The sequence below is a fragment of the Oncorhynchus mykiss genome, chromosome 1 (assembly GCF_013265735.2).
Source record: "Oncorhynchus mykiss isolate Arlee chromosome 1, USDA_OmykA_1.1, whole genome shotgun sequence".
Taxonomy (NCBI): Eukaryota; Metazoa; Chordata; class Actinopteri; order Salmoniformes; family Salmonidae; genus Oncorhynchus; species Oncorhynchus mykiss.
In genome coordinates, this window is record NC_048565.1 from 60,402,272 (window position 1) to 60,546,450 (window position 144,179).

Here is a 144,179-nt window from a genome sequence, read left to right on the forward strand (position 1 = left end):
CCACTCCGCCAGGGCCCTCACCTCTTCCCTGTAGGCTGTCTTGTCTGCAAACTTGATGATTGAGTTGGAGGCGTGCGTGGCCACACAGTCATGGGTGAACAGGGAGTACAGGAGGGGGCTGAGCATGCACCCTTATTGGGCTCCTGTGTTGAGGGTCAGCTTAGTGGGGGTGTTGTTTCCTATCTTCACCACCTTGGGGCGGCCCGTCAGGAAGTCCAGGACCCAGTTGCACAGGGCGGGGTTCAGACCCAGGTCCCTGAGCTTAATGATGAGCTTGGAGGGTACTATGGATTTGAAGGCTGAGCTGTAGTCAATGAACAGCATTCTTACATAGGTATTCCTCTTGTTCAGGTGGGATAGGGCAGAGTGTAGTGCGATGGTCGTTGCATCGTCGGTGGATCTATTAGGGCGGTATGTAAATTGAAGTGGGTCTAGGGTGTCAGGTAAGCTGGAGGTGATATGATCCTTATCTAGCCTGTGGTGATTAATTGCACTGTCAAGGTGGAAAGGAAGTCCAGGAAAATAGACATTATTGTGGATGAGGCGGAACTGTTCCATGGACTGAAAGACTTCTCGGCTGAGGAGTTGCACGGAGTAACGTCAAAAGCCTTTACCATCCTCTCAGGTCATAAAGCCTGAGAAGGGAGATTTGAATATGTTTTTTATTGTTTTATTTTGGGTGGATTAAGTTAGTTTTTCCTGTCACGTATGGGTTTTATTTATACGTAGTATTTTCAACCCCGTCCAGTTGGTGGCAGTAATAAACCTTTTTGGGTTGTAGTCTGACATAAAAGCCCCAGAAGAAGAAGAAGAATTGGGCGAACGCATCCCCGCAACGTCATCAGGAGAGCGACAGAGCTACTTGCGACAAATGCTTTGCTGAGCCAGAGTGGTTTGTATTATTTGAAAATATGGTGAAATCTGGAAAATTAAAATCTGGGACCGCATCAAAACTGAAGCGATGGAAAAAGGGACACAGCAGCGACTCGAACCCCCAGACGAGCCGATTCAGACAGGCTGCCAAAAGCCGTTTCTTCAGCCGCCCCTCGGGTAAGCATTTGCAGCGTGCTCGGCCTGAGACGAGACAACACGTGGAAAGTCAGTCACTCAGCGAAGTTAGCAAGCAGTCTGTATTACACAATTTCTAAACAAAGAAAGGCTAGCTGTTTTCAACTTTTGTAACGTGTCCAACTTTCTGGAAAGTTGTCAGTGTCGTTTGAGGCCATTCTCATTGCTGTGTTAATAATACAGCTATGCTGACATATGAGCCACATCATATGCTAGCTCCAACTAGCCTAGTGCCGACCATAGTTCTAACTAACACAATCCTATGCTACGGGCTTTGGACGGTTTTATGGTTGGGCTCATCTTGACCTAGAAAGTTTTGTTAGTGCAATACACTATTTAATGGAATATTTCTAAACATTCGACCCCAAAACAACAACCTATTGTACATCCTTCAGTCTATATTTAAGCAATAAACCACGTGATCCGTCATGCCTCAGAACTGCGTTTATACAGCGGGTAGGTCTGATCCTGAATGCTGATTGGTTAAAAGTGCATTCCAGCCGGTGTCTATTCCACAAGTTACCACCGGCTAAATCTATGACATTAAAAAGCCTATTTACTCTTAGAAAGAGGAAGGGAAGCGCTACTAAGGTACACAATAGTACATTTTGGTAGACAGAAGGTGCTCTTTGGTAAAAGGCGTAAATTGGTCATCAAAAAGAAAGGAGGACCAAGGCACTCTTCATATAGTTAAACAAAGTTTTAAAAATCTGACGCGTTTAGGCTGCATGGCCTTAGTCAGGGAGTACAAAAAAAATACAATGCCATTGTATTATTTTTTTGTAGTCCCTGACTAAGGCCATGCAGCTGAAACACTCAGATTTGTAAAACTTTGTTTCTATTGAACATGCCATACTAAAGACGTTTTAATTAATTGTATGAAGTGCCTTGGTCCTCCTTTCTTTTTGATCAGCCTATTTACTCTGTTCCATCTGTCTGCGCAACCCACTGTCTCATCAGCACAGGCATATAAACTTGATCTCCACTTTAAAAAGCATCTAGACATTATCGCACACTTATTTTAAACTAACTTTTCGTTTTCAACAGTGTGGATTTGTAAACCTTACTGTCTGTCTCCGACATTTGCAACATGGTTAAAATATTCAAATTCGATCTCCAACTGTCCATTGTAATGAACGTTAGGGGTCGGGAGTCAGGTCGAGAGGGATGCAGGCAGTGTTTCTCAGCCAGTCGAAATCATGAATCAGCTGGCATAGTTTATGGATGTAAACAGACATGTAAATTGAAAAAAGGTGAAATGAAAAGAAGTGCAGCTAGTTTGCCGTCTTTCCAGCTTCAGTTTGAAGTTTTTTTTTTTTTTTTTTTTTTTTTTTTTTTTTTTTTTACCTTTATTTAACCAGGCAAGTCAGTTAAGAACAAATTCTTATTTTCAATGACGGCCTGGGAACAGTGGGTTAACTGCCTGTTCAGGGGCAGAACGACAGATTTGTACCTTGTCAGCTCGGGGGTTTGAACTCGCAGCCTTCCGGTTACTAGTCCAACGCTCTAACCACTAGGCTACCCTGCCGCCCCAAAGTTGTTAGCTGTGTTGTTGGCTAGCTCCTCTGAACAACAGTGTCCTGACGAGAGAGCACAGTTTCTATGCCAGGTGAAATCGCGCCTCATTAGCTCATTGTTATGGAAGTATTAAAATTAATTTCACTAGAAAACAGCGTAAACAAATGCAGCTACTGTTATTCTGTCTGCAATGTTTGACGTGACTGTAAGTTGGCCGTAGTTGGCTATCAAGCAAGGGATAAGAACGTTGCAATCCAGTATGGCAATGGAACATTTGGAAAGAACGACAGGATCGCGTCCATAGATACAGAACAGAAAGACTGAACGACTGGGTTGCGTCTCTGGCAACCGAACCAATAGAACGACAAGCCGGCTTGGGTAGCAACCCTAGATTTGTTTCTGGACAATATCTTGTGCAAGAATGAAATAGTATGAATAAATGCATCTAAATAAGTTAATTAAAATACGTCAATCATTATTTGAATATGTTGGTAACTCGTTTGTCTCGGGCCTAACACTGGTTCCATAATATCCTCCAAACACAGACTTCTTGGGCATTGTCACTTGATTAGAAAATGATTGAATTTGTAATTGCATTACCCAATTTTAAAACCATCATCCACAAAGAGAACCTAATGTCAGTCAATAGTACACGCCCCTTAGATACTGATATCTTCTCTCGCTCTCCAGAGAAGAGTGACCTGACAGTTGATGCACTCAAGCTGCACAACGAGCTGCAGGCAGGAACCCTGGAGAGGGGTGCGGGTGACCGGGGAGATGCCTGTATGGAGGAGACGGCAGAGCAGGCCCTTTCAGAGAGGAGCGCAGGGACCTTCCTCAGCGGGTTGTCGGACTGCTCTAACCTCACCTTCAGAAAGGTGCAGCGCTTCTGGGAGTCCAACTCAGCTGCCCATAAAGAGGTGTGTAACTCTGGGGGACTGTACTATTCTAAATGACCTGGTAAGTGTACGTACAGTGCATTCGGAAAGTATTCAGACCCTTTGACTTTTTCCACATTTTGTTACATTACAGCATTCTAAAAAAGTATTAAATTGTTTTTGTTCCATCAATCTACACACAGTACCCCATAATGACAATGCAAAAATCGTTTTTTTATAAATGTTTGCAATTTATTAAATAACATTTACATAAGTATTCAGACCCTTTACTCAGTACTTTTTTTGAAGCACCTTGGGCATAGATTACAGCCTCAAGTATTATTGGGTAAGATGCTACAAGCTTAACACAACTGTATTTGGAGAGTTTCTCCTATAATTCTCTGCAGATCCTCTCAAGCTCTGTCCGGTTGGATGGGGAGTGTCACTGCACAGCAGTGAGAGACTTGTCTTGTAGCCACTCCTGCGCTGTCTTGGCTGTGTGTTTAGGTTTGTTTTCCTGTTGGAAGATGAACCTTCACCCCAGTCTGGGGGCTCTGGAGCAGGTTTGCATCAAGGATCTCTCTGTACTTTGCTCCATTCATCTTTCCCTCGATCCTGACTAATCTCCCAGTCCCTGCCTCTGAAAAACATCCCCACAGCATGATGATGCTGCCACCACCATGCTTCACCGTAGGGATGGTGCCAGGTGTCCTCCATACGTGACGCTTGGCATTCAGGGTTTTCTTGTTTCTCATGGTCTGAGAGTCTTTGGTTGCCTTTTCCAAGCCGGCTGTCATGTGCCTTTTACTGAGGAGTGGCTTCCGTCTAGTCACTTTACCATAAAGTCCTGATTGGTGGAGTGCTGCAGAGATGGTTGTCCTTCTGGAAAGCTCTCCCATCTCTACACAGGAACTCTAGAGCTCTGTCAGAGAGACCATCGGGTTCTTGGTCACCTCCCTGACCAAGGCCCTTCTCCACCGATTGCTCAGTTTGGTCGGACGGCCAGCTCTAGGAAGAGTCCTGGTGTTTTCCAAACTTCCATTTAAGAATGGAGGCCGTTGTGTTCTTGGGGACCTTCAATGCTTCAGAAATATTTTGTTACCCATCGCCAGATCTGTGCCTAAACACAATCCTGTCTCTGAGCTCTACGGACAATTCCTTCAATCTCATGACTTGGTTTTTGCTCTGACGTGCACTGTCAACTGTGGGACCTTTATATAGACAGTTAAGCCTTTCCAAATCATGTCCAATCAATTGAATTTACCACAGGTCGCCTCCAATCAAGTTGTAGAAACATCTCAAGGAGGATCAATGGAAATAGGATGCACCTGAGCTCAATTTTGTGTCTCATAGCAAAGTCTGTGAATGCTTATGTAAATATGGTATTTCTGTTAATACATTTTCAAACATTTCTAAACATGTTTTCGCTTAGTCATTATGGGGTATTGTGTGTAGATTGATGAGGGGAAAAATGTATTTAATCAATTTTAGAATAAGGCTGTAACGTAAAAAATGTGGGAAAATACTTTCCGAATGCGTTGTATGTCAGGGTTTGGCCGGGGTAGGCCGTCATTGTAAACAAGAATTTGTTCTTAACTGACTTGCCTAGTTAAATAAAGGTGAGATGAAAATGTTGTAACAGAAGCTGACATCAACGGTGTATCACTGTTGTATTGATGTTATGTTAACCTCGCCGCTGCATAGGGTCTAAACCAATTACTTGCCAAAGATATTCACTATTCGTATCGGTCTCGTCCCATAGATATGTGCAGTGCTGGCTGCGGTGACTGAGGTGATTCGATCTCAGGGAGGGAAGGAGACGGAAACAGAGTACTTTGCAGCTCTGGTGAGTAGGGCCTAATTACCGCTTGTGCCTGTCTATCATAGTTTCAATATCACTAGATGAATGATCCTCCTACAAAGGTGTAATTGCGTTGGATGCTTGCATGTGCGTACGAACTGGAGGCATATTAAGATGAATGTTATTCTCTGTTGCATTATGCTCCTGCATTGGAGTCGATCAGAATTCATACGTACAGTGGACAATACTCTTGTCTAACCAGGAGAAAAATAGTTTGTTTTCAGACTAAACTTGGTGTGTGTGTCTTTCGCACTCTCTCTGGTTTCAGATGACCACCCTGGAGGCAGTGGATTCAGGGGAGTCTCTGGCTGCTGTAGCCTACCTCCTCAACCTGGTTATGAAACGGTTAGTCCCACAGTTCGTCACAGCTCTCACCCATGCCAACTGTGGTCACTAGCTCTGTTTCCATAAACTTGTCCAGTGATTTAACCTGTAGTGACGCCCAGCCCGTGAACGGGACCGTTATCATCATCTGATTAGCATAACGCAACGGACATAAATCTTCCTAGAAAATCTTCCTATTCATGAAAATCACAAGTGAAAAATATTGGAACACAGCTTAGCCTTTTGTTAATCACCCTGTCATCTCAGATTTTCAAAATATGCTTTACAGCCAATGCTAGACAAACACTTGTGTAAGTTTATCATAGCCTAGCATAGCATTATGCCTCGCTAGCTGCAGGCAAGCTTGTCACGGAAATCAAAAAAGCAATCAAATTAAATCGTTTACCTCTGAACTTCGGATGTTTTCACTCACGAGACTCCCAGGTATTATTTTTGTAGGCGAAATAGCTCCGTTTGTTCTTCATGTTTGGCTGAGAAATCGCCCGGAAATTGCGGTCACCACAATGCCGAAAAATATTCCAAATTAGCTCCATAATATCGACAGAAACATGGCAAACGTTGTTTAGAATCCATCCTCAAGGTGTTTTTCTAATATCTATTTGATAATATATCAGTCGGGACAATTCGTTTTTCACTTTGACCGATTGGAGTAATGGCTACCTTTGTATTTTACGCGAGAATCTCTCTCGGAGCCACCAAATTTTGGAGAATTTGGCTGTACGTCTACCGGCCTCTTTAAAAAATGTCTCCTATATCTGCCATTTCCATTACACGTCATAATTATATTTTTTGCGACAATGCTTTTGTCAAATAAACCTGGGTCAATGGAAACCTTCCTACTGTCTTAGGTCTGACTGTGGTTTATGTGTTTTAAGTATTTAAGTGATTTGAATATGTATGTTGTGTCCCTCAGGGTTCCAGCACCAGTGTTGATTTGTAAGTTCTCTGACACGGCCAAAGCTCTGATGGACGTCATGTCCACCCTGGCCAGCTCAGAGTCCGCCTCCGCACTCAGATGGGTGAGTGTGTGTGTGTGTCCGTCCGGCGGGTACCTTTTAACATAACACGTTGAACATTTAAATAAAGTTTTCTTTCTCCAGATCCTGTCGTGCCTCTCCACTCTTTTGCGGAAGCAGGATGTTACAGTGTGGAGTTACCCGTCTACTCTGCAGACATACCACGGTCTACTCAGCTTCACTGTCCACAGCAAGCCCAAGGTACGCGCCCGCGCACACACACAGAGTACCTTATATTCACAATAATTTGTCAATCAATTGTTTCCACTCTCCACCTCAGATCCGTAAAGCAGCGCAGCACGGTGTGTGTTCCATCCTGAGAGGCAGTGACTTACTGTTTACAGACAACGCCCCGACCCACCACCCTGCTGCCGCGATGGCCGCCAAGTTCTGCATCAAAGAGATTGAACAGGCAGGAGGTACAACCCCCAACCTTTGGGGATTTTTTTTTTTTGTCCATGGTTTTATTTGAATGTAGAGGCAACGATTTACATCTGTAATTTTATTTATGAGGTCCGTTGTTTTAACTCTTTACTCTCAAAGCTTTGATTGACAGGGCTTGCGGCTTGTGATTATGCTACTGCAACACTGTCTTTAAGAAGGTCTGAAGCAAAGCTAGAGAACTCAAATCGCCCCTACATGACCCTTTAATTAAGCTTCTCTGGATTTGTTTTTTTTATTCAGGCAGTAAGGAGGACACCACCACCCTGCACGTCCTGGGTCTCCTGAAGGACCTCATGGTCACCTTCCCTCTCAATGCCGTCAAGTCCTGCTGTGAGACTCTGCTCAGGGTGATGACCCTCAGCCACGTGGTGAGAACATACATACATACATACATACACACACACACACACACACACACACACACACACCTCACCTTCCCAAACTGACCTCTCCCTGCTTTCTCTCTCTAGTTGGTGACAGCATGTGCCATGCAGGCCTTCCATAAGCTGTTCAGTGGGAAACCCAACCCTGTTACCCTGTCTGCTGAACTCAATGCTCAGATCATCACGGTAAGGTTACAAAGCTAAAGTCACAGCCTGGGATCCAAAAACACCACCACATTTTCATACCCCCTTTACACTGTAAACCTGGGCTGAAAATGGGTTAACGGTGCTGTGTTATGTTCTTTCTCTCTTCAGGCCCTGTATGACTACCTGCCCAGTGAGAATGACTTGCAGCCTCTACTAGCCTGGCTGGCTGTCATGGAGAAAGCCCACGTTCACCTGGCCGGGTAGGGTACTGCACCCGGGAGGGTACACTACACCAGGGTACACTACACCAGGGTACACTACACCTGCAGCAGTAAAAATATATTCTTATTTTTAGTTAACTGAATGTTCACTCTCTCTCTCTCTCTCTCTCTCCTCAGTGTTCAGTCATCTCTAAGTCTGGGTCATCTCCCTCGTCTCTTCTCCACAGCCATGTCCTGCCTCCTGTCACCTCACCCACAAGTCGTCTCTGCTGCCACCAATACACTCAAGGTAAGATACTTCAAGCTCACCACTTTGTTTACACCTACTCTGTTAAGTGGCCCTAACTGTGCTCGTGTGCTGTAGACTTTGCTGTCGGAGTGTGTGGCTCCTCGCATGGAGGAGATCGGCCCCGTCAGCCCCACCGCTTCCTCTGGAAACCCTTCCTACGTCTGCAAGATGTTCCGGTGAGAACGCACACACACTCACCTAGGGATAGTGCGCTCGCTCACTAGGGCTGGGTGATACGGCCTAAAACTTATAGCCGATTCATGTTCTCTTTTTTTTTTTTGCCAAATAAGCTTTGTTGCATAATTAAAGGTATTTCAAACAGTCAGGAATAAAGTTTTACCTAGGCTAAACATAAGACTTCAACCATAAGACCCACTAATAGTTTAATTGTTATATCAAAATAGTTTAACCTGTTTTTGTTTTGCAATAGTCACTGATCTGGCTTTCAAGTCTCTCTATAAAAATGACCTTTTTGTTACAAGTGTAACTAGAACCATGCACATCAGCTATTAATGACCAACTTCTGGTAGAAGGCATTATAGACAATTAATACAGGTCACATAATCAAGGACAAGCCCACTGAGTAGCCAGATAATCTTTATATTTAAAGTCAAGCCAACTTTGATCTATTTGCTTGCCTACAAGGTATAACAGTTGAGCAGTTATGAATACACCCTTGTCTGTCTCCAACTGTTGGAACAACATACACTGTTCACTTTCTTTAGATGTTGAAATCAAAATGGCCTACCTGGATAAGAAGAAGCTTATTTCTCAGAATGAGAACGAGTTGCCAATTCCTTACACAAATATATTTTTATGCTCAGTGTACATTTTATAAAACGCAGACTACGGTGCGCGCGGCATGAAATTGAGTATTAGTTTTCCACAATCATGTTCATTGATACTCCTGTCTTAGTAGGCTCTGCCCAGTCCAACATTTTTGGAGTTGATACTTAAAACGGGTATTGTTACGTAGGTAAAGTTTTCCTCTATTACGTTTTTTAATGTCTCGATGTCTTTGTGTCCATATGACCGATTTTTATTATTATTGTTTTTTTATGCCGGAGCAAACCTCAAATGCAATTAGCAAGTGGAAACTGCTTGTCAGAGAGGAGGAAGGGATCTTTCGTCTGTTTGTTGTGAGTGGCAGGGGGTGGGGCTTGGATTCTGTGCTAAAGAAACAAAGAACGTCCTTGATTTTTTTTTTTTATGATACAGACATTTGGAACATCACGCTAAAACAATTTCTGTCTCACTCACTGACTCACGCAGGGGTCAAGGCATAATTAAGGAGTTTATATATAGATATTTATGTTTTGATGTCCAGTTTTATGCTGCCTCTGTGTATTGTAGTATCGTGGAGGAGGGTCTGTCGTATCGTTTCCACGCCTCCTGGCCGTTTGTTCTGCAGTTGCTGGGCTGTTTCTACAGAGCAGCAGGGAAACACACACACCCGGTCATGACCAAGGTAACGCTCCCCGACAGGACCAAGTTAACACACACACACAGTGGCTTTGTTATGCCCAACTACTTACCACTTGTTCTAGAACTGGACAATCATTTGAACTTTGTTTCTCTCAGTCTCTCCAGTCTCTAGCGGACCTGCGCTCCACCCCCCGGTTCCCGTTCTGTGGTGAGCTGGACCTGGCTGTAGGTGGCGCTGTAGAGAGCATGGGACCTGAAGTACTGCTGACCGCTGTACCGCTCAACATCACTGGACTGGAGTATGTCTGCTACTGTGATTACTGTTTGTTACTAAGTTATAGCTGTTTATTACGTTAGTGAATTGTATTAGTTTTTTTGAAGGTTAGTTTGTCTTGTCTTTTCAGAGTTGACCAGATTAATAATTGTGTGTGTGTGTGTTGGCAGAGACAATCTGGAGTTCCCTCGTAGTTGGTTGATCCCTGTCATACGGGATCACGTTAAGAACACGCAACTGGCTTACTACACATCATATCTCCTGCCGCTCGCTGCCACGCTCCGACAGAGAGGTAAATTAATGGTTTGTGTGTGAGTGGGTGTAAGCGTAAACAATGCATCGCTCATTTCTGTGCCTGTCTGTGTTGTAGCTGAGGAGCTGGAGAAGGCTGGACAGAAACTGGAGGCTAAAGTCTACAAGACACTCCAGCTGCAGGTAAGAATCTTGTTAGATTAGGTCTCCATGCTGTGAGGGTGTTCCGTCTTATCTGTCATTTTTTATATAAAAAAACAAAACAAATTTAAATACCCCTTTTTCTCCCCAATTTCGTGGTATCCAATTGATAGTAGTTACAGTCTTGTCTCATCGCTGCAACTCCCGTACGGACTCGGGAGAGGCGAGGGTCGAGAGCCATGCGTCTTCCGAAACCCAACCAAGCACAGTTGGAAAAGATATCGGACATCTCTGAAGTAGTTCCAACAATAGGCACCTTTTTACTGTTCTAAATCCCTGCAGTAGGGATGCACCGATATGACATTTTTGGCCGATTAGCAATATTTTCCTTGCCAAAAAACCCAATACTGATATTTTAAATTGTAATGGCCTTTTAAGCATTCTAGTACAGCTAAATAGTTGTAACACACACACTGACCAAAATGTTATTTTGTTGGCATTTAGGTATGTCCCCATTACCAGTGAAACATAATCAAAACCTATTTATTTCACTTACTTGCTGTGCGGTTTCGTTTTCCTTTGTTCCGTCGTTTCATTCTCAACCAGGATTTCATCATACATGTCAAGCAGTGAAGTTTCAGCTCTGTCTGTCCGTGGCCTCTTCTGTTGTGGGTCCTCTTCCTCGGTGCGCACTGTCATTGTGTCCGTTTCCATCTTGTCCAGCTGGGTCTGTAACATTTCACGTAAACCCCATTTCTTGTCTGCGTCGAAGTAGCGGTCCTTGTACCTAGCATCGAGCACGGTGGCAACACAGTGAAGAGGCTCAGAGAGAATGCCACCGAATCGCTTGTTCACAGCCTCTACTAGAGTACTTTTCCAAGTTAACCCCACGGTCTGTGTCAGCAGTTTTGTTGAGCAGGTGTTTCAATGCCATGACAGAGGGTATCACGTCTGCTGCAGACACAGTTGATGAGCTTATTTCTCGAGGCAGTTGTTTGAATGGAGCTTGGTGTGTGTTCATGTTTCAAACATCTCAAATGCCATTGAACTGACAGCCAGCGGTAAGAGAACCAGCGCGTTCGGCTTTCCTCAGTACGAAATCCTCGTCGACCCACTGTGCTGTCAGACTCCGCATGCTCATGGGGCTGACATCGCTGGTCCAAATGTCAGTCGTGAAGCTAATAGCAAGTAGCTCATGGATGTGCGTTTCATTGGAAACGGAGGTCCAACAACAAAAAAGCATTGATTTGGGCTCCCGAGTGGCACAGCGGTCTGAGACACTGCATCTCAGTGCTAGAGGCTTCACTACAGACCCTGGTTCGATTCCAGGCTGTATCACAACCGACCATGATTGGGAGTCCCATCGGGCAGCGCACAATTGGCCAGCTGGGGTTTGGCCGGGCTAGGCCGTTATTGTAAATAAGAATTTGTTCTTAACTGACTACTTAAATAAAGGTAAAAAAAGATTTGTTTCTAGAGATGTATTTTTTACAGCGTCTGAAGATGGTGAGCTTTGAGCATGATTTTCTCTGGTCCCTCTTTTACTATGTTGCAGTCATGACGCAAGTGGCGCTCGTGCTCTCATACTCCAACATGCTTTTTCTGTACCAGCCGAAATCGCTCATCTGCATAGGCTACTTGTTATGGATGTATCCACATAAATGTCACTAGAAAACAGCTTAAGCCAATGCTGTTAATCTAGCGGCCCTGTTTGACGTGACTTTGTTAGCTGTGAAGGCAATGAATAAGAATGCTTCCAGCCTGCGTAGCAATCGAATATTATAAATAACTGCTGGTGCACGTCTCTAGAAACCTTTTACCAAAATAACAAATGGCCAGTCCGCTTCTCTAGCAACCTAACCAATAGAACGAACGACCAGGTTTAGCGGAAGGATGAAATGGTATGAATTTACTTACCGACTGAAAGTATCGATAAAAGTCAATTTGACCAGTAAATTTGTGCTTTAGTTTTGATTGGCAACCCTGGTATGGGTGGAATAAACCGCTCCGCATCGTCCATTATTCCCCCCCCCAAAAGGACAGTGTCAGTGTTTATCCCTTACATATCTACCAGACTTGAGTGTTGTCTCTCTCCTTGCATTATGTACGTCCTGTCATAGCTGGACTATTCCTACTTAGGCCATATACATTTAATGACATGTTTAACGGATGCCCCTCATGTTTCTTAATAAAACAAAAAAATTGCTTCCAGTAAAGAGAGAGAACTTTCTCAAATTATGGCTGAACTATGCCTCTTAAACTCATATCTCTTGATTAGGCTGCTAGGTTTTGACTATAATTATTATTATTTTTGCTCGCCTCACTTTAAAAACAACATTTAATACAATTTGTATGGCCTCTTGGTGTTCCGACACTGAGGTGTTGTGTGTCCCTGTCACATCTGCACCGTGACAAGGTGTTTCGTTTTCTCCCGGTGATATGGTGTGTTCTGTGATAGTGTGTCCATTCCTGGACCGTACTCACTGGTGTGTTTCTGCTCTCGTCAGATCTGGACCATGCTGCCAGGGTTCTGTGTGGGGCCCTTGGACCTGCTGGTGTCGTTTAAAGGTGTAGCAAGGGCACTGGGCATGGCCATCAACGAACGGCCTGACCTACGACTGACCATCTGCCAGGCCATACGCACACTCATCACCAAGAGCTGTAACACCGGTACACGCATGCACGCACACAAACATAAAGCCTAGGCATTAGCTCAAGTTTCTCATCATGTGATGATAGTTCCCAGAATCTCCTCTATTACACACACACACAATGTAGGTCAGTTGCTAAACGCTCCTCTGCTATGTTCCCCCTGTAGAAGAGGAGAAGGCGGAGGTGGGGCGTTTTGCTAAGAACTTCCTGCCCATCCTGTTCAACGTGTTCAGCCAGCAGCCTGCTCCTGGAGACATTGCCCCCTACAGGATGGCTGTCCTAGACACCATTAAAGTCTACCTGACTGTCACAGACCCACAGGTACACACTGGCTCCTTAACGATCACAATTTTTCTTTTGATTCCCTCGCCTCCTTCTCAAAACGCAATGGAGGACAAGTTCCAAAATTCTTCTCCTCTGACTTCTCCTCCCCTGAGTTTTGAGAAGGCGAGAAGAGAAGATTCACGGAATCTAGGAAAAACTGAGAGCCTCTTTCATGCTCATTCATTTAGACACACACCTCCATGCCTCAACAAAATGCCCAACAAAAATGTAAGTTTTGTCTCCTCCTGGTGGTGTAATGTTTTACCTCTCAGATGGTGTGTACCTTCCTATCGAAAGCTACAGAAAGACTCAGCAGCCCAGACAGCACTGAGTTCATACGGTAGGCATGTGCTTAGTTAGTTGTGTTTGGGGTGAATTATAAGATTACATTTCTGTATTACAATTGAATTGCCAATTACATTACTGTACAATGCCAAGACCACATTCCTATTAACATTTAACTAAATGAAATCAGAATCTTACATCTGTGTCTCCCCCCAGGTTGTCTGTCATGGACCTGATGGTTGCCATGGCACCCTGTGTAGATGAGGTCACAATGAGTCAGACCTTTGAGCTGATTAGGCCATACCTGGAGGTTAGGACACGTGACATTTTGACTGCGCAAAGATGTGGAGATGTTTTCCAAACCAGCCATATTATTTTAAATGCTAAACACGTCACTTTTAGCGTAATATATTGTTTAGATTACCAGGAGTTGAATAACAGATTTATTTCCCCCCACAACTCATACATGTTTCCCTTTCTGATTTTTGGGTGTGTAGAATAAGGAGCCACACATGCAGAAGAAGGCATACCGCGTATTGGAGGAGATGTGCGGTGGAGAGAGGGAGGAGTGTAGATCTTTCGTTCTCTCTCACCTAGAGACGCTCAAACACGTTCTGCTGGGGACACTGAAGAATGCTTCATCTCCCGCCAAGAGGGTAAGACTGTGTGTGCTCCTCGCCCTTAACTGAGTGCAGGGACGGCTCAACCAGCTTAATTTTGTCTAACTCTCCCTCTCGTTCCCTTTTCCTCTCTCAGCCCAGACTAAAGTGTCTTATCCACATTGTGAAACAGCTTAGTGATGAACACAGAGACTTCATCACTGCCCTGCTACCAGAGGTATACACACACACACACACACGCGCACACATACTCACGCTAGCACTCACACACTTACACTATTCTTTAACTCTCCTAGGTGATCATATGTACTAAGGAGGTGTCAGTGGGAGCTCGTAAAAGCGCCTACACTCTACTGGTGGAGATAGGAAACGCTTTTATCAGGTTCTGTGGAGATGCCAAAGGTAAGGATTACTCGACCAGAGGCATTTGGTTAGGCTTACATGTCCTCTAGATTCTTACTATCACGGAGAGTTACTCCCTGTCTTTCTGTCCCTGTCCCTCTGTAGAAGCCTTGGAGCAGTACCTACTGTTGGTCTACGTGGGGCTGACCGGCTCGGTCACGATGATCACATGTACAGTCCTGGCTCTCACCAGACTGGTCTTTGAGTACAAAGGTAAACCAACTCTATTCCCCTCACACTGACACTGTTTACGGTGTGTGTTTATGGTGTGTTTATGTCCCTCTAGTTCAGGGCTTTCAAACTTGTTTCATGGAGGGTCGAGTGTCTGCTGTTTTTCATTCTTTCCTTTCAATTTGTATCCAATTAAGACGTAGACAACCAGGTGAGGGGACTTCCTAACTCATCAGTGACCTTAGTTGATCAATCTAGTACATGGGAAGAGTGGAAATCGCAGACACTCGGCCCTCCGTGGCATGAGTTTGACAGCCCTGTTCTAGCTGATTTCATCACTGGCGCAGCTGTTACAAAGTGTGTGTGTGTGTGCGTGTCAGACTCTATAGACATGGGATCGATGGAGCACCTCCTACACAACGTGTGCCTGCTGCTGACGTCTCGGACCAGGGAGATTGTGAAAGCAGCGCTCAGCTTTGTCAAGGTCATCCTCTTCGTCATGGATCCCAAGACACTGGCTGGACACGTCACTGTGATGGTAGGGTTGTGTGCGGTTTGTGTTGGGTTTCTGGGTCTGTGTATCAGAAAACCACTTATGTTGGTGCTGAAGTTGGTTTGCAAAACTTTGCTTGAACATGGTTGTGTGTCTCTCTCAGATGGAGGGTGTTGGGAACATCAAGGATGACGTTAGAAGACACTTCAGGACGAAACTGAAAAACATTTTCACCAAGTTCATCAGGAAGTTTGGGTAAGTTTAGGAAACATATTTGATTTGACACTTTTCACTCTAGCTTGCTAGAGGATTAGCCTTATGTGGATCTGAGTTGAAGAGTGGCATGCTGTAGCTGTTTTTATCAATACCCACATGGCAGTAATGGACAGGGACATACGTGGATATTGTACATACATTGGCATAGATGTTCCATATCCTGTATGATACGTGTTTTGTCCGAGGTACTTGGTACACCCCTAATAATGATGTCATTCACAAGGGGGGGGGGGGGGCACACGTCTAAGACCTCTCTCTTACACACACACACACAGTCAGTTTGCTGAGCCAGTAGATAATCTTTGGGAGGGATGTGCGAGAGGGACTGATTTTAAGTGAATTAATAAAGTTTGTGGCAATACGCTTTGCATATTTTGCGGGCGTTTCACAAAGAACAAGGGGAGTTTATTGATGTTAGCTTCAACTGTAAGCTAGCAAGGAAGGTTAGACGGCCAAGCTGAAATCTTATCGGTATCACCTTGCATTGTAAAGGCATTGTTTTTGTAACCGCTTCTACATGCCGTGTTGCATTTTTCAAGAGTGTTAGCTCCCCACTCATGCTGCACAGAATGGGGACATCGGCTGCGCTGATAGACTGACTTGATCCGTGAGACACAGTTGACATTAAAGGAAGTAACACACTCTAGTACCGAAAACAACTTATTTCATGTTCAGTATTGGAAGAAGTACAGAAGTTTCAGTACGCTGTTCAACACTACATGGGCATATGGTTTACATCATTTTCATGCTCATCAAACCATTGTGACCACGCTTGCCCTGTGGATGGGGGCATTGCCATGGTAGCCAAAATACCGGCCTGCCCCAAATTTTTATAGATGACTTTAAGCATTATGGGATGTTAGTCGGGGATGTTATACCTACCTACAGGGGTTCTAAAATCCCAACTCAAATGGCTAAATGATCCATGGTATGACTCTTACAACAATTCCATATGTTACCTAGATATCGCGAACCAAGGATGTAGACTTAACTCCGGAACCACACCTGTGTGGAAGTATCTGCTTTCAATATATACTATCGGTCAAAAGTTTTAGAACACCTACTCATTCAAGGTTTTTATTTTTTACAATTTTCTACATTGTAGAATAATAGTGAAGACATCAAAACTATGAAATAACACATCAGCACTCCATCAGTCTCCTTCTTGGTCAAATAGCCCATACTAAGCATGGAGGTGTGTTGGGTCATTGTCCTGTTGAAAATCCAATGATAGTCCCACTAAGCTCAAACCAGATGGGATGGGGTATCGATGCAGAATGCTGTGGTAGCCATGCTGGTTAAGTGTGCCTTAAATTCTAAATAAATCAGTGTCACCAGAAAAACACCCCCACACCATAACACCACCATGCTTCACGGTGGGAAATACACATGCGGAGATCGTTCACCCACACCCAAAATCTCCAATTTGGACTCCAGACCAAAGGACACATTTCTACCGGTCTAATGTCCATTGCTTGTGTTTCTTGGCCCAAGCAAGTCTCTTCTTCTTATTGGTGTCCTTTAGTAGTGGTTTCTTTGCAGCAATTCAACCATGAAGGCCTGATGGTTTTTGTGACAGCACTTGAAGATACTTTCAAAGTTCTTGAAATGTTCCGTATTGACTGACCTTCATGTCTTAATGTGATGATCGACTGTCATTTTCTCTTTGCTTATTTGAGCTGTTCTTGCCATAATATGGACTTGGCCTTTTACCAAATAGAGGTATGTTCTGTATACCTCCCCACCTTGTCACAACACAACTGATTGGGTCAAACGCATTAAGAAGGAAAGAATTTCCACAAATTAACTTAACAAGGCACACCTGTTAATTGAAATGCATTCCAGGTGACTACCACATGAAGCTGGTTGGGAGAATGCCAAGAGTGTGCTAAGCTGTCATCAAGGCAACGGGTGGCTACTTTGACGAATCTCAAAAATAAAATATATTTGTATTTGTTTAACACTTTTTTTGGTTACTACATATGTGTTATTTCATAGTTTTGACGTATTCACTACTATTATATAATGTAGAAAATAGTAAAAATAAAGAAAAACCCTTAAATGAGTAGGTGTTCTAAAACTTTTGACCGATAGTGTACACTGAAAAATATATATAAACGCAACATTTAAAGTGTTGGTCCCATGTTTCATGAGTTGAAATAAAAGATCCCAGAAATTTTCCATACGCACAAAAAGCTTTACTCTAAAATGTTGTGCACTAATTTGTTTATATCCCTGTTAGTGAGCATTTCTCCTTTGCCAGTATAATCCATCCACTTGATAGGTGTGGCATAGAAAGAAGCTGATTAAATCATGTGAAGTACATTGATTAGGGCCTAATTCATTTATATTGACTGATTTCCTTATATGAACTGTAACTCAGTATAATTGTTGCATTTATATTTTTGTTCAGTGTACTTTGTTCCCTCATTTACTCAAGTGATTCCATCATTTTCACAGTTACCTGCACGTTATAAAACATTCAAGTTAAAAAACAAGTGAAATCCATGACGATATGTACATTTAGGGCAATGTGCATTGTGAAGGGGACTGGCCAGCCCTCAGCCTGTTTCTTCCTAGGTTTTGGCCTTTCTAGGGAGTTTTTCCTAACCACCGTGCTTCTACATCTGCATTGCTTGCTATTTGGGGTTTTAGGCTGGATTTCTGTACAGCACTTTGTGACATCAGCTGATGTAAGAAGGGCTATATAAATAAATTTGACTTGATTTGTAGGTTTGAGTTGGTGAAAAGCAAGCTGCCTGTGGAGCATCATAAGGTGTTGGTGAACATCCGTAAGGCTGAGGCCAGAACCAAGAGATCGAGACTGGCGGACGAAGACCACGACGACTCAGACAGCGGGGACGACAAGCCAAAAGCCCGGGGAGCGAGGTATACACTACTCTTGACTCCGTAATACACATCTTAACATTCGATTTGTGACTTTCTTCATCACTTCTTCTTTCCTCTTCCCTCCCTCAGTATTGAGGAGATCTTGGCCGAGTCGGACTCTGATATGTCAGATGACGAAAGGCCTAAGGGCGCTAAGACCCAGAAGAAGCCCACAAAGCAGAAGGGGCGGGCCTGGCTGAAGGAGGGACAAGGAGACGAACCACTCAACTTCCTGGATCCCACTGTCTCCCAGAGGGTCTTGGGTAATGGAGCCTTTACTCTCAATTTTGTGGTGTTGAAACTACTGCTGTGTTTCATTCCAGGGAGCGTATTTCCTTCCCTTTGGTCATTCAGATCAGGATGAAACGTCTAGAACTACTGCTAACATCCACCCAGTTGTCTCCGATCAACAAAGAGAAGTGATCGGGGGAAGGAAGGATTGTCTGGAATTAAATATGACTAATGTTGATCTAGATTTGTTCATTAGGACATGCAAAGGAAAATGTTTTAAACATTTTGCGATATGAAAATGAGCAGTTCTTATTTGACAAGTCAATGTAGTTTCTTGCTGTTAATGTCAGTTTTCTTTTTGGTGCTTAAGGATCACGACCCATGGTTTTTGGTAGACAAGGAGATTAATTGTTTTGTATGGAGAGTGTATGTATTGACCTGGGAGTGTGTGTGTGTGTTTCAGCCACCAACCCAGACATGAAGAAGAGGGCAAAAGTTCAGCACAACTTCAAGGTCACGTCAGACGGAAGACTCATCATCAAAGAGGACAATGACGAGGGAGACAAGACTAAAGGTAGTAGGACACACACACACACACAGACACCCAAACTCACTCTTTGTTATGGGAGGAGAGAGAGAAGTGATCTGAAATTCTCTTCAACCACATTTTCATCTAACTAATTAAAATAAAATATATACTTTATCTTCCAGTTTGTGGAAATGGAAATTAGTATTTTGCCTTCACCCACATTACCCCACATCTAGTAATAGTCTATCATAACCTGCTTCTGCTTTCTCTTTGCGGTCCAGGTTGGGTTACTGTGTAGCTAAATTATGATGTGAAAAGGGCTTTATAAATCCACAAATCCATATTTTTTTGTTCACATTTCAGTATGATGTTTCTCTCTTCCCTTACAGATGATGAGGGAGAGATGAAAGACATTCTGGAGGAGGCTGGAGTCAAGAGTGTGAGTATCCATTAGCGTTGCCTACTGATTTTCCACGTTACCATGGGATCTGTGCTCACTGTGGCGACTTCCTTTCCTAGACGCGGTACACGACCTCCCCATGTCCCGAATAAAGCTCCTTTCATGTTGTAGCATCGGGACAATATGCACAAACACTCGTGAAACCGGCTTCATCGGAGGGATTACAACCCGTTTGATTACAACCCAACCTGTTAAATGCGTCAACCCTAAAGTCCAGTCAAGCCACATTTTCACTTCGGCTGCATTTACACAGGCAGCCTAATTCCGATTTTTTTTTTTTTTTGGGCCGCTTAATTGGTCTTTTGACAAATCATTTGATAATTGTGCAACATGTCAGAATTGGGCTGCCCATGTAAACGCAGCCCAAGTCTCCCATTGTCATTAATTAGGTTGGATAAAGTTAGGATTTGCCAAAAAATGAATATCATTGCGTAAGAAGTTGCCTGCTGAGATTAATGACAAGGGTGGGAAGAGTACTGAATATTCTACTTAAGGTAGAAGTACAGTTTAACCTCATTCGATGTAATGGCAAAACGTAGATTTCCGCCTAAATAGACATACCCAAAAGTGCATGCTATTCATGTGTAATTACATGATTTTGACATGCAACAACTTGGTATATATTTGGAAAGAAACAACTGGGAGATTGAGGAAATGATAGGAGTTGAAGTCGGAAGTTTACATACACTTAGGTTGGAGTCATTAACTTGTTTTTTTTCAACCACTCCACAAATTTCTTGTTAACGAACTATTGTTTTGGCAAGTCGGTTAGGATATCTACTTTGGCATAACACAAGTAATTTTTCCAACAATTGTTTACAGACAGATTATTTCACTTATAACTCACTATCACAATTCCAGTGGGTCAGAAGTTTACATACACTAAGTTGACTGCGCCTTTAAACATCTTGGAAAATTCCAGAAAATGATGTCATGGCTTTAGAAGCTTCTAATAGGCTAATTGACATCATTTGAGTCAATTGGAGGTGTACCTGTGGATGTATTTCAAGGCCTACCTTCAAACTCACTGCCACTTTGCTTGACATCATGGGAAAATCAAAAAAAATTAGCAAAGACTTCACACAAAATATTGTAGACCGCCACAAGTCTGGTTCATCCTTGGGAGCAATTTCTAAACACCTGAAGGTACCACGTTCATCTGTACAAACAATAGTATGCCAGTATAAACACCATGGGACCACACAGCCGTCATACCGCTCAGGAAAGAGAGGCGTTCTGTCTCCTAGAGATGAATGTGCTTTAGTACGAAAAGCACAAATCTCAGAACAGCAGCAAAGGACCTTGTGAAGATGCTGGAGGAAACCGGTACAAAAGTATCTATATCCACAGTAAAAACGAGTCCTATATTGACATAAACTGAAAGGTCGCTCAGCAAAGAAGAAGCCACTGCTCCAAAACAGCCATAAAAAGCCAGTCTACGGTTTGCAGCTGCACATGGGGACAAAGATCATACTTTTTGGAGAAATGTCCTCTGGTCTGATGAAACAAAAATAGAACTGTTTGGCCATAATGACCATCATTACGAAGAATACCATCCCACCCATGAAGCACGGGGTGACAGCATCATGTTGTGGGGGTGCTTTGCTGCAGGAGGGACTGGTGCACTTCACAAAATAGATGGCATCATGAGGAAAGAAAATGATGTGGATATATTGATGCAACATCTCAAGACATTTAGTCTGGAAGTTTAAGCTTGTTTGCAAATGGGTCTTCCAAATGGACAATGACCCCAAGCATACTACCAAAGTTGTGACAAAATGGCTTAAGGACAACAAAGTCAAGGTATTGGAGTGGCCATCACAAAGCCCTGACCTCAATCCTAGAAAATTTGTGGGCAGAACTGAAAAAGTGTGTGCGAGCAAGGAGGCATGCAAACCTGACTCAGTTACACCAGCTCTGTCAGCAGGTACGGGCCAAAATTCCCCCAACTTATTGTGGGAAGCTTGTGAAAGGTTACCTGAAACGTTTGACCCAAGTTAAACAGTTTAAAGGCAATGCTACCAAATACTAATAAACTTCTGACCCACTGGGAATGTGATGAAAGAAATAAAAGCTGAAATAAATAATTCTCTCTACTTTTATTCTGACATTTCACATTGTTAAAATAAAGTGGTCATCCTAACTGACCTATGACCCGAGAATTTGTTTCTATTATTAAATGTCAGGAATTGTGAAACACTTTAGCCAAATACATTTAAACTTAAGTTTATGTAAACGTTCATATGTCCACAGTTTCTGGTTAGGGTAGATTCTAATAGTCACAGTGGGTACAACATCTCCTATACACTTCCTGATAAACTCAGTCACCGTATCAGTCTATTCGTCTATGTTATTCTCAGATGCTTCCCGGAACATATCCCAGTCCGCGTGATCAAAACAATCTTGAAGCGTGGATTACGATTGGTCAGACTAGCGATGAATATTTATTTTTCAAACTCCCGAAAGTGCCTAAACATTTAGCCTAGACATATCCAATGTATTGTCCCCACATACAAATGAACTGTTTCTAAAATAAAACAAACATATAAAAGCAACAGATATACACACAATAATATAGAAAAATGTCTTATCAACTTGGTTACACACGTGTCCTTCACTAAAAAAGGTGCAAGAATAGAAATAAGCTGAACTTTACAAATGGCTTTTGTTTTGCATCAAAAGTGTAGATTAGATTCCACTTTCACCATAGCTTGTGCATGTCGTTACTTGTCTCTTGGCATGCGAGTTGGATAGTGGCACTCACCTTGTTGATAGTTGTGAGGTTGATTTGGGCCCCCAATTCAGCCATTCCCAACACCAACTGCTCTCGGAAGGCCAACTGGGAAAGAGGGGTTTGACCTTTTTGCTTTGGTCATCTGCTTGTGGAGAATTAAAGCTATTTTATTGTAGCAATGTCCACAAAGTGTTGAAATAGTCTTCTACTATTTCCTGGTCTTGTGGAGGACCTGGTAGTAGTGCAAATAGAAGCACAAATAAACAATGGTCATGAGAGTTTATTGGCCTCTCCAAAGTTACAAGGGTGAAACGGCATACAGTGAACTAAAATGAAACATGGACAATAACTACTTTGGAATTATATAACATTGAAATGACTTGTTACATAGGCCTATGTAAACTAAATAAAAAGCGCAAAATGCAGACAACTTATAACTCTAAAAGGGGATCCAATCCTCCTGGAAAGCAATCGGCCAAGTCGAAATCCTCGTTGTCCAAATATTTTGTATGTTTTTTTTCCCTCCCCTTGAGAAGCCATATTTTATGCTAAAGCGATGTCACTTTAATTTCAGTCTGTTTACATTGTTAATGTAGCGTGCTCTGTGCGTCTTGTCTCTGAGCCAGGTAGCAATATTTTGCATTACGCATAAAAGGTTCTAGGCCTTGCTTTGTCCCACCCAGGTGAACTGCATATCCCTGGAAAGCTTATCTCATTGGCTACAAAACTGTCAATGTGCCATAACCAATCCACTGTGTAATGGATGCCTACAGTGTGTAAGCAAGCAACATATTTTTGATGCGCAAAGATATAGTCACTCGGTGGACATTCAATGTTGCTATTAAGTCATTTTCCGATAACATTGTCAATATGTTAGATTTGTTCCTACCAACCTAAGGATTCATTTTGATACCCCCATGTTGCTATAGGTCAAACACAGACCAAATCGAAGCTTACCTTGTAAGATGTTTGGTGAAAACGTTGAGCAAAATAAACATTTTGACTCTTGGGGCTGGTGATCAATAACTGTAGGTCACAGGCAGACAAATAATATATTCCCATGATTTGTGGAGTCCTGGCTGTCGGTGTGTATCAATGTATTCAGTGTTTATTTTGTTTATGCTTCACAACGCTAACCTGAATGTAGGTAGTAGCCATCTTGAAATTAGGTCATCGGCTCGGCCTCCCCTTATATATTTGTATGCCAAAATATATGGTAGTAAATCACACCCAAGATTTAAGGCACCGATCAATAGCCAAGAATTTCAGCTTTCCGTAGACACCCAGCTTTTGCAGATAGCCCCTATCGTTCTCATACCAGACTTTACAATTAAGAGGGTAATGAAATTTTACTCAAGTAGAAGTCAAATTACTGGTGTAAAAAACAACGTAATAAGTAGCTTATTTAAAAGGTACTCAGAGTAAAAGTAATTGAGTTATTAAAGATTGACCTTGAGAATTAGCTAATTTCGTTAGTATAACAATTTTCAGGTAATCTTATCTTTTCCATGCATTAAAGGAAGGAACTAGGTTAATTTATTTTATCAGACTTCAATATTCTTCAGACTCCAGAAATAAACAATTGTAATTCTTTCAACCATCAATCACTCATTCACCCCTCTGTTACTTTTTTACTGTCATGGAACTGGCTGATATTCACTCAATCACCCATTTACACTCTTTCCCTCACTCACATGCTCCCCCACTCACCAGGGTGGAGAGAGTAATGAAAAATCCCACTCAAGTAGAATAACTGTTACTGACTAAAAAAAATACTTGAGTACCAGTACTCGTAAAAGCTACTCTGACAGTAACAAGAGTATTTGAAATGTGTTACTTCCTACCTCTGCTGACACAACTTCTGAAACCTTTGAACCCCCCCCCCCCATCTCTTTCTCTCTCAGATAAAGACTAAGAGGAGGACATTCCGGGATGGTCACTACGATGATGACATGGAGATTGAACCCCAGCTGAAATACAAAGGTACAGCTGACTATAAGTCTGTCTCTATCTGTCTGTGTGTTCTGGTTGCTGGTCTCAGCCATCTCTTGTGTGTATGCATTCATGCAAATTTTCTTTCTTTCAGCTGGAGGCTCGGGGATCCACAGACCTCTGGGTGGGAGCAGAGACCTGGGGGGAGACTACAAGGCCAAGGTGACACATGCACACAGGCAGTGTGTTTAGGTTGATTTCAAGCGTGGACTATTGGTCAGCTCTTTGTTGAATCTCCGCAAGGCTGAAGTGTGTTGTTTTTGTTTGTTTGTTTTTTCTCCAGAAGGGTAAAGGAGATGTGAAGAGGAAAGGAAAGGTTGATCCATATGCCTACATCCCTCTGAGGAAAGCACAGCTCAACCGCAGGTAAACGCATAGCAATGAACTAGTAATAAACATTGTAGTAGAGTTGTAATGGCGAAAGCTTAATAACCCTTTGTTGTTTGTGTGTGTAGGAAGAAAGCAAAGATGCAGGGCCAGTTTAAAGGCATGGTGAGAGGGGCCCAGAAGGGAGCGCAGTCTGGGAAGAGGATGCAAAGGAACAAGAGGAGGGCCTGAAAAGTTTACATCCCAATGGTTGAATGTGTGTCCTTCTGCCTGTTTTCCAAGAGGGTCTGTGCATAGAAATCTAATTAAAGCTAATTCTATGGGTCTGAGTCTATGCAGTTTATTGCTCAGGCATACCCCCCCTGAACAAGCAGTCCATGTATGTCTGCGAGAAACAGAATGGGAGAAGGAACGAGAAGAGGATTTGAAAAGGTCTTCAAATGGATCTGTAGATTTCTCTTTTGGGGGGTCTTGCCTAATTCCCATTGTTATCAATGGATACAATCAGGCATACACATGAAACTTTAGCTTTATAGGTGTGTTCAATTAAAATGTGTAAAGATGGATAAACATCTGTTTTTAAATGTATTTATGTTCCCTACTTTAAAGGATGGGAAAAAAAATGTTGATGGTGTGAAAATTAAGAATGACTTGTTATTGCTCTGTTTGACCACTAGATGGTGGTCTAGATTGCGGTTGAATATAAACAAGAGTTGGTTAAAATTCATATTCCAGCGCATGAAATTAGGATTACTGTTTGAATGTATTAAACTATTGATTCATCAGACTTAAAACAGTTTTCTTTGTTTAAGATTGACATGAAGGAAGTAGTTAACAGAAGTTGATTTTGAATTCGGCAAAAACCCACAACTAGCCCCAGACACTTCTCCATTTAGATTTGATTAACATCAGCAATATGGCTTCTATAAGACGTACACTCATCCCTTTCTTCCAGATCTACAAGGCGGCATACCAAATTGGCTGTAGGGTTGGAGAGGCTGGGAGTTTATCCTTGGGAGGCTTTGGCTGTAGTGTTTGAATGAAGCAGTCCGTCATTGCTGTGGGGGAGCCCTGTTCACGCCGTACTAAAGCAACAGTGAACAGGAGAGCAACAGAATGGCTCCATTCATGAGATGACTAGAGTACTACAACACTCCTACTGTTCATTGTTCTGACCAACCCCTCTGACACAGCAGAGCAAAGGAAGTCTGGCCTGCTTGCTCTCCTTCCTTCCCTCACACTCTTTCTAATCTCGTCACCCAGACCCAAATAGCTGTGCTATCTATGTAAGTCTCATGCGAGAATGCCCTCTGTAACCTGAGCAGATTTCAAGATAATGAAGACCATGAGACTGTGCACAAGGGTTGGTGAGTGTGAGATCTGTCATCACTTGAAGCCTGAGTTCTTGTCTTTGGCTTGTGGTCAGCAAATTATTCATGTAAATTCAAATATTTAAGGGGTAGGAGGGTCTAGGGAGGAAAAGAGCAGGGGGTAAGAGAAGGGGGGGGGGGGGGGGGGGGGGGGCTAGGGAAAGAAGTGGGTTTTGTACAGACCAAGAAAGAGTCACCAGACACGCGAGTCATGTGAAGCCGTCACTTGTTACATAAATGAATCGTAGGGCTGCACACGGAACCGATGACCATTTGAGTAATTATCTATCTAAACCAGAGGCTCTCTGAGGAGACTTTCCCATGCTTCTCTGTTCTCAGGCCTCTCTGAGGGGGTAGGCAGATGTTCTGGCCCATTCTGGGAATAAATAGACAAACTCTTTATTGCCTTTTTGATATTTGGGAGCACTGAGTAATTATGAACTCATTCTGATAATCCATCAAGAGTTTCCTTACAGTACGATAAATTAACTACATTTTCCAATGAGGGCCTTAACAGAACCGAAAGTGTAATCTGTTTAATTAAAAGCACATTTACCGAAGATAAAAACATGACATTTTATTAACATAAAATAATAAATATGTCTAGGTTTCAGCACCATAACTTATTTATTATACTCGTCATATCAGCTCAACTGGTTAACATGACTGGGAAAGTCACTCGCATATAGGGCTGGTGTATAAAGATACACCCCTTCAAATTAGCGGATTCAGGTATTTCAGCCACACCTGTTGCTGACAGGTGTATAAAATCGATCACACAGCCATGCAATCTCCATAGACAAACATTGGCCATAGAATACTGAAGACCTAAGTGACTTTCAATGTGGCATCCTTTCATAGGATGCCACCTTCCCAACAAGTCAGTTTGTCAAATGTCTGCCCTGCTAGAGCTGCCCCGGTCAACTAAGTGCTGTTATTGTGAAGTGGAAACGTCTAGGAGCAACAACGGCTCAGCTGCGAAGTGGTAGGCCACACAAGCTCACAGAAACGGGACCGCTGAAGTGCGAAGCGTGTAAAAATGGTCTGTCCTCGGTTAGAACACTCGCTACTGACTTCCAATCTGCCTCTGGAAGCAACGTCAGCACAATAACTGTTAGTCGGGAGCTTCATGAAATGGGTTTCCATGGCCAAGCAGCCCAGCACAAGCCAAAGATCACCATGCGCAATGCCAAATGTTGGCTGTAGTGGTGTAAAGCTCACCGCCGTTCTCTGGAGTGATGAATCACGTTTCTCCATCTGGCACTGGGTTTGGCGGATGCCAGGAGAACGCTACCTGACCCAATGCACTGTGCTAACTGTAAAGTTTGGTGGAGGAGGAATAATGGTCTGGGACTGTTTTTCGTAGTTCGGGCTAGGGAAATGCTACAGCATAAAATTACATTCTAGACGATTCTGTGCTTCCAACTTTGTGGCAACAGTTTGGGGAAGGCCATTTCCTGTTTCGGCATGACAATGCCCCAGTGCACAAAGCGAGGTCCATACAGAAGTGGTTTGATGAGATCGGTGTGGAAGAACTTGAATGGCCTGCACAGAGCCCTGACCTCAACCGCATCAAACACCTTTGGATCGGAACGCCGACTGCGAGCCAGGCCTTATCACCCAACATCAGTGCCTAATGCTCGTGGCTGTGTGGAAGCAAGTCCCCGCAGCAATGTTCCAACATCTAGTGGATAGCCTTCCCAGAATAGTGGAGGCTGTTGTAGCAGCAAAGGGGGAACCAACTCTATATTAATGCCCATGATATTGAAATGAGATGTTAGATGAGCAGGTGTCCACATACCTTTGGTAATGTAGTGTATTTTAAAACATTTTTAAAGGCAAATATGGACAATTATTTTACTTGGTACACAGAATAATAATGCTGGATGCAAATATTGGAAAGAAAATGCTTTAATGATGGACAAAAATGTTTTTCACTGTTAACAGATGAACACAAAGCAGATTATCATTTTAGTCTCTAGTGAGGGACCTTTAGCCTGGCCTCCAGACAAACATTATAAAGTTTAAGTTTGAGGTTACATTTAATTCCTCATCAGCCTATCAAAGATATTCAACTTTTTCTCCACCAACCAATGGCATTTCTTTAAATATGTCAACTCGGCCAGCAGAGGGATATTGTAAACTTCCAATGTCAAGGTTCACAATATCCCTCTGTGGCCGAGTTGACCTATTTACGATTCAATCCATGTACGATTCAATACCATTACAATTGGATTTCTGTTCATAAGACAACACAATTTGAGGAAACAGAATTTGTCTGCACCTCCTAAAGACCAGAGGCATTTACTGTGAACTCAGTAGTTGATTTGGTATTCACCAAAATATGATATTTGCTGTCCAGCAACAAACCTTTGAGATCAAAGCCTGAACCCGTGTATTAAATAAATACCTTTGCTCTTGGTGGTGTGAGGAGAGTGTTTTTGGGGGGTGTTACTACTGTGAGGGCGTAATAGGGGTTTGTCTTGTCCTCAAGGCCTGGGTGGCGGGCGAGAGGGAGGGGGGCCTGGGGGTGCACGGGCTGGAGGGGGGCCTGGGGGAAGTCGGCTGGACGGGGGGGCACGGGAGGGAGGGATGGAGACGGAGGGAGGAGTGGAGTGTGGGGGAGGAGAGGGCGGTTGGACTAGAGGCCTCTGAACTGGAGGAGGGGGAAGGGTTTGAGAGCGACGGGCAGAAGGGGGTCGAATGGACTCCTTGTTTTTTACGCGTGTGAAGTTGATACAACGACCCTGCAACACAGACAGACGGAACCAAGTTAGACCAGGGGTTCAGAACACAGACGCCTTTTCCAGTTAGTTACATCACTGTTTGGCTGCAGAGACCTCTGATTAAAAGGTGACAAAGTAAACCAGCACGCACATACACACATGTGCGTGTGTATATGTCCTGTTTGCATCAAGATAGGTGAAGATTGGGGGGAACAATGCAAACTAAGAATAATGGTATTAGGGTGCTAATAAAAACAAGTGTTAAAGAATCGACTCCTCTAAGTGGTCCGAGTGTTGCAGAGAATTTAGAACTGGGCCGTTTAATTGGAAACAACTTTCCAGAGTCTGTAACACATCGTCTCTGAGCCACACACACACACACACACACACACACACACACACACACACACACACACACACACACACACACACACACACACACACACACACACACAAGCCCCTTTACAAGTCCTTCACACGTCATTAACTGGGCAGAATACATCTTCAATGGGGGAGAAATCAAAAGACAATGACTTCTCTAACTGTTGTATTTCTGTATTGATATTTAGGGAGCCAATTTCAGATGCAAACACACATTTCTGTGAAAAGACAAAGCATTATCTCATCTCTGTATGTTTTTGAGTTATCTTCCAGGGTTTTATTCATACATAGGTGTTGGATGTATTTTAATCAAAACAACAAAAGGCACAACGACAAAAAGTGTAACAAAAACGACAAAAGCACACGGTTAAAAAGCACATCAACTACGAAAAGCACAACAAGAAAAGGCACAGGGATAACGAGCTCAACAATATAACACAAAGCACTAAGACATCCAGATCAATTATGAAAATCTCCCATCTCTGACAAACACACACATCTCACTCTCCCATCTCTCCACATTACTCTCACTCTAATGGGCTCATGAATGGCCATCAGCAGGTTACCAGTTTCTGCCACAATGTGTGTGTGTGTGTGTGTGTGTGTATGTCATCCTCTGTGTTGAAAGGCCACAAGCCAAATTGTGACAGAAGAGATTCCCTTTCATTGTCCCCTGATGGCCCTGTCATACAGCGGAGAGGAGAGGAAATAGGGAAAAGTAGGAAAGAGGGAGGAGAGGGCCTTGTTTATTAAATAGGCAACGCAAATCAGGACCTCCCATCTTCTCTCTCCACCAAACTCACAGGAACCTCTGGCCAAATAGAGATATCACATCTGCAGAATAAGGGTCTTGTTCCGCTATATGCATAGCGTGTGTAAGTGGATCCTTGGTTGTGAGATGGAGGGATCTTATACAGTTGCCTGTGAAGTGTGTGTGTGAGTGGATCCTTTTAAGGTCATGTGAGGTGACATGCAGAGTTGTCAGTTCAGAGCGCACTCTCATGAAACGCCGCGATGCGTGTGGTTTTGTTCTATCCTCGCAGGGACCTAAAAGTCCCCACAAGGATAGTAAAACAAGGAAAATTCTCCCTTGTGGGGGACATTTCCCTCGAGGACAAAGGCTATTTTGACTTTAGGGGGCTAGGATTACGATTAGAATTAGGAGTTAACCCTAAAGCTAGGGTTAGGTTTCAGGAAAATTCTCCTTCGTGAGGACATTTCCCACATCCACACGAGGACAAAGGTTAGTTTAGGGACTAGGTTTAGGGTTACAATTGGGGTTAGGGAAAATAGGATATTGAATGGAAATACATTTTAGGTCCCCATGAGGATAGAAAAACAAGTGTGTGGGTGTGTGTGAGAGAGGGACTGAGAGGCTGGGTATGCTGAGGGTTGTAATGGAGCTGTGTTTGTTTCCCACCAGAGGCAGGTTATGACTTGCCTGAGTAGTGAGTACCAGTATCTTTAGTTAACATTCCACTCCTTACCACTGCTTTCGGCAATCTTAACTATGATCTCAACTTTCAATATGTAGTTGTTGATTGGTAGTTGGAAACAACATGAATATTTTCTATGACGTTATGGAACACAGGGTGCGAGCAAATTTGGCGCAATGTAGAATTTTTTAAGAACAAAATCAAATCAAATCAAATTTTATTTGTCACATACACATGGTTAGCAGATGTTAATGCGAGTGTAGCGAAATGCTTGTGCTTCTAGTTCCGACAATGCAGTAATAACCAACAAGTAATCTAGCTAACAATTCCAAAACTACTACCTTATAGACAGACACAAGTGTAAGGGGATAAAGAATATGTACATAAAGATATATGAATGAGTGATGGTACAGAGCGGCATAGACAAGATACAGTAGATGGTATTGAGTGCAGTATATACATATGAGATGAGTATGTAAACAAAGTGGCATAGTTAAAGTGGCTAGTAATACATGTATTACATAAAGATGCAGTAGATGATATAGAGTACAGTATATACGTATACATATGAGATGAATAATGTAGGGTATGTAAACATTATATTAGGTAGCATTGTTTAAAGTGGCTAGTGATATATTTTACATAATTTCCCATCAATTCCCATTATCAAACAATACATTGATGACCTGCTGCGTTCATTGTGTGTCACTGCAAGATCACGTTGTTCAAAGTCAAGTGGCGAGAGAGGACTCCGTAATGAGAGAAAAAAAATATTTGGAAAATATCAGCCTACAAGATTTAATCGAGCCGCGTTTGCTTCAGTTGCATTCCATTAATGAGAGGAAAGAAACTCAAAAACCGGCCACCTGTCGTCATTCCTCGAACACATGCTGATCAGTGCTTGATATGAAAGAAGTATGCGAGAAGTACAGGAACTGTTTTTTCCCCCCCAAGTTGGTACATTAGACTGTTCGCCGAAATTCACAAATTACATTATGCTATAGAGACTTCTTATTATTTATTCACTGTTAAGGTTTCATACACATTGTCCATGACTAGTATTATTATAGCCGACATGAAAAAAGTAACCATTAATGACACTGGAATGCTGCTGTATCTGATCGCATGCAGGCCTACCGTCTAATGCCGTTGTACACTTGATTGAGGCACTTAAACCCCTGCAAAGTAGAACTGCACTGTAAGTCACATGTGGCCAACCCACCATCTGCAGAGCTCCTGGGTGTGCAGGCTTGGCAGGCTTGGCTTTTGATCCAGCCCTGAAACACCCAAGTCTGCTTATCAAGGTCCTGTTGAGCAATTGGTGTTTAGGCTACAACGAGGTTAGTCCAAGGCTCGACGAAATGCCTGCACACGCAGTAGCTATCCTGGAGGATGGTTGCTACCCTTGATATAAAATATTGTTTAATTACAACCAAATACTTTGTTGTATTTATATAAAATCATTCCCCAATTCAATTAATCGGGGATCAAATGGATAAGGCTACTTTGAAGTAGCCTAACTAGACATGTTTATATACAATACCAGTCCACAGTTTGAAAAGACCTACTCGTTCAAGGGTTTTTCTTTATTTTTATTATTTTCTACATTGTAGAATAATAGTGAAGACACATATGGAATCATGTAGTAACCAAAAAAAAATGTTATACAAATCAAAATATATTTGAAATTTTAGATTCTTCAAAGTAAACACCCTTTGCACAATCTTGGTATTCTCTCAACCAGCTTCACCTGGAATGCTTTTCCAACAGTCTTGAAGTAGTTCCCACACATGCTGAGCATTTGTTGGCTGCTTTTCCTTCACTTTGTGGTCCAACTCGTCCCAAACCATCTCAATTGGGTTGAGGTCGGGTGATTGTGGAGGCCAGGTCATCTGATGCATCACTCCATCACTCTCCTTCTTGGTCAAATAGCCCATACACAACCTGGAGGTGTGTTGGGTAATTGTCCTGTTGAAAAACAAATGAAGGGACTGCAGCGCCAGCTGTGCCATCAGAGTCCCTGGGTTCGCGCCCAGGCTCTGTCGTAACCGGCCGTGACCGGGAGGTCCGTGGGGCGACGCACAATTGGCCTAGCGTCGCCCGGGTTAGGGAGGGCTTGGTCGGTAGGGGTGTCCTTGTCTCATCGCGCACCAGCGACTCCTGTGGCGGGCTGGGCGCAGGTGCACGGTGTTTCCTCTGGCGCATTGGTGCGGCTGGCTTCCGGGTTGGATGTGCGCTGTGTTAAGAAGCAGTGCGACTTGGTTGGGTTGTGTATCGGAGGACGCATGACTTTCAACCTTCGTCTCTCCCGAGCCCGTACGGAAGTTGTAGCGATGAGACAAGATAGTAGCTACTACAACAATTGGATACCACGAAATTGGGGAGAAAAAGGGGTAAAATTCAAAAAAAAAAAGAAAGAAAAACAAATGATAGTCCCACTAAGCGCAAACTAGATGGGATGGCATATCGCTGCAGAATGCTGTGGTAGCCATGCTGGTTAAGTATGCCTTGAATTTGAAATAAATCACAGACCATGTCACTAGCAAAGCACCATCACACCACCTCCTCCATGCTTCACAGTGGGAACCACATGCGGAGATCATCCATTCACCTATTCTGCATCTCACAAAGACATGGCGGTTGGAACCAAAAATCGCAAATTTGGATTCATCAGACCAAAGGACAGATTTCCACCTGGCTAATGTGTTTCTTGGCCCAAGCAAGTCTCTTTCTTATTGATGTCCTTTGGGCTCCTGAGTGGTGCAGTGGTCTAAGGTACTGCATCTCAGTGCTAGAGGTGTCATTACAGACCCTCGTTCAATTCCCGGGCTGTGATTGGGAGTCCCATTGGGCAGTGCGCAATTTGCCCAGCGTCGTCCGGGTAAGGTTTGGCCGGGGTAGACCGTCATTGTAAATAACAGCAGCAAGAAAAAGTATGTGAATTACATGGACTTCTGTTGTCCTGTTGCATCACCGATCTTCGATTGAGCTTCAATTGGTGGACAGATAGCCTTACATTCTCCTGCAAAATGTCTTAAATTCATTGTTTCGGCGATGAAAGCTTCTTCCAATTCGAGGTGAGTAATCGCTGTTCTGATGTCCAGAAGTTATTTTCGGTAGCAGCAACATTATGTACAAAATAAGTAAAAAAATAAGTTTACAAACAACACTAAAAAAAGTATGTCTTTATATGCTTTTCCAAGAGAGAAATCACTTTGTTTAATGAAGCCTGATCACTGTTAGTTAGTGGGTGTGGCTGAATTATGATGACCGACAGCTTGTTGTTGAGTCATACACCAAGCGTTGGGGGTCATCGCGTCTTCTACCTTGGCAGTACTCTGCGCCTTGTGTCTGGCTGACTGTTCGTCTCTGTGATGGCTGTCAATCATTTCCTGTAAATCTCCAACGGTCCAATTTTCAAAAGGCTTGCACCTTCTATCTTTTTCTTTCACCTTTATTTAAACAGGTAGGCCAGTTGAGAACAAGTTCTTGTTTATAACTGCAACCTGGCCAAGATAAAGCAAAGCAGTGCGACAAAAACAACAACACAGAGTTACACATGGGATAAACAAACATACAGTCATTAACATAATAGAAAAAATCTGTATACAGTGTGTGCAAATGAAGTAAGGAGGTAAGGCAATAAATAGGCCAATAGTGGCGAAGTAATTACAATTGATCAATTTACACTGGAGTGATAGATGTGCAGATGAGGATGTGCAAGTAGAAATACAGGTGTGTAAAAGAGCAGAAAAACAAAAACAAATATGGGGATTAGGTAGGTAGTTGGTTGGATGAGCTATTTACAGATGGGCTGCAGCGATCGGTAAGCTGCTCTGACAGCTGACGCTTAAAGTTAGTGAGGGAGATATAAGTCTACAACTTCAGCGATTTTTGCAATTCGTTCCAGTCATTGGCAGCAGAGAACTGGAAAGAAAGGCGGCCAAAGGAGATGTTGGCTTTGGGGATGACCAGTGAAATATACCTGCTGGAGCGCATGCTACGGTGACCAGTGAGCTGAGATAAGGCGGAGCTTTACCTAGCAAAGACTTATAGATGACCTGGAGCCAGTGGGTTTGGCGTCGAATATGTAGCGAGGACCAGCCAACGAGAGCATATAGGTCGCAGTGGTGGGTAGTATATGGGGCTTTGGTGACAACACGGATGAGACTGTGATAGACTGCATCCAATTAGCTATTTGCTATTTTGTAAATTACATCGCCGAAGTCAAGGATCGGTAGGATAGTCAGTTTTACGAGGATAGTCAGTTTTGTTTTACGCAGCATGAGTGAAGGAGGCTTTGTTGCGAAATAGGAAGCCGTTTCTTGATTTAACTTTGGATTGGAGATGCTTAATGTGGGTCTGGAAGGAGAGTTTACAGTCTACAGTCTAGAAGAGCATGCATTTAGTTTTACTAGCGTTTAAGAGCAGTTGGAGGCCACGGAAGGAGTGTTGTATGGCGTTGAAGCTCGTTTGGAGGTTTGTTGTCCAAAGAAGGGCCAGATGTACTGTATACAGAATGGTGTTTTCTGCGTAGAGGTGGATCAAAGATTCACCCGCAGAAGAATGACATCATTGATATATACAGAGAAAAGAGTCAGCCTGAGAATTGAACCCTGTGCCAGAGGTCCGGACAACAGGCCCTTCAATTTGGCACACAGAACTCTATCTGAGAAGTACAGTGCCTTGCGAAAGTATTCGGCCCCCTTGAACTTTGCGACCTTTTGCCACATTTCAGGCTTCAAACATAAATATATAAAACTGTATTTTTTTGTGAAGAATCAACAACAAGTGGGACACAATCATGAAGTGGAACGACATTTATTGGATATTTCAAACTTTTTTAACAAATCAAAAACTGAAAAATTGGGCGTGCAAAATTATTCAGCCCCTTTACTTTCAATGCAGCAAACTCTCTCCAGAAGTTCAGTGAGGATCTCTGAATGATCCAATGTTGACCTAAATGACTAATGATGATAAATACAATCCACCTGTGTGTAATCAAGTCTCCGTATAAATGCACCTGCACTGTGATAGTCTCAGAGGTCCGTTAAAAGCGCAGAGAGCATCATGAAGAACAAGAAACACATCAGGCAGGTCCGAGATACTGTTGTGAAGAAGTTTAAAGCTGGATTTGGATACAAAAAGATTTCCCAAGCTTTAAACATCCCAAGGAGCACTGTGCAAGCGATAATATTGAAATGGAAGGAGTATCAGACCACTGCAAATCTACCAAGACCTGGCCGTCCCTCTAAACTTTCAGCTCATACAAGGAGAAGACTGATCAGAGATGCAGCCAAGAGGCCCATGATCACTCTGGATGAACTGCAGAGATCTACAGCTGAGGTGGGAGACTCTGTCCATAGGACAACAATCAGTCGTATATTGCACAAATCTGGCCTTTATGGAAGAGTGGCAAGAAGAGAGCCATTTCTTAAAGATATCCATAAAAAGTGTCGTTTAAAGTTTGCCACCTGGGAGACACACCCAACATGTGGAAGAAGGTGCTCTGGTCAGATGAAACCAAAATTGAACTTTTTGGCAACAATGCAAAACGTTATGTTTGGCGTAAAAGCAACACAGCTGAACACACCATCCCCAGTGTCAAACATGGTGGTGGCAGCATCATGGTTTGGGCCTGCTTTTCTTCAGCAGGGACAGGGAAGATGGTTAACATTGATGGGAAGATGGATGGAGCCAAATACAGGACCATTCTGGAAGAAAACCTGATGGAGTCTGCAAAAGACCTGAGACTGGGACGGAGATTTGTCTTCCAACAAGACAATGATCCAAAACATAAAGCAAAATCTACAATGGAATGGTTCAAAAATAAACATATCCAGGTGTTAGAATGGCCAAGTCAAAGTCCAGACCTGAATCCAATCGAGAATCTGTGGAAAGAACTGAAAACTGCTGTTCACAAATGCTCTCATCCAACCTCACTGACCTCGAGCTGTTTTGCAAGGAGGAATGGGAAAAAATGTCAGTCTCTCGATGTGCAAAACTGATAGAGATTTACCCCAAGCGACTTACAGCTGTAATCGGAGCAAAAGGTGGCGCTACAAAGTATTAACTTAAGGGGGCTGAATAATTTTGCACGCCCAATTTTTCAGTTTTTGATTTGTTAAAAAAGTTTGAAATATCCAATAAATGTCGTTCCACTTCATGATTCATTGTGTTGTTGATTCTTCACAAAAAAATACAGTTTTATATCTTTATGTTTGAAGCCTGAAATGTGGCAAAAGGTCGCAAAGTTCAAGGGGGCCGAATACTTTCGCAAGGCACTGTAGTTAGTGAACCAGGCGAGGCAGTCATTAGAGAAACCAAGGTTGCTGAGTCTGCCGATAAGAATACGTTGATTGACAGAGTCGAAAGACTTGGCCAGGTCGATGAAGATGGTTGCACAGTACTGTCTTTTATCAATGGCGATTATGATATCGTTTAGGACCTTGAGCGTGGCTGATGTGCACCCGTGACCAGCTCGGAAGCTAGATTGCATAGCGGAGAAGGTATGGTGGGACTCGAAATGGTTGGTGATCTGTTTGTTTACTTGACTTTCGAAGACTTTATAAAGGCAGGGTAGAATAAATATAGGTCTGTAACAGTTTGGGTCTAGAGTGTCTCCCCCTTTGAAGAGGGGGATGACCGCTGCCGCTTTCTAATCTTTAGGAATCTCAGACGATATGAAAGAGAGGTTGAACAGACTAGTAATAGGGGTTGCAACAATGACGGCGGATAATTTTAGGAAGAGAGGGTTCAGATTGTCTAACCCAGTTGATTTGTAGGGATCTAGATTTTGCAGCTCTTTCAGAACATCAGCTGTCTGGATTTGGGTAAAGGAGAAGCGGGGGGAGGCTTAGAAGAAGAAGTATCCTAATGTAATTGAGGATTAGATTGTCTCTCCAAAGTGCTGCCTCAGGATATTGTATTTAGCTTCAGGGTCTCTGCTTAAGTTAACGAGAGGGTTTCCACGGAGCCCAATCCTGAATATGTCTTTAGCCCGCCCCATTAGTCAGTCCTGTATCTCTTGCCCCTGTTCTGATATACTGCATCCCTTCTTTTTCAAGTGAACTTGCATAAGTTCTTGCCATTCAGTCACTGTGCACCGGTATGTGCTATAACCCCTGAAGTGGGGTGGTTCTCTGATGTCTGACTTCAGAATTAGATTGACCAATTGGGTATTAGTACTATGGGCTGGGGAGTGCTTGGAGCAGCCCCTGCTAGACTCGTGGCAACTTGATTTCCTATTTCACGGCCCAGTTGTTTGACTAACTCTGCTAGGGCTATGTTGATCCGGGTCGCGGCCCAAATCTGTAGCGGTCGTTATATGTACCACGGAAGAACCAAGAAATGAAGAGCGACACCACGGCTGTCTTTTTTGGGCTTTAATGTAGATCTGCAATGATATTAGGAAAAGTCAGGACAGGAATGAATCATTCTTCAATGAACTATCTGACAAGTTGTTATTTCTCTCTGTGTCACTGTTTCGTGAGCAAATTAGAGCAGATGGTGTTAATACTACATAGCCTTCCGGTATTTTGTTTCAATCCAAGCACATTCTGCCTAGTGGCACAGTTTTGTCCGCATGAGAAACAAAATGTGACTATTCAGCTAACCCTCCTAAAATCTCATAAGAAAGGTGATGTTTTTGGATTAACAGTAAAGCCATACTATGCAAATATATTGGGTTCTGTTATGTAAAATACAAATGAATCATTGTGTGATCTTCCAAGACATTGATTCAGCTTTGATCTACCTTGATTAAACAAGCACCATTGTGAGAAGTGGTAGCTTGACACTACACCAATGCTTCCACTGCAGCGAACGAAGCGCACCAAGTAGACTATAGCCTACCTCCCGCAACATTTGGTGATGGCGAAACAAGAGACCACGTGTGGCTTTTATGAAGATCTGGGAATATTTGGCCAATGAAACATTTCTGGTTCGTCTCAGAGAATGTAAAACAGTTAGGAAGGGAGACCTTTAAACAGTTTTGCATGAAGAAGCAGCAAATATGTTGAATGAGCAACTAATGATCATGGAGAGCATCACACGTTTGAGGAAATTACAAAGGGCTAAAATGCGGGACTGTCCCACACAATCTGGGACGTGGTCATCCTACTACCTGGGTGCCCAGGCCAGATGCATCGAATCCCCTTATTGAATATAACAGTTGTTCCCATTCAAGACAATGGTGGCATAATAGGTGGACTGGGGAGTGTACCCATAAGAGCAAAGCAGGAAGTTAAAGCATAAAGTAAAAGCAGGAAGTGTACCCATCAATCTGTGCTGTGATTTGTTGAGACCACTCAACAGACATTCCATTCCATTGTATGAGCCAAAGCTGATGTAATTAGCATCATTTGAATGTTACCATGGAAATTATTGCATCACAATACCAGGCAGCCATTGCGAGTTTATACAATGGGTGGGTCTAATCCTGAATGCTGATTGGTTAAAACGGCATTCCCGATGTGTCTATTCTACAAGTTAACACTGGCTACATCTATGACTTTAAAATGCCTATTTACTCTGTTCCATCTGACTGTGCAATCCACTGTCTCATCAGCCCAGCCAAGCCATTTATGAACTTGATCGCCACTATAAAAAGTATCTAGACATTATCTCACATTTCTTTTAGACTAATATTTAGTTTTCAACAGCGGAGATTTGTATAAATCTTGCCTTCTTTCTCTCCGACATTTGCAAATTTTTTTCAATAATCGATCTCCAGCTGTCCTATTGTGATGAATGTGTAGGGACGGCATATATATATATACTGAGATCATGTGACACTTGATCAGGTGGACTTTATTTAACTAATTATGTGACTTCTGAAGGTAATAGGTTGCACCAGATCTTATTTAGGGGCTTCATAGCAAACAGGGTGAATATATATACACGCACCACTTTTCCATTGTTTATTTTGTAGATTTTATTGAAACTAGTAATTTTTAAAATTTCACTTCACCAATTTGGACTATTTTGTGTATGTCCATCACACTAAATACAAATAAAAATGTATTTAAATTACTGGTTGTAATGCAACAAAATAGGAAAAACGCCAAGGGGGATGAATACTTTTACAAGGCACTGTAGATGGGTGGAGAGGTGAGAAAGGGAGAGGTTCAATCTGTTCATAAGAGGCATTAAACCAGACAATGTGATGTGTCCTATACCTGAAGCTGTAGTGGCTTGTGCACGTCCTGAATTTCCGTTGTGATCCAGGATGACAAGAGAGGTCCTTGCCTCAATAAATGGATACTTAAAGTGAGCAAAACATGGCTGTCTCTCTGTTGCAAGGGTTATTGATTCAACCTCCTACTCACAGAGAAAAAATGGAAGTCAGAAGTCAAAATAAAATGAAATGGTAATTGCAGTCTATCAGGTGTGTGGAGTATAGTCTACCTTCGTACTATGTGTTGTTTGCTCCATAGCTCGGTTCATAGTAACTCCCTGATGTTAAGGGACCTCCTCGGCAGACCATAAAGGGATGAGGCTGTAAAGGGCTTCTCAATTGCAAGCGCAGGACAAGTGACATCTGGCTTGGTTTCAATGGTGATGTTGGCTTGTGTAGCAGAGATTCAGTCATTACATGTCAGTTCAGGGCATAAGCTGATATTGTAAATGTTTTAATTGAAATAATGTAAAGGTTGGGCTAGTTTGCCGTCATTACAACTCATTCACCTAGCTAGGGCCAGAGCCATACATTTACCTATATGGCTCTGGCTAGGGATAAGTGTCCTACTGATGGACCATAGCTAGGGCAAGGAATTGTTTGCAATCAATTGCACTACAGGAAAATGTGAAGCCTAGTAGCAAAGAATATAGAATTTCTTATCAGTGTAATGGAAATGGAAATTTTGTCACAAAGTTCTTAAAAAGTTTTTTAAACAGTCTGTAGGACAGTATAACGTTAGAGTAAGTTAGTAGCTAAGCTTAAAATATCACAAACTATTTCAGGGAATGGCAAACAAATAATGTTATAAATGACTTTATGGTGACTAGCTACAGGTGTTAGCAACTTAGCTAGCTAGCAACATACCTTGAATGGTTGGATCTTTCCTGTCCATGGTGGAAAGACGGTGGAAACAGAACCCGGTTTCAACAGGTCATCATTGTAGTCAGTGGCCACAAAGGGATCACATGATCAACCGCAGCTGGTGAATGACTTCAGGTGTCATATCGACACCATAATAAGCAGGAAATTATTACAACACACCGTTGTAAGCATTTCACTGTACACCCGTTGTATTCGGCGCATGTGACAAATATGTCGGATGGCCTGCAGCCATGCCTGACAAACAGCTCCATCACGGACAGGAAAAGAGTGGAAATGTGCAGTGTACTATATTTGTATCTGACCGGAACATTATCGCACCCTGGTACAATGCACTTAATTTTGTCCAACTTGACTTAGCTACTCAACTACTAACATTGTTCACCTTACTTTACTTCAGAGATGACTAACCGCTAGCCTAGCTACTAGCTAACGTTATCATCGCTTCTTCTTTTTCTTCTTCTATGGAAACAGGATTCCCCCAAAAACTGAACTATCAAAAAACTACCCAAAAAGATAGAATAAACTAAATCAACTTTTCTTTTAAAAAATAAAACAGATCTGATCCCTACACAGGCTCAAGGGGAACCTGGGAGGGCTGGTCTTCCGTCACCAGTACCCCTTTGCAAGTCTTCAGATGTAAAATCCTTGAGTCTCCAAAAAAATTCTGCCTCAGCCACAATAATGTCCAGTTTCTTCGACTTCTTTGAGACTTGTGCTGTACAGTTTATAACTGTGGCAAAGAACGCAAAAAAATCCACCTTTTTAACACACAGGATATATTTTGTCTAGCAGCAAACATTTACTACAGGCTGTTGTGTATACACAACCATATCTTCACTAGCATCACTTGTTTTCTCAATTCTTTTAATCGCCTCCACATAGGAGATTCGATTGACCGCTCTAACTTTTGCCACCACAATTTCCTTCACCCTTAAAGGGCACAGGAACTGAGGATCATGATTCCCACCACAATTGCAACACTGTCGTCCTTCTACACACCGTTCTTCAATATACTCTGTTCGTCTGCACACACTTGAAACATGGCCAAATCCTTTACAATTCTTACACTGTAATGGTTTGGGGACGAACGCTCTCACAGCATATTTTACATAACCAAGCTTCACATGTGTAGATATTTGCTCTTTATCAAAAAACAACAGGAGCGACAGACTTTCTTCTTTTTCTCCATTCACCCAGCGGGTCAGATGCCAGGCACCAACTACACCAGGAATTCTCTTCAGGTATTCAACTTGAACATCTGTCGTCACCCCTGAGATGACTTCTTTGACGGGTGCTCTACTCCGAATTTCAAAACACAAAACTTCTGTTGTCCGGATTCTTTTGAGGCCCGCTGCAATCTTCCTCTGCTCTTCAGAAATACAATTAATCCAAATAAAACCAATCCTGGTCACGCTGACAGACTCCACTTTTCCAAGCGCATACTTCCCAATTTTCAATAACTCAAACGAGTTTCCCACATATGCATTATTATTCAACCAACGCATCCCAATAAGAAGCGATTCATTATCATTTACACCTATCCTCTACTCCAATTTAGACCATTTCCTTTTTGGCCCAGTTTTCAAATGCTACTGTTGTCCAGCCAGAACATTCTCTTGACCAAATTTACTTACTTCATTCTAACTCAGCATCCACTTCTGTCATCTTTCCGCTAGACTGTAACTCCAAGATCACAGAGTGGAGTCTGACATTTGCAACGGCAAATATACTTTTGACACGTTACCATCTCATTGTTTACTTTAACTTTCGTTCTGACTTCCTTGCTTGAAGACCAATAGTAAGATGCTCCTTTGTCCCACCTTCGTCCTGCCTCCTGTAATTATCAATCTAGGAACCACGAAGAAGAGTATCTACCAGATTACAGATGAAATGAAAGGCCTTTGCACTAGCATGAAGTAGGACTATGTTTTTTTTACACTTTTTACATAAAAATAACAACATTTATTTGGCAATTCAGTGCCGAGACATCAATCGCTGTTCATGTAACAATAAATACACATAGTTTTGAATGCATTTGAAGTACTTTTGGAAATTCTGCATTTTTATATTAAACAATGGACCTGAAAACTGTCTGGGGTACTGCCAGGCAAATGTTATAAAGTGGCCAGAAGTGGTTTTGGGTGAACTTCCCCTTTAACTTAGAAATTTGACGTTTGGAGCAACTTCGATATTTGAAGTTTGGAGAAACTGAACAATGCTGAGCAGGAGTCAACCCCGGATGTCAAAAACAATTTGAAATTTGATGTTTGGAGAAAAGTGCAAAAACCTATATAATTCTACAGTGAGAGAATGTTGGCAATAAGCATCTGAGCCACAACTCTCCCCTACCCCAAACCACATTGGTTACAATACACCCGGCTCGCCACGCTGGTTTACAGCAGCATATGGAGGGGATTCCCTCCTCCCTCTCTCTCTGATATTCATGAGCTTGTGTTCTCATTGTGTCCATATGCTGTCTCTGGTGTAGGTCTGCTGCTCTGCTGCTTCCCTTTTCACGACCAGACCACCGCAGTCAGAACCAACCAGGCTGCCCACATCAATCTACTGTTGCTACACTCTCTTTTCCCCTCTCAACTCAACAATGGGACTCCTTCTCAATGGGCTGTGTAATGTCCCCTGTGTGACTTTAGGGCCTCTCGCTCTGTGTTTTTGTGTGTGTGACTTTAGGACCTATCGATGTGTGTTTGTGCATGTGTGCACATGTATGCATGTGTGAGTGTGCGAATTTAGGGCCTCACTGTTTAATAAGGTGTTAAATCAGACCACCAAGGTTCTGTTAAAGGCACCTCTAACCTCTCTCCCCTCTAACCCTAACCCATTCACCCAGTCAAGAAGGTGTGAAAGACAGGATAAGGGTACAGAGAGATAAAAACAAAGAGCACTGAGAGGGAGAATGAGAGAAAGACGGAAATAGAGATAGTGAGAGAGAAGGACAGAGAAGGAGAGAGACAAAGAGAGAGACAGAGGGAGAAGAAGAGAAAGAGGATGAAAGAGAGGAGTAATGTGAAGAAGATTCTCATTGAAAAGGAAGAGAGATAGAGAGGGCGGGTGGTCCCCTCCCCTTCTTTGCACAACAATAACACCAACATAACACAAACAATAGCAGTCATGAAGTAAACCTGACCCTGTCACATCCCAAAACATATTTTCTTCCCAGTGAATGAAACAGAGACTACTGGAAAGGTGGCTCCTATCTGTACTCACTGTCGTGTTAAATGACATCATCTCTGCCTGATCCTTTTTTAAAATCTCTTTTTAGGCAAACTACTGTATCTGAGCTCGCAGTTTCTCTCAGGAGAGTAGCAGAGGACTCCTACACAAAGCTGGAAACTCCATCAACTCCCGGTCAGTATCAGTACATAACTCTCCCTGTGTTTGAACAATAGTAGCTTTGTGTGTGTAGGACAGAAAGAGTGTTATTGGCGGTTCATTCAGAAAGTATGTGTGCACATGTGTGTGTCAGTAAGAGACAGATTTCAGCAGCTTATTCACAGAGTTTATATAGAGACATCCATCTGTGTGTGTGTGTAAGTGTGTGTGTGTGAGGCCGATAGCTGTACTATGGGAGCGACCAGTGACTAATAGTATAGTACTGTGATTGTTTCAATAGCACCTGCCATTTCTATGGTACAGAGAGTGCAGATGCTTCATTGAAAAGGATCACTGGAACACACACAAACGACCCAGAAGAGCGCTTTAGAGGAACCAGACTCTATAGGGGGATTCCTGTGTGTGTGTGTGTGTGTGTGTGTGTGTGTGTGTGTGTGCCTGTGTGTGAATAGTAACAGTCTCACCTTGTCTCCAGGCTGAGGTCTCATCAGGGACACCTGATCATATCCTCGACGACACAGAGCCCGCAGAGCATCCAACTTCCCCTGCGGATAGAGAAAGGGGAGTGGAAGAAAAAGGTTCCATCAGGGGATCATATTAAAAGCTGGGGGTAAAAAAAAGAAGCTTTTCTATGGTGCTCTATTAATTCTTTATTTATCTTGGTGAATACCATAGTCCTTATTCACAGCGGAACATTCTACCATAGAAGGCTATTGCATCGAGCTAATAAACTGTTGTTGTATAATGTCAGGACTGATAACGACAAAAATATAGTTTCAAGCAGCCATGCCGGGGGTTCAAGCCAGAGTTATGGACTCGAGTCACCAATTTGATATCAAATAAAATAACTTGAGACTTGAACCCTAGACTCAGGACTCGAATGATCTGGCCAGGTTTTGGACCGTTTTGTCACTCATTTTGTGGCACAGAGTCTCTGTGGATTATATTCTTGTAAAGCTCAAAGAGAATCTCATGACAAATGAAATTCAAGTTCTGTGGTTGCAGCTTCACCTGCCTCATCGAAAGCCTTTTAGGGTGCTGCTATAGGTCACCAAGTGCAAACGGTCCGTATCTGGAGAATGTGTGTAAATGTTAGATAAGGTCTCTGATGCCAAGAAAGAAATGTGTTTTCTTGGTGACCTGAACATTGGATTATTATAATCTAGTTGTCCTCTCAAGAGGAAGCGTCTTACTGTTTCTAATGATGTACCATGACCCAGGTTATCATTCAACCAACTAAAGCAGGGGTAGTAAACACTGTTTCTGGAGTGCCGCAGGTACTGCAGAATTCTGTTCAAACTTGGCGCCACACCTGACCAATTGAGCTAATTGATCAGTTCAGTGATTTCCTAAATTCAACTCACCTGGTCTTCCAGGTCGGTTAAATCAAAAACATGAAGTGGCTGCGGCACTCCAGGACCAGGGTTGCCTACCCCCGAACTAGAAAGTATACCAACAGTGTTGGATCTGTGACATCCACTTGTATTGATCCTATCTTCACTAATGCTGCAGAACTTTGCTACAAAGCAATATCAGTACCCATTGGCTCTAGTGACCATAACATTGTGGCAATAACAATGACAGCAAAAGTAGCAAAGGCAGGGCCTACAATTATTTATCAGAGATCATACAAACTGTTTTCTCGGGACTCTTTTGTTGACGATGTAAAACATGTATGTTGGTCTGACGTGTTTAAGGAGGAGAATTCAGATCCAACACTTGGGACTATTTGTAAAATTATTCTTCATGCACTTGCTAAGAAACTAACTGTGAGAACTACTGTGAGCCCCCTGGATTGATGATGAATTGAAAAATGGTATGGTTCAAAGAAATTATGCAACGAAGGTGGCAAACAAGTCAGGCTGCTCAGCTGATTGGTTGACATACTGTATATATTGAAATTTGGTGGCTTAAGAAATGATATTACCAAAACAAGAGACATTTCATATTACCATGGAAAAAAACTTTGGAGCACCTTAAATGATATTATGGGCTGAAAATGCAATTAATCTTCATCGTTCATTGAAGTTGAAATGATTGATATAGCCATTCATTTCAATGACTACTGTCACACCCTGACCATAGTTTGCTTTGTATGTTTCTATGTTTTGGTTGGTCAGGGTGTGATCTGAGTGGGCATTCTATGTTACATGTCTAGTTTGTCCAGTTCTATGTTCGGCCTGATATGGTTCTCAATCAGAGGCAGGTGTTCGTCATTGTCTCTGATTGGGAACCATATTTAGGTAGCCTGGTTTTCACTGTGTGTTGGTGGGTGATTGTTCCTGTCTATGTGTTTTCACCAGATAGGGCTGTTTAGGTTTTCGTTACGTTCATTATTTTGTAGTGTTTGTATTGATTCGTGTTTTACGTTTGTTTATTAAAACATGGATCGCAATCTACAGGCTGCATTTTGGTCCGACTCTCCTTCGCATACAGAAAACCGTTACAGAATCACCCACCACAACTGGACCAAGCGGTGTGTCAACAGGCAGCAGCAGCAGGAGAAGGAACAGAGGCAGGAGCAGCAGCAGCAGTGGGAGAGGCTGCATTACTTGGAGAAATGGACTTGGGAGGACGATTTGGACGGTAAAGGACCCTGGGCACAGCCTGGAGAATATTGCCGTCCCAAAGAGGAACTGGAGGCGGCGAAAGCAGAGAGGCGCTGGTATGAGGAGGCAGCACGGCGACGCGGATGGAAGCCTGAGAGTCAGCCCCAAAAATTTCCTGGGGGGGGGGCTAACAGGGAGTATGGCTACGCCAGGTAGGAGACCTGGGCAGACTCCCTGTGCTTACCGGGGGGCTGGACAGACCGGACAGGCACCGTGTTATGCAGTGGTGCGCAGTGCGGGTGCATAGCCCGGTGCGGTACATTCCAGCTCCGCGTGTCGGCCGGGCTAGATTGAGCGTCGAGCCTAATGCCATGAAGCCGGCTCTACGCATCTGGTCCCCAGTGCGTCTCCTTGGGCCGGCTTACATGGCACCAGCCTTGCGCTCGGTGTCTCCGGTTCGCCTGCATAGCCCAGTGCGGGCTATTCCACCTCGCCGCATTGGCAGGGCGACCGTGAGCATTCAACCAGGTAAGGTTGGGCAGGCTCGGTGCTCAAGAGCTCCAGTGCTCCTGCACGGTCCGGTCTTTCCAGTACCACCTCCACGCCCCAGCCCTCCGGTAGCAGCTCCCCACACCAGGCTTCCTGTGCGTGTCCTCGGCCCAGTACCACCAGTGCCAGCACCACGCATCAGGCCTACAGTGCGCCTCGCCTGTCCAGCGCTGCCGGAGCCTTCCTCCTCTCCAGCGCTGTCGGAGTCTCCCGCCTGTTTAGCGCTGTCAGAGCTTTCCGGCCTCTACAGCGTTGCCGGAGTTGCCCGCGTTGCCAGTCTGCAAGGAGCTGCCAGTCTGCAAGGAGCTGCCAGTCTGCAAGGAGCTGCCAGTCTGCAAGGAGCTGCCAGTCTGCATAGAGCTGCCAGTCTGCAAGGAGCTGCCAGTCTGCATAGAGCTGCCAGTCTGCAGGATGCCGCCAAAGCTGCCAGTCTGCAGGATTCCGCCAAAGCTGCCAGTCTGCAAGGAGCCGCCAGAGCCGCCAGTCTGCAAGGAGCCGCCAGAGCCGCCAGTCTGCAAGGAGCCGCCAGAGCCGCCAGTCTGCAAGGAGCCGCCAGAGCCGCCAGTCTGCATGGAGCAGCCAGGGCCGCCAGTCTGCATGGAGCAGCCAGGGCCGCCAGTCAGCATGGAGCAGCCAGGGCCGCCAGTCAGCATGGAGCAGCCAGGGCCGCCAGTCAGCATGGAGCAGCCAGGGCCGCCAGTCAGCATGGAGCAGCCAGGGCCGCCAGTCAGCATGGAGCAGCCAGGGCCGCCAGTCAGCATGGAGCAGCCAGGGCCGCCAGTCAGCATGGAGCAGCCAGGGCCGCCAGTCAGCATGGAGCAGCCAGGGCCGCCAGTCAGCATGGAGCAGCCAGAGCAGCCAGTCAGCATGGAGCAGCCAGTCAGCATAGAGCAGCCAGTCAGCATGGAGCAGCCAGAGCTGCCAGTCAGCATGGAGCAGCCAGAGCAGCCAGTCAGCATGGAGCTTCCAGATCTGCCAGTCGACCAGACTCTTCCAGATCTGCCAGTCGACCAGACTCTTCCAGATCTGCCAGTCGACCAGACTCTTCCAGATCTGCCAGTCGACCAGACTCTTCCAGATCTGCCAGTCGACCAGACTCTTCCAGATCCAACTACCTGCCTGGGCTTCCTCTCAGTGCTGAGCTTCCTCTCAGTCCCGAGCTACCCATCAGTCCCGAGCTACCCATCAGTCCCGAGCTGCCCCTCTGTCCCGAGCTGCCCCTCTGTCCCGAGCTAACCCTCTGTCCCGAGCTGTCATTAAGGAGGGTAACCTATCTAGGGACGCTAAGGAGGTGGAGTAAGACTATTATGGAGTGGGGTCCACGTCCAGCACCAGAGCCGCCACCGCGGACAGATACCCACCCAGACCCTCCCCTATAGGTTCAGGTTTTGCGGCCGGAGTCCGCAGCTTGGGGGGGGGGGGGGGGGGGTACTGTCACACCCTGACCATAGTTTGCTTTGTATGTTTCTATGTTTTGGTTGGTCAGGGTGTGATCTGAGTGGGCATTCTATGTTACATGCCTAGTTTGTCCAGTTCTATGTTCGGCCTGATATGGTTCTCAATCAGAGGCAGGTGTTCGTCATTGTCTCTGATTGGGAACCATATTTAGGGAGCCTGGTTTTCACTGTGTGTTGGTGGGTGATTGTTCCTGTCTATGTGTTTTCACCAGATAGGGCTGTTTAGGTTTTTGTTACGTTCATTATTTTGTAGTGTTTGTATTGATTCGTGTTTTACGTTTTGTTTATTAAAACATGGATCGCAATCTACACGCTGCATTTTGGTCCGACTCTCCTTCTCATACAGAAAACCGTTACAACTACTTTACTTGTAACGTGGACAAATCGAGATGTGAAATGAAAACATTGAACAGTGAACCAACATGTCTGTATTGTAGATCTAATAATGAAAGAGAAGGATTGCTCTTTTGAAGTTGGTCAAGTTTGTGCGGAAGAGGTGGAAAAACTATTGTTATCCATCAATAATAAGCCACCAGGTATAGACAACCTAGATGGGAAACTATTGAGTATGGTAGCAAACCGTATTGCCATCCCTATTTTCCATGTCTTTAATCAAAGCCTAAAGGAGTGTGTGTGTCCACAGGAGTGGAAGGAAGCTAATGCAATTCCACAACCTAAAAATAGTAACGCACCATTTGCTGTCTAACAGCCGACCAATCAGTTTGCTGTCGTGTTCTTAAATACAATGCTATTCTTCAAAGAAAAAGCTGACTACTGACTTTCAGCATGCATATAGGGAAGAGACCTCAACTTGTACTGCACTGACTCAGTTGACTGATGATTGGAAAAAGACATTGATAATAAGATGATAGTTGGCGCTGTATTATATTTCAGTGCAGCCTTTGTTACTGATCATCATTTGTTATTTAAACTCGTTATGGCTTTACATCACCTGCCATTACATGGTAGATATGTACAGTGCAATATCCCTCAGGGCATTTGCCTTGGGTTGTTACTCTTCTGTATTTTTACAAATGGTTTGACAATTGTATTACAAGAAGCTAAAATGACTATGTATGCTGATGATTGTGGGTGCTGATGTGTAGAGTGTGCAGAGACAGTGAGCTCATTGAGACTCTTAGCAAGGAGTCACAGTCAGTGTCAGAATGGGTAATTAACAATAAACTGGTCTTAAATACATCTAAAACCGTAAGCATTGTATTTGATTCAACGCATTCTCTTAGACCTAAACCTCAACTGGAGTTGTGTATAAAGGGTGTGACCACTGAACAAGTTGAAGAAGCTAAATTCCTAGGAGTAAAATTGGATAGTCAGTTATCATGGTGAACTCATATTGACAAAGTTGTTGTGAAGATGGGTAGAGGTAGAGAGGGTTGCCTCGCTTCTAGTCCTTAGGAAACGGCAGTGTTTTGTTTTATTATGTATTATTTCTTATATTGTTATCCCAGAAAATCTTAAGTGTTAGCCGGGAAGAACTATTGGATATCAGAGCGACGTCAACTTACCAGCATTTTGACCAGGAATACGATTTTCCCGAAGCAGATCCTTTGTTTGAACCATCCAAGGCACTCAAACTGATTCCAGACGCTGACCCAAAACAACGTTGCCGCAGAATAGATAGACTGAGCGGCATTCTGGTCAGACTTCGGAGGCGTGCACACCACCCACCACTTCCGAGTATATTACTCACTAATGTCCAGTCTCTAGATAACAATTTAGACAAAATTAGGGCAAGGGTTGCTTTCCAAAGAGACATCAGGGATTGTAACATACTCTGTTTCATGGAAACATGGCTCTCTGGGGATATGCTGTCGGAGTTGTTACAGCCACCGGGATTCTTTGTGCGTCGCGCTGACAGAAATAAACATCTCTCCGGGAAGAAGAAGGGCGGGGGTGTATGTTTCATGACTCAAGTCCTTTTGTTCACCTGACCTAGAATTCCTCACAATCAAATGCCGACGTATTATTTCCCAAGATAATTCTCGTCGGTTATTGTCACAGCCGTGTATAATATATCCCCCCTCAAGCCGATACCACAACAGTCCTCAAGGAACTTCACTGGACTCTATGCAAACTGGAAACCATAAGTCCTGAGGCTGCATTTATTGTAGCTGGGGATTTTAACAAAGAAAATTTGAGAACAAGGCTACCTAAATTCTATCAGCATATTGATTGTGGTACCCGGGCTGGCAGAACACTGGATCCCTGCTACTCTAACTTCTGCGATGCATACAAGGCCCTCCCCTGCCCTCCTTTCAGCAAATCGGACCATTACTCCATTTTGCTTCTCCCCTCCTATAGGGAGAAAGGAGTCGCAATTCAACAGCTCAGACACGAGGCGTATGTGGCAGGGTCTACAGACAATCCCAGACTACAAAAAGAAAACCAGCCACGGACACCGACGTCTTGCTTCCAGACAAACATAACACCTTCTTTGCCCGCTTTGAGGATAATACAATAAGACATTTAAATGTGTTAACCCTTGCAAGGCTGCCGGGCCAGACGGCATCCCTAGCCGCATCTTCAGAGCATACGCAGACCAGCTGGCTGGTGTGTTTACGGACATATTCAATCTCTCCCTATCCCAGTCTGCTGTCCCCACATCCTTCAAGATGGCAACTATTGTTCCTGTCCCCAAGAAGAAAGTAACTGATCTAAATGACTACTATAGCACTCATTTCTGTCATCATGAAGTGCTTTGAGAGACTAGTCAAGGATCATATCACCTCCACCTTAACTGTCACCCTAGACCCACTGCAATTTGCATACCGTACCAATAGGTCCACAGACAATGCAATCGCCATCACACTACAGACTGCCCTATCCCATCTGGACAAGAGGAATACCTATGTAAGAATGCTGTTCATTGACTACAGCTCAGCCTTCAACGCCATAGTACCCTCCAAGCTCATCATTAACCTTGAGGTCCTGGGTCTCAACCTCGCGCTGTGCAATTGGGCCCTGGACTTCCTGACGGCCGCCCCAGGTGGTGAAGGTAGATCTTCAAAAGTGGGGCCCCACAAGGGTGCGTGCTCAGCCCCCTTCTGTACTCCCTGTTCACCCATGACTGCGTGGCCATGTACGCTTCCAACTTGATCATCAATTTGACAGACGACACAACAGTAGTAGGCTTGATCACCAACAATGACGAGTGTGGTGCCAGGAAAATAATCTCTTACTCAATGTTGACAAATGTCGACAAAACAAATAAGCTGATCGTGGACAGCAGAGGGAGCACGCACATATCCACATCGACGGGACCGCAGAGGAGAAGGTGGAAGGTTTTAAGTTCCTTGGCATACACATCACGGACAAACTGAAATGGTCCACTAACACAGACAGTGTGGTGAAGAAGGCGCAACAGTGCCGCTTCAAACTCAGGAGGCTGAGGAAATTTGGCTTGTCACCTAAAACCCTCAAAAGCTTTTACAGTTGCACAATTGAGAGCATCCTGTCGGGCTGTATCACCGCCTGGTATGACAACTGCACCGCCCACAACCACAGGGCTCTCCAGAGGGTGGTGTGGTCTGCACAATGCGTCACCGGGGGCAAAGTACCTGCACTCCAGGACATCTACAGCACCCTATGTCACAGGAAAATAGCTTCTATCTCAAGGCCATCAGACTGTTAAACAGCCATCACTGCTGCCTCTGTGTTGAAATCATTGGCCACTCTAACAAATGGATCACTAGTCACTTTATTAATGTCTCTTTAATAATGATGTTTACATGTCTTGCATTACTCATCCCATATGTACAGTGCCTTGCGAAAGTATTCGGCCCCCTTGAACTTTGCGACCTTTTGCCACATTTCAGGCTTCAAACATAAAGATATAAAACTGTATTTTTTTTGTGAAGAATCAACAACAAGTGGGACACAATCATGAAGTGGAACGACATTTATTGGATATTTCAAACTTTTTTAACAAATCAAAAACTGAAAAATTGGGCGTGCAAAATTATTCAGCCCCTTTACTTTCAGTGCAGCAAACTCTCTCCAGAAGTTCAGTGAGGATCTCGCAAATCTACCAAGACCTGGCCGTCACTCTAAACTTTCAGCTCATACAAGGAGAAGACTGATCAGAGATGCAGCCAAGAGGCCCATGATCACTCTGGATGAACTGCAGAGATCTACAGCTGAGGTGGGAGACTCTGTCCATAGGACAACAATCAGTCGTATATTGCACAAATCTGGCCTTTATGGAAGAGTGGCAAGAAGAAAGCCATTTCTTAAAGATATCCATAAAAAGTGTCCTTTAAAGTTTGCCACAAGCCACCTGGGAGACACACCAAACATGTGGAAGAAGGTGCTCTGGTCAGATGAAACCAAAATTGAACTTTTTGGCAACAATGCAAAACGTTATGTTTGGCGTAAAAGCAACACAGCTTATCACCCTGAACGTACCATCCCCACTGTAAAACATGGTGGTGGCAGCATCATGGTTTGGGCCTGCTTTTCTTCAGCAGGGACAGGGAAGATGGTTAAAATTGATGGGAAGATGGATGGAGCCAAATACAGGACCATTCTGGAAGAAAACCTGATGGAGTCTGCAAAAGACCTGAGACTGGGACGGAGATTTGTCTTCTAACAAGACAATGATCCAAAACATAAAGCAAAATCTACAATGGAATGGTTCAAAAATAAACATATCCAGGTGTTAGAATGGCCAAGTCAAAGTCCAGACCTGAATCCAATCGAGAATCTGTGGAAAGAACTGAAAACTGCTGTTCACAAATGCTCTCCATCCAACCTCACTGAGCTCGAGCTGTTTTGCAAGGAGGAATGGGAAAAAATTTCAGTCTCTCGATGTGCAAAACTGATAGAGACATACCCCAAGCGACTTACAGCTATAATCGCAGCAAAAGGTGGCGCTACAAAGTATTAACTTAAGGGGGCTGAATAATTTTGCACGCCCAATTTTTCAGTTTTTGATTTGTTAAAAACGTTTGAAATATCCAATAAATGTTGTTCCACTTCATGATTGTGTCCCACTTGTTGTTGATTCTTCGCAAAAAAATACAGTTTTATATCTTTATGTTTGAAGCCTGAAATGTGGCAAAAGGTCGCAAAGTTCAAGGGGGCCGAATACTTTCGCAAGGCACTGTAAAAGTTGAATTTTTTATGCTAGTGGAAGAAGTTTAAATTGTCAGAGGCTAGAATTGCAACAGAAAGAAAGCTGCAGTAGGAAGGAAAGATGGATGGATAAGTACGTCAGGCTTGATAAAAAAAGCCTGGAGAAAAAGAGATGAGTAGATATGGATCAAGAGGCCACCAGCATTGCAACATAAAGGAGTAAGACAAGTGAGGGGGGATAAGATATAAAGCCAGTGGCTTGAAAGTGTCACAAGGTCAGAAGCAGAAACAGAGTGTGTGGAACCAGCAGACAGATACCCTCGAACAAAATGTTCAATACTGAACATTCTACTGGCTATTCTCATCAGCGCCAACCATGCAGACCAAGATACAACATGACATAAGGTACTGTATATGAAGAAGGTAAAGCATATGACTCTTCCAGTAGGTATGACAACTTCTGTTTGATAGTCAGATCTGAAGCTGAAGAAAGCCGGCTGCTGTCTAACAGGTCTAACCCTTCACATCCGCGTTGCATAAAGACTTAAAACCTTTTAGATGTAAAGTCCCCCTGTTTAGGGGACGTGCGTGGTTCTGGTACCAAATAGCTTGCATTAAGCGATAGACCTGTTTCCCCCAGACACAGTAGTATATTTTCTGAGCCAGTTTGATGTAGGATGTGAAACCTGAAACCACTTGCAGCTGGGATGTTTCTCCGACCATTTCATTCACTCTTTAGACTCTCCATCAACTCCTGGCTAAACCATATATCACACCCACTGACAAAGCACATGCCTGCAATCCTTACATTATAGCACAGCAGGAAGGAGTGGTTTTGTCATGGTAGCACATTCAGAGATCGATTTATAGCCATTAATCTAAAATAAATGATAGATTTTAAACACAATAAAACTGTTCTGTTTAATATGAGATGAAAGGCGAGTTCCTAACAAGTTCAGGAAGCAAATGTAGAGCTCTGTGAGACGTTCACAGCGATAGGGGCAGATGTTTTGATCAAGAGAGACCATTAGAAAATATTCACTAAACATGCAACGTGTTTTTCTTTACCCCTTTTTCTCCCTAATTTCCTTGTATCCAATTTGTAGTTACAGTCTTGTACCATCGCTGCAACTCCCGTACGGACTCGTGAGAGGCAAAGTTCGAGAACCGTGCGTCCCCTGAAAACACGACCCCCCAAAGCTGCTCTGCTTCTTGACACACTGCTCGCTTAACCCAGAAGCCAGCTGCACCATTGTGTCGGAGGAAACAAGGTCGAGAGCCCTGCGTCCTCCGACACATGACCCCGCCAAGCCGCACTGCTTCTTGACACAATGCCCGCTTAACCTGGAAGCCAGCCACACCAATATGTCGGAGGAAACACCGTACACCATATTTAGAAAGCATATAAGTGTAGTCTGACTCAGTTGATTGAGTGTAGTCTGGCCCAGGAGTGGGAAGGTGAACGGAAAGGCTCTGGAGCAACGAACCGCCCTTGCTGTCTCTGCCTGGCCGGTTCCCCTCTTTCCACTGGGATTCTCTGCCTCTAACCCTATTACAGGGGCTGAGTCACTGGCTTACTGGGGCTCTCTCATACCGTCCCTGGGAGGGGTGCGTCACCTGAGTGGGTTGAGTCACTGATGTGATCATCCTGTCTGGGTTGGCGCCCCCCCCCTTGGGTTGTGCCGTGGCGGAAATCTTTGTGGGCTATACTTAGCCTTGTCTCAGGATGGTAAGTTGGTGGTTGAAGATATCCCTCTAGTGGTGTGGAGGCTGTGCTTTGGCAAAGTGGGTGGGGTTATATCCTTCCTGTTTGGCCCTGTCTGGGGGTGTCCTCGGATGGGGCCACAGTGTCTCAGCCTCCAGTATTTATGCTGCAGTAGTTTGTGTCGGGGGGCTAGGGTCAGTTTGTTATATCTGGAGTACTTTTCCTGTCCTATTCGGTGTCCTGTGTGAATTTAAGTGTGCTCTCTCTAATTCTCTCTTTCTTTCTCTCTCTCGGAGGACCTGAGCCCTAGGACCATGCCTCAGGACTACCTGACATGATGACATCTTGCTGTCCCCAGTCCTCCTGGCCGTGCTGCTGCTCCAGTTTCAACTGTTCTGCCTTATTATTATTGGACCATGCTGGTCATTTATGAACATTTGAACATCTTGGCCATGTTCTGTTATAATCTCCACCCGGCACAGCCAGAAGAGGACTGGCCACCCCACATAGCCTGGTTCCTCTCTAGGTTTCTTCCTAGGTTTTGGCCTTTCTAGGGAGTTTTTCCTAGCCACCGTGCTTCTACACCTACATTGCTTGCTGTTTGGGGTTTTAGGCTGGGTTTCTATACAGCACTTTAAGATATCAGCTGATGTACGAAGGGCTATATAAATACATTTGATTTGATTTGATATAAGTCCTTTTAAGCCTCATTCATATAGTTTAATTGAATAGGAAATACATAATTAAATATTTCATATTTTCGATCATATTTGTACTGTGTACTTGAGCTTGTGTCCTCAAAAGTGACTACACCTCAGCAATTTATAACTATTTTACCAGACAGGTTAGATTTTAACCGGGAGACAAATTCACCTTTCAGCCGGACAATAACCTAAAACACAAGGCCAACTACACACTGGAGTTGAAGATGTTGATTGTTCCTGAGTGGACCTAGTTACAGTTTTGACTTAAATCGTCTTGAAAATCTATGGCAAGACTTGAAAATGGATGTCTAGCAATTTTCAACAACCAATTTGACAGAGCTTGAATGATTTTGAAAAGAATAATGTGCAAATATTGTACATTCCAGGTGTGCAAAGCTCTTAGAGACTTACCCAGAAAGACTCACAGCTGTAATCGCGGCCAAAGGTGATTCTAACATGTATTGACTCAGGGTGTTGAAAAATTATGTAACCAAGATATACTGTATTTGTAGGAATGTTTTGCAAATTTTAGAATTTATCTTCCACTTTCACATTACAAAGGATTTTGTGTAGATTGTGGACAAAAAGGGCCTCCCGGGTGGCGCAGTGGTTAAGGGCGCTGTACTACCAGAGACTCTGGGTTCATGCCCAGGCTCTGTCGTAACCGGCCGCGACCGGGAGGTCCGTGGGGTGATGCACAATTGGCCTAGCGTCGTCCGGGTTAGAGAGGGCTTGGCCGGTAGGGATATCCTTGTCTCATCGCGCACCAGCGACTCCTGTGGCGGACCGGGCACAGTGCGTGCTAACAAAGGTTGCCAGGTGCATGGTGTTTCCTCCGACACATTGGTGCGGCTGGCTTCCGGGTTGGATGCGTGCTGTGTTAAGAAGCAGTGTGGCTTGGTTGGGTTGTGTATCGGAGGACGCATGACTTTCAACCTTCGTCTCTCCCGAGCCCGTACGGGGGTTGTAGCAATGAGACAAGAAAGTAGCTACTAAACAATTGGATACCACGAAATTGGGGAGAAAAAGGGGTAAAATAAAAATTATTTTAAAAAAAATGTAAAAAAAGATTGTGGACAAAAAAATTGAATTAAATCAATTTGAATCCCATCTTGTATCAAAGCAAAATGTGGAAAAAGTCAAGGGGTGTGAATACTTTAAGGCACTAAATATTCTGAGAACATTGTAACCAATAGATAAGATAAGATAAGATAAGTTCTGCTTGACCTTAAGGGAATGTTCTCCTAACTTTAACACCAAATAATGCAAAATAAATTCTCTGAAGGTTTTTGTTAACATAGATGGAATGTTCTCCGAACTAATGGAAAACTGGAAACTCAAACATTTGGTAACTTAACATTACAAAAACATTGTTAGCTGGGGAGGAAGAGGAGGAATAAGAGAGTGAATAAAAAAGAGGAGTTAAGAGAGAAGAGTGAAGATATCACATTTGCATAAGTATTCAGACCCTTTACTCAGTACTTTTTTAAAGCAGCTTTGGTAGTGATTACAGCCTCGAGTCTTCTTGGGCGTGACGCTACAAGCTTGGCACACCTGTATTTGGGGAGATTCTCCCATTCTCTGCAGATCCTCTCAATTTCTGTAAAGTTGGATGGGAAGTGTCGCTGGACAGATATTTTCACGGCTCTCCAGAGATGTTCGATCGGGTTCAAGTCCGGGCTCTGGCTGGGCCACTCAAGGACATTCAGAAACTATCCCAAAGCCACTCTTGCATTGTCTTGGCTGTGTGCTTAGGGTCGTTGTCCTGTTGGAAGGTGAACGTTCACCTCAGTCCTGAGCTCTCTGGAGCAGGTTTTCATTAAGGTTTGCCTCTGTACTTTGCTCCGTTCATCTTTCCCTCAATCCTGACTAGTCTCCCAGTCTCTGCCAAAGAAAAACATCCCCACAGCATGATGCTGCCACCACCATGCTTCACCGTAGGGATGGTGCCATGTTTCCTCCAGAAGTGACGCTTGGTATTTAGGCCAAAAAGTTCACTCTTGGTTTCATCAGACCAGATCAGATCTTGTTTCTCATGGTCTGAGAATCTTTTAGGTGCCTTTTAGCAAATTTCAAGCAGGCTGTCATGTGCCTTTTACTGAGGAGTGGCTTCCATCTGGCTACTCTACCATAAAGTCCTAATTGTTGGAGTGCTGCAGAGATGGTTGTCCTTCTGGAAGATTCTCCCATCTCCACAGAGGAAATCTGGAGCTCTACAGAGTGACCATCAGGTTCTTGGTCACCTCCCTGACCAATGCCCTTCTGCCCCGATTGTTCAGTTTGGCCGGGCGGCCAGCTCTAGAAAGATCTTGGTGGTTCCAAACTTACTCCATTTAAGAATGATGGAGGTCACTGTGTTCTTGGGGATCTTAAATACTGCAGAAATGTTTGGAACCCTTCCCAGATCTGTGCCTCGACCCACAATCCTGTCTCGGAGCTCTACGGGCAATTCCTTCAACTTCATGGCTTGGTTTTACTCTGACATGCACTGTCAACTGTGGGACCTTATTTAGACAGGTGTGTGCCAAGTCATGTCCAATCAATTGAATTTACCACAGGTGGACTCCAATCAAGTTGTCGAAACATCTTGAGGATGATGAAGGGACACAGGATGCACCTGAGCTCAATTTCAACTCTCATATCAAAGGGTCTGAATACCTATGTAAATAAGGTATTTCTGTATTTTATTTGTAATAAATTTGCAACACATTCAAAAAAAGATGTGTTTCGCTTTGCCATTATGGGGTATTGTGTTTTGAAACCCGAATGAGCTAGCAATGTTCTATGTTTGTGTGTTACCTGTATAGGTGTGTACCACCTTCTGTCCTGAGGAGGTTTCCAGGGCTTGGGTGTGCGTGGTTTGGGTTGGTACGCTTCATACTCCTGTTCAGGCATCTTCACCACTGCATTCTTAGGCTTGTCTAGCTTAGCCCCTTCCTCTGTAGAGCCTTTATCCCCCCAACGCACCTACACACACACACACACACACACACACACACACACAAAATACAGGAATTCCTTTCAGACAATTCTATATTATCTGATATCCATTTCCGCACAGGGTCGGCACTGCTATAATTTGTGTGTGTGTGTGCGCGCGCGTGTGTGTGCGTGCTTGAAGGTATACCTCCATGCGTTTGATGCCCCCCACCCCTCTCCCTCCGTAGTAGGATGCATCCACTGTGGGCCATCGCATTTTGGGCATACCATCTTCATCATCAGACTCCTGACATGGGAAGAGTTAGTTAGGAGTTGAGGTTTAAATTAAAGGTTTTATTTGTATAAATATGAGTATGGGAGTGGAGGTGTACACTGTGTAACCATTCAGACATGTAGAGGAGTTTCCTTGGGTGACCACACAATTAAATATAACACTAGAATGGACATTTGCATCCTAGCAACATCAGGAAAACAGAATTTTATAATATCTATGTGTGTGACTTACTGGCTCTGGGGGAGGAGGTGGTGGGGGCTCTTTAATGACCTGGAGAGAGAACCATTCACATTGAACAAGTAAATCAGGAAGAAGATACATTAAACACAACAAAACATCCTCCCTCTCTATTTGCAAAATAACTACAATTCCCATAGTAATACCCCTGACTCTACTGAATGAAGACACAAGAGCTAGTCTTACCAAGGTGCAGCAGAGGGGCCAGAACCACCACATGAACAGCAAGCCCAACAAAAGTGTCAGAACTAGCAATGAGATCAGCAGGAGGGTCCCATCAAACTGCACAGAGAGACACAGCAAAGGTGTAATTGCAAACCAATATGGTATCTTGTTTGGAGTTAGACTGAGATGAGATTGAAGGGGGGTTGTTTACTGGATTACGGTACAATTCTGGTGTGACTACAGACAGATCAAAAGATGAAGGAGAGAACATACCCACAGCCTCCTCTGATGACAGAGAGAGCAGAGGAGACCGCAGAGAATAGGCAGAGGGAAAAAAGAGGAGGAAACTATAGGAAGAACAGAAATACAAAAAGGGCAAGATTATACCAAAGAACATTATTTTGAATTGCTTCAGGATATGTGTTGCTGAATGTTGCTTACCATTTCAGAACGTTGCTTTAGTGCTTATTTTTTATTTATTTAACTATGCAAGTAAGTGAATAAGAACAAATTCTTATTTGCAATGACGGCCTAGGAAAACGGCCTAGGAAAACTGCCTTGTTCAGGGGGCAGAACAACAGATTTTTACCTTGTCAGCTCGGGGATTCAATCCAGTAACCTTTTGGTTACTGGCCCAACACTCTAACCACTAGACTACCTGCCGCCCCAAATAAGTTTTTTTTTTTTTTTACAACAAAATCAACATTTTTGATGTAAATGGTGTGTTATAGAAGAAGGGTCCAATCAACTTTTTTGTGATTTCACATGTTTTTGAGAAACCCAAAACAGAAAATCCCTTCTTCATCCTCGTTGTGTGGTATGGGAGCCCGTAAAACACATGAACAAAGGCCACGGAAATACTCAAATATATCCCGTTAGAACTGGAAAAGCTCTTATTATAGTGACGCAGGTCTTTCAATGTTGTGCACATGAAACTGTGTCATTCGCAAAGTTATATTTCATTTTGTTGCGACTCGAGCGATACCTCTCCCTTCACTCTACAGGTAACTGCCGAAATAAAGGAAACACTTGAGTAAATAAGGGATACAAAGTATATTGAAAGCATGAGGTGCTTCCACACAGGAAGTCCCAGACAATTATTATTATTCTGTCACTTTTGGAGCCTTTGTTCATGTTGTTGAACATCGCTGTACTCACACATTCGATGGTGGTGATGTGAACAGAACTGGTGATGTAGGAGAGTCCTTCATTCATACTGACCTGTAGATAGATCACCCTGCAACACACACACAGCACTACATTACCCATCAACCCTCACAACACACATTTCAGAACCCATATTTTTTGCCCCCCCAAATCCCCTGAAAAAAACACATCCATGCTCTTTTCAGACTTAAGCTTAATATACCTTATGTACTGTAAGTAAACAATGCAAGTACACAATTAGTTACTTACAATGGCTGTTCTGCGTACTTGCGTACCAATATGTGCAGCCCACAATTTGAGTCTCTATGCAATCACGCAGGATCGCCATTTTGCATAGTTAATTGAGTTATTGCGTTGCATACTTGCATAACGTCGCTGTCGTATGAAAAACTTGTAACAACATCTTTGCCAATTTTAGCAGTAACTCCCCTCAATGTACTCTGAACATTTCATGACTCTAGGACCAAGAATACTTACTCAAAATACTTGCTGAAGTTGCACAATTGCATGTTCGCTAATTGGGAAAATAGTTTCTGTTTTGAAGATAAAGGTAGAAATGAGGCTGTAGCATGAACGCAAGACATTACATGCATCATGTCAAGGGACACGTGGATGCCCACCTGCACACAGATCTACGTTTGATACTCATGGCTTTCTTTAGAAATCTGAAGCATGAATAAGATCTAGGCCATTAACACATTCCTGTCTCCGTCTCTGTCTGTTCTTGCTCTCTTTCACTAATATCTGCTTTCGGACAGCCATCACATTTGGCCCTGTGGACTTTGGTTCGGTATGGGACCTGTAAGGCTTACCGTGTTGGGGAATGCGTCTTTACGGGGTCAGGGTAGCAAAGTAACATTTGTTAGGATTGCATTGTCGACTGCCAGCAAGTCTTTAAAAAGGATGGGACCTGTGGACTTTGGGTTGATTCCAGAGTCCCAATGTGGAAAGTTGTCATTAGGCCACTGAACGACTTCCCCGCCCTAATGTTAGTGCTTCTATCTACAACACAGATCGTGGAGACACATACAGAGGGGAGGAATGTACATGTGTGTTTGTGTGTGTGTGTGTGTGTGTGTGTGTGTTTGTTTGTGTGTGTAGGGTTGTTGCAAAAAAAAACTCTACTAAATAGTGATTTGAGGTTGGTGGGTTGATATTTGAGAGGAGAGTGTGTAAGTGAGTTGTAATGATTTAGGAGGCAAGAGAAGAGAGGGGTCATTGAGAGTGTGGTTTAGGACTGAGGGAGGGGAGGGAAGGGAAGGGGGAGGCTAGGGGAAGGGGGGTTGAGGTCATTTGAGGGTGGATGAGAAAGGAGGGAGCAGACAAAGACAGGAAATGGAAAAGGGAGAAGGGGGAGGTGAGGAGGGGAGGAGAGGCGAGAGGGAGTACATCCCCCCAGACTCCCTTCTAGGACCTCCCCCTCCCTCTCTCTCTAACAGAATGGAGAGAGAAAACAAGAGAAAACCAGAGATCACTACTGAGACTCACAGAAAAATATGTATTCCCTCTCCCTTTTCCCCCTTTTCTTTTGCCTCTGTACCTCTATCTCTATCTCTCGCTCTCTCTCTCTCCCTCTTTCTCTCTCTGGGCAGGCAGGGGGCACAGCGTGCGATCAGCACCCTGGTGACAGAGCCATCGTACCACCCATCAATCAGCCCTCCGCCATGAGTGTGTGTGTATATGTGTTTGTGTAGCTTCTTCCAGAAGGTTTCCAGTCACCATATGCTTGCGTGACAGCAGCAATGATGACTTCATCATATGAGACAGGGCTGAGGGGTGTGTGTGTGTGTGTGTGTGTGTGTGTGTGTGTGTGTGTGTGTGTGGGTGGGTGGGTGGGGGGGGCTTACATCTCATGGGCCCTCAAATGCTCTTAAACATTTCAAATATACACTGAGTATTCAAAACATTAAAACACCTGCTCTTTCCATGACATAGACTGACCAGGTGAATCCAGGTGAAAGCTATGATCCCTTAGTGATGTCACTTGTTAAATCCACTTCAAACAGTGTATATGAAGGGGAGGAGACAGGTTAAAGAAGGATTTTTAAGCATTGAGATAATTGAGACATAGATTGTGTATGTGTGCCGTTCAGAGGGTGAATGGGCAAGACAAAGAATTTAAGTGCCTTTAAACGGGGTATGGTAGTAGGTGCCAGGTGCACCGGTTTGTGTCAAGAACTGCAAAGCTGCTGGGTTTTTCACGCTCATCAGTTTCCCGTGTTTATCAAGAATGGTCCCACTATCAAAGGACATCCAGCCAACTTGACACAACATTGAAGTCAACATGGGCCAGCATCACTGTGGAACACTTTCGACACCTTGTAGAGTCCATGCCCTGACAAATTGAGTCTGTTCTGAGGGCAAAAAGGGGAGGGGTTTGGTATACTAAGTGCAGTTTGACATACAGTATTGTTAATGACACATAACCAAACCATCAACCATCATGTTTTTAAAAATAACCTTATGATTTTGCATTTTCAGACAAGTGTGAAAGATAGAAATATGATGACCTTTAGGGTAAACACATAAAAACAGGCCTCATCGTCTCGCCCTTGGGTTGTTCACAGTTGATTTCCTCTTACTCACATGCCCCAAGTGTTGTTGGTCGAGCATGTGCTAATGGGGTGACTCAGTAACAGTAATAGAACAACACAGAGACTCATGGGCACCATTATGGGCACAGAAATGGAGAAGCAGCACAATTATGCCCATAGGGAGTGGGGGGGTGTGGCTGTGGTTGTGGGCACCAGCCAACCTGACAGCCAGGTATTGACTGCTCCTTTCTACCCTTCTAGTTTTTGCTGAACAGTATACAAGCAGTTGGTTTAAGGGAGTGAACATGATTTATAATAAGGGTTATATTGAGAAAATCAGACCCCTGAAATGCAAATAGATGGCCCTCCCTTCAGCAAAACGTATTTTACCTAAACCGTCCCTGAGAGCTTGAAAAAAAAGTGACCCTCCCCTATAACCAAAATAATAATGAAAACAAAGTGAATAGAAGAGAACATGTCTACTGTTTACCCTCGCTTCTTGGACAGACCAGAGTTTTAGATATGCAGTTTTAGAATAAGTTATTTGTTCAGTAAGCATTACGTGTCAACGTGGGCTACGGGCCAGAAGGTTGTGGGTTTGCAAACCGTGTGGACAAGAGTAGGGGTGGAAAGATCTCTTTTATATTAAAAGCATTGTGCCTTTTAAAATATGTTCATGCAATTCAACCTTTTTTTTTTTTTTTTTACATATCACCAGAAACTTAATACCACACAAATTACTGAAATTACAAGCTGAGAATGGACAGAGAGATAGGCCTATGTGTTTATCTTGTCACGTTTCTCCAATGCCAAATCAGTGTGTCTTGTTTGCAACGAAACTGTCCCTGTTTGCAAATAATTAATAAATCTGAGCCATCATTAGGCAACTGAGCATGGTACTTAAAAAAAAGTTAGGCCTATCTTTCCACACCAGACAGACACAGAAAAATGTAAGCTATTAAATAACTTAAGGATCCCACCCCTTTTTATCCATTTTAGCCTAAAATGACATACCCATATCTAACTGCCTGTTGCTTCAGGGAAGCAAGGATATGCATATATTACAAATCAAATTTGAAAGGTGCGAAAGGTGCTTCAACAAAGTACTGAGTAAAATATCTGAATACTTTAGTTTTTTATTTTATAATTTTGCAAAAAATTCTAAAACTGATTTTGCTTCGTCATTATGGGGTATTGTGTGTAGATTGATGAGGGGGGAAAACATTTTAATACATTTTAGAATATGTCTTTAACGTAACAAAATGTGGAAAAAGTAATGGAGTCTGAATACTTTCCTAATGCACTGTATTTCATTGTTTCATTGTTTAATTTCTTTGAGGCTGATTTTGCTTGGGAAGTAATCTAAGTCTGTCACTATCAATTGGTTAAGCTATTCACATTCTGTACAATAGAAGATGTTTAAACAAAGACAGCTTTTAGGGAAACACTTCTCTCGTTGGGTTAAGCCACGGAAGAAGAGTAGCTAGCAGTTAACAAAAAAAATACAAAAGAACGGTTGTTTTTTTCTTTGTATTATCTTTTACCAGATCTATTGTGTTATATTCTCCTACATTCCTTTCACATTTCCACAAATGTCAAAGTGTTTACTTTCAAATGGTACCAATAATATGCAGGCAGTTAGATTTGGGTATGTCATTTTAGGCGAAAATAGAAAAAAGGGGGAGGATCCTTAAGAGGTTTTAAGTCTTACCACAGATTCTCAATTCAATTGAGGTCAATTGAGGTCCGGGCTTTGACTAGGACATTCCAAGACATTTAAGTGTTTCCCCTTAAACCAGCGGTATGCTTAGGGTCATTGTCCTGCTGGAATATGAACCTCTGTCCCAGTCTCAAATCTCTGGAAGACTGAAACAGGTTTCCCTCAAGAATTTCCCTGTATTTAGCGCCATCCATCACCAGTTTCCCAGTCCCTGTCAATGAAACATCCCAGCGTGATGCTGCCACCAACATGCTTCACTGTGTGGATGGTGTTCTCGGGGTGATGAAAGGTGTTGGGTTTGTGCCAGACATAGCGTTATCCTTGATGGCCAAAAGCTCAATTTTAGTCGAACCTGACCAGAGTAACTTCTTCCATATGTTTGGGGAATCTCTCAGAATTGGTCTTGTGGACAGATACTCATATTTTTTACAACCCAACCCTGATCTGTACTTCTCCACAACTTTCTCCCTGACCTGTTGGAGAGCTCCTTGGTCTTCATGGTGCCACTTGCTTGGTGGTGGTGCCCCTTGCTTAGTGGTGTTACAGACTTCGTTTCAGAACAGGTGTATATATACTGAGATCATGTGACAGATCATGTGACACTTAGATTGCACACAGATGGACTTTATTTAACTAATTATGTGACTTCTGAAGGTAATTGGTTGCACCATATCTTAATTCGAGGCTTCATAGCAAAGGGGGTGAATACATATTCATGCACCACTTTTCCATTTTTTTTTCCTCAAATTTTTTGAAACAAGATCTTTTTTTAATTTCACTTCACCAATTTGGACTGTTTTGTGTATGTCCATTACATGAAATGTAAATAAAAATCTATTTCAATTACAGGTTGTAATGCAACAAAATAGGAAAAAAGCCAATGGGGATGAATACTTTTGCAAGGCACTGCAGGTAGGGGTAAAGAGACCATGAATAGATAATAAACAGTGAGTAGTAGCAGTGTAAAAACAAAGGGGGGTCAATGTAAATAGTCCGGGTGGTCATTTGAGAAATTGTTCAATAGCCTTAAGGCTTGGGGATAGAAGCTTTTAAGGAGCCTTTTGGACATAGACTTTGCACTCCGGTACTGATTGCCGTGCGATAGCAGAGAGAATAGTCTATTTCTTGAACTGCATTGTTGGTTAAGGGCTTGTAAGTAGGCTTTCCTCTGACACCGCTTAATAAATAGGTCCTGGATGAAAGGAAGCTTGGCACAAGTGATGTACTGGGCCATACACACTACCCTCTGTAGCGCCTTACGATCAGATACCGAGCAGTTGCCATACCAGGCAGGGGTGCATTTTCAGGCCTGTTCAGACCACTTTTTCCTGTAGTCCACAATCAACTCCTTTGTCTTGTTCATATTGAGGGAGAGGTTGTTTTCCTAGCACCACATTGCCAGGTCTCTGACCTCCTCCCTATAGGCTATCTCATCGTTGTCTGTGATCAGGCCTACCACTGTTGTGTTGTCAGCAAACCTAATGACGGTGTTGGAGTCATGGTTGGCCATGCAGCTGTCGGTGAACAGGGAGTACAGGAGTGGCCTAAGCACGCACCCCTGAGGGGCCCCCGTGTTAAGTATCAGCATGGCAGATGTGTTGCTTCCTACCCTTACCACCTGAGGGTGGCCAGTCAGGAAGTCCAAGATCCAGTTGCAGAGAGAGATGTTCAGTCCCAGGCTCCTTAGCTTAGTGATGAGCTTTGTGGGCACTATGGTGTTGAACACTGAGCTGTAGTCAAAGAACAGCATTCTCACATACGTGTTCCTTTAGTCCAGGTGGGAAAGGGCAGTGTGGATTGCGATTGAGATTGCGTCATCTGTGGATCTGTTGCGAATTGGAGTGGGTCTAGAGTTTCTGGTATGATGGTGTTGATGAGCAGCCTTTAAAATAACTTCAGTGCTTTGGGGCGGTAATCATTTAGGCACATTACCTTCGCTTTCTTGGGCACAGGGACTATGGTGGTCTGTATGAAACATGTAGGTATTATAGACTCGGTCAGGGAGAGTTTCAAAATGTCAGTGAAGACTGGTCTGCACATGCTTTGTTGGTCTGCTTTGTTGGTCTGCGCATGCTTTGAGTACACTTCCTGGTAATCCGTCTGGCCCGCGGCTTTGTGAATGTTGACCTGTTTAAAGGTCTTGCTCACCTTGGCTAAAGAGAGCGTGATCAAACAGCTGGTGCTCTCATGCATGTTTCAGTGTTGCTTGCCTCGAAGCGAGCATAAAAGGCATTTAGCTCATCTGGTAGACTCGCGTCACGGGGCAGCTTGCGGCTGGGTTTCCCTTTGTAGTCTGTAATAGTTTGCAAGCCCTGCCACATCCGACAAGCGTCAGAGCCGGTGTAGTATAATTCAATCTTAGTCCTGTATTGACGCTTTGCCTGTTTGATGGTTCGTCTGAGGGCATAGCAGGATTTCTTATAAGCGTCCGGATTAGTGTCCCGCTCCTTGAAAGCGGCAGCTTTAGCCTTTAGCTTGGTGCGGATGTTGCCTGTAATCCATGGCTTCTGGTTGGGATACGTACGTGCGGTCGCTGAGGGGACGACGCCATCGGTGCAGTTATTGACGAAGCCGGTGACTGAGGTGGTAAACTCCTCAATGCCATTGGATAAATCCTGAAGCATATTCCAGTCTGTGCTAGCAAAACAGTCCTGTAGCGTAGCATCTGACCACTTCCGTATTGAGTCTTCTTGGATATGATGCTACAAGCTTAGCACACCTGTATTTGGGGAGTTTCTCTCATTTTTCAGGTCTCTCCAGAGATGTTTGATTGTGTTCAAGTCCAGGCTCTGGCTGGGCCAGTCAAGGACACTCAGAGACTTGACCCGAAGCCACTCCTACATTGTCTTGGCTGTGTGCTTAGGGTCATTGTCCTGTTGGAAGGTGAAGCTCCACCCCAGTCTGATGTCCTGAGCACACTGGAGCAGGATTTCATCAGGTTTCTCTCTGTACTTTGCGCCGTTCATCTTTCCATCGATCCTAACTAGTCTCCCTGCCACTGAAATATATCCCCACAGCATGATGCTGCCACCACCATGCTTCACCTTAGGGATGGTATTGGCCAGGTGATGAGCGGTGCCAGGTTTACTCCAGATGTGACGCTTGGCATACAGGCCAAAGAGTTCAATCTTGGTTTCATCAGATCAGAGAATCTTGTTTCTCATGGTCTGAGAGTCCTTTATGTGCCTTTTAGCTAACTCCAAGTGGGCTGTCATGTGCCTTTTACTGAGGAGTGGCATCTGTCTGGCCACTCTACCATAAAGGCCTGATTGGTGGAGTGCTGTAGAGATGGCTGTCCTTCTGGAAGGTTCTCCCATCTCCACATAGGAACTTTGGAGCTCTGTCATAGAGACCATTGGGTTCTTAGTCACCTCCCTGAACAAGGCCCTTCTCCCCCAATTGCTCAGTTTGGCTGGGCGGCCAGCTCTAGGAAAAGTCTTGGTGGTTCCAAACTTCTTCCATTTAAGAATTATGGAGGCCACTGTGTTCTTTGGCACTTTCAATGCTGCAGACATTTTTGGGTACTTTTCCCCAGATCTGTGCCTCCACACAATTGTTTTTTTTAATTTTATTTAACCTTTATTTAACCAGGTAGGCTAGTTGAGAACAAGTTCTCATTTACAACTGCGACCTGGCCAAGATAAAGCATAGCAGTGTGAACAGACAACAACACAGAGTTACACATGGAGTAAACAATAAACAAGTCAATAACACAGTAGAAAAAAGAAAAAAAAGAGTCTATATGCATTGTGTGCAAAAGGCATGAGGAGGTAGGCAAATAATTACAATTTAGCAGATTAACACTGGAGTGATAAATGATCAGATGGTCATGTGCAGGTAGAGATACTGGTGTGCAAAAGAGCAGAAAAGTAAATAAATAAAAACAGTATGGGGATGAGGTACAGTGCCTTGCGAAGGTATTCGGCCCCCTTGAACTTTGCGACCTTTTGCCACATTTCAGGCTTCAAACATAAATATATAAAACTGTATTTTTGTGTGAAGAATCAACAACAAGTGGGACACAATCATGAAGTGGAACGACATTTATTGGATATTTCAAACTTTTTTAACAAATCAAAAACTGAAAAATTGGGCGTGCAAAATTATTCAGCCCCTTTACTTTCAGTGCAGCAAACTCTCTCCAGAAGTTCAGTGAGGATCTCTGAATGATCCAATGTTGACCTAAATGACTAATGATGATAAATACAATCCACCTGTGTGTAATCAAGTCTCCGTATAAATGCACCTGCACTGTGATAGTCTCAGAGGACCGTTAAAAGCGCAGAGAGCATCATGAAGAACAAGGAACACACCAGGCAGGTCCGAGATACTGTTGTGAAGAAGTTTAAAGCCGGATTTGGATACAAAAAGATTTCCCAAGCTTTAAACATCCCAAGGAGCAATGTGCAAGCGATAATATTGAAATGGAAGGAGTATCAGACCACTGCAAATCTACCAAGACCTGGCCGTCCCTCTAAACTTTCAGCTTATACAAGGAGAAGACTGATCGGAGATGCAGCCAAGAGGCCCATGATCACTCTGGATGAACTGCAGAGATCTACAGCTGAGGTGGGAGACTCTGTCCATAGGACAACAATCAGTCGTATATTGCACAAATCTGGCCTTTATGGAAGAGTGGCAAGAAGAAAGCCATTTCTTAAAGATATCCATAAAAAGTGTTGTTTAAAGTTTGCCACAAGCCACCTGGGAGACACACCAAACATGTGGAAGAAAGTGCTCTGGTCAGATGAAACCAAAATGCAACTTTTTGGCAACAATGCAAAACGTTATGTTTGGCGTAAAAACAACACAGCTGAACACACCATCCCCACTGTCAAACATGGTGGTGGCAACATCATGGTTTGGGCCTGCTTTTCTTCAGCAGGGACAGGGAAGATGGTTCAAATTGATGGGAAGATGGATGGAGCCAAATACAGGACCATTCTGGAAGAACCTGATGGAGTCTGCAAAAGACCTGAGACTGGGACGGAGATTTGTCTTCCAACAAGACAATGATCCAAAACATAAAGCAAAATCTACAATGGAATGGTTAAAAAATAAACATATCCAGGTGTTTGACTTTGCCATTCTAAGTCCAGACCTGAATCCAATCGAGAATCTGTGGAAAGAACTGAAAACTGCTGTTCACAAATGCTCTCCATCCAACCTCACTGAGCTCGAGCTGTTTTGCAAGGAGGAATGGGAAAAGATTTCAGTCTCTCGATGTGCAAAACTGATAGAGACATACCCCAAGCGACTTACAGCTGTAATCGCAGCAAAAGGTGGCGCTACAAAGTATTAACTTAAGGGGGCTGAATAATTTTGCACGCCCAATTTTTCAGTTTTTGATTTGTTAAAAAAGTTTGAAATATCCAATAAATGTCGTTCCACTTCACGATTGTGTCCCACTTGTTGTTGATTCTTCACAAAAAAATACAGTTTTATATCTTTATGTTTGAAGCCTGAAATGTGGCAAAAGGTCGCAAAGTTCAAGGGGGCCGAATACTTTCGCAAGGCACTGTAGGTCAATTGGGTGGGCTATTTACCGATGGACTATGTACAGCTGCAGCGATCGGTTAGCTGCTCAGATAGCAGATGTTTAAAGTTGGTGAGGGAGATAAAAGTCTCCAACAATCATGTATTGGAGCTCTACGGACAATTCCTTTGACCTCATGGCTTGGTTTATGCTCTGGCAGGCACTCTCAACTGTGGGGACTTATAAGGTTGGTAATCTTTTCCAAATCATGTACAATCAATTGCATTTACAACAGGTGGACTCAAGGATGATCAATGGAAACAGGATGCACCGGAGCTCAATTTCAAGTCTCATAGCAAAGGGTCTGAATACTTATGTAAATAAGGTATTTCTGTTTTTTTGTTTTTTTAATAAATGTGTAAACATACAGTATATGGGTTATTGTGTCTGTTGAATCATGTTTCAGCACCACATTCTAAATGACTTGAATCTGGCTTATTGAGAGTTTAATAACTCTGATAAATACATAATAGGCAAGAAACCTATTGTTTTTAATCAAATCAAATATAGTAATAGCAAGCTATCAAAGTTGACCTCTGGTCCTCCTCCTAATCTTCACGCTCTCATTCTCAAACTGAACAGAATTTAGGCTATAGGCTAGTCCACGTGCAAGATTTTTGGACTAGGCTTAATCAACAACAAACAATGTCAGAAGAAACCTTTGACTCTCCTCCTCCTACACAGCACAGCCATTGGTTAAGCAGCACACAAAAACATTTTTTTTGATCAGCAAGAGCAGAGCAGGCTGGGACTCAGGGTTGGAATATCCCCTGCAGTGTGTAATGCAGTTTAGTTTAATTTACACCATCCCAGCAGCTATCTTAAAAATATAACCTTTGTGCTTCTCCGAGCATGCACTTTGTAGCCTATAGCCTATAGGTTATGGATAATGATTGAGACTACATTAAATAGCCTATAAGCGCACATGATATTGCGCGCCAAGTGGAGAATCAGAAATGGGGGACAGCATCAGCCACACATCGATATCTAGCCTAATAAGGTATTAATTCTTAAGCACTGAGAAATATGGAAATATTGACCCTCCACTGGATTATATTTAACAAATACTAAACCCTCCCTTTGACTGAAATTTAAAAAGCATGACCCTCCCTCTTCTTCTGTAAATTTTGATCCATCCCTAAGCAGACTGACTAATGACAGACGAAGAAATTGAGAAATAAAATACACTCACCAAACCAACTTCTAAATCCTATGTCACAGTAAACAAAGACACATAATAAACTTTCTCTCCTTGCTACAGCTTGCAAACAAATTGTGTCTTTAAGAGTGGTGTTGCAGTGGTGAATCGATCTAACCGCGAGTCAAGAAAATCTCAAGCCCTCCTCAGACTTCTGAGTGACAGCAACAAGACAGTTGATCACCTGGAGGTGTCTGTGGGTCGGGGACAGCGGTATAATTATGTGCTGGGCTGGAGGGCAGTTTGTCCCAGCTTCCAGCCCAGAGTAGATCTTTCTCTGCCCCCTGAGGTGCTCTCAAATTTGGGGTGGCTACGGAGGATGCTGGGGTGAAGGGTTTAGACAGGGCATACTTCTCTCTTCCGTAGTGACTGTGTTCATACACACACTCACGTGCACACAAGCAAACTCGACGCACACACACCCTGTCTTTCTCCTGCGTTTTTTTTCCCCCAAGTCTAATTAAACCATGTTCCTAGGCTCTACATCTCTCCTCCTCTATTCTTTCCTTTCCTCTCTCTAACTCTTCTCTCTTCTCTCTCTGATTACTGTCTAAGGTTGTTAGCGGTGACTGATTGATCACAGCAACAAACGACTTTGGCCCTAATTCGTTCAAGGACACTGATCTGCTAAACCAATCTACCAATCCAGCAGCATTGGCAGAGCGCTACAGAGTGTGCAGGTTAGTAGGCTGGAACTAATGCCCTAACTTCCTGTAGCACTCCAGGACCACGCAGGATTGAAGAATACACTGGAATACTGCAGTAGGTAAAGGGGTAACTTACCTTCCTACTTCCTTTATAACAGGAGCAGGACAGAGCAGGAAAGTTTCCTCTACACCAGCAGGCCTCTCATCTAAAGAAACATTATATTCTGTTAATTGAAGAGGTTTAACATCATATTAAAGCTAGAATCCTGAGTTGCTGCATTCATTTTTGGACTTGTAAATTAATGATACGTACCCATTGATTCACTATTTTTGATTGTTTTTACCCCAATTTCGTGATATCCAATTGGTAGTTACAGTCTTGTCCCATCACTGCAACTCCCGTACGGACTCGGGAGAGGCAACAGTCAAGAGCCATGCGTCCTCCGAAACACAACCCTGCCAAGCCGCACTGCTTCTTGACACACTGCTCGCTTAACCCCAGAAGCCAGCTGCACCAATGTGCCGGAGGAAACACCGTACAACTGGCGACCAAAGTCAGCGTGTACGCGGCCAGCCCACCACAAGGAGTAGCTAGAGCACAATGGGACAAGAACATCCCAGCTGGCCAAACCCTCCCCTAACCCGGACGACGCTGGGCCAATTGTGTGCCGCCTCATGGGTCTCCCGGTCAAGGCCGGCTGCGACACAGCCCGGGATCAGACCCGGGTCTGTAGTGACACCTTAGACTGCTGCGCCAGTCGGTAGGCCCATACCCATTGATTCTTAAATAATATAAATTATAAATGCCTCATGAGCTTAGTTCAACTTTTGGAACCCATCAGAACCCAAACTATAAGCTTGTTTTACTCCAATGTTTGCATTAACAAACACTGTATAGCCTGAAAACATGGTTTAAACTATAATTGGATGGTCAGTCCATGGCTTTGTCTATGAATTTGAGAGTGGTTACATTTCTCCAGGGCCATCCCTCAGCTTTTTACCAAAACAGAGGAGCAGTGACCACTTGTTTCAACTGTGTACTGTAGCTTTCATGTTGCAAATAAACACAGAAAACATGTGTGTGTGAGCATTTGTGTGTGTGAGACAGATTCATCAGACATGTTCTTAGTATATAATTATAGACAAAATGATGTCCCCATTTCTTACATAAACATCTATGTTTGTGTGTCTCACCCTGAGTGTGTGTGTCGTTGAGTTTGAAGCTACAGAGGACCTGGTCGGTGTTTCTGGCGTGGAGAAAACCGTTCCCTCGAACTACCACCTGAAACGACTCTGAGAGAAAGAAACAGAAACGGTAAGAACCATTTATCTCCAACCATTCAACATTATTTGAATGCATTATACTTTTCTAGCAAAGTAGTCTCGTGAAAATTTGTTTTAAAAATATGACCGTGAGGATGGCAGCAGCACTTCTCTGCCACTTCTCTGCCTTTGTCTCATGTGGCCCTGTTTTACATTAGAAAGTGTTCACAGCCTGAGGCCGTGTGTGTGTGTGTGTGTGTGTGTGTGTGTGTGTGTGTGTGTGTGTGTGTGTGTGTGTGTGTGTGTGTGTGTGTGTGTGTGTGTGTGCGTGTGGGGCTCTTTGCCTGCTCTCTTATGTGCTCCATGCTTAACCTTTCAGGAAGACTCAACTCAAGCTGGAGAAAAACAACCAGCATATGCTTCACTGGTGCTAACGTTGTGTGTGTGCTGATGTGCGTGTGTGTACAGGCATATGCTCCACTGGTGCTAATGCTAAAAGTGCTGCTGTTCACAAATCTCTGCCTGCACAGCCGGGAGGGTTTTGAGTGACTGTATGTGTGTGTGGACAGGAATATGTGTGTGTGTGACTCTGACCTTTCGGTACCCCCAGGCACCACTAAAGCGCATTGATGGAAGCTAACCAGCATATGCTGGAATGTGAGTGTGTGTGTCTATGTGTGTACAGCATTTGTTGTAGAGAAGGGGGGGGGGGGGGGGGGGGGGGGGGGGGGGGGGGGGGGGGGGGGGGGGGGGCGGGACGCTCGCTTAGAAAGCGGTCTGCAGGGTTACCAGTGGAAACAGAGTAGCTCTGACCTTACCTATGACATCAACGGTGTGTCTGTGTGTGTATTCCTCCATGCACGTTTGTGTGTGATCTTTGCTGTGCACTGAGGCATATTCTAGCCTCATCCCTTCTTAATAGAAATGTACCTTCGCCACACCTTTAACATTTAAAGCTACAGAAAGTGTACAATTCACTGGATAAAAACATCATGGTGTGTGTGTTCCCCACAAGGGAAAAAACAGTGTTTCAAAAAGGTCAAGGCAACTAAGGTAAAACATTGTCACTTTCACTGAAATGCCACCAATACACCATAATTAGTTATGTTGCTGTATTGAAGTGAATGTCATGTTCAGCACTAATGTAAAAATGAAGTCCTTCATGTTCTTCATGTTGTGATATTTAGTGCCACATTTGAAGATGTTCTGCTCTTTCTCTCACTGTTGGTCACATTTGCGTTTGCCTGTGACGCTGAGAGCTGTATTCATTGGCTGTATCTAGTGCATGTGTGTGTGTGTGTGTGTGTGTGTGTGTGTGTGTGTGTGTGTGTGTGTGTGTGTGTGTGTGTGCGCGCGTGCTGTTTAAGTTTCAAGTTTTAATGTCACATGGACAAGTAAAGTGAAATGCCTTTCTTGCAAGCTCAAAACCCAACAATGCAGTTATAAATATCAATGTAGTACTAAAAACAATCGCTAACTCAATATATCCCCAAGCAAACGAGAGCGTGAGCGGTCAGTTATATACGACAGCGGACCAATCTGTGGGTAAAGCGACGCTGCTTCCCTTAGAGGAAAAGACGAAGAACAACTTGGAGATACAAATTAGAGCAATGAACAGATAAAGTATATCCAGGAAATAAGCTGGACGTGGGTGGTGTACTGGGAGGGGTGGTGGAGAGGGATGGATTTGGTTTGGGAGGGAGAAAAGGAAGGACTTCATTACATTACAATGTCATTTTATTTTAAAAATGTGTGACGTGCAAACCCGCTGTAAAATTTCTGGCTCTCACAGACCTGTGACTTCTTCTTTAAGAGGCTCCTCTGTCCTCCACTCGTTACCTGTATTAATGGCACCTGTTTGAACTTGTTATCAGTATAAAAGACATCTGTCCACAACCTCAAACAGTCACACTCCAAACTCCACTATGGCCAAGACCAAAGAGCTGTCAAAGGACACCAGAAACAAAATTGTAGACCTGCACCAGGCTGGGAAGACTGAATCTGCAATAGGTAAGCAGCTTGGTTTGAAGAAATCAACTGTGGGAGCAATTATTAGGAAATGGAAGACATACAAGACCACTGATAATCTCCCTCGATCTGGGGCTCCATGCAAGATCTCACCTGTGGGGTCAAAATGATCACAAGAACGGTGAGCAAAAATCCCAGAACCACACGGGGGGACCTAGTGAATGACCTGCAGAGAGCTGGGACCAAAGTAACAAAGCCTACCATCAGTAACACACTACGCCGCCAGGGACTCAAATCCTGCAGTGCCAGACATGTCCCCCTGCTTAAGCCAGTACATGTCCAGGCCCGTCTGAAGTTTGCTAGAAAGCATTTGGATGATCCAGAAGAAGATTGGGAGAATGTCATATGGTCAGATGAAACCAAAATAGAACTTTTGATAAAAACTCAACTCGTCGTGTTTGGAGGACAAAGAATGCTGAGTTGCATCCAAAGAACATCATACCTACTGTGAAGCATGGGGGTGGAAACATCATGCTTTGGGGCTGTTTGTCTGCAAAGGGACCAGGACGACTGATCCGTGTAAAGGAAAGAATGAATGGGGCCATGTATCGTGAGATTTTGAGTGAAAACCTCCTTCCATCAGCAAGGGCATTGAAGATGAAACGTGGCTAGGTCTTTCAGCATGACAATGATCCCAAACACACCCGGGCAACGAAGGAGTAGCTTCGTAAGAAGCATTTCAAGGTCCTGGAGTGGCCTAGCCAGTCTCCAGATCTCAACCCCATAGAAAATCTTTGGAGGGAGATGAAAGTCCGTGTTGCCCAGTAACAGCCCCAAAACATCACTGCTCTAGAGGAGATCTGCATGGAGGAATGGGCCAAAATACCAGCAACAGTGTGTGAAAACCTTGTGAAGACTTACAGAAAACATTTGACCTCTGTCATTGCCAACAAAGGGTATATAACAAAGTATTGAGATAAACTTTTGTTATTGACCAAATACTTATTTTCCACCATAATTTGCAAATAAATTCATTAAAAATCCTACAATGTGATTTTCAGGATTTTTTGTTCCTCAATTTGTCTGTCATAGTTGAAGTGTACCTATGATGAAAATTATAGGCCTCTCTCATCCTTTTAAGTGGGAGAACTTGCACAATTGGTGGCTGACTAAATACTTTTTTGCCCCACTGTATAGTTAAATGCTTTAAAGAGGAACAATGGGTAAATATTGAAGATTCGCCTGCTCATTCCCAGAATCGTTTTGTGTCTATTTTTGGAGGATAAACCTAAGAATATTAACAAGAAAGGGAGAAATTGTAAAGTATTCTACAAGAACCAATGAAACTTCCTAGAAACACAACACTATGGATTATTCCTTGGATTGTTTTTCTGAATGGTGTTGAACACTGAGCTGTAGTCAATGAACAGCATTCTCACGTACAGTTGAAGTCAGAAGTTTACATACACTTGTTGGAGTCATTAAAACTTGTTTTTCAACTACTCCACAAATTTCTTGTTAACAAACTATATTTGGCAAGTCGTTTAGGACATCTACTTTGTGCATGACACAAGTAATTTTTCCAACAATTGTTTACAGACAGATTATTTCACTTATAATTCACTGTATCACAATTTCAGTGGGTCAGAAGTTTACGTACACTAAATTTACTGTGCCTTTAAACAGCTTAGAAAATTCAGGAAAATTATGTCATGGCCTTAGAAGCTTCTGATAGGCTAATTGACATCATTTGAGTCAATTGGAGGTGTACCTGTGCATGTATTTCAAGGCCTACCTTCAAACTCAGTGCCTCTTTGCTTGACATTATGGGAAATTCAAAAGAAATCAGCCAAGACCTCATAAAAAAATGGTAGACCTCCACAAGTCTGGTTCATCCTTGGGAGAAATTTCCAAACGCCTGAAGGTACCACGTTCATCTCTACAAACAATAGTACGCAAGTATAAACACCATGGGAGAACGCAGCTGTCATACCGCGCAGGAAGTAGACGCATTCTGTCTCCTAGAGATGAACATACTTTGGGGCGAAAAGTGCAAATCAATCCCAGAACAACAGAAAAGGACCTTGTGAAGATGCTGGAGGAAACAGGTACAAAAGTATCTATATCCACAGTAAAACAAGTCCTATATCGACATAACCTGAAAGGCCACTCAGCAAAGAAGAAGCCACTGCTCAAAAACCGCAACAAAAAAGCCAGACTACAGTTTGCAACTGCACATGGGGACAAAGATCACACTTTTTGGAGAAATGTCCTCTGGTCTGTTTGGCCATAATGACCATTGTTATGTTTGGAGGAAAAAGGGGGAGGCTTGCAAGCCAAAGAACACCATCCCAACCATGAGGCACGGGGATGGCAGCATCATGTTGTGGGGGTGCTTTGCTGCAGGAAGGACTGGTGCACTTCACAAAATAGATGATGAAATAGGAAAATTAGGAAAATTATACGGATATATTGAAGCAACATCTCAAGACATCAGTCAGGAAGTTAAAGCTTGGTCGCAAATGGGTCTTCCAAAGGGACAATGACCACAAGCATACTTCCAAAGTTGTGGCAAAATGGCTTAAGGACAACAAAGTCAAGGTATTGGAGGTCCTGACCTCAATCCTATAGAAAATGTGTGGGCAGAACTGAAAAAAGTGTGTGCGAGCAAGGAGGCCTGTCTTAGTTACACCAGCTCTGTCAGGAGGAATGGGCCAAAATTCACCCAACTTATTGTGGGAAGCTTGTGGAAGGCTACCTGAAACGTTTCACCCAAGTTAAACAATTTAAAGGCAATGCTACCAAATACTAACTGAGTGTATGTCAACTTCTGACCCACTGTGAATGTGATGAAAGAAAAAAAATCTGAAATAAATACTATTATTCTGACATTTCACATTCTTAAAATAAAGTGGTGATCCTAACTTTCACTAGGATTAAATGTCAGGCATTGTGAAAAACTGAGTTAAAATGTATTTGGCTAAGGTGTATGTCAACTTCCGACTTCAACTGTAGGTCTTCCTCTTATCTAGGTGGGTGAGGGCAGTGTGGAGTGCAATTGAGATGGCGTCGTCTGTGGATCTGTTCGGGCGGTATGCAAACTGGAATGGGTCTAGGGGGTCTGGGATGATGGAGTTGATGTGTGCCATAACCAGCTTTTCATAGCTTTTCAAAGAGGTTAAAAATGACTGTGAATATGCCTGGTAGCTTTAAAAAATCTATATGTTATGACTCTGCGGAGGTCATAGCGGGACTTCTTGTACTTGTTGTCCTCAGCTGTAGCCTTAGGGTTGTCTGTGACAGCCCTGTGTGCGGTAGCGCTGTCCTTTGGTTTAGCACCAACCTCTGTTAACCAGGGCTTTTGATTGGTGAAGCAGCTGTGGGGACAACGTCTCCGATTCATTTCTAATGAAGCCGGTGGCAGAGGTGGCTAGCTCGTCGATGTTATCGGTGGAGGCTCTGAACTTATTCCAATCAGCGCTAGCAAAGCAGTCCAGCAGCATAATCTCTGATTCTCAACGGAGCGAGTCACATGTACTTCCCGTTTGACATTCTGCGAGTAAACAGGAAGCAGGAGTACGGAGTCATGATCTGATTTGCTGACTGGGGGACGAGGGAGAGCCTTGTATTCTTGCTTGTGTGTAGAGTTATAGAGGTCTAGGACTTTTTCGGCCCTAGTGGCAAAGGAGACGTATTGATGGAAGTTGGGCATGACGTGACTTAATGATGCAGAATTAAAATAGCCAGCAACAAGGAAAGTAGCCTCTGGGTGCAAGTTTTCCTGATTGTTTATATCCTCATAGTTTGTTAAGTGCTATCTTGTTATTTTTCTTTTCCTGAGGTGGAATGTCGCAGTAACAGCTGAAAAGACATTTGACAATCAGGTATCTTGTCCGAAAGCCATGTTTCAGAAAAGCAGAGACTATTGCAGTTACAAGAGTCCCATTGGTAGCAAATCGGCGATCGGAAGTCATCCATGTTATTATCAGGTGACTGTACATTGACCAATAGAATGGAGGGAAGCAGAGGCTAGTTTTCCCTTCGCCTACATCTAGCAAGTGCTCCCCCTCTCTTGCCTCTATAACGCCAGTGTTTCCTCTTGGATAACCCAAAAATTGGGTCGGAATTACAAAAAAGCCAAGTACAGATGAGTCAAAGCCGGAATTTAGGTAATTAACTGCCGATCTGATGTTCAAAAGTTATTGTCAGTTATAAGAAACGATAGCGGATACATTTCATGAAAATAATGTAACAATAAACGCCAAAAGAATCACAAAATAGCAAAGTTGGGTCAGAGCGCGCAAAACGGTGGCCATTCAGTATGACACCATCTTATAAGAGTGTCAGGGGCTTGTGACTTGTCACTAGTGCTCTTGTCGCCTTGCGTGGCCAAAACTGTGTGTGTTGATAGGCCAGGGCTGTGTGTGTGTTTGCATGTGCGTGTCTGTGTTTGTAGGGGGATTTGGCATGTCCGATTGTGGCCACTTCAATCACGTTAGTGCGACGGGACAGTAATGGGGACGAGGGGTTGGGGGTACAGGGAAATGCGGACAGAAGGGGGAGGGAAGGGGGAGGCGGGGTGAGAGGTCAGATGTTAATGAAAGCAGCAATCTCTGCTGTCAGGTTAGATAGCAGGACCACCTCTCACTGGCCTGTGTGTGTGTGTGTGTGTGTGTGTGTGTGTGTGTGTGTGTGTGTGTGTGTGTGTGTGTGTGTGTGTGTGTGCCTGATCAGTGCTGTCAGGTTAGATAGCGTGGCTGGCGTTCACTGTCCAATCTGATGGCCTGTTTGCAGGCAGTGCGGTCTGGTCACTTTATATCAGTGTGAGGGACGTGTGTGTGTATGCTGGTTAAAAGAGCGTCTGGTTGTGCTTGTGTGTGGACTGGAAGAACGTCTATGTGTGTTTGTGTGTTAGTATGTATGTGTGTTTGCTGCCATCATTGTGCGCTGGGCTCATGGCAGGAGGAGAGATCCATATAGACAGTTAAACCTTATCTAAATCCTGAAGCGACTGTAGCACTAACTTACATTTCCTGTGCAATTTTGTTATCTCATCTCATAACCTTTTTTGGTTAGGCTTCATGGTGAAAAACAGCCCCAGTCCTTCTCTACCCTCATCTTATCATTCATAACAGCATCCGGACTAGGGCATTTTCTGTCCTGGAAAAATACTTTCATATTGCCTCAGTATGTTCCCATGTTTATCAGCACCTTCGTTAAGAATGACTCTGTCACACCGTAATATGAAAACGTATTTTCAATTAATACCAGAGTATATCTTAATTGAAAATGCATTAAAACTTTTACACATTTATATTGTATTTTTTTAAATTAATGTTTTATTTATTTAACTAGGCAAGTCAGTTAAGAACAAATTCTTATTTTCAATGACGGCTTACACTGGCCAAACCCTAACCTGGACGACGCTGGGACAATTGTGCGCCGCCCTATGGGACTCCCAATCACGGCCGGTTGTGATACAGCCTGGAATCGAACCAGGGTCTGTAGTGACGCCTCTATCATTGAGTTGCAGTGCCTTAGACAGCTGTGTCATCTCAGATTAATGGACAGTGCTTGAAACAGTCCTGGATTATTGCAAAGTTTTAAAAAGATTTAGTCCAGAGTTTCATCTAACGTCATCTTTGTATTAAAGACATCACATTTACATTTGCTGCTCTTGATTGACAACTTAACCTCTAAATCTACTTATTATGTCTCTTAGTTCACTGACCATTACTGTTCTCATTATTCAAATAGTAAATTAGGCTGTTTGGGACATTTGGGGACAGGCTGACCAGGCAAGGACGTGCTGTTCCTGATCCTGATTAGCATATTATTATACAGACAAGTCTTTATGAAGGGTCTGTCTCTCTCTCACTCTCTCCCACTCCCAGTCTCTGTATCTTCCATCTCTCTCTTCCTCTCACTCTCTCCCCCTCTCTCCCTCCCTGCCTCGCTCTTTCCCTCTTTTCCTCTCTTCCTCTTGCACTTGGCCGTCTCTGTCTTCTCTTTTTGTATCTCTAACCCCCCCGCCCCCATTCTCTCATATTCCATAATGAACATTGATCATGTCTGGTGAACACTAATCCCTTCCGCTGGTTGCTGTAGAGACAGAACAGTAGGAGCACTCTGGTAAGTGAGTCCTAATAAGGTCATGTCAGCCCTCATCCATCCTGCTGGCTACACACACCAGACCACTCTCTCTCACTCACTCACTCACTCACACACACACACACACACACACACATTTTCTTTCAGAGTGGCTACTTAAGGTATCAGATGTGGAAAACTAGGCCAGAGAGGCAGCCAGGCTTAAAGAAGCACAGCTAATTTCCTGACGCACACACACACACACACACACACACACACACACACACACACACACACACACACACACTAATTTCTCAGGACAATACGCTCTCTGTCACTTCCTTGGTCATCATGGTTGGTCGGCCATGCGCTCACCTCACACACCGCATTATGATAATATATTCTGATGACCACCACTCAGCTGGACCAGTGGGCCAGAACACATTCACTGTCAGGTGTCAGTTTTTGACAAATACCATAATCGGAAATGGCGAAATTCCATATGTTTGATCCAAATAACTACAACTCCATCAGAGAGTATTCCCACCTCTTGACTTTTTCCACATGTTGTTGTGTTACAGCTTGAATTTCAAATGGATTCAATTGAGATTTTGTGTCACAATACCCCATACAGTCAGGGTGGAATAATGATTTTTAGAACTTTGTACAAATGAATAGGAAATTAAAAACTGAAATGTCTTGTGTCAAAAAGTATTCAACCCCTTTTTCATGGTGCGACTAAAAATGTGCTTATCAAGCCACATAATAAGTTGCATGGACTCACTCTGTGTGCAATAATAGTGTTTAACCTGGTTTTTGAATGACTACCACATCTCTGTACCCCGACACATACAATTATCTGCAAGGTCCCTCAGTTGAGCAGTGAATTTAAAAACACAGATTCAACCACAAAAGGTAGGTTTTCCAATGCCTCGCAAAGAAGGCCACCTATTGGTAGATGGGTTTCAAAAAAGAAGACAATGAATATCCCTTTGAGCATGGTGAAGTTATTCATTACACTTTGGGTGGTGTGTCACCCGGTCACTACAAAAATACAGGCGTCCTTCCAAACTCAGTTCCCGGAGAGGAAGTTAACCGCTCAGGGATTTCACCACGAGGCCAATGGTGGTGACTTTAAAACAGTTACAGAGTTTAATGGCTGTTATAGGAGAAAACTGAGGATGGATCAACAACATTGTAGTTACTCCACCATACTAACCTAAATGACAGAGTGAAATGGAGGTAGCATGTACAGAATCTTGTTTGCAATAAGGCACTCAATTAAAACTGCAAAAAATGTGCCAAAGAAATAAACTTTATGTCCTGAATACAAAGCGTTATGTTTGGGGCAAATCCAACACAACACATCACTGAGTACCACTCTTCATATTTTCAAGCATGGTGGTGGCTGCATCAAGTTATGGGTATGCTTGTCATCGGCAAGGCCTGGGAGTTTTTTTTAGGATAAAAAGAAACATAATAGAGCTCAGCACAGGCAAAATCCTAGAGGAAAACCTGGTTCAGTCTGCTTCACAACAGACACTGGGAGACAAATTCACCTTTCAGCAGGACAATAACTTAAAACACAAGGCCAAATATATCCTGGAGTTCCTTACCAAGCTGACAGTGAATGTTCCTTAGTGGCCTAGTTTTGAATTAAATTGGCTTGAAAATCAATGGCAAGACTTGAAAATGGCTGTCTAGCGATGATCAACAACCAACCTGACAGAGCTTGAAGAAATTTAAAAAGAATCATGTGCAAATATTGTACAATGTGGTTATGAAAAGCTCTTAGAAACTTACCCACGAAGACTCACAGCTGTAATTGCTGCCAAAGATGATTCTAACATCTATTGACTCACAGGTGTGAAATCTAAATTAGATATTTCTGAATACATTTTTTAAGAAATGTGTTTTTTTTTAATAATAAATTGAATCAATTCTGAATTAAGGCTGCAACACGACAAAATATGGAATAAGTCAAGGGGTATGAATACTTTCTGAAGTCACTGTATTTATTTGAATCCACGAGTTGGCTTAATCTGGTCTTTAAAGTTTTTCCTAAGAGACTCGGTAGCAGAACTAATATTTTCAGCCCAGTTTGACAGCAAAAGATCCATTGTGCATAGCTCATGGGGCAATTCAAACGCATCTATAATGCATTATGAAGAGGGTATTCATAAGAAGTGTAACCCAACTTTGGTACGACCAGCTCTTACCTCCTGCACACACACTGGACGGTTCAGCAGCTAGAATCTCAATGCAGGACTTCTTAATGATCTGAGAGATGAAAACACAGAAGACATTTTGTTGTTGTGGGCAAGACATACTGTATATCTGGGACTCTATCTACTGAGAAAATACATGGTAAAATAGTTATTCGACAACTATAACCTGATAGATACACTTATTTCTATGGACCACTGAACCATTAATATGGTGTTGAATTCCTTGAAGTACCAAAAACTATCCTTTGATTCTGGCATAAATACCATACGTACCGAGTTGATGATGCCCCTGAGGGCTTGGAAACCCCCCCAGACAGGGAACACATGCTCCAGGGTGTCTGCTATGGTAGCCAGCTATAGGACACACACACACACACACACACACACACACACACACACACACACACACACACACACACACAGAGAGGAGATAAACTTGTTGCATTGCAGATGATCACAGAATGGACTATTGAGTGTGTATTTATGAGTGTCAGTTACCTGCGTCTCATTAAACTCTTTGACGCCCACACAGTAAACTATGGCTCCAAGCGACCGTGCCCTCTGCGCCTGCATGGAGAAAACACACACCGTTTTGACAATCTGTTAATGGCAACTTTGATTTTATAGTAGGACGCTACTGACCTCTCGTTATGAAGTGTCAAACTGTGTGTGCATGTTGCTCCAAACGTCAAAATATTTTGACGTGTTTGGAATGAAATATAAAAATTTTAAGTTAAAAAAAAACACAACCCTCAGAGCTGGAGCTCATGGATTATGCACAGCCAGTACCCCCGTCCACAACGCCTTAGCAAAACCCAAGCCTATTTGATGGTAATTGTACTTCGTTTCCCTTGTATTGTATTTAGTGGATATAGGTCCTGCATGAGCTCCAGAAGTTTTAGGCATATTAGGCACAAAGAAACAAGTTAAGACATTAATACTGACTAGGTTAAGTTAGGGGTTACGGTTTGGGATACTGAAACAACTCCAAGGTTAACCTCAGTCATTCATTTCGATTGGTTAACAATTCAGGCATTCATTCTGATTGATTAAGTTAAGGATTAAGGTTTGGGATCGGGTTAATTAACTTCAGGCATTAATTCAGATTGGTTAAGGATTAAGGTTTAAGGTTTGAGATCGGGTTAATTAACTTCAGGCATTAATTCAGATTGGTTAAGGATTAAGGTGTCACACCCTGACCATAGTTTACTTTGTATATTTCTATGTTTTGGTTGGTCAGGGTGTGAGCTGAGTGGGCATTCTATGTTTCATGTCTAGTTTGTCTAGTTTTATGTTTGGCCTGATATGGTTCTCAATCAGAGGCAGGTGTTCGTCATTGTCTCTGATTGGGAACCATATTTAGGTAGCCTGTTTGGTGTTGGGTTTTGTGGGTGATTGTCCTTAGTGTCTTGATGTCCTTGTTCTGTGTGTATGTACACAAGTATAGGCTGTTTTGGTTTTCGTTACGTTTATTGTTTTGTAGTGTTTGTGTTTAGTGTGTTTTTTTTCATTAAACATGAATCGCAATCGACACGCTGCATTTTGGTCCGACTCTCCTTCTCTTACAGAAAACCGTGACAGAATCACCCACCACAACAGGACCAAGCGGCGTGGTGACAGGCAACAGCGGCGCAAAGAGGAATGGACTTGGGACGATGTGTTGGACGGCAAGGGTTGCTACACATGGGAGGAGATCCTGGCGGGAAAGGATTGCCTTCCGTGGGAACAGGTGGAGGCAGCTAGGAGAGCAGAGGCAGCCGGAGAGAGGAGCCAGCGATATGAGGGAACACGGCTGGCAAGGAAGCCCGAGAGGCAGCCCCAAAAATTTCTTGGGGGGGCTAACAGGGAGTATGGCTACGCCAGGTAGGAGACCTGCGCAAACTCCCTGTGCTTACCGGGGGGCTAGAGAGACCGGGCAGGCACCGTGTTATGCTGTGGTGCGCACGGTGTCTCCAGTGCGGGTGCATAGCCCGGTGCGGTACATTCCAGCTCCGCGTATCAGCCGGGCTAGAGTGAGCATCGAGCCAAGTGCCATGAAGCCGGCTCTACGCATCTGGTCTCCAGTGCGTCTCCTTGGGCCGGCTTACATGGCACCAGCCTTGCGCTCGGTGTCTCCGGTTCGCCTGCATAGCCCAGTGCGGGCTATTCCACCTCGCCGCACTGGCAGGGCGACCGTGAGCATTCAACCGGGTAAGGTTGGGCAGGCTCGGTGCTCAAGAGCTCCAGTGCGCCTGCACGGTCCGGTCTTTCCAGTACCACCTCCACACCCCAGCCCTCCGGTAGCAGCACCAGGCTTCCTGTGCGTGTCCTCGGCCCAGTACCACCAGTGCCAGCACCACGCATCAGGCCTACAGTGCGCCTCGCCTGTCCAGCGCTGCCAGAGCCTTCCTCCTCTTCAGCGCTGCCGGAGTCTCCCGCCTGTCTAGCGCTGTTAGAGCCTTCCTCCTCTACAGCGCTGCCGGAGTCTCCCGCCCCGCACCAGGCTTCCTGTGCGTGTCCTCGGCCCAGTACCACCAGTGCCAGCACCACGCATCAGGCCTACAGTGCGCCTCGCCTGTCCAGCGCTGCCAGAGCCTTCCTCCTCTTCAGCGCTGCCGGAGTCTCCCGCCTGTCTAGCGCTGTTAGAGCCTTCCTCCTCTACAGCGCTGCCGGAGTCTCCCGCCTGTTCAGAACTGCCAGTCTGCAAGGAGCTGCCAGTCTGCAAGGAGCTGCCAGTCTGCAAGGAGCTGCCAGTCTGCAAGGAGCTGCCAGTCTGCAAGGAGCTGCCAGTCTGCATAGAGCTGCCAGTCTGCAAGGAGCCGCCAGAGCTGCCAGTCTGCAAGGAGCCGCCAGAGCTGCCAGTCTGCAAGGAGCCGCCAGAGCCGCCAGTCTGCAAGGAGCCGCCAGAGCCGCCAGTCTGCAAGGAGCCGCCAGTTAGCATGGAGCAGCCAGGGCCGCCAGTCAGCATGGAGCAGCCAGGGCCGCCAGTCAGCATGGAGCAGCCAGGGCCACCAGTCAGCATGGAGCAGCCAGGGCAGCCAGATCAGCCAGTCAGCATGGAGCAGCCAGTCAGCATGGAGCAGCCAGAGCAGCCAGTCAGCATGGAGCAGCCAGAGCTGCCAGTCAGCATGGAGCAGCCAGTCAGCATGGAGCTTCCAGATCTGCCAGTCGACCAGACTCTTCCAGATCTGCCAGTCGACCAGATCTGCCAGTCGACCAGACTCTTCCAGATCTGCCAGTCGACCAGACTCTTCCAGATCTGCCAGTCGACCAGACTCTTCCAGATCTGCCAGTCGACCAGACTCTTCCAGATCTGCCAGTCGACCAGACTCTTCCAGATCTGCCAGTCGACCAGGGGTCGCCAGTCAGCCAGGAGCTGCCGCCCCTCTGTCCAGAGCTTCCGCCCCTCTGTCCATTGAGAAGAGTTGCCATGGTGAGGAGGCCACGGAAGAGGATAGGGTGGGGGAAGACTAAGGTGAAGTGGGGGCCACGTCCAGCACCAGAGCCGCCACCGCGGATAGATGCCCACCCAGACCCTCCCCTATAGGTTCAGGTTTTGCGGCCGGAGTCCGCACCTTGGGGGGGGGGGGGGGGGGGGGGGGGGTGTACTGTCACACCCTGACCATAGTTTACTTTGTATATTTCTATGTTTTGGTTGGTCAGGGTGTGAGCTGAGTGGGCATTCTATGTTTCATGTCTAGTTTGTCTAGTTCTATGTTTGGCCTGATATGGTTCTCAATCAGAGGCAGGTGTTCGTCATTGTCTCTGATTAGGAACCATATTTAGGTAGCCTATTTGGTGTTGGGTTTTGTGGGTGATTGTCCTTGGTGTCTTGATGTCCTTGTTCTGTGTGTATGTACACAAGTATAGGCTGTTTCGGTTTTCGTTACGTTTATTGTTTAGTGTGTTTTTTTCATTAAACATGAATCGCAATCGACACGCTGCATTTTGGTCCGACTCTCCTTCTCTTACAGAAAACCGTGACATAAGGTTTGAGATCGGGTTAATTAACTTCAGGCATTAATTCAGATTGGTTAAGGTTTAAGGTTTGGGATCGGGTTAATTAACTTCAGGCATTAATTCAGATTGGTTAAGGATTAAGGTTTGAGATAAGGTTAAAACAGAAGAACAACCATACGGTTAATTTGAGCTATTAACTAAGACTCGCCTTGCTAACTCATTGTGGACGGATGGTGCAGTGGTCTAAGCAGTGAGCCCCCACTCCATATACTGTGTGTTCAAACCCAATTCTGGGTACTTATTTAGATTATAATTGTTTTTGCTCCTAGTGGACAATTTAAGATCTCTCCCGACATCCTGGGTGCCTGCAAAAAAAAACACAATTTTGACTTGAATTGCAAGTGCTGTCTCTGGTGTGTGTACTCACCTCTCGTTGTGCAGTAGCAAACTGCCACTCATTCAGTTCTCCATCAGTCAGTGCAATGATCACACTGGCTGTCCCTTTAAAAGCAGAAAACATCATATTTCCTTAATACCAGCCTGTGCATACAAATACATACTAACAGAGCCATGTCTGCAGAAATCTGTATAACACATACCCATACAAAACACACGTGCTCAGCACAGCACACAGACACTTACCATGGTTCTCATAGTGTATCTGTTCGTTGGCCTACAAAAATGGAACGATAGAGTATCGATGTCAAGCATTAAAACAGTATGGATACTATGAGCTAGTTAGTGAGAGGTGATATATCGAAGGGCAATAGTATTACCTTCTCCAGGCCAAGGTTCATGAAGGTGTCTCCTCCTGGCGCCTCCCTCCTCAGCGTGGTTAGACCTCTGTTAATGGACTCCCTGTGAAGGGGAGGAGAGGAGAGGAATGACAGCTGATCAAATACAGTGGGGGAAGAATAAGAACACTAAGGGACACACAGCGGTAAGATACACTGAGAGAGAGAGAGAGATCCCCCTGGAGGGATTTGACAGGTAAAGTATTGACAGACGAAAGTGTGACTGTATGACGGTGTGTAACTCAATACCTGCTCTCTGTCAGTTTCATGATGGTGGTTCCTCTAGTGGAGAAGACGATGAAGGACATCCGTAACATGGGGCTGTAGACAGACGGGGTTAAACAGTCCTGTCAGAGGCTTCTTTATGCAAGTGCAGGAGAGGACACAAGGAAAGGGAGCCATTTGAGACCACAGAGACGCAGCTAAAGAGGCAAGCTGTACTACAGCATGAAAGATCCTACCTGAGGAACTTCTCAGCCAGCTGCTCCACGAAGGAGTAGATCTCTATCCAGTGGTGTTTGACACTGCCAGATCTGAAGGAACAAAACAAAACTAACACTATAGCAATGTCCATTTGCCACATTTCTCTGTGCGCAACGCTTAAACAACTGCACCACCACGTACGGGTGTAAAGCCTATGGTATAAGTGAAGAAAGAAAGTTTGCTTGTAAGTGTAGCGTACGTAAGCTACACAACTTTGGAATTGCAGAGCGCTAACAACCAGGATTCAACAGCAGCCAGTTGGATGAGCTCATTTCCCAGGGGGCTAACGCTAATAATGCTAATGAGGGCTAATTGCTGGTAATAATGCTGATGCTAAATGCTAATAATGCCAGGAGGCTGGGGGCTAGATGTTCCAGCAGGGAAAGTGGGGTGTCCTCCCTCTCTCCTCCCCTTGTCTCCTCCCCCACAATGGCTGTCTGTGTGAGGGGGAACAGATGGTCCTGGTGAGCAGGGCAAACCTAATAACAGGTTGGGGGTCCGGGGAGTGAAAAGGCTGCTGTATGAACAACGGAGGGACACAGGGCTCACCTCTGCAGTGTGTGTGGGGGGGGGGGGGGGGGAGGATAAATGGGGGGGGGGAAGTTATAAATAGAGAGACTTTGAGTGTGTGTGTGTGTGTGTGTGTGTGTGTGTGTGTGTGTGTGTGTGTGTGTGTGTGTGTGTGTGTGTGTGTGTGTGTGTGTGTGTGTGTGTGTGTGTGTGTGTGTGCGTGCGTGTGCGTTAACACATTGCTGCCTCTTGGCATATTGGCATAAACTTCATGTTGAAACTCCATCTCGTTATGTCTCTAGCTGTGTTCAGTGTGTCTGTATGTATTTCACCAACCACACTAATTATAACCTCTAAGAGCAGTACAAGCGCTTTCATAAGTATGTCTACATCAGACATTACATAAAGATATATAATCTCAGTCAATGATGGGAGTCATTTCATGTAAACGATTCGTGTGTGCGTGCGTGCGTGTGTGTGTAAACTCAAATATGCCGACTGTCTGGGACTCCTTTTAAGTCTGTTCCTCTGCTATGCTGTGTATATAACTGGAAAGTGACATTGTAATACACACATCACAGAATACTTAGGTGCTGGGCCCAGAAACATAAAGGATCCTAAACAGGACCAAATCAAGGCCTTTCTACACATCACAGACAGTTAAAACACTTTAATACTTGAGGATTATTCGGAGGTCACTGCTTGGCATTTAAAAACCCCAGACAGCCAGACAACAACGTGGAGACACTGTACCAGAGGCTTGGTGATGTGTGTGTGTGAGTGTGTGTGTGTGTGTGTGTGTGTGTGTGAGTGAGGCATGGCCATGCGTGGCAGCTCAGCCACCTCAGGCGTGTTTTAAACTTTCAGGATTAAAGGGTAACGTGTGAAGGCTGACTAACAGATGTTCGGAGTGGCACAACAATAGAAAAGGTTTTTAAAAAAGGCACAACAGGGGAAAGATATAAAAATGTTGATCAACACTGAAACACAGTGTGAGGAACTGCAGCTAGCCTGATGTGATGCTGAGGACGTGACTAACTGGGGTTTGAACTTGGGTCAATTGTATGTCACAAGACTGTCGGGGAGCTAACACAAGTTTTACACAGACAAATGTCTGTTCTCACACTTATTCTTTGTGATGAATACCAGTGTTGTACACCCTGTGGGGTGGTAGGTAACCTAGCAGTTGAGAGCGTTGGGTCAGTAAACGAAAGGTCACTGGTTTGAATCCCCGAGCCGACAAAGGTGAAAAATCGGCCGATGTGCCATTGAGCAAGGTACATAACCTTAGTTGATCGTGTAAGTCTGACGTAAATGTAAAATGTACACCTGTTAAATTGACTGGAAGTCTATACACTACCTATATTCAAGACCTCTCTCGGTTTCAGTGGGAGAAAATTGCTCATGTACAACACATTGCCAGTTTAGCCTAGCACCTTATGATGACTGCTATTTTCAGAGTTCTCGGCGTGTTCAGACATGCCGGCCTATTCTGCGTCCTCCTCTATAACCTCTCCTCGCCTCTCTGATCTGTATCAGAAATGTTGCGAGGTTAGACGGCCCGAGCCTCTGCTCTGGAACTGGAGCGATCACACAGACAGAGTAGCCTACTGCTGTTATGATGACTATCGTCCATGGCATTCCAGTAGCGGGGATTGGCCTATTCTGAACGAGTAGCAGCCGTTGTAGGTAGGGCCAGGAGGTTTTCCTGAAAATGACCTGGCCAGGCGAAATTCTGGGCCCTATAGTCACAGGACATAACATTAGTCTGTAACACGTCATAATCATGTATAAGCCATTAATAGATAATTCATAAACGCATGTTTTATTGACATGTTACACAATTTGTCAACCGTTACTGCTAGTTTGTTAGACATCAGTAAGCTGTGTTAAACGCCACCTAATTCTACCTTGTTACTGCACAGTGCTCGCATCCAAAAGCCCAACAGCAGCCAAGAAACAATAGCAAGATGAGAGAGAGGATACCGTACTGAAGACTTTAACACAGCCTCTAACAGTAGGTCTTTGTGCAGTCGGGAATACAGCTGCTGTACACCTCAGGGGTGATATATTCTTTAAAAATACCATTACTCTTCAAGGTTTTCACTGTCTGTCTGCCAGTGAACCATTCACTCTGATGTTCTGTGCCTATGAGAAGTTCTGCCCTCCCCATATCCTATCCTTAACCATTGGGGGAAAGCACCACGCTGACCTCAGATCAGTGTCTAGAGGGATAGCTTCCTATGGTCTGCCTGGCAGCTGCAACAGTGTCTACTGGCGTCATCAGTCTGTAACTCAATCCCTGCATCCTGCCTGCCCTGCCTATCCCCTGGGGGAGAACAACTGTTTGCCCCAGAAGCTTTCAGTGGGCTGGAGGGGAGGACTATGCATTTATCACAATGAACGAGGTGTTTAAATCAAAACAGGCTACACAATCGAATGACCACATGAAGTTAATGACAGACACTCCTATTCAATCAAATGAATCTAAGACCACACACAAGTAAAGACCTAAAAATGTAGCATAATTTGAGTAAAAATATAATAGCAGAAAAAGTTACTGGTGGCATAGCTTGCTTGTCAGGGCGGTTTTGAAGATATGAGAGAAAGAATTGGGAGACCGGCGCGCTGCTTCTCGCAGCAGTCAGTTTGACAAATAACTGGGCGGGTTGCAAGTAGATGTGCAGTGAGGAGAAAGTAACAAGTCATAAATGAAAACGGACACTTACTTGTCGAGGACAAAGTATAAATCGAAGGCACCTTGACAGGACCTCTCCTCCTGCTGTTCTTCTTGCATCTCTCCTTTTACGGAGGGAAGTTTGACAGTAAAAATCGCTAATCCCAAAAACACCACGGCTATAGACACGCTAATGGCAGCTCTCGCCATCTTTCCCGGACAGCTGTGTAGACTAACACCTCAAAACATCACCGAGTCCGAAATGTCTCTCACATTATAGTCTTGATGATAATGATTCACTCCAGGACAATGTAACGGTGCGCAAATTTCGATATGGTGGTCATTTGATCGGTAGTCCACGGTGACGCGATAAACAGCCGTCAGTCCCAAGTCCCTCTTCACTCCGGATTTCTCGCCTCAAGCAGCTCCTGGTGGTGTTGTGGAGGACAGGACTCAGCTCAAGATTTCTTAGACAGGCACCAATCAGCCAGAATACTTCCCATTTCCGGGATAAAAATCATCATAATGAATATCCCGATAGCCCTATAATAGGTTGGGAAGTTAAATAGGCAACAAAGATATAGGAAACAACTCACATTTCACTATGCACAAGAAAGTGCCTCTTTCTCCCCACCCTACAAAAACATGACGGATGATGAGAGATGTGGACTTTAAAAATGCATTGCCGTGCATAAAAAGTTCAATTTGAGATCCAGACGTTTTAGTTGCTGTATAGGCTGTGCTTTGAGATTATGGCGCAATGGAAATGGACGGCAAAACAATTTGTTTAAGATTGAAACAGCACAATATGGATTGTTATGCTTGTTAAAAGTTGCATTTACATAAAGTTATTTAAAAATGCAATTACTTGTAAAAAAATATATATATGTTTTGTAATTCTTTCTCCACCCCACGTCTGGATTTCGAGCGCATCAGATGAGGGCATACCAGTTAGCGGCGGTGGCGAGGCGCACACACCCCCGGGCACAGATTTAATTTATGCCAACTACCAATTAGTGTAAGGGTGAATCGAGTATCGGAGGAGAGGTGTCCTGACATCTTGTTGTTTAGTTAGAGAGAACATCTTTCCGGTGAAACGCTGTTCTTCAGAAGTCTACTCAATATGATTCAGCCAAAATGTCTGATAAAACAAGGATGCTGAATTGACTGGATTGTAGAGGTGTGGATGCAAAAAGTAAAGAAATACATATTTCATACAATATTTCATACAATTTATAAATGTCCCTACGCATCATATTTCAACGAATGTATGACATCAACTAAAAAGTGATTGGTAGTAAATGTATTTGAGTTTCAGGAAATGCATTAGCTCTCGCTCTCTCGCTGAGGTGATAATAACGACATGATACTGGTTAATTTGCAGGGGCTAAATGTAAAATTGAGCATTAGCTTACTAAATGCCATCTGATCCGGCCTAGCCACTGGGCAAATGCATTATTCATCAAATTAAACTGGAAACGATTTTATTATTATTTCTTTTTTTAACTAATGAGAATTTAGTAGATTATTCTGCATCACGGGTTTAGTTGGGGTAAATATAATCTCTTCCAGGCTGAGAAATGTGTAAAATACAGTAGAACTACCATGGGACTATTGGAAATGTTTCAGCTTCGGTTGGTGGCCTACTATTTAGGGATAATGTTAACATGTATTTGGTATTTGAAGATTGAAAATGAAATGCTTATACTTTGTCACTAAATATCACTGACACATAGGAAATACTTCTGCATACAGCTGGGTGTAAATTAATTTGGAATAGGACCACTTCGAAATATTGTGTCATTGTTCTGTGGATTTGAATAGCATTCTTATGCAATTGAACATACATTTCGATGGAGGCTACATTTATGCTGAGTTAACATGGCTACATAGCCTTCTCATTTCCATGCTCCTAACCAAGAACATTAGATAGTTTCATGTTCGATTTGTCAACACAGGCATGACTTGTAGTATGGTTTTCCCAGAGAAGATGGATAACAACACTTAATAACAATTCGTTTGGGTAAAAATGAAGCATAACGTTATCTCTTTGCAACTAACAATTCGACTCTACTAAACAATACTGACGATGAATTGTGCAACCTTGAGCAAAAATGGGCATCTCTCTCTCTTTACCAGTTCAGAGTTCCTCTTATGCTAATTATCCGGACTGTAAAACCAGAAAAGAACCAATCAGAGTTCCCCTGGAGGGACTGATGTAAGGTAGAGCGTGTGTGTGTGGGTGTGGGTGTGCGCGCCCGCAAGCACGCCTCACTACTCCTGTCACTGATGGAGATAATGGGCTTGTTCCGACATTGCAGCCGAGAGTGCAGGCGAATGCCGATCAACAAAGACCTTGCATCATAAATAACCACTCATTAATATTTGTAGAGCAGTCAGTCAGTCACAATTTACCCATGATACAATACGGTTTTGATCCTCTCGAACACGGCCATTAAGTGTGTGTGTGAGCGAGCAGAGAGGCAGTAACGAGGCAGACACTGTCGTGATCACTCTCGTTTTCAGACCGTAACAGCAACCGAAGGAAGGAGAATCGTTCTAGCGGCGAGTGTACCTGCTGATAACCAGCCTCCTCGCGGACATACCGAACCACACGCTACCTCCACGACCAGACGGTGAGTGGGCTATGGGCATGCAACAGACACTTTTGGGTTCTCTTGGATTAGTTGTTTTTTTGGAAAAGGGAAAGTGTTATCTCTAGCAAAGCTTTATGCTACAACTGGTGTATGTTTGTGAATGAAAACCTTCTCATCAGACATTGTTAGGCTATTACATTTATTGGAAAAATACCTACATATTTATATAAATGTTTTAATTTAATATGCATTGTATTTGATAAATCCAGAATAAATATTCCTTATTAATCAAAAGCCTATAGCCTACACTAAAATAGACACAACGTCCAGCTCAAGTAAATATACCAAAACCTGTGAATGGACATTGTTTACAACAAATCTCAGTGTGGCTATAATGAATATATGAATATGACCAAACTGACTCGAAGCAGAGACGCATGTAGACCAACGAGGCAGTTGCAGCGCAGATGGGAAGACAATTGGACAAACCGGCTGAAAAACTGAGACAAAGGACGCTAGAAGTCAAACCTATTACATGCCTGCTGCTACACATTGTCGGAGGAAATTTAGCTGAATGATATCATAAATCAGAATTTGCCACTCAAAAATATGGTTGAAAAATATAAACTACAAAAAGTCAAATCATGTTTAAAAAACAACAACTTATAAATGACAACGGTGCCACGGGGATATGAACTCTCAAATCTGTGGTTTTAAACATTTAAAAGTATGTATATGTAATAACATTGAACGTGATTCATATTGTGGCATAATAAAGATACAGTATGATAAACCAAAAAACACATTTTCCTATAGGTCTAATTGTATCTGGAGTCTGAACTATTTGCTATTAAAAAATGGATTTCTGATGGAAAACAACGAATATTTCGCTTAAATGAATAGGCCTATTTATTCAGAAATAGAAAACTAATCAAAACATCTAGTCATAGATCTAGTCTACTATTTTCGAAACGAATAAATGATAGTTATATAGGGCTACTTATTTGGGATTGTGCATGTTTAAGCCAAATTGATCAGGCCCACGTTTTAATATAAGAATGCAATACATTTTCACAATTATTTGACAAAAGCATCACATTCAAACGCTCTATTCCTCACCGTTAAAATGTCCTACACTTTGGATCAGACGGCGATAAAATAACATTCATTTTAAACAATGGATTGTTATTAACGCATTTTGTTTTTCCTACAGGCTAACCATGGACCAGAGTTTTTTATCTCGTTCCCTCTGGACCATTGAGGGTAAATTCCTCCAGCACCACGCGACAGACCTCCATACCAGCGTGCACGTCACTCGCAACATCCCAGCTGGGGCACAGTTCGGCCCGTGCATCCTTCAGAATACTTTCTATGACACAGTCGCCTTCATAGCGCTCAAATCCCGCGACAAGAGAAGCAAATCATACGTGTTCAGAGTAAGTTCGTTTTTTGGAAATATGTATTAATAACACAATTTAACTTGCAAGCTAGGATACCACAGAGACAATGAACACATTAGACGTCGTTCTATATATAGAAGGGAGTGCATACCTTCATAAAAACATAGGCTAAATCTAAATCTTATTAAAAAAAGAACCATCAACAACAAAAATGACATGTTCTACAATGAGATATGTGTGTTGTACATTTTCATTGCCCTCCATATAGGCTACCCGTGGGAAATGATTGACCATGCCACTCGGTCACATTTGCACCTTTACAAATTCGAATCAATTCAGTGTTTTCACTGTGACTGAGGAGAGGTGAACCTCATTGAAACTTTGACAATGTTGTCTCTATGAATGAATATTAACAATGATTTCTCTCAACAGGTGGACCCCGAGGCTATGCGGAGCTCTGCTCTAGTGCTGTCCTGGCTGCGACTGGTGCAGGCGGCGTGTGGCAGGGAGGAACAGAACACCGAAGCGTTCCTGAAGGGAGGCCAGCTGTATTTCCGGACCACCAGGGACATACGTCAGGAAGAGGAACTGTTGGTGTGGTATGACCAGGAATTGTCACATCTACTGGGCTTCACTGACATCTCAGCCAGAGGACAAAATGAAGGTGAGAGAGAAATAGACACTTGGGAAAGCGCTATAGAAATACCACTCTTCGTCACCATCCTAATCATCATCCTCCTCATTTCAACATATAGGCTTACTAATGTTACCGATGTTGTTTGCTTGTTTTAGCATTTTGCCAGGAGTTTTGTTGTAGCCTGCGTAAATGCGTAATGCATATTGGAAAATACAGAAGGAAGAGGAAACGACTGAAACTTTTCAGAGAATATATATGGACTATTGTTATTTGATTAGTTTATATCTGAGTTAATTTTCCCCCAATGTGTTTTTTAATGTACATATTAACGAACAAATTGTAAATCTCTTCACAGAGCTTAAATGCGCAACATGTAACCAGGTCTTCAAGAATGAGCATCCCTATTTGGCCCACTGCCGCTTCCTGTGCGCGCAGGTGAAGTATGACGCGCTGAGCAGAGAGTTCTACGAACACAAACACATGGAGATCAAGCGGCAACGACGCGTCACAGACTTCCACAATATCGCCAGGGATCTGGAACATAAAAGATACGGCGCCAGTGAAGACGCTGAGATTTCCCCGCGGAAATGGAAACACGAGGAGACGGGTTATCCCCGATGGAGGAAACCTGTGCTACTTGAGAAAACTAACATATCGAACAACAACAACATCACACAGATAACCAGAGACTACCACCCCACTGCGCCAGAGTCAACTGGCTCTGCATTGAAACTGAAGGCGGAGAAGTACCAGCTCAAAAAGGACCACGTGGAATGTAAAAACAGTGCGTTTACAGAGGTTGGAGCAGCGAAAATGAGTTTTACGCACGAGAAAGAAAAGCCAACGGAGGCTGATTCTGAGACAGTGCGGGAGATGAGCGCTGATTTAAACTCAAACAGCAACAGCAGTGCCTTTTCATTCGTTCTGCGCAGTGGAGCGGAGGAGCAGAAAAGCGCTTTCTGTAAACCCTGTAAAAGGACTTCTAACCCCTCTACAGCGCACCCATCCAACACATTACCTGCTCCATTGAACCGCCTAGAGGAAGTGAGAGACGTTTTTACCTCAAAGACGGTTCTGGGATACAACAATCTATTGGCTACTAATATGTTGAATGGTGATTTACCTCGCGCACAGACACTACCCACATCGGTTAATGGAAACGCTTTCCCGTACGCGCCAGAGCACTGGTCCAGGAGCATTGGAGACCAACTACAAACCACGTCGTCTTTAACAATTCTTCCACCAACGTTTACCACCATTGGGGTGTCAGTGCAAAACTGGTGCGCCAAGTGTAACCTCTCCTTCCGCATGACGTCTGACCTAGTGTTACACATGCGCTCGCACCACAAGAAGGAGTTCGCGGCGGAGTCCCAGGTGAGGAGGAGGCGAGAGGAGAAACTTACCTGCCCTATCTGCCACGAGTTCTTCCGGGAACGGCACCACCTTTCACGTCACATGACATCGCACAATTAAAACCCATTGGGCATAAGAAAAGCCATTAGAAAACGTATATTTAAAGAAAACGACATCGGACATACTGTATGTAATTACAAGAGTAGAACAGAGTAATTTAGAGTAATTAAGCATTTAATGACAATTTGAAGTCACTAACATCTTAATGTAGGACCATCCACTTGTGATTATCGATCATTACGCATTAGGGCGTATTTGGGCACGTAGTTTCTCATTCAGGATTTCACACAGTGTCCACTATATGTCCACAGAATACGAAATTGAATACACAACATATTCATTTTGATTATCTGCACAGTGGGTGAGAGGAATATTGTGTGTAATTGGGATTATAAGGTTCTATCTGCATTTTTGTCAAAATGTAGTAATTGGCATTCTTGTTTTACTCAGTGTTCTATATAGTACTCTAAATACCCCCAATTAATGTTGTTAAGTTAAAAAACAGTACACAATCAAAATTACTGACACCATTCAAACCAATGAGGGTTCAGAACTTTAAAGACAATTATCTCAGAATCATATTTTTTGCAGATATAACCTTAAAGTCCCAAGCTCTCGGTATGTCTGATCCGTGCCTTATGAAACTCAGGGTGGGACTGAAGAGAGAGACTGAAGGTCGCTTGCAGCTCTTGCGTTTGACCTCTGATTGTTATAAACATGTTTATGTCCATTACTCATTGTTTGACTAGACATACAGTATTACCAGAGCTTGTACGGAGAGAGATTGTGTAGATTAATTTAGCTGTTTTTGATGGGAAAAAAACAACAACAACATCAGATCCAAACTCTACTTTCCCTGTGTTTTCTTTAAACTTCCATAAAGACATTTTGTGTGAAACATATGGACATTGTATTACTTGACCCACTATATTCCCTGGCTTCACCCATACGTGACACAAGACATACAACCTGAACTATTTGTCCCATTTCATTTTGGCCCATTTAATGTATTGCTGAATAAAAACATATACAGATGAAAATGACTGTAAATAACACAGTGGATGATAATATGGAAACACATCATTTATCTGTTTGAAGAACCATTTTAGCAAGTTGTCTCTCATATGTTTGAGACGTCATTGCCGTAAATCGATTATATTCCAACAGGTGGCATCAGCCACCAATTTTCCTCCAATCCAACGGCCAGTGAGTCCAGTAGCCTCAATCTCATTCCAAGATACTTGCTGCTCTTTTTACCTTGTTTAAAGGTGGGTAACGACTCATCTATGAGGCCAGGTGGGGCTAGTACCCAAACCAACAATACTGGTCAAGGTGTTATTAGGAAATGCATTATAGTGCTGAAAAACATCAACTAATTGCGTCATACATTTTTTTTTGTTAATCTCATTCACAATAGTCTGACTCATGTCTTCGTGTATCAACCATCAAGCTAATAAAACATAATCTACAAGGTGACAGCGAGAACAGTCTTAATCACTTGGTCCCCATTTAATCCGATCCACTTTACCCGAAATCCGCATAGCTGATGTTTTGACGAAGTGGAACTGCGCTGTCAAATCCACAAGCGCGGCTTCCCGAAAACTCTGTTGCGGTGAGTTAACTCGAGCTGATGCACTATGATGATACGAGCAGTACTTATCTCAAAGAGCGCTCATAAATCAGCTCTATGAGCAGACCCCCCCCCCCCCCCCCCCCCAGTTGAAACTTGTTCCCCAAACTTGTGCCCCCTCAGTTTTGCTTTGATGTCCCTGTATTAAAATAGCAAAAAAAAAAGGGGGGGGGGGGGGGGGGGGGGGGATGCTTATCATCTGTTTACGTGAATAACGTGATATACCTCAGCCTGTAATATTTGAATCCTACCCTAGCCGCAGGTTTTCTAGACACAGGTGCATAAGGAGAGAATGGCTGGAGTACTCGGTTACTGCGGATGCGCATTTTGTTTACCATTTCGAAAGTTCTGTGTTGCGTCCAATGCTAACGCAGACAAGGCCTTCACCCAAGCTGGGTTTTTTAACCGGAAGCATGATATTGAAAAATACATTTTTCCTATATATTGACATTACCAAACGATTAGCTAGGAACGAATCAAGCAAAAAACATTTGAAATGCATTGCACTGTGAAAGAAAAACAAGTGCTATAGGTACATCGGTGTCAACACTTGTTAATGATGGGCAGTTGGCAAGAAATCGTATATATTTTGTCGGCGATTGTGGACATTATTGAATTCCTTGTTGCAAACCAGCAACCACAGAGGCGGACATTAGACGCGATAGAGTAAAGAGAGGAGGGGGCAGTATACTTTTTCTGTCTATGATGGAGAATACTCTCCGAAAAGACAATTAACTTGCCGAGGTGTTTAGCACCATACCTCACTATGCCACATACATGTCACACGATATTCAAAATTAAATAATAGGGCTCATGAGTGGGGAGTCCACAGCTACATGCGAAAACTCATGTTCCACTTTGATAAATGTGTTTACTGCGCACAGAAGAAACATGCTACACCTGAGGAAAGCTCAACTAATCCAACTGGCAATTGAAGGGGATCCTACAATAATATTTCGAGGAGAATGGAATGATCGATTACTCAGAAAAACAATCCAGCTTGTTGGTTTAGATCAACATCTTAGTGGTATAGCCAGTGGCGTCATTTCAGCAAAAATCGAGAGTATGGAATGGCAAAGTCACTTCCATAGCAAGCAAGCTATTCAACGGCCTTGCTTTAGTGTGTAGGGCGCTGTCCATGGTGCTGATAGAGCGCAGTGGAGATTTCGCTGCAACCAGTCACTTCCTTTTCAAAAGCACTCAATGGTGTCGGCATTTGAACTTTTAGGTTTATTGTGGTATCGATGATATAAGCAGAATTCAATATAATTCCAATGTAAGAACCCAAATTACGCCCCTGGGTCTAGCTACATATCGGTATGTTTCATCCTAGAAATAGATACCTTCTATTATGGTTTTCTTTGTAGCCTATTGTTATTTCGTGGTTGTAAATGGAACTGTACGTATTGGAAACGTGTTCATCGTAAGCTGCCATATAATAACCTGTTTCTGTACTCATGAGCGGCATGGTTTCCCATGCTTGAAGCGGTTTTATAGGCCTATTTGTTTGGCAAGGCAACTGTGCATGGCTGCAACTCACTGATGTAGGTATCTCACTGCAACTCACTGATGTTTTGGTTATTTGGATCTCTATTCGCCATTTGTTTATTACGTTTGTTTATTGCTAATGTAACTAGCCTAAATATAGATTAATATTCTGATCTTTTTTTTTACAATGCCTTCTTGGTACCGCTGTTTTGTTCTGTTTGCATTCATTCGTTCACATTCGCAGTTGTGTCGGTATACTAAGCCAAACTGCTATTCAGTATTTTTGTTTGGGTGCATGATTAACTAGGCAACTACTTTCAGCATTTAGTTTGCTGAGCTGTCTGTTATAGTGAGCTCGAAAATTGTTGGGACAATAACCACGTTTCCATCTACTGTTTTTATGAGAGTAGTCATACTGTGTATTTAAAAAAAAAGAATCTCGACAGCTGTGATGGAAGGCGGAAGTTTGGTAAATGCCAACAGATAATTACTTCCTTCGACATGGTGGGATCTTTTTGTGTCGGTAAAATTAATTATGCGAGGAATGGGGACGGGAACGCATTTATGCGGGAATATTGATAGAATGACCATCATATTGAAGTTAACTTGGAATCACACGATGATATGTTGCGTGGTCCTCCCACTACGACTAGGGAAACCATGCAGTTTATTAGGCTACATATGAAATACTTTATGATCAACTTCACAGGGCGGTGAAAGTGCACGGTGATCTTGATGCTCCTTTCCAATAAATATCGACGGTCTGATTCTGGTGTCATGATAATGATCGATGCTTAACTGCCGTTTGACAAATACAAATATTCTTGATGTTATCCATAATAATTTCATCATCTAGACTACCTGTTGGCTATATGCCAGCTGTTGGCTCGTGTGCACGTGCCAAGACCAGAGGTTTTGTTACAAAACTATCTGTAGAGTCGAAAATGTTATTCACACCATACAAATCACAATAAAGACTACCACAGTGACAGTCACTTCATCCTTATGTTGTTGTATTTTTTCATATATTTTTTGGAGGCTAGACCCTGAAGATATTTACCTAACGTTGTGTGATGTGTATAGTGGCCTTTCAAGGAGGACCTTCCTGCTATGGTACATGGGTGAGAATGGCTGTCCAGCTGTAGACAAGAAGGCTAGACCCTCAAGACATGTACCTAAATCGACATACATGTCGTTTACTGAGTGACTGGCAATTTAAACAACCCCAAAAAACACAGGGTGCCAATAAGAAGAGCATTTTGCCATGTCAAACAAAATATGCATTAAGAAGACTGTGCTCTCAAAAGTGTGATGAGGGGGCAAATAATAGGGAAAAACACAAAGTAAACATCCGTAAATTACCCACCACCTCAACATGCGAGTGGGAAAATAACACAGCACTGATCGATGGTCCTGTGAAAGTACATCGTCATGTCCCTGACAAACGGGAGACATCGATCAGGAGGAATAGACACACATTCCATGGTACCATGAGGTTGTAGATCGCCTTTGCTGGACACTGCTGCCGTTTCTCTAGCTCCTGCTGCCATTTCTTTTAAAGAGAAGTCGTTTTTTTTTTTGCAACCAAATCTCTATTTTTCGATTTAAATGGCATTCTGTAGAAGGGTCCAGACACAATGGAATATGAAGTTGCGGATGAAGTTCAGAATGACACAATTTCATGTGTACAACATGTCAAGACCTGCATTACCACGCTCAGAGCTTTGCCGTTTCTAAAAGGACATACAATATTTGGGTGTTTTTGGAGCCCGACTAGCATCACTACTCTGGACGGTTCTGACTTAGAATATGTGGACAACTACAAATACCTAGGTGTCTGGCTAGACTATAAACTCTCCTTCCAGAATCATATTAAACATCTCCAATCCAAAATTAAATCTAGAATCTGCTTCCTATTTCACAACAAAGCCTCCTTCACTCAAAGCGCCAAATACCACCCACCACTGCGACCTGTATGCTCTCGTCGGCTGGCCCTCGCTACCTATTCGTCGCCAGACCCACAGGCTCCAGGTAATCTATAAGTCTTTTCTAGGTAAAGCTCCGCCTTATCTTAGCTCCCTGGTCACGATAACAACACCCACCCGTAGCACGCTCCAGCAGGTATATCTCACTTGTCATCCCCAAAGCCAACACTTCCTTTGGCCACCTTTCCTTCCAGTTCTCTGCTGCCAATGACTAGAACGAATTGCAAAAATCGCTGAAGTTGGAGACTTATATCTCCCTCACTAACTTTAAACATCAGCTATCTGAGCAGCTAACCGATCGCTGCAGCTGTACATAGTCCATCTGTAAATACCCCATACAATCTACCTACCTCATATATTGTTTTTATTTACTTTTTTACTCTTTTGCACATCAGTATTTCTACTTGCACATCATCATCTGCACATCTATCACTCCAGTGTTAATTTGCTAAATTGTAATTACTTCGCTACTATGGCCTACATATTGCCTTACCTCCTCATGCCATTTGCACACAATGTATATAGACTTTTTTCTATTGTGTTATTGACTGTACGTTCGTTTATTCCATGTGTAACTCTGTGTTGTTGTTTGTGTCGCACTGCTTTGCTTTATCTTGGCCAGGTCGCAGTTGTAAATGAGAACTTATTCTCAACTGACCAACTAAATAAAGGTAAAATAAATAAATAAATACATCTTTAAATAATCTCCATGGGCTCCTTTAAGATAAAATACTTACTCAAAACAAATGATTTCATAAACATATCGATTTAATTATCACACATGCACCACAGTGTCTGTTTTCAGATGTTTGAACTAGCACGGCTAATCATTATGATAGCACAGGCAACAAATATTTCACACTCACAATGTTTCCCATCCAGAAAAGAGCTGATTTAAACAAAAGATCACAAACACACACACTGTACCAAAGGATTTGGCTGCCTGACAAGAGTACATACCATATCTGGCATATTGGTGTCTGTCTGAAGATGTTTCACATAAACACGAAGCCGATAAAGTTTTCGGACAATTGGCAGGACACACACACCGGCAGAGGCCCCATTCCCGTCTCCTTCACCGGTCCCAAATCTTTCTCCATGTTTCTTTGAAACATGGACATATTGTGCATTGCAAAACTCGAAATAAAAGCACAAAACGGACCCTTGCAAGTAGAATAGCAAGTAATAGCAGTGAAGTAGAAGTATGTCCATCTCTTCAGTGTTTATACCAAAAGGGACACCAGAAAATATGTGATGTAGACACAGGGGCAGGACTTAAGTTGCAAAACTCACTCAATATTGCCACTCAAGTCTTTGCAAGGAATTATACAGCGATAATTACAATTCAGGTAAAGAGCATCCCAGTCAGGCTGTAACTCTCGTCGTTGGAAGGAGTAGACCAAGGTGCAGCGTGGTAGGCGTACATCTTTCTTTTATTGATGACACCGAAAAAACAACAAATACAAAACAAAACGCACTGTTCTATAGGGCTGGAAAGCAACAGTACAAAAACAAGATCCCACAAACTAAGGTGGAAAAAGAGACTGCCTAAGTATGATGCCCAATCAGAGACAACGATAGACAGCTGCCTCTGATTGGGAACCACACCCGGCCAAAAAAGAAATAGACAACATAGATTGCCCACCCTAGTCACACCCTGACCTAACCAAATAGCGCAACTAAAAGGATCTCTAAGGTCAGGGCGTGACACAGGCAGAATGTTCTATCATAAAGTGAGAACAATTAGTGACCCTGGCTGCAATTTGGCTGCTACTTACAAATACTATAACAGTAAACAAATAGATGACATTCACTGTTATAAACCTGTCTCCAATATAAATCGCATAGCTTACTGCAAACCTTTGACAAATACATCTCCTTGTGAAAAGGCGTCCCATGGTCTGTTTTGTCAATGAGCTCAATGTATTCCAAACACTGGTGGTAACCAGATTATCCCAATCATTTAGGTAGTAATCGATGCCCCCCTTCTGGTATGTTCTATTGCAAACTGTCTGAGACTCATTGTGCATGAACTACTAATAGCTAGTTAGGTAGTAGCTACCACAGCCAGTTCAGCTAGCTTGTCTCTGACTAGCTATCTGTCAGGTAGCAGTATCTAACAACTGTTGTGTGAATGGAAAAGTTTTGTAGCCTTTGTTTTGTCCCGTTTCAACAGAAGTAAATATGATAAATGTACATAATGTACACTGTACATTGGCTAGAACTAGCCAAAAGTTGGCTAACGTTAGCAAGCTAGCTAGCTCACTAACTTTAGCTATTATTTTTTTCTCAATCATACTAGACCGGAATCAAATGAAACCAGCGGCCAAACGATTGAATACCGATATTCTGAATTGATTTTTTATTAGTCAGTATAGGTATTTAATGTTATTGATCTGTCAGTTTCCCCAGCTAATTCACTACTTTTCACACTGACACGGTATAAACAGCTCTGCAAAACACTATGCTCATCAAGTCTTAGCTGGATCAGATGGTGACAGGTGTTCCTGCAGGGTCAGACAGCCAGGGAAAACCAGTCTACGGAGCTCAGGTGAATTTTGCAGTAAATTATAACAATCAGTGAATGGATCCAAAGTTCCATCTTGAGTTGATGGGTAGAATACAGTCTGGGATCTGGGAATAATGCTCATTTCAATTATTGAACCATTGATTCGATTCATGGATAATATAATGTATAAATGTACACCAATGTAATTGTTTGTCATACCTCATCTGAGCAGGATCAGATTATGACAGGGGGAAGACCAGTCTGCGACGGTGCAGAGGTGAACGTCTGCAGATGTAACATTTTATTCTCTCTGTGCAGCAAACACTGGACAAGTAAGACACTTCAAAGATTGAACCTATTTCAAGGCAGTCTGACAAACCTCTAAAGTTGATTTCCAAACTGTATCAAGGGTAGATAGAGGCTTTGACACAAAGCATATAAAACAAACATGTGAGGAAGACGCTATATCTGGGAGACGCTATTACTGATGATGAATGGATGCAGATATGTTAGAATGTCCAGTCATGTTCATATAATCTGACATAATATTACTGCAGTCTAAGACCATCCACAGAACGTACCACATGCCACTGAATTACATGCACTCAGAAATGTAATTACTCTGCTGGAGGTGTAAAACACTATAGGGGACATACTGTATTTGCATGTGTTATGGTCTTTTGAAGGCTGCCTGAATTCTGGCAAAGAGTATGTTCTTTTATCTCAGCATGTCTACAGATTTTCCCTTCTCCCTGTTTTTGTTTGCTTGGAAATGTTGATACTGTAGACTGTTATCAGAAGAAACTGAGTAACCCAGCATTTATAGCAGCTAAGAAATTCATTGCCATTAATTGGAAGGTTGGTTGTCCTCCCACAATGGCTGGGCAGTCTGGCTCAAATTTGATATAGAGGATGTCTTAATGAAGCCAATAAAAAGTTGGCTTTATTAAGTAAAAGTCTTTATACTTTATTTGCAAGAGTTGTTAATTTTTTAGGCTATTGGTTAAAGGTACAACACAATAACACAATATTGATGATCATTGATCGTCTCAAACGCATTAATTCTTAGGGCTCGGCCCCTTTTTTCTCAATTTCCGCCTGAATGACGTGCCCAAAGTAAACTGCCTGTTGCTCAGGCCCTGAAGCCAGAATATGCATATAATTGGTACCATTGGAAAGAAAACAATTTGTAGTTTGTAGAAATGTTAAAATAATGTAGGAGAATATAACACAGTAGATATGGTAGGAGAAAATCCAAAGAAAAAACAACCAGATTTATTTTGTTTATTGAGAGACCATCCTCTTAGAATGGCAAGTATAAGGTCATACTGAGAATTAGCTCCCTGGATGCAATTCCTATGGCTTCCACAGGGTGTCAGTAGTCTATGTTCAAGGTTTCAGGCTTGTAACTTCAAAAACAGGGACACAGTACAGGGACACAGTCTTGGAAATTCGTGTTTGTGCGCGCCATGAAAACAGGACACACCTGCTAAAATCGGTTTCCTATTGAGCATACTTTTTTCCATAAGAAATATTATAGTTTGATTACATTTTAGGGTATCAGAGGAGTGAATAGAAATGTATTTTGACTTGTTGAAACAAAGTTAGATTTTCAGATTACTTTCTCTGCATGTAGAACGAGTGGATTACTCAAATCGATAGTGCCAACTAAACTGACTTTTTGGGATATAAAGAAGGATTTTGTCTAACAAAACGACACTATAGCTGGGACCCTTTGGATGACAAATCAGTGGAAGATTTTCAAAAAGTAAGTGAATATTTAATTCAATTGTGAATTCATGAAACCTGGAAAAATAATTTGACGTGGGGCGCCGTCCTCAAACAATTGCATGGCATGTTTTCTCTGTAATATCTACTGTAAATCAGACAGTGCAGTTAGATTAACAAGAATTTAAGCTCTCAACCGATATAAGACATGTATGTATGTATATGTAACTAAATGTTTAGTTAAATGTTTAGTTCACATGAAAATATGTCGCCAATTGGATGGAAACCTAGCTATAGACACCCTAAAGACTCTGCCAAGTGCGCTAGTCCGGCGTCACTTTGATTATGGCTGCACATCATGATTCACCAGCAGAACCAAACATCTAAAGAATAAGCTACAGACCAGCCAAACAAGCTTGTAAAAATTGTTCCGATAATCCCCCCTTCATACTCATCAGGAGGTTGAGCATTTTTTCGTTTGTATCTCTGTAATGTGTCTGTATCTATGTAATTGTATATGTATTTATGTAAAAATAGGGACCACAACGGAAATAAGTCCCCAACTTTATTGAGCAATCCCAGTCACTTTAACAAATCTTTGTACCCACTGGGCACACACTGGTTGAATCAACGTTGTTTCCACGTAATTTAAATGAAATGATGTTGAATCACTGTGGAATAGACAATGAATTGACGTCTGTGCCCAGTGCGTACTGTGTGTGCATATATATACAGTGCCTTGCGAAAGTATTCGGCCCCCTTGAACTTTGCGACCTTTTGCCACATTTCAGGCTTCAAACATAAAGATATAAAATGTATTTTTTTGTGAAGAATCAACAACAAGTGGGACACAATCATGAAGTGGAACGACATTTATTGGATATTTCAAACTTTTTTAACAAATCAAAAACTGAAAAATTGTCCGTGCAAAATTATTCAGCCCCCTTAAGTTAATACTTTGTAGCGCCACCTTTTGCTGCGATTACAGCTGTAAGTCGGTTGGGGTATGTCTATCAGTTTTGCACATCGAGAGACTGACATTTTTTCCCATTCCTCCTTGCAAAACAGCTCGAGCTCAGTGAGGTTGGATGGAGAGCATTTGTGAACAGCAGTTTTCAGTTCTTTCCACAGATTCTCGATTGGATTCAGGTCTGGACTTTGACTTGGCCATTCTAACACCTGGATATGTTTATTTTTTAACCATTCCATTGTAGATTTTGCTTTATGTTTTGGATCATTGTCTTGTTGGAAGACAAATCTCCGTCCCAGTCTCAGGTCTTTTGCAGACTCCATCAGGTTTTCTTCCAGAATGGTCCTGTATTTGGCTCCATCCATCTTCCCATCAATTTGAACCATCTTCCCTGTCCCTGCTGAAGAAAAGCAAGCCCAAACCATGATGCTGCCACCACCATGTTTGACAGTGGGGATGGTGTGTTCAGCTGTGTTGCTTTTACGCCAAACATAACGTTTTGCATTGTTGCCAAAAAGTTCAATTTTGGTTTCATCTGACCAGAGCACCTTCTTCCACATGTTTGGTGTGTCTCCCAGGTGGCTTGTGGCAAACTTTAAACGACACTTTTTATGGATATCTTTAAGAAATGGCTTTCTTCTTGCCACTCTTCCATAAAGGCCATATTTGTGCAATATACAACTGATTGTTGTCCTATGGACAGAGTCTCCCCCCTCAGCTGTAGATCTCTGCAGTTCATCCAGAGTGATCATGGGCCTCTTGGCTGCATCTCTGATCAGTCTTCTCCTTGTATTAGCTGAAAGTTTAGAGGGACGGCCAGGTCTTGGTAGATTTGCAGTGGTCTGATACTCCTTCCATTTCAATATTATCGCTTGCACAGTGCTCCTTGGGATGTTTAAAGCTTGGGAAATATTTTTGTATCCAAATCCGGCTTTAAACTTCTTCACAACAGTATCTCGGACCTGCCTGGTGTGTTCCTTGTTCTTCATGATGCTCTCTGCGCTTTTAACGGACCTCTGAGACTATCACAGTGCAGGTGCATTTATACGGAGACTTGATTACACACAGGTGGATTGTATTTATCATCATTAGTCATTTAGGTCAACATTGGATCATTCAGAGATCCTCACTGAACTTCTGGAGAGAGTTTGCTGCACTGAAAGTAAAGGGGCTGAATAATTTTGCACGCCCAATTTTTCAGTTTTTGATTTGTTAAAAAAGTTGGAAATATCAAATAAATGTCGTTCCACTTCATGATTGTGTCCCACTTGTTGTTGATTCTTCACAAAAAAATACAGTTTTATATCTTTATGTTTGAATCCTGAAATGTGGCAAAAGGTGACAAAGTTCAAGGGGGCCGAATACTTTCGCAAGGCACTGTATATATATATATATATATGTATTTTTTTCTTCTGATAACTAAAATCAATCATTCTGAACTGTGCAGTGGTCACTTGTTGAATGGAAAGAGATATCTGTTACAAAACATAATTTTTAAAAATGACAATCAGAGTTTGTCGAGCCAAGCCTTCGATAATTGGTAAGCCTACAAGGTAGGAGGATGTATTTTCTGTTTTTGACAAGATTGACATAGTTTATTTATTGTAGTGTTGAAAATGCAATCCATGATATTGAAGTGCCTGAAGTGTCAGTATGCTTTGTTTGTTAATTAATTCATACTTTTTAAAATATATTTTTTATTAAACAAAACACGATCATGACAACAACAAGACAAGACAATCATGAGAAGTGAGGACGATGTATATACATGACAATACTCAAACAGACAAACACACACGATACAACACATTTGGACAAAACAGTTATCGGCAATGCCATGGTGTAGCCTAATACCAAAATAAATAAATAAGGAAAACCATTGTTAGCTTACATTCCATGGCATATGGAGCATTTTGCCTTTATAGTAACATATATTTACTTGAATTGTTATTGTTCAAAAACACTAGTCGACTTTGTCAAAGAAATATGCCTAAAGAGCTTCCCAACACTCCGCCTTGCTTAGCTTCTCCCACTTTCTTTGATGCTGTTGAATTTTCTGATTTCTAGTAAATTGTACTTTTAAAAAATGAATCGGTGTATTGAAAATTGCTCAAAAAGGTTTGATGTTAGAGATGTCAAAATGTGTGTTTTGTATATAAATATTTTACCTAGAATAAGTACCGTGTTGTTATTTGAAGGACTATGAACATTGAGGTCACCAAAGATGACAAGCCGAGGGTTATCCCTCTAGATTCTAAGCCCTGTCTCAGCCGGGGGAGGGGGGGGGGGGGGGCGGTTAAGCTAACATATGGAATTGTTTTAAGATGATCAGTCCATGCAAACAGCTACCTTAAACAGACTGATTTTTTGTATTATGTTAATTAGTTGTGGAAATTGTAGGCTAAGGGTTAATATGTAGTTTGATGGAGTGATGAGAAAGCCGGCCTTGAACTTGTAGCCAAAATGAGCTCATTGTTGGACATTACCAATTCAGATGGATTATGTCCTCCTCCTCTTCATTACAGAATCTGCATTTAGAGTCTTGCTCAATACCCCAAACGCAAAGCATTATCTTTGTTGACAAATTTAATAAATATCTTTAACTGAAAGGCTCTTGAGTATGTATCTGTTGTTGTTTTGTATGTGAGTTTGAAGACCTGCTTCCATGATTACGGATTGTCAAAGACATCTTCCCAGTATGTTTGAAACTTTTATGGAATTGCAGATAGGTTGTGGAAATTCAAATTAAATTGATATATTTGATGTTTTTCTAACCATAAAAAAAATATATAGTTCCCCATTCAAATGAACGACATCCGGCGCGTAACAGAGTGCTTATTTATGGTTAATGTGAATGAGGCATATCACAGTTCCACCTCCAACAAAACACCAGCTATACGAATATCGGCTAAAGCGGATCTGCTTGAATCTGGCCCTAAATCTGCCAAGTTGAACAATGTCTGGTTAATTATGCTGAACATTGAAGAAAAAAAATCCTTAATTTAATCAACAACAAAGCGGTCATCACACCTCTGCTTTTGAAAAAGCTTATGGATGGGCCTGGAGAAATGCAACCACTCTCAAATTCATAGACAGAGCTATGGATCCAAGGACTGACCATCCATGATGTCAAAAGTGTAGTTTTAACCATGTTTTTCGGGCTATACAGTTTTTGTTCGCATTTGCATTGTTTACAAACATTGGAATAAAAAAAAGCCTATATTTTGGGTTCTGATTGGTACGACAGTTGAACTAAGCTCATGAGCTATAGTCTTCAAGAATCAATGAGTATATTGCATGAATGAACAAGTCCAAAATTGTATGTAGTAACTAAAGATTCTACCTTTAATCACTGGATATAATGGTTTGTCTACGGTGGCCTATAGGGGGCAAAGTCATTGTTAGTCTGTAACCTGAAGACAAAAATAACCCGTATCAAATGGCACACAAGGTCAACCATTTGGCAATTTCTCACATTGATAAAGCCGGAAAGATGACATTTCTTCTCAGTTTTACTTGTTAAGATTGAACTCACCTCTAGAGTGAGCTCTTTCCACATGATTGACCAGGTCCAATTCCATTTCAGAAGTCAGGTGCTCAGCCCAAGTCTCTTTCCCCTGCCCTAAGTGTTCTCATAGATCTGACAGAAGAGTGATGCCTTTAGAGGGGCGCTTCAGCCATATTGCTGACTGTCTAGTCCTTTCAGATAGTCATAGTGAACTGAACACCACATGGTCAGCATAGAAGTTAGGGGTTGAAATGGAAGCATCTGAATCTATTTACCATATTGACTTTTTAGTGATTAATTTTAAGAAAGGCATCCTTTGTTTAACCAAAGTAACCAATATCTTCTTGCAGATACGGCATGTAACTTGTTTTGAGTCTGTATAACTGCGCTACCCTAAGTCCGTACAGAGTTTTCAGTTTCACTCTTGTATAGAAACTATTTAAAGATAATGACTTTTTTTGGTGAAAACACCCTAAACCTAAATTGAGGCTGCAGGGTAAACCTGGCCTACAGACATTACCTCTCTGTTGCAGGCAAATGAGGCGGGAAGTAGGTACCAGGCTCTGAAGGTTCATGGGTAAGTCAGGCCTCGACCTCTCTGAGTTCAATCACAACGTAACCAAACCCAATAGCATTCACCGTGGAAACACAGACTCTGACTGTGACTATTCAGTTAAACAATCATAGTTCTGTTTAAGACATTACAGAATAAATGTGAATGTGATTATATAAATCCACACAATATTAGTCCTCCTAATTAACAGAATGACGGTTCGCCTCGGGTTCTAATCACTTGCGGAAAGACCCGTTTCAGACGAGCACAGAAAATCCTCTGTCGTCTCATAATAGCTGCCTTCATATCCTCCATTAATTGTTCCGTCTCCATTTGGAAATCCAAATATTGCCCTTAGCCCTCCCAGCTAAACTGCACTTTATTTATAAAACAGGAATACTGTGGTTCTTCCCTGAACGGAGGCTTTGAACCACATTTGCATATTAAGCTGACGGCTCGACAGGATTTTCACGCATGATGCTGATTGCAGCTGACGTCGGGGTTAAATTTCAGCCCTGTGCTGCTGGTCTGAAGGGAGTCGGACCGCCGGAAACAGAGCACAGCTGCTGGACCCCGAGGCTGTTCAGAGACACAGGACATTTTTTTAAATGAACTGACCTGAAATCTGTCTTCAACTCAGTAGGCCACAACTCTAATATTTGGCATCATGGTATGCTATTACCATTATTGTACTTGCACAAATGGTCTAGTGTGAAAAGATGATTGCCCAAATATTTCTCATGATTTAAAAGTAGGCTACAGGGTATTTAGAGGACTCCTTCTTGTTGAACGATCTCACTACTACCCTCATTGAACTCATCAGTCTGTCAACATAGGGAATGTCAAGGCTACAGTTTGTAATCTCAAGGTAATGAACTTCTCGCACTTTCATACACTGAAGTTGAATACAGAAAAATGTAAAACTCTTATATTAGGCCTACATGACCAGTAGGTGTGTGTGTAGCTCGCTCTGCATGCAAACTCTGTACCAATTTAACAACTATGATTAGAAAGTACAGTAAGTAGGCTAGCCTATCTTAGGCTAAATCAATTCAAATTGTTCATAGCCAAATAGTGACAACCTGTTTACTCTGTGAGGGTCTTAGGGACTGAATGACAGGCTGACAAGAGTCTCAGTTCAAGAGGAGTGAAATCACCCATAAGGGGAAAAAGGCCATTGAGGGGAGCATCCTGCGCTCAAACGTATTCTCCTCTTGAAGGGGGCACAGATGGGTAGCGAGGGGAAGTGCAATGCTCCTTCTTATGAAATTCAAGTGGATGACATCTTAATTACTGCCTGGTTGTTTCTTGTGTCCGCCAATGTTCTATAGCGGCATCAGTCACATCACACACACACCACGTGCGCTCACACACACACACACACACACACACACACACACACACACACACACACACACACACACACACACACACACACACACGTTGGGCTGTGTTAAAGTGGGTTCACCTTAGAACGAGAAGTTTACCCTCTCATAAGATTGGGTAAATGTAATATGCCGGATGTTCATAATTCTTGGATTTATAAGTGGAACCTTTTACCGTTGTCAATGAAGGATTAAACCATCTCTCCACCTCCATTTAATCTTGGTATAAAATAGTACTTTGCTAAGACACAGTTTGAGCCGTTTGGGTAGCTGGATTCATCTGGTTCAAAATGGCCTCCTCCTTGAAGCACGTTAAAGCACCAGCCAGGTTTGTGGCCTTGAAGTTTTTGCATGTTTGTCATAGAGTTTGATACTTTAATGTTTTTTTGTCTTGTGTTTGTAACTGGCTTCAAAACATTATTGTCACCATCTTCACCACATAGTGACTTTAAAACAATGACATATTCCATTGACAAAGTTGGATTAAATTACTTTTTATTCTAGTTCTTATAATGGCAACTTTTTCATAATTTAAAACACATGTACAAAAACAAATATTTCCTTCTAAAATATAATACTTTTTTTTATTGCTTTGGCACAATTCTTTACAAGTATGTGGTGAATTTTCAAAACTCTTCGTACAAAACTCCAAACTGGTAACACCTGTAACGCAGCCAGTCGTACATTCAAAACCTTTCATTTTTCATTCATTTTGTTTGTAGACGTCTTTCACCACATAACCATTGATCCCAAGTACATTTGTTTAATCACCAAAACACAACACAATGATGTCATCTCAATGTTGTTAGTTTAACAACCAGTTAATCCAATAGCAAAAAACTGTGTTGATACATGTTTCAGAATTGCCATTTGAATGTAGTATGCTACAGTGTTGTACATTACACTGTTTTCACACTAGGCAATACACTTGCACTACTCATAAAATTGTCTAAACGTCCAATTTCCATCATTTATATCCCATGTGGATCAAAGGTGTGATCACTGAAGACATCTTTCACAACATAAACAAATTAAAGAAATTAAAGCAACAATGATGTTTCGATGGCACTAGTTTGCATCAAGCCTATCTTAAGCATTTGGCCATAGGTTCTCATCAAAACTTCCGTAAATATCCTCACTGTTCATGCACCTGGGGAAATACCTTTTGGGAAGGCAGATCCAAGTCTGACATAGCTCTGGATTTAAATCATTTTGGATGTACAGTACCAGTCAAAAGTTTGGACACACCTACTCATTCAAGGGTTTTTCTTATTTTTTAAAACTATTTTCTACATTGTATAATAATAGTAAAGACATCAACACTATGAATGAACACATATGGTATCATGTAGTAACCAAAAAATTGTTAAACATATTAAAATATAGTTTATATTTCAGATTCTTCAAAGGAACCACCCATTGCCTTGATGACAGCTTTGCGCACTCTTGGCATTCTCTCAACCAGCTTCAAGAGGAATGATTTTCCAACAGTCTTGAAGGGGTTCCCACATATGCTTTTCCTTCCCTCTTCAATGAGCTGGACCTCAGAGTGAAGGAAAAGCAGTGCATTTTACTGAGTAGTGGCTTCTGTCTGGCCACTCTACCATAAAGGCCTGATTGGTGGAGTTCTGCAAAGAGGGTTGTCCTTCTGGAAGGTTCCCCAATCTCTACAGAGGAACTCTGGAGCTCTGTCAGAGTGACCATCGGATTTTTGGTCACCTCCCTGACCAAGGCCCTTCTCCCCCGATTGCTCAGTTTGGCCGGGCAGCCAGCTCTAAGAATCATGGAGGTCCACTCTGTTCTTTGGGGACCTTGAATGCTGAATCATTTTTTTGGTACTGGTACCCTTCCCCAGATCTGTTCCTCCATACAATCCTGTCTCGGAGCTCTACGGATAATTCCTTTGACCTTGTGGATTGTTTTTTGCTCTGACATGCACTGTCAACTGTGTGATGTTATTTAGACAGGTGTGTGCCTTTCCAAATCAATATTTTTTGGGGACAAAAAATTTGATTTACCTGTTTTCCCTTTGTAATTATTGGTTATTGTGTGTAGATTGATAAGTATTTTTTAGAATAAGGCTGTAACATAACAAAATGTGGAAAATGTCAAGTGGTCTGAATATTTTCTGAATATATATTTTTTACTTTACAGACACGTGGCTCTCAAAATCTGTACAAACCAATTTGCATGTAAAATCTATAGGTTTACCAAAGTGATCATCAATTAAGGGCAGTTGGATTTAGCAATACTAAAATCTGTTTTAACAAAAGAGAAGAGAATCATATCAAAAGTAATGTGAGCATTACATTGTGAAAAGCAATTACTTTGACTATGTATTGCAAAGTGAAACGCAAAAATATAAACGCAACATGTACAGTGTTGGTCCCATGTTTTATGAGCTGAAATAAAATATCCCAGAAATGTTCCATATGCACAAAAAGCTTATTTCTTTTGAATTTTGTGCACACATTTGTTTACATCCCTGTTAATGTGGACTTCTCCTCTGCCAAGATAATCCATCCACCTGACATGTGTGGTATACTAAGATACTGATTAAAACTTCTTCAGGGATCGGTGTCCCTTCTATGGGACGGTTGAGCTAATGTAGGCTAATGCGATTAGCATGAGTTTGTAAGTAACAAGAACATTTCCTAGGACATAGACATATCTGATACCGGGATACCCATGAGGCGGCGCATAATTGGTCTAGCATCGTCCGGGTTTGGGGATGGTTTGGTCGGCCGGGATGTCCTTGTTCCTTTGCGCTCTAGTGACTCCTGTGGCAGGCCAGGCCGGGCGCAGTGCACGTTGACTTCAGTCGCCAGGTGTACGGTGTTTCCTACGACACATGCGGCTGGCTTCCAGGTTAAGCGAGCATTGTGTCAAGAAGCAGTGCTTCTTGGCGGCTTCGTGTTTCGGAGGATGGTGCATGGCTCTCGACCTTCGCCTCTCCCGAGTCCATACGGGAGTTGCAGCGATGGGACAAGACTGCCTATTGGATATCACGAAAAAGGGGTAAAAAAATGGCCAGTTGTCTCATGTTTTGAGTGAGTGTGTAATTGGCATGCTGACTGCAGGAATGTCCACCAGAGCAGTTGCCAGAGAACTGAATGTTAATTTCTCTACCATAAGCCGCCTACAACGTCATATTAGAGAATTTGGCAGTACGTCCAACCGGCCTGACAACTGTAGACCAGGTGTATCCACACCAGCCCAGGTCCTCCACATCTAGCTTCTTCACCTGCGGGATCGTCTGAGACCAGCCACCCGAAGAGCTGATGAAACTGAGTATTTCTGTCTGTAATAAAGATCTTTTGTAGGGAAAAACTCATTCTGATTGGCTGGGCCTGACTCCCAAGTGGGTGAGCCTGGCTCCCAAGTGGGTGGACCTATGCCCTCCCAGGCCCACCCATGGCTGCGCCCCTGCCCAGTCGTGAAATCCATAGATTAGGGCCTAATAAATTCATTTCAATTGACTGCTTTCCTTATTCGCACTGTAACTCAGTAAAATCATTGAAATTGTTGCATGTTGCACCTATATTTTTGCTCAGTATATTTCTAGATGAAACACTTAGTCACCTTTTACCAAATTCAATATGAATTTGTGTTGTACTTGGTCAGTTTTGAAACAAATGCCTTTGGCTGATCAGTTTTGAGGCTTTTACTAAGAGTTGTGAAAATCTACCACATACTTCTGAAAATTGCACCAAAGCGATGTGTTATAGTATGGTAACCCAGACAAATGAATTTCAAATTACTCTCACATACAATATAGGAAAATATTTCTGGCTTTCTTCTTCCACTTATACATAACAGGCTTGAAAATATTATTAAGGAGGGAATAAAAAGACAAACTAATTCCAGAAGCAATCTTTATGATTCACTTGAGGGTAGTTTTAGTAGTAGAAAAAAACTTTATAATAACATTTTTTACAACATAACACAAACGTCCCTCAAACAAATACTTATGATACGTACACAGTATGCTTAACCTTATAGTGCCACTTGAATGCATCTGTTTTAAAGCGTTCCGTGTATTTAATACATGTACTTTGTAAGCTGCCCATATAGAACACTGAGGTCTTTTACCGTAATTCTAGCTTGAGCGACCAATGAATCTGGGCCCCCCCCCCAAAAAACATGAACACAAAACAACATGAGCTCCATCCCTTTGTGCACTGTTCAGATAGGGGAAAGTATAGAGATGTACAGTATAGTATGTACAGTATTAGTGAATGAGGATCCAGGTTCCGGGGGGGGGGGGGGGGGGGTACTATCTGAACTTGTCCAATAAGAAACCCTTGTTTTCATTTTCTGTTGAAAAAATATTTTTCTACGGTGTGCCCTAATGAACATGACCCTAGATTCTGTCTCCAATCCCTTTCATATACAGACAAAAATCCCACTATTTTACCATGCCATGGTTTTAATACTAGCTTTACTGAGTATCTGAAATAGATAGGGGGTAAAAAAAACATGGCAAATTAAATCCCACCTAAAGACCTGATTCCGTCAATTTCACAAACCCTGTAACCAAAATACAGGTATCAGGTCTATGTGAATGGTTCTCTGCTTTTTTTGCAGGTAAATTCATCAACACTTCCATTGTTTAATACCTTCTTAATTTGAAATGTAAACACCTACCACCCCTCCTAATTTGCCAGTTAGCCACTGATATATATAAAAGGGATATACCTACAAGTAAGTAGTAAATAAGGGGTTGTTTGAAAGTGGGTCATAAAAATATTGCCATATATAATGAATGTACACAACATTATGAACACCTGCTCTTTCAATGACATAGACTGACCAGGTGAATCCAGGTGAAATATAGGATCCCTTATTGATGTCACTTGAATTAAATCCACTTCAATCAGTGCAGATGAGGGGGAGGAGAGAGGTTGAAGAAGGATTTTTAAGCCTTGAGACAATTGAGACATGGGATTGTGTGTGTGCCATTCAGAGGGAAAATGGGCAAGACTAGAGGGCTGTGGTGGTCATGACATTTGTCTGCCAGTGATTGTTGAGCAAATAACTGCCGGTCTCATGGTAATTGACTGTTAATTAACAGTAACACATTTAGCATCTCCTGGCTTCCATGCATGGCCCAGAAGCCACTGATGCAGACCTTTGGAACATTACATTTTAAAGTCCAATAAATCCATGTAATGGAGCCGACACCGGGGTTCCCCAACTGGTGGCCCGCGGGTGGTTTTGTTTGGTCCCACAAGTTTTCTGAGCAAATTTATTTGTTGCTGAATTTTCATTTTTGTGCCAGAACTCTAACCACACTTCAGCTTTCAGGTAGAGAGGTGAGGAGTGATATATATATATTTTTTACCTTATTTTCAATGACAGCCTTATTTTCAATGAACAGTGGGTTAACTGCCTTGTTCAGGGGCAGAACGGCAGATTTGTACCTTGTTAGCTCAGGGATATGAACTTTGCAACCTTTCGGTTGCGAGTCGAATGCTCTAACCACTAGGTTAACCTGCCGCCAATTAGTAATGAGGGGGATGATTAGGTGGCCATGATGGATTGTGGACAGTTTGGAAATTTCGCCATGACACCGGGGAAAACACCCCTACTCTTACAATAAGCACCATGGGATTTCTAATTGCCAGAGTCAGGACACCCATTTTCACGTCCTATCCAAAGATGGCACCCAACGCAGGAAAATGTTCCCAGATGTAATCAAGGTGTGAAATTATTATGTTTTAGTCAAATATTATATCGGTTTAGGCTTCTAGCGACCAATTTGCGGTATATACACACTACCGGTCAAAAGTTTTAGAACACCTACTCATTCAAGGGTTTTTCTTAATTTTTACTATTTTCTACATTGTAGCCACCCTTTGCCTTGGTGACAGCTTTGCACACTCTTGGAATTCTCTGAACCAGCTTCACCTGGAATGCTTTTCCAACAGTCTTGAAGGAGTTCCCACATATGCTGAGCACTTGCTGGATGCTTTTCGTTCACTCTGCGGTCCGACTCATCCCTAACCATCTCAATTGGGTTGAGGTTGGGGGATTGTGGAGGCCAGGTCATGTGATGCAGCACTCCATCACTCTCCTTCTTGGTCAAATAACCCTTACACAGCCTGGAGGTGTGTTGGGTCATTGTCCTGTTGAAAAACAAATAATAGTCCCACCAAACCAGATGGGATGGCGTATTGCTGCAGAATAATGTGATGGCCATTCTGGTTAAGTGTGCCTTGAATTCGAAATAAATCACAGACAGTGTCACCAGCAAAGCACGTGGTGGTTTCTTTGCAGCAATTCAACCATGAAGGCCTGATTCACACAGTCTCCTCTGAACAGTTGATGTTGAGATGAGTCTGTTACATGAACTCTGAAGCATTTATTTTGGCTGCAAGTTCTGAGACTGGCAACTCTAATGAACTTGTCCTCTGCAGCAGAGGAAACTCTGGGTCTTCCATTCCTGTGGTGGTCCTCATGAGAGCCAGTTTCATCATAGCGCTTGATGGTTTTTGCAACTGCACTTGAAGTAACTTTCAAAGTTCCTTGAAATGTTCCGTATTGATTGACCTTCATGTCTTAAAGTAATGATGGACTGTCATTTCTCTTTGCTTATTTGAGCTGTTCTTGCCATAATATGGACTTGGTCTTTTACCAAATAGGGCTATCTTCTGTATACTCCCCTACCTTGTCATAATACAAATGATTGTCTCAAATGCATTAAGATGGGAAGAATTTCCACAAATGAACTTTTAAGAAGGCCCACCTGTTAATTGAAAATAATTCCAGGTGACTATCTCATGAAGCTAGTTGAAAGAATGCCAAGTGTGCAAAGCTGTCATCAAGGCAAAGGGCGGCTTTTGGAAGAATCTGAAATATAAAATATATTTTGATTTGTTTAACACTTTTTTGGTTACTACATGATTCCATATGTGTTATTTCATAGTTGTGATGTCTTCACTATTATTCAACAATGTAGAAAATAGTAAAAATTGTAAAACCCTTGAACGAGTAGGTGTTGTAAAACTTTTGACCAGTAGTGTGTGTATATATACAGTGCCTTGCGAAAGTATTCGGCCCCCTTGAACTTTGTGACCTTTTGCCACATTTCAGGCTTCAAACATAAAGATATAAAACTGTATTTTTTTGTGAAGAATCAACAACAAGTGGGACACAATCATGAAGTGGAACGACATTTATTGGATATTTCAAACTTTTTTAACAAATCAAAAACTGAAAAATTGGGCGTGCAAAATTATTCAGCCCCCTTAAGTTAATACTTTGTAGCGCCACCTTTTGCTGCGATTACAGCTGTAAGTCGCTTGGGGTATGTCTCTATCAGTTTTGCACATCGAGAGACTGACATTTTTTCCCATTCCTCCTTGCAAAACAGCTCGAGCTCAGTGAGGTTGGATGGAGAGCATTTGTGAACAGCAGTTTTCAGTTCTTTCCACAGATTCTCGATTGGATTCAGGTCTGGACTTTGACTTGGCCATTCTAACACCTGGATATGTTTATTTTTGAACCATTCCATTGTAGATTTTGCTTTATGTTTTGGATCATTGTCTTGTTGGAAGACAAATCTCCGTCCCAGTCTCAGGTCTTTTGCAGACTCCATCAGGTTTTCTTCCAGAATGGTCCTGTATTTGGTTCCATCCATCTTCCCATGGTGTGTTCAGCTGTGTTGCTTTTACGCCAAACATAACGTTTTGCATTGTTGCCAAAAAGTTCAATTTTGGTTTCATCTGACCAGAGCACCTTCTTCCACATGTTTGGTGTGTCTCCCAGGTGGCTTGTGGCAAACTTTAAACGACACTTTTTATGGATATCTTTAAGAAATGGCTTTCTTCTTGCCACTCTTCCATAAAGGCCAGATTTGTGCAATATACGACTGATTGTTGTCCTATGAACAGAGTCTCCCACCTCAGCTGTAGATCTCTGCAGTTCATCCAGAGTGATCATGGGCCTCTTGGCTGCATCTCTGATCAGTCTTCTCCTTGTATGAGCTGAAAGTTTAGAGGGACGGCCAGGTCTTGGTAGATTTGCAGTGGTCTGATACTCCTTCCATTTCAATATTATCGCTTGCACAGTGCTCCTTGGGATGTTTAAAGCTTGGGAAATCTTTTTGTATCCAAATCATGCTTTAAACTTCTTCACAACAGTATCTCGGACCTGCCTGGTGTGTTCCTTGTTCTTCATGATGCTCTCTGCGCTTTTAACGGACCTCTGAGACTATCACAGTGCAGGTGCATTTATACGGAGACTTGATTACACACAGGTGGATTGTATTTATCATCATTAGTCATTTAGGTCAACATTGGATAATTCAGAGATCCTCACTGAACTTCTGGAGAGAGTTTGCTGCACTGAAAGTAAAGGGGCTGAATAATTTTGCACGCCCAATTTTTCCGTTTTTGATTTGTTAAAAAAGTTTGAAATATCCAATAAATGTCGTTCCACTTCATGATTGTGTCCCACTTGTTGTTGATTCTTCACAAAAAAATACAGTTTTATATCTTTATGTTTGAAGCCTGAAATGTGGCAAAAGGTCGCAAAGTTCAAGGGGGCCGAATACTTTCGCAAGGCACTGTATATATAAAAGAATATTGAAAAAATTGGCCCACGGCTGAATCTAGTTGATGATCCATGCACTATTCTATGTTAATCTGTTATCCCACATAGTACAAAAGTTGACTTATGCTATTCTTTGCGAGAAAGAAATATTCCAAACATAGCCTGGGGCAGTTGTGGGATGCGGTAGATCCTAAAAAAAAAACTGTTTAATAGCAATGAGGATGTAATGCGAATAAGCACGTAATACTTTTATTATAAAGTTGCATTTTTTAATGGTGTAAATGATCTTCCCCAAACTTGAAACTCACTTGTTGTGTTTGTATGCCAGTTAGGCTCTACACCCGGTGTGAAGCGGATTAATGTGCTCTACACCCGGTGTGAGGCTCTACACCCGGTGTGAAGCGGATTAATGTGCTTAATTTTAAGAAGTTACTTTAGTTGTGATACAAACCTTATCAAAACATACATGAGGTGTGAGACTATGAATTTTAAAAATCGCAAAAAACCCCCGCTGTTTCTTGCCTTACTGCACACAGGCTGGGCATCATTCACAAGTGATAGGCTATTCAGACTATTATTGATTTGATCTTGTCTTTACATATACTAAATAATATATGTGTGAAATTTGTTTTGATTTAGAATAGACCATTATCATGCACCTGTCTGGAAACAGGGGCAGGGGAAAAAATTACATGTCATCTATGCACTTAAATAGAGAATTTAGGATGCTTTTCCTGTGTTTCATTTTCATACCAGCCAGGTAGGTTATACTCCTGATTTTCAATAACAATTGCATTGATGTCAGAATGATAAGACAAGTTTGGTAGGATACTAGTTTGGTAGGCCTAATTACCGTGACTAAACGTGGAATTTGACTGCCGTCATGATGTGCCGCCACGGTTGCAGTAATATGGTCACCTTAACTTGACCTAGGCAAGACTAAATATTTAAGTGCTGTTGAACGGGTTATGGTAGTAGGTGCCAGACACCGCTTTGTGTCAAGAACTGAAACGCTGCTGGGTTTTTCACGCTCGACAGTTTCCTGTCTGTATCAAGAATGATCCACCAGCCAACTTGAAACAACTGTGGGAACCATTGGAGTCAACATGGGCCAGCATCCCTGTGGAACGCTTTTGACTCCTAGAGTCCATGCCACGAGGAATTGAGGCTGTTCTGATGGAAAAGAGGAGGGGGTGAGCTACTCAGTATTAGGAAGCTGTTTTGTACACTCAGGGTATTTTTTTTTACAGGTCACATGCCCCATCTTCTGTCTGAAATGGGTATATTAAAGTAAGCATGATCAGTGCCTAAACAACTAAAAATAAACACAGCGCCAGTCAAGCAGCCCTGGTTTTTGAACGTAACAATTTTAATTAAAGTTGTTTGGAGGGAGAGAGCTCTCTCAGTACCTGTAGTCCTTGAAGTGGTGATGCTGCTTTGTCGAGGGTATGGTAGATGTGGAGAATATTGTGGTGGCGTGTGTCTACTGCTACTGGAGGACATGACTGGTGCTGCAACGACAGATAACGTGCCTCTTCAACTCTTCTTTGCGTTCACCTATCTTAGCGTCAAACGCCTGAGGGACAACAAGGGACGAAGAGATGGACAGACACCTCAACTCATCCGTCCATTTATGAATATATCTTGTGTCTTTTTTTCCTTCCCCTTTTTTTTCTTCCTTTTTCCTTTTAAATCCCTGCCATTCCATCCTGTCTTGTCCAACATTGTTCCCCTCTGTCCTTTGGGTCTATCTGCAGGCACAGCTCTCCACAGACATGCTGGGGTAGACCTTGAGCACCAGGTTACCTCCCTCGTCCTGGTAGAGAACCACCAGAGGGCTCATCTTCTCTGGGGCACAGCAGGGCTCTGGGACCCCTGGAACTATCCCAACCGCACGGACTATACTCTGGATGGTTGCATGGTTAGAGGGATACAGCACCTGGGAGAGAGGGAAGCAACGGGGAGAGGATGGGAAGGGCCGGTGAGGTAGAGAAAGAGATGGAGAGAGAGAGAGAGAGAGAGAGAGAGAGGTTACAGCATTGTAACTTTGAATCAAATCCAATTTTATTGGTCACATGCGCCGAATACCAGAGCCTTAGACCTTACAGTGACATGCTTACTTACAAGCCCTTTAATTAACCAACAATGCAGTTTTAAGAAAAATAAGTCTTAAGAAAGTATTTACTCAAATAAACTGAAGTAAAAAATAAATAAGAACATTTAAAAACAACAAATATTTAAAGAGCAACAATAAAATGATAGTATCGAGGCTATATACTGTACAGTTAATGTGTTGGGGGCACAGGTTAGTTGAGGCAATCAAGTTCATATGAACATGTAGGTAGAGGCAATGCCTGTAATAAAACTGGCATGCCTGTAATAATTCAACAGGAAAAATTACATGAAGGTCATTCTGTTTTTTTTTGTTGTTTTTTTTTAAAGAAGGAAGAGGAGCACAATGGTTATTCATTTAATAAAGTGCAAGTAGGGAAAACATAACGTACATGTAAGTGTGTCCGCACTGGCCAGTAATGTATCTACTGATTTATACTATTTCATAAATGTTGTAGACATATCATCAGACTGGGAGCAATGGAGCAATTCCAAATTGAGAACCAGAAAAACATTCTCCGCAGTCATGTGTCCTCTCTGCCTTACATAAGCTCTGCTCTGTGCTCTAACATTGACCATATGTATTGAGTCTGTATCTCGTCTTTAGCTCAGAAGGCTACCAAAGACTGGATTTCACATGGGTTCAAATCCGGCTAGTCATAGTCTTTACCTTGGGCATGGGGAATCCACAGGTTCCAGCGCAGTAAAAGGTATCGAAGGCTTCAGGCGCCAGGACCCACTCACTCCAGCCGATGTCGGCAAAGTCGACCCTGAGTGTCCTCCTAGAGCAGCTCCTAATCTGGGGTTCCGATCCCCACTGTCTCTTCTTCGCCTTGCGCATTGTCCACTCATCAAAACTCAGCATTGGAGACTTACTTCCTCCTGCCTTCCCTCTATCGTTTCTTTCATCACTCCTTCCCTCAATGTTGTCTTGCAACCTACTCCCTCTATCGCTGCTCTTCTTTGGGGTCCTCTCGTCCAAGCTCAGAACTGGCGATTGACTCCCTCTATCCCTCTCTCCATCTTTCACTTCTTCCTCTCCATCCTGGCCATTCCTCATCCTCTCCTTCCTCCCAGGCTTGGGATTGATAGGTTTCAGGGTGTGGTAGGCGGTTTCAAACAGGTCATCTTTCCTGGATCCGCTAGGCCTGTACTCCACCTCTGGTAGCTCGTTGTTCTGGATGGAGTCTGGGTGGGATGGTACCCCCCTTCTTACACGACCCTTTGACCCCTGTTTAGGGGGAAGACGAGAAGGGTGAGAATAATTTTCCTTCACCTCAGCCTCAGGGCCATACCTCTGTAAAGTCTGTGCCACACTGTTGGGCTCATCTAGCGCATGGTCATCAGCATACATCAATAAATAAGGTAGACTTGTCCCCGACAGTGTGTCCTCTGGCTGTCTGTGGTACTGCAGCCCAAAGTCCAGCTCCACCGACACAAAATGACTGCCCTTTTCCCTGGCCTCTTTTATCGCCACAGTCACGTCCTGCATCTGCCACAACCCTTTCTGGTTAGGGTGAAATGTCATGTTGCCTAGCAATGACACCTGCGACCCTGGATTGAACCCTGACCCAGAGGGGTTGGAGTGAAGGAAGAGGTGGATGTAGGGAGCAGGGTGGAGGTGTAGAGAGCGACAGGCCGGGATTTTGTAGCGTTTGCCCAACCAGGCCCTTGGCCGTGGGCACCGGTCGAACAAGAAGTGAAACGTGGCAGAGAGGATGAGCTCTGAGTTCTGGAGAGACGTCAGGTTCAGATGGTAAATCGTCCTCTGGTCAGACGAGTCTACAGGGGGAGAAATGTGTTACTTTAGATAGTCTTTCACAGTGACCCAGGCCTTAACAACTAAAGAGCAGACAGAGGCACATTGATTCCCTAGGTGGGAAGAAACCTTGAGTGGAACCAGAGTCTGGAGAGGGAACCCATCGTTCTCTGGCTGTTATAGGAGAGGATAGGAGAGGGGAAGAGTTAGGGAGATGGGGAAGGAAAGAGAGGGTGAGGGGGATGGGGAGAGAGGAGAGGAGAGGAGAGGAGAGGAGAGGAGAGGAGAGGAGAGGAGAGGAGAGGAGAGGGGGAGTGAGTGAGTGAGGGAGGGAGATGGGTGCAGAGGAGTGGGGTGAGGGAGGCATGAATAACATATTCATGATGTACACTAGGCAAACAGCAGACGTATTGTCCATTGTATATGCGTCTGCGGATGTATGGAGTGACTTAAGAGATATACATTACTCTGTATCCAGCCTCAGGCATATGGAAACGCTTATTTCAGTTTCCTCCAAAGCTTCCCCTAAGCCACTAATACAGCCAACACCGTCTGCCACGCACCAAGACACTAACCTAATGTTTTTACAGATCTCCTGTTGTTGTCAAAACTCCCTTACATCTCTCCTTAGATTACATGGCTTCTGCAGTTAAAAAAAAAACATGTTTTATGATATCTGATAACCACTTAAAGAAGAGCTCCTCCTTAAATTGACATTTTTATATTATATGTAAACAGTTGAGCTATTTTAGTGCATTGCTGTGTTCTGCTCATTGAGGGGAACGTTCGTTTGTGCAAATGGTTTGGAGAGATTTTGAGAGATCGATCGACTTGGTTCTTGCAAGACTCAACTGCTGAATCATCAGGCAACCCAAGGAAGGGGTGGGATAGGAGGACTATAAACCCAACAAAAGGACAACCACAAGAATTAGGACAGAGGTAAACAAACACAAAACCCCCTGGGGGAGAAAGCGGAAGGATTTCTAAGGGATTTCTGGAGGATCGTTCAGGCCTGATAGGGAAACAAGCATTCAGATGAACAAAAAAACAAGCAGAAGAGCACTTGGAAAGGAGGCTGAAGCGGTGAAACAATCTGAACCTTGAGAAAGTATCTTAATCTATGTGTAATGTGCTGTTTCTGTCACGCCCTGGTCTAAGTATTTTGTGTTTTTCTTCATGTATTGGGTCAGGCCAGGGTGTGGCATGGGTTTTTGTATGTGGTGTGTATGTATGGGGATTGTAGCTAGTGGGGTGTTCTAGCTATGTCTATGGCTGTCTGAAGTGGTTCTCAATCAGAGGCAGGTGTTTATCGTTGTCTCTGATTGGGAACCATATTTAGGCAGCCATATTCTTTGAGTTTGTTGTGGGTGATTGTCCTTAGAGTCCTGATGTCCTTGTTCTGTGTTAGTTTACACAAGTATAGGCTGTTTCGGTTTTCGTTACGTTTATTGTTTTTGTAGTGTTTGTGTTTAGTGTGTTTTTTTTTCATTAAACATGAATTGCAATCGACACGCTGCATTTTGGTCCGACTCTCCTTCTCACCAAGAAAACCGTTAGTTTCATTGTTCATAGAAGTGCAGAGAGAATTTATCTATAGGTGCATTACTTAAACAAGTGAGCTCATCAAGGGGAACATGCACATCATTCTAGAGAAGCGTGCATTGTTCAGAGGTCCACATGGAGATGAAGATGGATGCATTCTCTACGCATTATTTCAGAGACCTTGCCAACGCGTATCCTGAAAAAAAGTCTAAAAGAAATTGCTAAGGGAATCTCCAGAGACTCTGAGGGCAGACATCCTAAAAGCGAACAAGGAAATAAGAAATAAAAGGAGACCTTCTGACGATCCTAATGCTTGGCACACAGTTCTCCACAAGACCAATAATGATCTTAAAATGTCAGAAAACAGAACACTGAGGCAACTGTATATTGATTCCATCCCCAAATGTAACATTGATAGATATATATATAAACGGTACTGTGATGGTTCAAGGTTCGGAGGCCAGTCTGGATCAATTTGACCACTAGCTCGACCAAATAAAACCTTTTGTTGCTGAACTTAAAACCTCTCCACTGTCACTACCTACAACAGCCTTCACTCCCTCTGTGCCTCGGTATGTAGTCCCCAGTGTCCCTCTCCCTCCCTCGCCTGGAGCAGACACAGCCCTGAGCACGCCTCTCTCACACGCGACACCTGCAGTACCACAGCATCTTATAGAGGAGGAGATCAGCCTGGTGCGTCAGCATAGGGATGGGATCCGGGAGCTGCCGTGTGCAATGAACAATGTTGAGGACGACAGTTAGGCTGTCATTATGTTTCGGCTCTCAGGGTGGCAGTGTGCAGACGGAGAGAGGCACTATCCGGCACAGTCAATGCCAGCCACATGCACAACCTGCAGAAAGAGCTATATGAACTAAGGCAGGAATTTCTTAGCCGCCATCATCCACTCTACAAAGGGTCCCACAAAAATCCTGGACCAGGCCAACAGCTGAATCAGAACCCACCAACCAACCCAACCAACCCAACCAACCCAGCTGACCCCCTCCATCCCCATCTCACGGCCTGTAATTACTCCCATCACTCCTGCCATCCTCCATAGACCTGACGAGAAACCAGACATAATATTAATGATGGACTCAAATGGAACGATTAAATTAGAGAATACAACTTTCCCAAATAAAAAGGTGTCAAAGTGCCCAACAACAGAGAGAGCTTATGGAGCACTTGACTGTGGCCCAGCCTAGCTCTCCAAGCCATATAATCATTCACACAGGGACCAATGACCTGTGTGCCAAACATCACAGCACAGCACAGCTCTACATGACCTGACCAATCACAGAACAGCTCTACCCGACCAGGCCCACCTCAACTCAGCCCAGCTCTACCCAGCACCGACCACTACCCTAGGGTCTGGAAAAACACCGTTGAGGGTAGTGCACCACATGATGCAGTCCACACCATGTATCATTCACATCATCAGCCCTCATATGCTTGAGAGTTTGGAGCTTTGCCAGCCACACTGCCCTCTACACCACCCTCCTCAATTACCCCCACAACCTCCCTCCCAGACTAGTTTTGGTTACCCTCCCTACTCCCACGCCCAGGACAGGCCTGGGACACTCCTGCCCCCAATGGCAGCCCCAACCCTGCAACAGGAGGCACACCAAGGCCTCCTGTGCACACACAGAATTGAGCACCAACAGCCACTCCTTTGGCGGGAGCTTCATCCAGGTAGACTGAGCTCTGCCAACACTGCTCTCCCAGTTCCCGCCCCAGCCACTGCATCCAGAGAATTAAGGGAGGTTTGTCAAATGCTTAGACTACTTTGCTCTCACGTGGATGGCCCAGGACCTTGGCAAAGTCTCAACTTATTCAACAAACAGCTGCAGATGACCCTACGCCTGTTAGCTCTTATGGGAATGAGCTGAATATACCCCTCTGACTTTAAATCTCAGTTTAGGTCTAATGGACCTAAACGTGCTAAGAAACATGGTTCAATGGTTCTGTATCTGATGAAGACTTTGAAGTAAATTATTCTAATATATTTATTTGAAAGTAAAGGGGCTGAATAATTTAGCACGCCCAATTTTTCAGTTTTTAATTTGTTAAAAAAGTTTGAAATATCCAATAATAATAATATCCAATAATCCACTTCATGATTGTGTCCCACTTGTTGTTGATTCTTCACAAAAAAATACAGTTTTATATCTTTATGTTTGAAGCCTGAAATGTGGCAAAAGGTCGCAAAGTTCAAGGGGGCCGAATACTTTCGCAAGGCACTGTATACTACAGGTCAAACGTTTTAGAACAGCTACTCATTCAACAGTTTTTCTATATTTTTACTATTTTCTACATTGTAGAATAATAGTGAAGACACCACAACTATGAAATAACACATATAGAATCATGTAGTAACCAAAAAAAGTGTTAAACAAATCAAAATATATTTTATATTTGAGATTCTTTAAAAAGCCACCCTTTGCCTTGATGTCAACTTTGCAACCTCTTGGCATTCTCTCAGCCAGCTTCATGAGGTAGTCACCTGGAATGCATTTCAATTAACATGTGTGCCTTCTTAAAAGTTGATTTGTGGAATTTCTATATTTCTTAATGCATTTGAGACAATCAGTTGTGTTGTGACAAGGTAGGGGGGGGGGGGGAATCAAAAGATAGCCCTATTTGGTAAAAGACTAAGTTCATATTATGGCAAGAACAGCTCAAATAAGCAAAGAGAAACGACAGTCCATCATTACTTTAAGACATTAATGTCACTATCGTCTGAATGAATAGAACAAGGTGCAGCGTACTTAGAGTTCCACATGTTTAATAAATATGCAACTCACCAAAAACAAACAGAAGAAAACGAAACGTGATGTTCTGGGCTGCTCACAGGCAGCTACACAAAAACAAGACCCCACAAACAACAGGTGGGAAAAGGGTGCCTAAATATGATCCCCAATCAGAGACAACGATAGACAGCTGCCTTTGATTGGGAACCATACCAGGCCAACAAAGAAATAGAAAACATAGATTGCCCACCCTAGTCACACCCTGACCTAACAAAAATAGAGAATTAAAAGGATGCCTAAGGTCAGGGTGTGACAGTACCCCCCCAAAAAGGTGCGGACCCTGTCCGCAAACCTGAACCTATAGGGGAGGGTCCGGGTGGGCATCTACCCACGGTGGCGGCTCCGGTGAGGGACGCAGACCCTACTCCGCTCGTAGCGCCGCCAACTTCGGTGGCGCCACTGGTGCGGGGATTGTCGCCGGAAGCTCCGGACTGTGAATCATCGCCGGGGACTCCAGACCGTGGATTGTCGCCGGGGACTTCGGACCGTGGATCGTCGCCGGAGGCTCCGGACCGGGGATTGTCGCCGGAGGAACCGGGCCGTGGATTGTCACCGGGGACTCCAGACAGTGGATTGTCGCCGGGGACTTCGGACCGGGAACCCCCGTCGGAGGCTCCGGCCTGGGAACCGTCACCGGAGGCTCCGGACCGGGAACTGTCGATGGAGGCTCCAGGGCTCCGGAACGGGAACCGTCGCCGGAGGCTCCGGACTGCCGACCGTCGCTGGAGACCTGGTGCGTGGAGCTGGCACAGGACGTACTGGGCTGGGGAGACGCACAAGAGGCCTGGAGCGTGGGGCCGGCACAGGACGTACCGTGCTGTGGAGGCACACTGGAGGTCTGGTGCGTGGAGCTGGCACAGGATGTACCGGGCTAAGGAGATGTACAGGAGGCCTGGAGCGTGGAGCCGGCACAGGACGTACCGTGCTGTGGAGGCGCACTGGAGGTCTGGAGCTTAGAGCGGGCACAGGATGTACCGGGCTGGGGAGACACACAGGAGGCCTGGTGCGTGGAGCTGACACAGGACATACCGGGCTAAGGAGATGTACAGGAGGCCTGGAGCTTGGAGCCGGCACAGGACTACCGTGCTGTGGAGGCGCACTGGAGGTCTGGAGCTTAGAGCTGGCACAACGTGTCCTGGACAGATGACAACCTTCGCACGGCAAGTGCAGGGAGCTGGCACAGGACGTACCGAGCTGTGGAGGCGCACTGGAGACACGGTGCATAGAACCGGCGCACATTGTACCGGAACGATAACACGCTCCTCAAAGCGAGTGCGGAGAGCTGGCACAGGACGTGCAGGGCTGGGGAGGCGTACTGGAGACCTAGTGCGTTGGGCGGCACAGTCTTCACCAGATGGCTAGCGGCATTAAACTGAGGACACGCTCCTTAGGGCGAATGTCATGCCTGATGCACCAACACAACAGCTCTCTCATAACACTCTCCTCCAATTTCCCCATCAACTCACTGACTGTCTCTGATTCACTCCCTTCACTCCCCTCCAAGTTCACCTTCCTCTCCCAGACTGGCTCTGGTTCAACCCTCGGCTCCGCCGACCAACCCATGTGCCCTCCCAAAAATATTTTGGAGGCTGCCTCTCCGGCTTCCGTCTTGGCCGCGAACCCCGGTGTCGTCGTTTTTGCTCCTTCGCAGCCCCCGCCAGCTTCCATGGCAGGCTCCTGTCTCCTGACATGATTTCGTCCCACGTCCAGGATGTCCTCCACTCCTGGCTTTCCTCCCAGGCCCAGGATCCCTGATCCTCCTGGGCACGCTGCTTGGTCCGTGGGTGGTGGGATCTTCTGTCACGATCGTCTGAATGAATGGACCAAGGCGCAGCGTACTTAGAGTTCCACATGTTTAATAAATATGCAACTCACCAAAAACAAACATAAGAAAACGAAACATGACGTTTTGGGCTGCTCACAGGCAGCTACACAAAGTCAAGATCCCACAAACAACAGGTGGGAAAAGGCTGCCTAAATATGATAATGATAGACAGCTGCCTCTGATTGGGAATCATACCAGGCCAACAAAGAAATAGAAAACATAGATTGCCCACCCTAGTCACACCCTGACCTAACCAAAATAGAGAATTAAAATGATCTCTAAGGTCAGGGCGTGACAATTAAGGTCAGTCACTACGGAAAATTTGCAGTCGCGAAAACCATCAAGCGCTATGATGAAACTGACTCTCATGAGGACCGCCACAGGAAAGGAAGACCCAGAGTTACCTCTGCTGCAGAGGACAAGTTCATTAGAGTTACCAGCCTCAGAAAATGCAGCACAAATAGATGCTTCACAGAATTCAAGTAACAGACACATCTCAACATCAACTATTCAGAGGAGACTGTGTGAATCAGGCCTTCATGGTCGAATTGCTGCAAAGAAACCACTACTAATAAGAAGAGACTTGCTTGGGCCAAGAAACACAAGCAATGGACATCAAACCGGTGCAATTTGTCCTTTGGTCTGGAGTCCAAATTGAAGATTTTTGGCTCCAACCAGCATGTCTTTGTGAGACGCGGTGCGGGTGAACGGATGATCTACGCATGTGTTTTCCCACCGTAAACTATGGAGACTCCTCCATACTTTACGGTGGGAAATTCAAATGCTTAGATAATCTGAGGTTTTATAGTGTGGGGCTGCTTTGCTGCTGACACTGTCTGTGATTTATTTAGAATTCAAGGCACACTTAACCAGCATGGCTACCACAGCATTCTGCAGCGATACGCCATCCCATCTGGTTTGTGGTTAGTGGGACTATTATTTGTTTTTCAACAGGACAATGATCCAACACACCTCCAGGCTGTGTAAGGGCTATTTGACCAAGAAGGAGAGTTTATCAGATGACCTGGCCTCCACAACCCCCCGACCTTACAAAACAGCAAAATACTAATTCTTGTTTAATTAATTAAGAAGAGACATTGTAAAATGTTTTTGGCTCTAGAACATTTATCCTCTATATGTATTCCTCTGGAATAATAAACAATTCAGAGTCAAAGATAGATCTAACCCTTGGTTTTCTTTCAGAGCTATCATAGCACATTCAGATGAGATATCAGACCTGGGCCAAAGCAAGGAAAACTGTGTAGTGGACTGGTAAACTTTCAGACAATGGAGAAACAGACATAGTATCTCGATTAAAAAAGCTAAACCAAGCCACTTTTTGAGCTCTATCTATGACTCTGCTGGTGATCTTTCAACATTTTGGAAAACAGTAAATGCACTGAAGCGTACAAATTCCTCTTCTTCCCTGCCTAAGCAAGTTCTGCCTGACTCTGGCATCATAACTGAGAAGAGTGGAATAAGTGATGCTTTTAATCACAATTTTATCTCGGCAGGATTTTTATTTGAGATAAACACATTTTTGACCCTTTTCATTCAATAGACTGCTCCTCCCTCTGCCCGCCTATGGCTGACTCAACGTCTAACCTGTCAACTTCTAGTGAATCTTTTTTTTCAATTCAACAATTGACTATCTGTGATGTGCTAGATGCCTTGCTTAAGATTGATGTCAAAAAAACTCCACTGGGGAGGACATGCTTTATCCATTTTTACTGCTGCTCTCTGCCCCCCTGATTGCTGAATAGTTAACCAATATTTTTAACCTGATGGTTATATCTGGTACCATCCCCAAGGTTCGGAAGGTGGCCCATGTACTCCCCCTTCACAAAGGTGGTGACCCTTGCGACCTAAATAATTTTTCCCTCTATTTCTATACTTTTTTTGCCTAGCTAAAATATTACAAACCTTGATTAATTCTCAGTTAAGATATTTCTTATCTTTGAAATGTATTTTAAATGTACTGTACATCAGTCAGGTCATAGCACTCTCTCGGCCACATTCCTAGTTATGAATGATGTGGTTACCTGTATGGATAAAAGACAACATTGATCTTCCTTGACCTGTCAAAGGCTTTCGATACAGTTTTATCACTCACTGCTAATTCAGAGGCTTTCCTCAGTTGGCCTAGACCAGGCTGCATGTAGCTGGTTTAACAATGACTTGACAGATAGAAGTCAATATGTATCTACTGATGGTGTTAAATTAGGTTTCCTGGATATTACGAAAGGTGTCGCACAAGGGTTGATTCTGGGTCCTGTACTTTTTACTGTTTACATTAACAAAAAAATGTATCCTGCTGATGATACTGCTGTATATGCTATTACCCCCACGGTTGATCAGTTTTGTCTTCATTTTACTATAGAAAAACTTTATTGACCTAAAATTTGTATTGAATGCAGGTAAAACTAAGTATATGTTGTTCTCCAGAGAGCATAAAAATGACTGATTTAAGCATACGTCCATAATGCTTCCAAATATCTGGGCATCTGGACAGATGAAAAGCTGTCTTTTAAAAAGCATAGTGATGCGTATTTTCTGTAATTTATTTAATTCAGGGATCCTCTGTAAAAGAGACCTTGGTCTCAGTATGACTCCCTGATAAAATACAGGTTAAATAAATTAAACAAAATGTTAAGTCAATGTGGGCCTGTTTTGTTCATAAAAAAACACCACAGGAAAATGGCATCAATGCATGCTAAGCTTTCATACTCCAGCCCAGGATACAGTGGCCTCTTTATAGGAAAATAGATATGGTGCATTATTGGTGTCCGCCTGTCTCCTGGTTACCGCATTGTTGTCGTGGCCAGCGCGGCAGCTGGGCTCCACTTGGGGGCGAATTCTACACACATTCTTGCCGTCTGCGGCTGGAGCTGCGGCAGGATCACACTACAGCTGAAGCGACTCATACAGATCTGCCCAAGTGCGTCATAAAATGCATTGTGGTATTCTCAGAAGGTTCCAAAACAATCCTACCTATTTGGGGTGTCTGACCACATGCGTCGGCTTTTTTCAGCCTGCTGTTGGCTATTTCAATTAATTAGGTTGCCTACTAGAAGAGAGTTGGGGGGGCGGGGGGGGGGGTGGCAGTACATCATTGATATTATTGAAAAACATAAAGACATTTCGGTTGTTATATAATATAACCATAAATTCATCATAACTGTGTGAGTGAAGGCACCTCCTATGCACGTTGCATTTCTCTCCATGCCTATCTCATCAGCGCCTTTCCCTCTGAGGACAGACATACTCTGAGAATTTAGGTCACATATCAGAGTTGAGGATATTACTAATTGATCTACATTAATTTTCCTGTCCAGCATCATAGACAGTCATACCACAGTCACACTCACCTTGGCTGGCTCTGAAACTCCTGACAGTGTTTCCCTCTCTGAGTCGTTTCAGATCTCTGTTGTATTTCTCATACAGCCTGTACATGTGCTGTGAGACCACATCCTGATTAGCTCTGTCTCGGTCAAACGGAGAATCGGTTCCATCGCTGCCCTGTCCCTGCAAGCCCCATGGGGTTCGGCTCGAGGTCCGACCCTCCAAAGTTCCAAGACAACAACCTAGCATTAGAAAAAGCATGTGCGCGGTAAACTCGAACCAGACTGCCATTTCAGAACCAAACACAAAATCCTTTACTTCAAGGGAGAAAACGCACATCCGAGGAATGACTTGTAATGATGGTGTCTGTAATAAAGGCGTCCGCTTTTACTCCTCTTTTATGCCGTGTGGATGCTGGAGGTTAGTTAACTCTCCTCAGAGCTACTTTAACACTTGTTTCTCCTTTACAGCCAGAGGTTAGAGGGGTAACACTGGAGTAGTGAAAGGTGCTGACGTCCACTTCTGCAGCCAATGAGAGAACTCACACACTACAGTTCCAGTTCGTTATTCCCGTCTCGCTCTCTCTCACAAGCGTGCGCGTGCACACACACACACACACACACACACACACACACACAATTCCATCTTGAAGCAAATATTTCAAACCCACAAAAATGTAACAATCCAAATATGTCATTAATAAAATTGGACGATGATGACAATTGATATGCTGCTGGTGTTTTATTGATATTTGTTAAATATGTCATAACAAGTATTGTTGAGTTATGTCGTCAACATTTCTGTTTCAAATAGCATCACAGCATTGTCTGCAATAACTGCTTTTGATAGCAACTCAGTCACAAATGATTAGTGAACTACACCTACAATAACAGTCGGGGTATTAACCAACCAGGGCTTATTATGAATAGTGTTATTGTGTCTTTGTGTGTGTGTGTGTGTTTGTGTGTGTCTGAGAGAAAGAGAGCATAATGAGTGTGTTATTGAGAAGTGGAGTGTTACAGAGAGGCTGTGAGAAGAGAGGAGGGAACTCACATTTTATAAATGGGATTCAGAACATGACTCTACCAATGGTCTTGCCACCTCGGGTGTTATTGTGTGTGTATGTGTGTGTATGTGTGTGTGTGTCTGTCTCTGTGTGTGTCTGTCTGCAGCTCCATGCCAACAATGCTAGTTCTGTGAGACCGGCGGTCTCCAGCAGAGAGGCTGTAACTAGCCCGGCCTCTCAGGTCACCCTCTGTCACCACACACACAACCAAACCCACACCCACACACACATTTTTTTACTATCTTTGTGTGGACCAAACAATTGATTCCCATTCAAAGTCCCATTTTCCCTAACCTCTAATTCTAAACCTAACCCTTAATCTTAACCTTAACCAGTAAACCCAAAACCCTAACCCTAACCTTAATTCCTAACCCTAAACCTAACCCATAACCCTAATTGTAACCCAAACACCCCCCCCCCCCCACACACACACACACACTGAACTTAGCCATAAGATGCTTTTGGAAAGGGCTTTGGAGAGACACACAGATTGTACAGTATTAGGAGGGAATATATAAATATTATAAGCTACAGTAGGCTACTAAATCAACTTTTCAGTGGCACTGACTAACCCAATGGTGAAAGATAGATAGCATGACTGTGTAGCCTGGGCTCACCGTACAGGTGATGGTCTCGAGATAAGTCTGAGCTACTTTGAAAAACAGTGCTGTTTGTCCGAGTTCTGGAGAAAATAAATGGTAGCTTCTACTGCAGTGGAGGATACTGAAGGGAGGACGGCTCATAATAATGGCTGGAACGGAGCAAATGGAATGGCATCAAACACCATGGAAACCATGTGTTTGATGTTGTTAATCCCTTTCCACCCATTCTGCTCCGACCATTGCCATGTGTCTGGCCTCCCCAATCAAGAAGCCAACCTCTACTGACAAATTAGTCTTCTCTTTTCAGCAGTAGGCATTTGCAGAAGGCACAGCAATTTTGAGCATACCCGTGAGTTTATCAGTCAAATGAAATGACCAGGGTGAAGTTCCAAAACCCTTCCCAGCTAGCACATTTGGTACCTTGGAAGTTGTAGGAATGTAAGCTTTTGGTTTCCCATGCGTTTTCTGACCATTAACCAGTTAGAGCTCTAGGGGCGCTATTTCATTTTTGGATAAAAAACGTTCCCGTTTTAAGCGCGATATTTTGTCACGAAAAGATGCTCGACTATGCATATTCTTGACAGTTTTGGAAAGAAAACACTCTGAAGTTTCAGAATCTGCAAAGATTTTGTCTGTAAGTGCCCCAGAACTCATTCTACAGGCGAAACCAAGATGATGCATCACCCAGGAATTAGCAGAATTTCTGAAGCTCTGTTTTCCATTCTCTCCTTATATGGCTGTGATTGCGCAAGGAATGAGCCTACACTTTCTGTCGTTCGCCCAAGGTCTTAGCAGCATTGTGACGTATTTGTAGGCATATCATTGGAAGATTGGCCATAAGAGACTACATTTTCCAGAGGTCCGCCCGGTGTCCTTTGTCTAAATTTGTGCGTAATCTTCAGGTGCGGTCATTTTCTCCTGGGATTCAGGAGAGAAAGCATGTATCCAAGAACGATGTATCAATGAAGAGATATGTGAAAAACACCTTGAGGCTTGATTCTAAAAAACGTTTGCCATGTTTTCAGTCGATATTATGGAGTTAATTTGGAAAAAAGTTTGCGTTTTGAGGACTGAATTTATGGATTTTTTTTGGTAGCCAAATGTGATGTATAAAACGGAGCTATTTCTAATACACAAGGAATCTTTTTGGAAAAACTGAGCATCTGCTATCTAACTGAGAGTATCCTCATTGAAAACATCAGAAGTTCTTCAAAGGTAAATGATTTTATTTGAAGGCTTTTATGTTTTTGTTAATGTTGCGTGCTGGATGCTAACGCTAATGCTAACGCTAAATGCTAACGCGAAATGCTAACTCTAGCTAGCTACTTTTACACAAATGATTGTTTTCCTATGGTTGAGAAGCATATTTTGAAAATCTGAGATGACAGTGTTGTTTACAAAAGGCTAAGCTTGAGAGATGGCATATTTATTTCATTTCATTTGCGATTTTCATAAATAGTTAACGTTGTGTTATGCTAATGAGCTTGCTGATAGATTTACACAATCCTGGATACAGGGGTTTTTTCATAGCTAAACGTGACGCAGAAAACGGAGCGATTTGTCCTAAACAAATAATCTTTCAGGAAAAACTGAACATTTGCTATCTGAGAGTCTCCTCATTGAAAACATCTGAAGTTCTTCAAAGGTAAATGATTTTTTTGAATGCTTTTCTGTTTTTTTGTGTAAATGTTGCCAGCTGAATGCTAATGCTAAATGCTACGTTAGCCATCAATACTGTTACACAAATGATTGTTTTGCAATGGTTGAGAAGCATATTTTGAAAATCTGAGATGACAGTGTTGTTAACAAAAGGCTAAGCTTGAGAGCTAGCATATTTATTTCATTTGATTTGCGATTTTCATGAATAGTTAACGTTGCGTTATGGTAATGAGCTTGAGTCTGTATTCACGAACCCGGATCCGGGATGGGGAGATCAGAAAGGTTAAAATGCAACGTTTTTTTTAATGTTCTGCGAATGGAAGTAAAAATTTCACCTGTTTTGGGAATGTACATTTGTCGGTTGCAGTGAGGTTCTGAGAACGTTTTTCGATAGTTCTGTGAAAGTTTTCCTGGGTGGTTATATTAACATTCTAATAACAGAAATTATAGGTTATTTCAAATCAAATCAAACTTTATTTGCCACATGCGCCAAATACAACAAGAGTAGACTTTACCGTGAAATGATTACTTACAAGCTCTTAAATAAACAGTGCAGTTCAAGAAGAAGAAAATATTTACCAATAGGGCAAAAAAAAGTTATAATAGAAAGTAACACAAGAAGAATGACAATAACGAGGCTATATACAGGGGGCACCGGTACCGAGTCAGTGTGCAGGGGTACAGGCTAGTTTAGGCAATTTTATGGGCTTTCTTCTGACTCCGCCTATTATATAGGACCTGGATGGCAGCAAGCTTGGCCCCAGTGATGTACTGGGCCGTTCGCACTACCCTCTGTAGCACCTTATGGTCAGATGCGGAGCAGTTGGCACACCAGGCGGTGATGCAACCGGTCAGGATTCTCTCGATGGTGCAGCTGTAGAACCTTTTCAGGATCTGGGGACCCATGCCAAATGTTCAGTCTCCTGAGGGGGAAAAGGTTTTGTTGTGCCGACTGTCTTGGTATGTTTGGGCCATGATAGTTCGTTGGTGATGTGGACACCAAGGAACTTGAAACTCTCGACCCGCTCCACTACAGCCCCGTCGATGTTAATCAAGCCAAAGCAAATTCCTTTCCAAGTGTCCTATCTGTGCTTGGAGTTTAAAACAGTTAACCTAAGCTAGCAGTGTTATTAAAAGTCTCATTAATAACACGTTATCAGAACATTATTTAATTACCTTCAAATAGGTCTTTCTACACCGGCTCTGACGCTTGTCGGATGTGGAAGGGCTTGAAAACTATTACAGACTACAAAGGGAAACCCAGACGCCACCTGAGTGACGCGAGCCCACCAGACGAGCTAAATGCCTTTTATGCTCACTTCGAGGCAAGCAACACTGAGGCATGCTAGAGCACCAGCTGTTCTGGATGACTGTGTGATAACGCTCTCGGTGGCCGATGTGAACAAAACCTTTAAACATGTCAACATTCACAAAGCCACTGGGCCAGACAGATTACCAGGACGTGTACTCAAAGCATGCGCGGACCAACTGTCAAGTGTCTTCACTGACATTTTCAAACTCTCCCTGACCGAGTCTGTAATACCTACATGTTTCAAGCAGACCACCATAGTCCCTGTGCCCAAGGAAGCGAAGGTAACCTGCCTAAATGATTACCGCCCCGTGGCACTCAAGTCGGTAGCCATGAAGTGCTTTGAAAGGCTGGTCACGGCTCACATCAACAGCATCCTCCCGGACACCCTAGACCCAATTCAATTCGCATACCACCCCAACAGATCCACAGATGACGTGATCTCAATCGCACTCCACACTGTCCTTTCTCACCTGGACAAAAGGAACACCTATAGGAGAATGCTTTTCATTTAATCCTCAGGAACCCTAAAATTGAATTAAACTATAATATTTTACACAGAAAGAATTATGTTCAATAGGAAAGCGATATTAGCAGGTGCACGTGCGCATAGAATGATTTCCAACTCTGAGTCCCAGTACTAAAACTCATTATTCTTCCTCGTTTTGGAAGAAACAAGCCTGAAACCTTGAACAAAGACTGTTGACATCTAGTGGAAGCCATAGGAATTGCAATCTGGGAGCTGGATTTGGATGTGGAAATTCAGAAAAAAGGACCCTAGCCTGAAGAAAATTTATCCTCTACAGGATCGATGTCCCCCCTGTGGGACGGTTGAGCTAACGTAGGCTAATGTGATTGTAAATAACAAAACAAATAACAAATATAACAAAACATTTTCCCAGGACATTGTCATATCTGATATGGGCAGAAAGCTTAAATTCATGTTAATCTAACTGCACTGTTCAATTTACAGTAGCTATTACAGTGAATTAATACCATGCTATTGTTTGAGGAGAGTCTACAATTATGAACTTAAAAATGTATTAATAAACCAATTAGGCACGTTTTGGCTGTCATAATACAACATTTTGAACAGATACACAATGGTTCATTGGATCAGTCTAAAACTTTGCACATACACTGCTTCCATCTAGTGGCCAAAATCTAAATTGTGCCTGGGCTGGAATAATACATAATGGTCTTGCTCTTGCATTTCAAAGATGAAGGTACAAAAAAAACTGTTTTTTTCTTTGTATTTTTTAATTTTTAAAAATCTTTCACCAGATCTAATGTGTTATTTTCTCCTACATTAATTTCACATTTCCACAAACTTCAAAGTGTTTCCTTTCAAATGGTATCCTTGAATCAGGTCCTGAGCTATAAGCAGTTAGATTTGGGCATAACATTTTAGGAGAAAAAGGGTCCGATTGTGACATGAGTGAGATTCAAACCTATGAGCTTCTGCTTCCTATCCATGGAATTAGTCCACTGTGCCACCTAGATGGCGCTAGCGTGCTATGTTTTTTAAAACTCATACAAAGCTTTTTGTTAGTACATTTTGTTAGTTTATTCAGACATTTCAAAGGAAACTAGCACTCATTAAGATCAGGTGTGGCCAATTAGTGGGCGTGGCCAACACACCTGAACAGATGTAACAAGATAGAGAATGGAGAGTTTTGTTGATGCTGAGAATGGAATGTACTGTATATGCTTTTAAATATTCTTAGAACGCTCTTTTAACATTACTAATGTTTTCTTGTGGTTTTTATGGAACGTTCTCTGAAAGTTCTAAGAACATGACTTTAAAAAGAACCATGAGGTTCTGTAGAAAACGTTATGCTGAAGTACAGAAATTCCAACAGAAGAACGTTGTTTCCTAATGTTCTCTAAATGTTCTGAGAACATGACTTTAAATAGAACCATGAGTAAACCAGTAGAAAACGTAATATTGAAGTACTGCAATTCCCGCAGAAAATAGGTGTTTTTCTTAACGTTCTCAGAACAATTTCAGAACATTACTTTAAATAGAACCATGAGGAAACCCGTAGGAAGTGTTATGGGAAGGCTGTCTGCGAAATAACCATAGGACAACCACGCTCTCACCAAGCTCTAAGAAACATATGGTTCTCAGAACGTTATGTGCTAGCTGGGTTCTATAGACTATATTTCTATGGCCTCAATGAAACATGTTGTTTGATATTTGGCGCGTGTGCTGCCCAAATTCAGTCAGTGTTCAGACAGGCGTAATTATATAATTTTGGAAACATTATTTCAATTTATCAGGGAATGCTGCAGCCCCTTCAGCACCCCTACTTCCCTTGGCTATGCTGCTGGACCATAGCCTAGAGAACAGCTGCTGAATCCAGGTGGATAGCCAAACTCAAGACCGCTCGATTTGTCTTGAATGGTAAAAGAAAAACCTATTCTGGAATTTGTTTGAGAATCATAACTTTCAACTACGTTTTAAAACAGTAAAAAATGACAACTTTATTATGATGCCATATAAAGTTGTTATAATGGCATTTTGAAACATTATACTGTGAAAATCCCAGCTCTCCTCACCTGCTCCTCTCCTCCTCTTCCTCTTCATGATTTACTAAACTCTCTCTAGTGTTTTCTATCAGGATGTAGATCATCTTCTCTCAAAGGCTTAGGCCACTGCTCTAACCCCAAACACCATTACACTAAGCTTAGAGTGTACATCAGTCTAGAGATAGATAGAGATGTAGAGAGAGACAGAGAGCAGAGAGAGAGAGTGTGGAAGACAGAGCATGTGGGAGAGAGACAATTATTAGGTGTGGGAAGCCAGGTTATAGGGGTGAGAGAGAGAGTGTGGAGGACAGAGAGAGTGTGGGAGAGAATGAGAGAGGTTTAGAGGTATGAGAAGCCAGTTTATTGGGGTCGGGGTGAATACTCTCAGGGAGATAGTCCTGATGGAGGACTGAGTGTGAGCAGTCCTCCAGTAAGTAGGACGCAGAAAGATTCATGTGGGCCATTATCTACCATAATACTCCCTGACTCTGTCACCAGGACATAACAGGAGTGTCAGTATAACGGGTCCTCTCTGATGATCCTGGAACAAACTATCCAGAGTCATTGATCCATAATGACTGGGTTGTCGTAAACAGGCTCTCCATTGCAATGTTTTCACCAGTTATGTCATGTTAGATCAGTGACCACTTCAAATATGGGAGGAAAGCAGGATGAATTCCAAGAGTATTCAAACAGGGCTCAAATAATCGGCCAACTGACTGACCGATAGAAATATTGTGTGGGTGCAACTTTGCTGGGCGTGTACTGTATTTACCCAGCAAACCAACATTGGTTCTGTGAAAGTTCCTAGAACCTTCTTTACGTTGAGGCAAATGTTCTCATATGGTTGCGGGAACAGTCT

The 144,179-nt window shown here is 43.2% G+C and overlaps 4 protein-coding genes across 5 annotated transcripts; 2 read left to right on the top strand and 2 right to left on the bottom strand.

The window, feature by feature from the left end:
• Positions 1-809: 809 nt before the first annotated feature.
• rrp12 (ribosomal RNA processing 12 homolog) lies at positions 810-25,440 on the top strand. Its single transcript, XM_021606709.2, has 34 exons — positions 810-1,050; positions 3,277-3,506; positions 5,227-5,310; positions 5,594-5,670; positions 6,584-6,689; positions 6,771-6,887; positions 6,967-7,105; positions 7,371-7,498; positions 7,601-7,699; positions 7,829-7,920; positions 8,059-8,170; positions 8,246-8,346; positions 9,524-9,638; positions 9,752-9,894; positions 10,040-10,161; positions 10,240-10,304; positions 12,770-12,932; positions 13,081-13,235; positions 13,511-13,578; positions 13,740-13,833; positions 14,021-14,179; positions 14,280-14,360; positions 14,440-14,545; positions 14,651-14,758; positions 15,097-15,254; positions 15,373-15,464; positions 18,219-18,374; positions 18,465-18,637; positions 19,069-19,179; positions 19,524-19,573; positions 24,233-24,311; positions 24,415-24,482; positions 24,604-24,686; positions 24,776-25,440. Exons 1-34 carry the CDS (start codon positions 912-914, stop codon positions 24,876-24,878), a joined length of 3,876 nt encoding a protein of 1,291 aa, XP_021462384.2. The 5' UTR covers positions 810-911; the 3' UTR covers positions 24,879-25,440.
• Positions 25,441-27,912: 2,472 nt separating this feature from the next.
• On the bottom strand, positions 27,913-93,029 carry LOC110526097 (anthrax toxin receptor 1). Its single transcript, XM_021606720.2, has 18 exons — positions 92,455-93,029; positions 89,194-89,265; positions 88,982-89,053; positions 88,715-88,796; positions 88,581-88,611; positions 88,366-88,439; positions 84,498-84,566; positions 84,273-84,353; positions 83,991-84,051; positions 73,645-73,743; positions 72,587-72,656; positions 60,807-60,885; positions 59,670-59,765; positions 59,478-59,516; positions 59,160-59,258; positions 58,832-58,999; positions 44,439-44,519; positions 27,913-28,764 (listed from the first exon to the last, which is right to left on the bottom strand). The coding sequence occupies exons 1-18, from the start codon at positions 92,610-92,612 to the stop codon at positions 28,507-28,509; spliced, it is 1,689 nt and encodes a 562-aa protein (XP_021462395.2). The 5' UTR covers positions 92,613-93,029; the 3' UTR covers positions 27,913-28,506.
• Positions 93,030-94,698: 1,669 nt separating this feature from the next.
• On the top strand, positions 94,699-99,347 carry prdm8 (PR domain containing 8). 2 transcript variants are annotated; one of them, XM_021606732.2, is made up of 4 exons: positions 94,699-95,038; positions 96,213-96,435; positions 96,832-97,063; positions 97,392-99,347. In XM_021606732.2, the coding sequence occupies exons 2-4, from the start codon at positions 96,220-96,222 to the stop codon at positions 98,507-98,509; spliced, it is 1,566 nt and encodes a 521-aa protein (XP_021462407.1). In that variant the 5' UTR covers positions 94,699-95,038; positions 96,213-96,219; the 3' UTR covers positions 98,510-99,347. The 2 variants fall into 2 exon arrangements, with proteins under 2 accessions (XP_021462407.1, XP_036837462.1); XM_036981567.1 differs by lacking the exon at positions 96,213-96,435.
• Positions 99,348-123,147: 23,800 nt separating this feature from the next.
• Positions 123,148-136,650, bottom strand: gdf10a (growth differentiation factor 10a). The gene is made up of 3 exons (XM_036981581.1): positions 136,176-136,650; positions 125,544-126,655; positions 123,148-124,700 (listed from the first exon to the last, which is right to left on the bottom strand). Exons 1-3 carry the CDS (start codon positions 136,486-136,488, stop codon positions 124,509-124,511), a joined length of 1,617 nt encoding a protein of 538 aa, XP_036837476.1. The 5' UTR covers positions 136,489-136,650; the 3' UTR covers positions 123,148-124,508.
• Positions 136,651-144,179: the final 7,529 nt, after the last annotated feature.

Coding starts and splice junctions, on each gene's coding strand:
- rrp12 (XM_021606709.2), top strand. CDS start 912: ATGGTGAAATCTGGAAAATTAAAATCTGGGACCGCATCAAAACTGAAG. Junction 5,671..6,583: donor CTCAACCTGGTTATGAAACG/GTTAGTCCCACA, acceptor TGTGTCCCTCAG/GGTTCCAGCACCAGTGTTGA. Junction 15,465..18,218: donor AAGTTCATCAGGAAGTTTGG/GTAAGTTTAGGA, acceptor CTTGATTTGTAG/GTTTGAGTTGGTGAAAAGCA.
- LOC110526097 (XM_021606720.2), bottom strand. CDS start 92,612: ATGGCGAGAGCTGCCATTAGCGTGTCTATAGCCGTGGTGTTTTTGGGA. Junction 89,266..92,454: donor TTATACTTTGTCCTCGACAA/GTAAGTGTCCGT, acceptor TTGTTCCTTCAG/ATCTGGCAGTGTCAAACACC. Junction 84,052..84,272: donor TCAGGGGCATCATCAACTCG/GTACGTATGGTA, acceptor TTCATCTCTCAG/ATCATTAAGAAGTCCTGCAT.
- prdm8 (XM_021606732.2), top strand. CDS start 96,220: ATGGACCAGAGTTTTTTATCTCGTTCCCTCTGGACCATTGAGGGTAAA. Junction 96,436..96,831: donor GCAAATCATACGTGTTCAGA/GTAAGTTCGTTT, acceptor TTCTCTCAACAG/GTGGACCCCGAGGCTATGCG. Junction 97,064..97,391: donor AGCCAGAGGACAAAATGAAG/GTGAGAGAGAAA, acceptor ATCTCTTCACAG/AGCTTAAATGCGCAACATGT.
- gdf10a (XM_036981581.1), bottom strand. CDS start 136,488: ATGTGCGTTTTCTCCCTTGAAGTAAAGGATTTTGTGTTTGGTTCTGAA. Junction 126,656..136,175: donor GAGTTTCAGAGCCAGCCAAG/GTGAGTGTGACT, acceptor CTCCCCCTGTAG/ACTCGTCTGACCAGAGGACG. Junction 124,701..125,543: donor GTGGATTCCCCATGCCCAAG/GTAAAGACTATG, acceptor CCTCTCTCCCAG/GTGCTGTATCCCTCTAACCA.